At 33.5% G+C, this 144179-nt stretch overlaps 1 protein-coding gene and 1 long non-coding RNA gene across 8 annotated transcripts; both read right to left on the bottom strand.

Moving 5' to 3' along the window:
* Positions 1-27856: 27856 nt before the first annotated feature.
* LOC146994063 (uncharacterized) lies at positions 27857-63757 on the bottom strand. The gene is made up of 2 exons (XR_015043997.1): positions 63134-63757; positions 27857-29034 (listed from the first exon to the last, which is right to left on the bottom strand). It is a non-coding gene; the product is annotated as an uncharacterized LOC146994063 (long non-coding RNA).
* On the bottom strand, positions 29833-140692 carry LOC118189239 (uncharacterized). Of its 7 annotated transcripts, none has more exons than XR_015043993.1 (5): positions 99227-99404; positions 81689-81906; positions 70886-71041; positions 39771-39994; positions 29833-30238 (listed from the first exon to the last, which is right to left on the bottom strand). XR_015043993.1 is itself a non-coding variant. In XM_085826785.1 (4 exons), the coding sequence occupies exons 3-4, from the start codon at positions 39846-39848 to the stop codon at positions 29993-29995; spliced, it is 324 nt and encodes a 107-aa protein (XP_085682911.1). In that variant the 5' UTR covers positions 39849-39994; positions 70886-71041; positions 99227-99380; the 3' UTR covers positions 29833-29992. The 7 variants fall into 7 exon arrangements, 3 of the variants coding, with proteins under 3 accessions (XP_085682911.1, XP_085682912.1, XP_035215716.2); XR_015043994.1 differs by lacking the exon at positions 81689-81906 and adding an exon at positions 98310-98384 and having other exon boundaries at positions 99227-99398; XR_015043996.1 differs by lacking the exons at positions 70886-71041; positions 81689-81906 and adding an exon at positions 98310-98384 and having other exon boundaries at positions 99227-99394.
* Positions 140693-144179: the final 3487 nt, after the last annotated feature.

The raw sequence follows: 144179 nt of genomic DNA, 5'->3' as shown, positions 1-144179 counted from the left end.
TAGCTAATCTGCCGCCAACTCGTAAAATTCCATATTGATCTAAAAATGGAAAAACACTCCTTACCTTGCTATCTGGAGGTACCTTACCCTCCTTTTCAAGGCTTGAGATTTCTTTTTTAAATTCACTATCTTGAATTAGCTTAATCAGTTTAAGTTCAGCTAATTTTAATTCTGAGCTCTGAAGAGGACCTGAAACCTTGTTCTTTCCCTTGCAGTTGTTTACAAACCTAAAAATAAAACTGAAAACACGAATAATTTTAGTGTAATTGTTACACAAATTTAAGAAATCCTCAATGAAAGGGTGAGCTTTCACATTAAGAAAAATATTTGAGTCACTAAGGAATTTAAGTTCGTCTGGAAAGTCCTTCACAATGACTTCCACCGGAATCTCTCTGTCATGTATCTGGCTGCGGTGAGCCAATCAGCTGCCTTCCAGAGCCCAGCAAGTGAGAGAGACGACAGTTGCATGTTAGCCTCAGAGGAGGCAGGTGGTAGATTAACTATGTTGTAGGAGCGAGGTAGTGCTCCGAGTTTACATTATTCTTTGAACGTTAAATTGTTTTACCATTATTCTTTGAACATTAATTTTTAATAAATGTTTGCTTCGTTTTCCTTATGGTGCCTTATTCATTCGTGAGGTCATTACTACACGCTCTTTTTCGAGAGCCAGAGCGAACGAAGGTGACTGGAGTTTGAGAAAAGGTGAGAAATTTTTGTTGTAATTTTAAGGAAAATTTCTTCCAAATATGTTTAAGGGAGTAGTTAAAAGTGATTTGATTTTGGTGTTAAAGGAACTCGGTGAAGAAGCCGATTCTAGTTTAAAAGTTGTAGAATTAAAAGATAGGCTTTTAAGTTCTAAAGAATATTTGAAAGATAAAGATTTTGTTGTTGAATTTCTTAATACTACGGTTGAAGAAAGGAAAAAGTCAGAAGAAATTGTGAAATTGCGTTTGATGCAAATCGAAAGTAGCAACGAAGGTAACAACGTAGAAAATACACTTTCATTAGACAAGCTTTTGAAAGCTGTACAGGCATTATCGATTTCTGTACCTAAAAAGGGTGAAGCATGGAACTTATTCTTTGATTCCATAGAAAGGGCTTTTAAGCATAAGAACGTACCAAATGAGTTTAAGTCTGAAATTTTACTTAAACTGATAGGTGATAAATCTTCTAATATTCTAGTATATATTAAAGATGATGACTTGAAAGATTATGAAAAAATTAAATCTTTAATCCTTAAGGAATATGAACCATCGCCAATTATATGTTTAAAAAATTTTCGCCAAGCTCAAAGGTTGATGGGGGGAAACTCATTTGCAGTTCGCCTCTCGTTTAAGGTCATGTTGGATCCATTATTGTAAAAGTAGAAACGTCAATGATTTTGAGTCTTTAATTAACTTAATAATTTCTGACAAACTTTTTCAAACGTTGGATAGTGATTTAGAGTGCCATGTTGCAGTTCGACAAGGTGAAAGTTAGCTACTTCCAGAAGAACTAGCGAAGGAATGCGACACTTATTTCATCGCAAAAGGTAAATCTTTTGATGACATAAGAGGTGAAAAACGCGCTAATTTTCGTGATTCATGCAACAAAAACTCTAAATATATTCCACCAGCGCTAAGAAACGATTGAGTGGTAAATGAACAGAAACATTCGTTTAAACCGCGAGAATGTTATGTGTGTAGTAGCAGTTTACATTTGGCTAAAGATTGCCCGAACAGGCGAAATAAATTTGAGAGGTCCAATAAACAGAACGATAATTTCCCGGTCAAACCGAAAGTTAACTCTTCAAGTAAACCGAAGGACAATGCGGTTGTTACAAATGTAAATTCTAAACATTTACAAAAACGCGAGTGTTTCAACGGAAAACTTAATTTTTATTCCTTGGAAAAGATTACTATTTACACTGCAGGGAAGCAAGTAGAAGCTATAAAAGATTTAGGTACGGAAATACCAATTTTGAACAGTACATTAATTCCTGATTTAAAAATAGAAAGTAAGGGTAAAATCATTTTAAGTTCTGCATTTGGCGACGTCATAGAGGCAACGTTAGCAACTATTCCCATTTATTACAAAAAACCAAACAGTTGTCTATATTCGCGCGTAGAAGCTCTTTTCGCGTTGACAGCTCAATGTTCAATGTTTAATTACACCAGATGTATGGGATCGCATATTTGAAGTCGAGAATGAATCAACAGTCTTCCCTGAAACGAAACCGGAATCTCGTGAACAAAAACAACTTGAGGTTGGCGCCGTTGAACTGTCAAATGTAAATCTTTTTTATAGCTCAGTTGCGAATCAGAATGATGAAAGACTAACAGTTACTCGGAATCGAATAAATTTAAGGTCGATCAGAGAAACTGCCAAACATTAATAAATTCTTTTAAGGACGTAGAATTAGGGAAGAATAATTTATTCTTACAGGACGAATTATTATTTCACAAAGAAAAAAATTGCGGGAAAAACATACAACAGTTAGTTTTGCCCGAGAATTATCGAAATCAAGTCCTTCAATTAGCTCATGATTCCATATTCGGAAATCATTTAGGTATGAGGAAAACTAAAGAAAGAATTAAGCTTTCATTTTATTGGCCGAATATATCCAAAGATGTAGAAAATTATTGTAGAACATGCGAAAGATGTTAATTAAAAAGTCCGGAAAGACAATCGGATAAAATACCGATTACTCCTATTGTTCGCGCGCCATATCCCTTTCACACAGTAAACATATATATTATTGGTGAAATTTCACCTCCTTCAGGAAGGAAACATAAATATTGTTTGTGTCTGATAGATAATCCTTCAAAATGTCCAGAAGTCATACCTTTAAAAAGTCTTTCTGCTAAAGCTGTTTGTGATGCTCTTTTAGATATTTTTATGAGAACCGGTATTCCAGAAATAATTTGTAGTGATCAAGGCACTAATTTTACCTCACAATTAACTCAAGAATTCGAAAAAAGGTTAGGAACTCCTCCTCGTTTTTCGACACCTGGTTACCCAGCATCAAACGGCTTAGTGGAAAAATGGAATCGGGTATTTAAACAATGTTACATCATGTAATTCGCACAGATCCTGTTAATTGGGACAAGCACATACCTTATTTACTTTTTGCGTATCGTGAAGTTCCAAATTGCACTACAGGTGTATCTCCATTTATGCTTATGTACCGTCGTGAAGCTAGAGGTCCCTTAGCTGTGTTAAAATCATCATGGTCCGGTGAAATACCATTACCTCTTAATCTGAGTAATTCAGCAGTTGATTATCTACAAGAATTAAAGATAAATTTAGAGAAAGCATCTGAGCTCGCTTCTTTATCTGCCGCGAAAAACAAGAAGCTTACGCATATTATTTTAACCGTCGCAAAAGTATGAAATAATTTAAAAATGGTGATCTAGTATATTTACTTATACCAGATTCTAGCAACAAGCCATATGCTAGGTGGATAGGTCCAGGTGAGGTTGTTGAAAAAGTAAATCCTCATTCTTATAAATTTAAATTACCAGATGGGAGTATGCGGCATGTTCGTGTAAACAAAATAAGAAAATTTTATGTTCGAGCACAAACTGTGGGAGTGATATTTGAAAGAAGAAAACATAGTGATTTTTGCAAAGCATATATTGATGATATTGCTATCTTTTCACCAGATTGGAATTCTCATCTCAAACATTTAGATGCTGTGCTAACTACATTAAGTGATCTCAGGTTTACGGTGAACGTAAAGAAATGTGTTTTTGCACGTTCGGAGATAAAGTATTTAGGACATATAATAGGAGCTGGAAGACATCAACCTGATCCTGAAAAATTACAAGCCATTGAAATTATAAAAAGTCCTAAAACAAAGACTGCTCTAAAGAGTGCATTAGGCTTATTCAACTATTATCGTGATTACATAAAGAATTATGCAGAAATAGCTCGCCCATTGACGGAGCTTACGAAAAAGAAAATTCCTGAGATAAATCCATGGACTGATGTTGAGGAATCAGCATTTCAAGAACTGAAACGTCGACTGTGTGAAGCACCAAAACTGTACACCCCAGAACCAGAAAAAACCATAAAGTGAAAAAACCTTACACCATACAGTGTGATGCTAGTTCATATGGTGTTAGGGCTTGCTTGTCACAACGGGACTGCAAAGGCAGTTTGCATCCCATCAGCTTTGCCAGTCAAACACTTTCGAAGACTCAGCAGAACTGGTCAACTATTGAACGCGAGACTTATGCCGTTGAGTGGTCATTAAAAAAGTTCGAGTGTTGGGTGTTTGGATCAAATATCGAGCTGATCACAGACCATAATCCAACGAGAGCTACTTTCCATCTGTTTTGAAAAAACAATTAGTGGTTTTCATTTAATGTTGCATTATAATATTGTGTTTGATATAGTATTGCATATATGTTTTATTACAGAACTCCGGTATTGTATCAAGTCGTCTGTTCATTTGTTGTGAGATGAATGTTTATTGCACTTATTTTAAAGTATGTTATTACGTCATGTATACATGTTCATATATTTTGAATTAATTTGGTATGTGGAGTATACAATTTAAGTTTTTATTTTCAGGTTCAGTTTTCAAATTCTGCATCGCTTTGGCGTAGCACAATTTTACCGGGGGTGTGTGTGGCTGCGGTGAACCAATCAGCTGCCCAGCAAGTGAGAGAGACGACAGTTGCATGTTAGCCTCAGAGGAGGCAGGTGGTAGATTAACTATGTTGTAGGAGCGAGGTAGTGAGTAGTTGTAGGAGCGAGGTACCATTATTCTTTGAACGTTAATTTTTAATAAATGTTTGTTTCGTTTTCCTTATGGTGCCTTATTCATCCGTGAGGTCATTACACTCTCTATTTGGGTAGTCGTCGTATCTCAGGAACAAAGGGCCTTTCTACCACATATCATTTTGTAGAAGTTTACTGGGGTCCAAACCTCGGGATATAAGATCACTCGGATTCTCCTTTGATGACACATGACGCCATTGATGACCATTAGTCAACTCATGAATTGTTGCCACTCGATTTGCAACAAAGTTCTTAAATTGGTAAGGCTCCTTTTGTATCCACGAAAGCACGATCATGGAGTCACTCCACAGATACACTTTGTTCACAGGAATCACTAATGCAGATATTACTCAAACAATTAACTTTGCAAGTAGGACTGCCGCACAAAGCTCCAGTCTCGGAATAGTAACTCGTTTAATAGGCGAGACTCTGGATTTACTCGTCACTAGCCTTGTCTTCACTTCTCCATCTCTCGAACGGCACTTGCAATATATGGTTGCTCCGTATGCTACCTCAGAGGCATCTGTAAATCCATGAAGTTCCACATAGTCTACTTTTGCAATAAGAATAAACCTTTCGATTTCTATTTTACTTAAAACTTCAAGTTCAGTAGAAAACTTCTTCCATTCATCAGCTTCATTTTTTGGTAGTGATTCATCCCAATTCAGCTTTAACAACCACAACCGTTGGAGAAATATTTTGGCTTTACTTATGATTGGCCCTAGTAAACCAATCGGGTCAAACAATCTTGCAATTGTGGACAATATCTGTCGTTTGGTAACAACTATGTCATTATCGAGTTTCACTCTAAAACAGAAACATTCTCTTCTAGACCTCCAAGACACTCCAAGTGTTGTAGATTCTGCTTCATTAGGAAAGGAATAGGAGTGATCTTCTTCAGCAAGTTCAGCATGATTACTGCATCACTTGTGCAGTGTCATTCCTGCACTCTTCAGTATTGCAGTTAACTGAGATTTAAGCTCCTTAGCTGTACTCAAAGATTCCGCTCCACTAAGCACATCATCCGTATAAAAATTTTTAAGTAAGACTGGCGCAGCTAATGGAAATTTTGGACCTTCATCAATCGTCAATTGTTTAAGAGTTCTCATAGCTAAGTATGGCGCACTAACTGTACCGTAAGTCACAGTATTAAGCTCGTAGATTTTCACAGGTGCGTCATTTTCTTTTTTACACAGGATTCGCTGCAAGCATCTCTGTTCAGGGTTAATTTCAATCATTGTATACATTCTTCTAATATCCGCCGTAAATGCGAATGGGTACTTTCTAAATCTAAGCATGATTGAAAAGAGATCATCTTGAATAACCCCTCCATCACGTTGTAAAGAATTTAGCGAAATTCCATTTGATGTTAAACATGATGCATTTAACACTGTTCTCAATTTAGTTGTTGTTTTTTTAGGTCGGTATATCCCATGATGTGGCATATAGTACACTACCCTAGGTTCATTTTTTTCTTTAACCTCAGTCATATGCCCTAGCTCTTCGTACTCCTTTAAAAAATCCTGATACAGACTCAAATATTCAGGGTCTTTAACTAATCTTTAGTGCCAAATCCTTTGAATTTCCTAAGCTAATATGATCTTCCTTTAGTGGCATTGTTACAATGTATCTCCTTTCTTCATTCCGCTTAGGAGTTTGCACATAATGTTCTTCACATATTGCTGTTTCTTTATTTTTTGGAATGGCTATTTCAACATTCTCTATTTCCCAAAATTTTCTCATTGTTTGTTCTAAGTCATTAGATGTTTTCATTAACCCACAATGTACGCGGCTCTGTTCTTCTGATGTAACGCTTCCCGACACTATAAACCCGAACACGTTGTTTTGTAAAATAAGACTCGAGTTTTCGTAGCGAATTTGTTCAGATTTCAATATCTCAAAGAAAACCTCCGCTCCTAAAAGCATCTCTATACGTTCTGGAACATTAAAATTCTCACCAGCTAATTTTATGTTACAAAATATCCTGTATTTTAATATCAATTTTCCTTGAAGGAATCAAGTCTTGCGTGATTTTTGTTACTACTAATAAGTCTAAATGTCTCACGTAACTTTTATCTTTATTGCTAATGCATGCCGAAACTCTTTTCCGAATTGTAAACAAGGAATCGTTTAATCCGGAAATCGCAATGTTTACCTTCTCAGAATCAAAGTTGAATTTATTCGCACAGTTTCTGCTTATAAACGATGAAGTACTGCCGCCATCAAGTAATGTTTTGACTGGATGTAGCTTACACATACCATCACTAATAAAGCAAATAGCCGTGCTCAGAAGAACACTTTTTTTTTATCTGTTTACACTAGTCGCTGTAAGTAGAGTATTACCGCTGTTAGGCAGAAAGTCTGGCGCTAGGGGGGAAAGCACACAGGAACTACTCGCTGTTTCGTTTTTATTTTTTCCTTCTCTTTCGATGATTTATGTTCTACTGGAAAATGCAGTGTCACGTGGTGTCTTTTCCCACAAACAGAACACGAAAACTTTGATTTGCAATTTTTGACAGAATTATTTAATGCTAGACAATTAAAGCATAATTTATGACTTTTGATGATTTCAACCCGATCATTCACCGGTTGTTTCAAGAAATTTGGGCATTTTGCCAAAAAACGATTTCTCTCACAAAGAACAAACTTTAAACCTTTTACATCGGCTAGGAATACCTTTGGAACATTTTTCGACGTTTTGTCATTGTTGCGAGATTTTTGAAAACTGTCCACACTTGCGGCAAGGGACTTTCCGCGAGATGTGAAAAATAAATCTGCTTCCTTTGCCATTTGTTGAGGCGGAAACCAACTTTCAGCTTGCTTTACAGAAATATGGGCTGACGTTTCTCGATCTAATGTCTCAAACAATTTGTCTGATATTACTAACTGCTTCAGAGTTTCAAAATCAGACACTTTCCTCAATTTTAAGTAATATTCAAAATTTGTGGTTAATCGCGACACGAACTGCACATGGGACTCATTTAGTCAAAGAGCCTTTTTAAAATTTTCTAAAACAATTTGTGGTGTAGGTTCGAATTCTTTTAAAATAATAGCTTTTACCTTTTCATGGTCACTTAGCTCCTCATCTCTAATATACACGATAATGTTCGAAGCCCGTTCCCCTAACAAGTTTAACAATATTTCCGCTTTAGATTTCTCAGGCACATTTTTTTGCCGCGAAAGCTAAAGACTAGAAAAAATAATTCCAGTTTTCAGGTTTACTTGGAACCTTCAATGTTAGTGTTCTTATACTTTTAATAAGAGAATCTAAGGAATCGGAAGTTTCTCCCTTAGTTTCGTTTTGATCATTGTTATCACTTTTGGTTTCAACTCGCAGTCGAGCAATTTCCAGTTCTGTTTTACATCTCTCTAATTTAATTTGTTCTAACTGTAATACTTTAGCTTCTTCAGATTTACGATGCTCTACTATGGAATTACCCAACTCTATTACCGAATTTGGATCGAATTTAAAAGCTTCACTACTTTTAATCGCTAATTTAAATCTGTAACAGTTATCTTTTCACTTAATTCTATATTCAGTTCTAAAGCCAATAGCTTTAAATCCTCTTTAAGTGCACTTTTTATCAACACTATACTCTTAATGAAATAACACAAGATAATAAGTAATTCTTCTCAATTACTTAAACACAGTATATAAATACTATAAATTTTCTCAAAACTCTTACACAATATCTCAAAATAATAAAATGGCACTTTATTCTTAAATCGAAACTACTGACTTACTTGTTACTTGTAAATAACTCATAATCCATAGGTCGCTGGTTCGACTCCGGCTCGACGGACCAGGATGTTTTGCACAGGCACTACACTATAATTTAATAAACTCAGGAACAATGGACTGTATTATATCTCACTTTTATTCTCATTAATTTACATCGTTCATGGCCACTCGAAGCCACGAATTCTCTCCCACACTCTTAGCTCACAATCTCATGTCACAAACTCCAAGAGCTCAAGACGCATGAGCAGACGCTAGTAATGAAGTGAGCGCGCAGGCGCAACAACAAGTTTAGCTTCTGGGCAAGGGACCACAAGATCACGATCTCTGCCTCAAAATCCCAAGCTTTGCTAATGGGAGCCAGAAGATTTCTCAAAAGAAATCCATCCATCAAACTTTATCGCAACCCCATCAAGATCATTAAACAACTCAAATACTTGGGCTTAATCATTGACTCAAGGTTATCCTGGCTTCCGTATCTTCAATACCTAAAAACAAAAACAGACAGTCTTAAAAATTACATGCAGAGAACAGCAGCTCAAACCTGGGGTATATCATCGACACGGCTAAAACATTTGTATCTCACCGTGTTACTCAGGTCATAGTTTTATACGGATCCGGCATCTGGGTTAAACATCTAACGGTACAAGAGAGGCGCCTAGTTAACTCGCTCCAACGCTCAAACCTATTGCAAATAAGCAAAGGATACAGAACAACTTCAACAGCAACACTGCAAGTCCTAACAGGGATTCCCACCACTGGACTTGGTAGCAGAGCGAGAGGCGGCCATCTCCAATACTGTCCGACTTGGGAAAGACTATAAACTCTGGAACAGGAACTTGCATACCTCGGAGTATATGCACAAGATCTTTGACTATCTCTGCCACCCAGCTCAGCATAACCTCGCCGAAAATATATACACCCAGACACTTTCCTGTCGGCAGAACTCAAAAGACATCTACACGGATGGTTCCAAAACAAAGGATGGCACTGGGTGCCGCTTATGCACAATGAATCGATGGAGAAATCAAATACCGCTGGAAACGTAGACTCAATCCGAACAACACAGTCTACCAATCTGAATTGTCAGCTATTAAAAAAGCAATCGATCTCTCATATAGTCACCTAGAAACTGTCTATATCTATAGTGACTCACTGTCGAGCATAGCCGCCATAGAGGGACCAGTCAGCCGAGACCCCTTCGTACTCAACATACAAAGGGCATTAGTCAACCTCCCGCTCAATTATCGTCCCATCATTAGCTGAGTACCAGCACACACTGGTGTAGTCGCCAACGAGCTGGCGGACAAACAGGCAAAACAAGCGGCTTCGGGTATTTTCCTTCCAGAACATGTTCTACCTCAGCCTTCCTCTTATCTCGAAAAGATTACACTCGACGTCCTTTACGCAGGGTCGAAGGACGTATAAATTTATCCCAAAGTCACAGACCTTGTCTTCTCCAACTCATCCTCATTGACTACGTTCCTCTCTGGGCACGGCCCGTTTCCTGATTACCTACACAGATTTGGACATAGAGACTATGATTTCTGTGAATGTTGACTAGTCGGAACGCCAGACCATTATGCATTTACATGCAGATTGACAGAGGCGCACCACATGCGTCCTCCTTCAGACAGATATTGGAGGGAATGGACAAAAGTGCTACTAGAACGGAGGGGTGTGTGCTTTAAACTTCACAAGAGCATCAAGTTCTGCAGGGTACACTTTTCATTTGTCACTTAATACCTCCCAGCGCACAACCCTGTTACCAGATAAGTAATGTCTGTTTACTACTGTTATGTCCATATTATTTTCATCGTGCTCTTATCCTATTCGTTGGATGCATTTAACGTATTACCTTAATTACTACACTTTATGTGACTTTTACTTGAATGTAATAATCATCCTCGATGTGATTATAGTATTAACTTAATTACTATAATTGATATCATATGCTTTCATTTAATCTGAATGTTGTGACTACAGTGTATATTGTCAACACTTTAACGTGTCTAATATATTAATTTAATCATTATAATCGTAGTCTTATGCCTTCCATTTAAATTGAATGTAGTAAATACATAATTCAATGTATATATATGTAAGTGGACTTCCATTAGCATTAAGTAATGAAATGACACTCTCATAAGTATATCTCATAAGTAAATTATTTTAAGAATGCATTATATTATGTATATTTAAGCATTGCTATAAGTAATGTAAGCAAGATCCTGTATGCGTATCAATAACATAGTATGTGTTGCCAGTTGTACAAAATCTCATGCTTGTTTAATCATTGTACCATGGTATTCTGTGCTTTGCTTATTGTACTCAGAACTCCATTCATGGTACTTATTCATCTCAGTATGTTGTCATTTTTATCTTTTATGTTTTTATTGCATATTACCAAGAAGTGTCATGTAATCAAAATGCGCACTAAGTCATGTCAGCTATAGTACTTCCCTATATTCTTTATTATTTTACTGCTATGTAATTATGCTTTATTGCAAATCGTACAACCTACTAAGCAAACATATCTGCTCTAGAATTTATCATGCGCTTACTTAGTATTAATGGCGATAAGATAGTTGCATCATTTCGATTTCAGCACGGAATTCCTGAAACACAGCTGTATGTTTTGCATTAAATTAAGAAATTTTGCAACTTATAGTACTATTTGCGAACTTTGTTATGCACTTATGAGTTTCAGTATTAAACACTATACTACTATTAATCGTTACTCACTAGTAATCCTTATTAATGTATCTCAGTATCATTCATTTACTTACCTATTCAAATTTGCAATGTTCTGCATTCGAGTATTCCATTATTTATCTTATAATCCTATATATTATGTAAGCGCACATTATGAAACGCATATATTATGTAATATGTAAATAACGTGTGGCTGCAACAAAATCTCTCTAATCTAAGCAACGCAACTGTAACATAACATGTGTACCTTGTAGGACCTATTTTATGTTTATAATATTCTGTGTGCACAGCTACTAATGAGTACAATATCTGTGCTGATAGTAAGTTATATAACTTGTTCATCGTACTAAGTTCATTGAGCAAAACAGTAACTTATACATCTATTAAAAAGTCCAGTAACCAATAGTTTAAAGACACTATGTAACGCCAAAGTAATTTTGTGGTACATAATCGCACTATGTAACTACACTAATTATTAGCATTCTGTCATGTGCACTAAAGTATCTTAATATGCTCTCTACTACGCGTTAATTGTGCAACCATATAAACTACATCGCAGAATCTACTTAGTGTATTAGTAGCAAATCATAAGTATTAACTAATGAATTTTAAAATAAATGGTAATCAGTACCTAATTTAACATGGCTCATCAGTCCTTAGTCATAAATAACATCCACTAGCGGCCGATGAGTAACATCACTGAACACTAGTAGTTTGATATGGAATTGAGTTTTCCCACTTGTAACGTAAATACGAGCCAGTTTTCTTTAAAAAGTCTTAAAAGAAGGCATCCCTTCCCATACAGAGACAACCCTCCTTTGTTTTAATTAACCGTAGTCGTAAATACCATATTGTTTTAACATCCCCAAAGTCCTCCATTAAAGTTGTTTATCTTTATCTGAGCATCTAATTGTGTCATTTCAAATCTTGATATAGACAAATAATCGGAAATTCTTATTTCCTTTTTCGAAATTTTTTGCATCACACAGATCACCATCATATTTTCCACCTTCATATAATCCTTGTGACGATTTTATAAAAAGCTATTTACATTTCTTTTCTACTAACTATTTTTCATAAATATTTACTCTTACCCGCTGAGAATTTATGTTCCAACTGTGTCGAAATTTTGGAAATAAACACATCTTCATAATAGTAAAATATTCACAATCAAGTATCATTCGGACCTTTTTATTCGATAACACATTCAGTAGAACGGAAGTATTTTGCTTAGGGTAAAAAATACATCATACGATTTCATGTACTTTCAGTACTTTATTTTATCAACGCCAAAATGCGATTTAATCAAATACGATATTATTTGCGAATGATTTTCATATCATGCCAAGGCAGGTTCTCAGTTAGTTCGTTTTAGACGAGAAATCAGAAGAGTAAACCAAATTTTTCTTTAAGGAAACGCACCTTGTCCTCATATTTCAATAATAAAATGTCCATACTTCACTTTCACACAACTAAATGAATTTCGATACAAACATATAAATGACACATTAGTTTGAAATGGAATTACAAGATTTGAATTCTTTCAAAAATCTCATTTTTATTTCAGAACAATTATTCAAAATATATATTGAAGTAACTCTTTTTGTGAACCGTTATAATAATTTTAAAAAATGCAGTATTTTTAATCAATGCACACAACTAAAACAAAAATTACATAAAATTTCTCTGTTTCTACAGTCATTGTAAGATACCTGTTTAAGTATTTATTCTATGCTAAAAGAAATTATTTGTAAATTAGGTCATGCTGAATTCTTTAAAAGTTATTCATGGGTTCCGTGCAAATTATATTTACATTTGCAGAAGAAATTTTGTTTCGCAAATTTTTCACATACGGAAAGGTTTGCGTTGAAGGCTTTCCAGTATTTTCCAGTTTCGGCACGAAAATAGTCCTCAGGTCGGCAGATGGTACGGCTTGATTTGATGTTTTTATTTATGACCCTCCCACTGTAAAATCTTTCTCTAACGATTGCTGTTTCCCCACTACCAATTAAGCGCCACAGGAAGTCGGAGGGAACGACAGTACAGAATATTCTGTCCTCAACGATTTCGAGGCGGAAAATGTAAGGCAGAAAAAATCGTTTGAAACGCTTTCGGATTCATCAAAAGCTGGCAAAATAATCCGTGTCTGACGATTTGGAAAGCCATCTTTCAATACGGAAAAATCCGTCCGTAACACTGAGAGGATTAAATAAGAGTTACCTAACCTAAAAAAAAAATTGTTACCCTTTCATGAATAATTCCTTTTTCTAACGCGTCTCTCTGAAAGTATAACGAATTTGAGAGTATATTTCCTCGTACGGAACATAAAGTAGCTACAATTTCAAATGAAAATTGGCAAACAGAAATATATTTAAATTGTCTCTAATCATTCTTATATTCTATGTCATTTGAGTGTACTAATTTCAATTGTTCCTTGAGACACTGTAATGCCGTAATATAAATTGTGAATTCCATAATTTCAAACTGAGTCATGTACGAGCAGATATAATTCATTTAACTGTGAGAAATAAAAAGGATTTTCATGTTTTATTTTATACATTTAATCTGTAAAGTGGAGAAAATACTGTCTTTGAACACTGATAAATAGTTCTTTCTACTCTGGCATAAGATTGCACCGAATTTCCGTTTGATTTAGAAATGCAGTCTCCCAAATCAACTCAAATATTAAGTTAAATTCCATATTGCTAGCAAATGCACAATAGCTGAAATAACCGATATATTTTTGGAAAACCACAAAAATTCTAGAAATTGCTTTAAAATTCAGAAACATTTACGCTAGAAAAATTATTTGATCAGTTCCATGATCAAAAGACCAAGCATTTACGAGGATTAGTTTGACTATTAGCGAACAATTTATGAAAAAAAAATCAGAGCTAAATATAAGTACGTATATCAAATTTTTAAAAATTCCTCAGGCATATTGTATTATTATTCCAAATACATATGAATTTATAATGTCAAGAAAACTGGGTCCATAAAAAAGGGTTATAATTTAATATTTCCCAAAACAAAATGGTCTCCCAATTAACAAATACAGAAATAAAACTAAATAAAATAGTGAAAAAGGTAAACATGTAAAACACGTCGAGTAATCGAGAATTTACAAGAATGCAAGCTAAAATGCATCAGGTAGATTTTGGGATGCGAAACTAACGGAACAAGTACTTGCTGATATTCATTAGCGGGGCTTATCCATCACTCTGAGGGGAAACGAACATACCGCTCTCGGTAGAGGCCCGTCTTAACAGCGTTTTGTGAAAGCGAAACTGACCTTTTTGGAAGGAGTTGTTAGACAAAAATATAGCCGTTTTTCAAAGCATTTCGTTCTGAAGGATCAGCTCGTGAATGGGTTAATTTATTTATTTTTTTATTTTTAGATACAGGTTCTACATTCAGAAGCAGGAGAAGGAGAGAGAAAAGAAGAAGAATAGAAACTGAAGAAATTGAAAATGTGAGAAAAAAGTAATTATTAACACGCAACACAATATTTGTAATTTATTAACACAGATACATAATTTATTCGAGAAAACAGCACAGAATATTTCAACTGAAAATAAAAAGAAATTTGAACTGAAACAGAATTTCATATTCCTACATTGCTCAACTTGATCTGTAACAGTATTACTTCAATACACTTTACTTTTATGACGTGTACACACAAATTACACATCTAGGCAGTTTCATGACTGAGACAGACAGAATTAAGGGTCCACTGAACAGACTGCCAATTGCATCACATGCCAGCAATTTGTTCAATGTATGTATTGATTACACGTTATATCTGAAATAGATAATATTAATATATACAATGCAATTTTGAATTTAATAAGAAATTGTAATAAAATAGACATTTTTATTTAATAATTTAAATTCCTTTACTGTTATCAGATCTTTAATTCATTACAGCCAACTATGGATTTTTCCAGCTCTAAAATCTATAAGCTAATTAATTCACTTTGGGGTGTAATCACAATATAATACAGAGTTGGCATGCTTTGGCATATTTTTAAGTGTACATTTGACAGCAGCCAACTCACGCACGCATATGCCATGTGTTTGAGTACATGTACAAGTACATTGCACGGGAAAAAAATGGACAGTAGGACAGTTAGGATATGTATTATTTTTTTATATAGCATCATTATAACAGGTATTTTGACACAAAAATCGGACTTTTCTGAAATGACATACCAATATTTTTCATATTTCGATTCGACGACTCAAATTTTTCCCAAATACAAAATTTTGTAAAATTTGGTGAGAAATTTATGGAGAAATTCAAAAATTTATCCGTGAATTTTTTCCAGTTCTTACCAAGAATAATTTACTTGGCGAACTTATTCCTTTACAGCAACCTATTTTCTTTTTACTTTTTTCATTATACACTAGCGGAAAAAAAAGTCATTATTCATACTTTCAAATAATTTTAACAAAGTGCGTATTATAGTTTCGCGTTATTATTGGTAAAAAAATGCCAAATTTCAAAATGCTCCAATATGTAAATTCAATATCTCAGAAAAATTTGAATAAAAAAATCTAATTTTTTGCAGGTGTGCATAGATCTACTTTAAGATCGCGTTAAAATTTTTATACGTTATAATACAAAATGTTTTCCGAAAAATTTATAAAATATATTTAAAATACAAATTTTAAAAATAAATCATAAAAAACGTGCGAATTATATTCGGATTAAGTCTAAATTTCGAATTCTATAAGAAGGAATCAAGCAAGATTAATAAAACAAGAGATATTAATAGATATATATTAAATTACATTAACATTACGGAGTTAAAATTTTGAGAGCTAATTGTTTAAAAACTACTCATGCGATTTTTTACGAAACTTGGCAATTTGACATAATTTGAGTCATAAAATCGAAATATTGAAAAAAACTGGCATGCCACTTCAGAAAACGTCCGATTTTGCGTCAAAATACCTCTATTTAAGGTAATATTATAATGCACATTAAAAATTCTAGCTAATAAATAAACTAATCAATTTTTTGAAGTATTAAAATACAAGGTTACGTATTACGACTACTGGTACATTTAATATAATTCAAATTACAAAAACTGAATATGTTTATGTATAAAGCAAACCAAAATAAAAATGACTTTTTATATTAGTTTGTTCATTACTGTTAGTTATATTACTATATTTACTTGCATATTTTTCCGTTTTGCATAATTTTCCAAATATCATAAGGATCTGAAATGTCACAGCCTTAGGCCAAAAGCAAAATGCTCTGAATATTCTTTAAAAAAAAAGGCCCCATGAAATGAAATTACGGGTTGTCTACGTAATTTTTACGTAGACACTCAAATAACGAAATTAATTATCTACATAATTTTCTGCAAGGCGTTCAGAAAGCCAGGTCCTCTAAATTTTTAAAATGAATTTATCCACATAACAGCTGTTTTCATCTTCCTAATTGATTTTCTTGTGGATTCTGGGTAGATGGTCTCTAATTGAAGAAGCAATAACAGGGCATTAACAAAAAGGGGATAACTGTGGCTCTTGATGGTTCTGAAGATCATTGTTCGCGGGGTGTCTCCCCGGGACCGAATGGTGATGGCGAAGACCAGCAAGGCTTTGGTATACAACACTGCATACACAATTATATAATTTGAGACTTCGTTAGTAGTAGGAGGTAACAATGAAAGGAGTCAGAGTTGGGATACATGCAAGTAGAAATAAAGATATGCCTAGTCAAAACACTATCGCAGTGATGGCGAACCTATGGCACGCGTAAGAGTTTTAGTTTGTTCTTGAACGTTTCACTTACATACTTATCGCATAATGCCACTGGCATAGGGCCTAAGCCTAGATATGGGATTTTCATAGATCCCCATAGAAATGATATACATATTTATTGGCCCAGTTTATGTCGTTTCAATTGTTTGGGCCAATCATATTACTCGTTACATGCCAAAGAATACACAAAAGTTGAAGCAGCTGATGTTTGCAAAACAAATTCAAATTTATTGCAGACTACTGCTGAATTTTAATACTTTCATTTGTTAAATAGATTCCAGTTTTCAGATTTAAGCATTTTGAGGTAACTTATGAATAATTATAACTTAATATCTTAAAGGGAATGTAGAACTATAAGGTAAAATCATGCCATTTGATAATATGGCAAAATACAGTTCTGCATGTGTCCAAATTATTTTCTCTTGAAGTCTTAAGATAAAAATAATTATGTGTTCTGTTAAGCCGAACTTCTATTTTATGGTTTAATTGGAGTCTTGGCACTTTGCTATAATTTGGTTTTGGTTGAATTTTGGAGACGGGACCCCCAAAAGGTTCCACACCACTGCAATAAGGATTACGCCCATTTTCTAATTTTTCTAATATACGCTGTCCCGAAAGAAAATTTAAGATAAATTATATTTAAAGTTTAATTTGAGCAATGCACTGTATAAAGACCACCATAAATACATTTCTACAATTTAAAATATAAAAACATCAATTGAAATTCTTAGATATAAATTAGCAAATCCATAAAAATAATTTGTTTTCCACTTCATGTTAAGTCCATTACCTTGAGATTATTTTACCCCTAAGTCGTTTGTAAATCTGCCTAATGGGTACAGCACATATTCAAAGTAGTCAAGCTTCGCTTGATAAGTTTATCTATGTTACTGAATATGTACTGACTCTTTTAGGTAGATTTTGTGGGTAATATAATCTCACAATAACCGACTTCATATGGAGACAATTTTTTAAATAATTTGTTAAAGAAAAAAACTTCGATAATTAATTTTTATTGTGAATATAACACAATAATACTACACATTTAAAATAATTAAACTTCTTCATTTAAAAAAATAAATTAGGGTACAAAACAAAGAGGTTGAATAACATAAAATTTGAAAGGGACACACCTTTTTCTCCATGGCCACATTTTTTAAGATATGTATCTAAAGAACTTCTATTGATTTTTTATATTTTAAATTGTGGAAATATGTTTATAGTCATATTTATCCAATGTATTGCTCAAAGTCGAAATTCTTTCTTTTCTTCTGGGACAGCATATGTGAGTAAAATTTGAAAATCGGCCTGTATTAATATTATTGGAATATACGTTTCTTTTAAATTAATAATATTGCAATAGTTACTGGTAATTTATCCATGAATATTTTTCATTTGCTATGTTCTTATAGCAACTCCATCCCTCATGTGTTGTATTTTATATGTGTTGGGTACGTGCTCAGTGATGATTACAAGATGTACACAAACATCGTTTATTCTACATTACTCATCTACTATACTATATTACAGTTATGGTTAAAGATAATAATAGATACAGTTACAGTTACATATATAACATCTCCCTTTTTTATAAAAAATAATAATAGTAGTAAAATTAAACATATTCTTTTAAATAATAAGGATTTTAATAGTCCTACCAGATCGAGTGACGTAGTTATGTCCATTTGAAAAATTTGATGATACTATATCTCTTTCACTATTTGGTGACACACCACTTCTGTTAGATTTTGAAAGACTTACAGGCACATCTAAATTTGTAGTGCTCCTACTATTTTCATGTATCTCGGGTTCATCTATAACTTCATTCTCATAGTTGTTTTGTATTGCAAACTCTTCCTGATTAGTTCCTTTAAGAAGGTCTCTTCTGTTCCTTTCTACAATTCTTCCATCTGTTCTTATAATCCTATATGAACGTGGTCTTTCTGCTTCTTCTATAATTTTCCCTCTTTCATTTAGTTTTTTCCCTTTCTCCTTTATGTAAACATGATCTCCTGTTTTCAGTGGTTTTAATGGTCTTGCATTCCTATCATAATAACTTTTTTGTAAGGTTTGTCTCTTCAGTAAATGTTGTTTATGGTCTTCATATCGTTTAGCTTGGACAAAATTCTCTTTTATAGGCATCAATCCATTTACTTTTCTTCCAAACATCAATTCTGAAGGTGACTTAATTTCATCTGAAATAGGAGAGTTACGATATTCCAGTAAAACTAAATATGGATCCTTGTTGTCAACTACAGCTTTTTCTAACATTCGCTTGACAGTTTGAATATGTCTTTCAACCATTCCATTAGACTGTGGGTATTTTGGACTTGAAGTTCTGGTTTCAAAATTCCATCTTCTTGCAAAATCTTTATATTTCCTGCAATTATATTGTGGACCATTATCCGAATATACTATTTTCGGAATACCATGTCTTGCAAAAATTGATTTCAATTGCTTTATCACTGCTACACTTGACAAATCTTCCAAATGTCCAATTTCAACATATTTGCTAAAATAATCTATAACTATTAGATAATCCCTTCCTTGAAAGTAAAAGAGGTCTGTTCCCAATACTTCCCATGGACCATTAGGTATTTTAGATATCATTGGTTCTTTAGTATTAGCTTTTTGTAAACTTAAACATGTTTGACAATTCAGTACCAAATCTTCAATTTCTTTCGACATTCCTGGCCAATATAATATTTCTCTTGCTTTGATCTTCCATTTTACTACTCCTAAATGACCCTAATGAATTCTGCTTAACATATCTTTTCGTAAACTTCTTGGTACAACAACACAGGAATTTTTAAATATTAATCCATTTGCTTCTGATAGTTTTTCTCTGAAGTTAAAATATGGTTTTGCCAGTTCTGGAACCATACATTTTTCATCTGGCCATCCAGTTTTAATTAATTTTCTTAAAACTTGTAGTTCTTCATCTTTTTCTGTTTCCAGTTGAAAAACTTCCATTTTACCATTAGACATTGGTATACATTCTACAACTAATCCAACATGAGCTTCTATTTCTCCTTCAAAGAAATCAGATCCTTTATCAGTGAATGATCTTGATAATGCATCCGCTATAAAAAGTTCTTTTCCTGGTTTATATTTTATCTCAAACTGATATGGCTGTAATCTTATACGCATTCTTTGCAGTCTTACAGGGCATTTATTTAATGGCTTTTTAAAAATTGATTCCAGTGGTTTATGATCACTTTCCACAGTAATATTTTTTCCAAATATATACTGGTGAAATTTCGCACACGCAAATACAATAGCTAAAGTTTCCTTTTCAATTTGAGCATAATTCTTTTGTGTATCTGTTAATGCCTTAGATGCATATGCCCTGGTAAATTATTCTGCAGTAAGACTGCTCCTAGTCCTTCTTGAGATGCATCTACAGATAAAACTACTGGCATGTTTATATCATAATACTGTAAAACTGGTTTATTTACCAAGACATCTTTTAGTCTTCTAAATGCTTTTTCATGTGTTGCATTCCAGTTCCAGATAACTTGTTTTTTCAACAAATCTCTTAAACATGATGTCAATTCTGATACATTAGGTATAAATCTAGAAACATATGTAATCATTCCTACGAAAGTTTCTAATTCTTTCACATTTTTTGGTGGTTTTATATCTAGAATAGCCTTAATTTTGTCTTCATCTGGTTTTAAACCATCTTTAGAAAATATATGTCCCATATATTTCACTTCATTCAGCCCAAATTTACATTTATTTAAATTAAATTTAACATTCTTTTCTCTGGCTCTGTCCAACAACTTCTTTAATCTTGAATCATGTTCTTTTTTATCTTTACCCCAAACTAATAAGTCGTCTATATATATTTGAACTCCTTCTAAATCACTAAAAATTTCAGAAAAACTTCTGTGAAAAACTTCTGGTGATGAACTCAGTCCATATGGCAACCTCAAAAAACAATATCTACCAAACGGAGTGTTAAATGTAGTAAATTCACAACTTAAATCTGACAGTTTAATTTGCCAAAATGCTTTGTTTGCATCTAAAATACTAAAGACCTTTGCATTTGTCATTTAAGATGAAATTTCTTCAAAGGTTGGTATGTGATAATTTTCTCTCAGTATATTTTGGTTAAGGTGCTGAGGATCTAAACACACTCTTAAATTTCCATCCTTTTTCCTTACTACCACTAATGAATTCACGAATTCTGTTGGTTGGTTAACTTTCTTTATAATACCATCTTTTTCCATTCTTGCTAATTCCTTTTTTAATGGATTTAATAAGCTAAGTGGAATTTTCCTACAGGGTTCTATTTTACGAACAGTTCCTGGTTTTAATTTAATATGATACGTATATCCAGATAAATTCCCAGTTCCTTTAAACAAATCTTGATATCCTTTTAAAAGTTCTGGTAACTTTTCATTAGAATCAGGATTTACTGTACAAATCATTTGTATTAGGTTTAATTTTTGCAATGTAGGTAAACCTAAAATAGCTGGAACAGTTTTATCACATGCTACAACTTGAAATTCTATTTCATCTTTGTCCCCTTTCGATGTTTCACATAATAATTTACATTTTCCAACTACATCAATTGTAGTACCATTGTAATTATTTAAAGTGATTTTTGATTTAGTCAAACATTTCTCTCTTAAATTTAATTGTTTAAATTTAGGCAATGGTAGCACATTACACTGAGCTCAACTTAACAAATAAATATTTGGATATGTTTACTTTTAGTTTTTCAAACTATTTAGTTTTATTTTTAGAAAATGGATTTATATCTTCTACTGACCCTAAAATATATTCATTACCATTATTATGTAACTCATGCTCTAAATTATTCTGTACAACACTAACATTTTTAAAAGTGCACATTTTAGAAAAGTGATTTTTCTTTTTACAGTACAAGCAAATCTTATTATAAGCAGGACAGTTGTATAACTTATGAAAAGTTCCACATTTTCTACATGGTTTTGGATTATTGTACTTATTTCCTTGATAGTTTGAAGAAAATTTAGTACTTTGTTGCTTTTGTTTTACATGAAAGTCTTTCTTACAAGGCTGACTTTTTTCCTCTGAAGGTTCGAAATTTATTACGTTTGATAGCTTCCATTTTATTTTCTTCAGTTAAAGTTTTCAGCTGAAGTTCTGCTAATTCAGAAGCTTTACACATTTTAATACATTTCTCCAATGTTAACTGATCTTCCCTTAATAATCTATCTTTGAGATTTTTATTTAGAATTCCACTTACTATTCTATCCCTTATTAAACTATCTTTTAATTCTGCAAATCCACAGTTGCTACTTAATTTCTTTAAATCGGTTAAGAAATCACCAAACGATTCACCTACATGTTGTGTTCGACAGAAAAATATATGTCTATCAACACTTTCGTTTGCTTTCGGTATGCAAAAATTTTCGAAAGCTTCAATTACTTTGTCAACATCCTTCTTATCTTCTTCACTTAAATTAAAAGTATTAAATTTTCAAGTGCTTCTTCACCAATTATATGCAATAAAATAGCTACTTTAATTTCAGGTGATTTAGTAATACCACCAGATGTTAACATAAATTTGGAATTTTTGTTTCCATTTCTTCCAATTTTCGCTTAAATTTCCTTCGAAACTTAGATTACTTGGTGGCTTTAATCCATCCATATTTAATTTAGGACTTTAAATAGTTTATATATACGTATTTTTAGCCACTTCCAATAAAAATAAAAAACTCACTTACCAGCGATATAAGTTTCGATTTCACAGTAAGCAATTTCCCATGATGTTTTTGTTTAGAACATCTTTACCGAGGCTGCATGTTTCTTCAAAAAAGATTTTCTTTTTTAATCAACAACGGGCTGCGCCATGTGTTGTATTTTATATGTGTTGGGTACGTGCTCAGTGATGATTACAAGATGTACACAAACATCTTTATTCTACATTATTCATCTACTATACTATATTACAGTTATGGTTAAAGATAATAATAGATACAGTTACAGTTACATATATAACACCTCAGAAGTGAAATAACTTGCAGAATGTTTGATCAAATTACTAAAAAGGGAGTAATATATCAGAATGCATAATAGTATATTTATCTACCAAGATAATACATATTTAACATGTCCCGACCTGATTGATCCTGGGGAAATGAAAACAATATTATGTTTGCTAGCCTTAACAGAAAACAATATTAAATTTATTAGTTTTTTTTCCTAGTAATGTGAGAAAATAAATTATTATTATCCCTCCCCCTAATTCTGGAGCACTGTATAAACATCCAAAATAAACTTCCAGTTACTCAAAATTCTACGTTAATTTACTAAACTCTGATGAGATTGAACAAATGAGGTCTTAAGGGTGCTAAAACAATATTTATATTTGATTTGAATGTGTGAATGTTCGCTCCATTTTATGATTTTGCACAACCCTTTCGAAAATTCAGCAATTGTTGGTGACAATTTTTCCCTAACCTAAGATGCCAAAGACAACTGCCATTTTCAAATAAAGTGGCATAATAGGAATTATATAAAACAGCAACCAACTAACAAAATTAAAACTGCAAGAAACATCCATAATAATGAAATATACATTCAAACACTAATCAAAAGAAGTACTGATGGGAAAAAAAAAAAAAAAAAAAAGCATGGTTTAAATTAAAAATCCAACCTTATGTTCTTCATGCATCTATATACTTGGGTAGCCAGATAATATCTCTTTTCTATATAATGGGTTGTGAAGCTTGGTACTATAGCCAGTTGCATAGTAAATTCTTTTCAGATTTGGGCAGATAATCAGAAAGTGTCCTATTTATTGAACACATAGATTTGTTTTCAATTCTTTTAAAGAACCAAATTAAAACATAAACCATTACTTAAACTACAACCCATATAGCAGCCAGGACATAGCAATACACTACCAATAATAAGCACACATTATTTTACTTTTATGACAGCACTGGACCAGTTGTAGAAGTTATTTTGGATTCTTTTCAGAAAGATGCAATTTTAAATCAATGTTTTTGCATAACAACATGTAACAAATCATTTCATGTGGAACGATATGTGTCGCCAGGGCTAAAGTATGTGTGTTGGCCTTAACTGTTATAACATTGTTTATGTTTTCAAGAAACATATTATTAATAAAAAGCTTGTAAATTGTGCCAACATACATCATCTTGTTTTACCGAAATAACCAGATGCACTTCTTTTATTTAGAAAGATTTTACTATAGTCCGACTTACTTCCTGATGAATGCATGTTTTCTTGCTAGAAATAACAAGCTGGCGCACACATCTTTCTAAAAAATATTGTTTTTCCTGTATTGTAATAAAATGGAAAAATCTTTATTTTTTAATTAATTATTTATTTTTTCCATAAGGAGTGGAAGAGTTTCTACTTTCTTTTCGATCCCTTCTACTATAGGCAACAGATGACACAAAAATTTCTGCAAAAAAAATTTGTGTATGCGCCAATGTTGGCTATTGGCACATACATTATTCTTCAATTCAGTGCCAATGTTGGCTATTGGCTACATGAAAAATGAGATCTTGTCACTTAAAATGGCGTTTCTTGTAAAGTATGACAATTCTTATCACTTAGTATGTTTTATAAAGTATCGCAGTTCTTATCGTTTACAGTAGTATTTTTAATGAAGTACCATTAATAAAAGGTTATTAATTAATAAAGTCTCATTTTATTTGGCTCTTCTTTGTTTGTTGGAGTAAAGCTGCATTCAAACTGGTCTGTTGGCATGAAAAGCAGGGGAACAAAACACTTTCCAAGTGCACCAACTTGCATTAGGGCTGAAACTTTTCCTTTCAGATATTTCCTACCTGTCCAGTAAATGGTTCTGCATATTCGAAACTTCAGAGAAACTGCGTATTTTTGTAGGCATTTCGGCTTCCTATAGTTATATTTTTAAAAATTAAAATCAGTCCAATTTTTGATATATCAAAACTTATTTCATTTCTTGTTTTACGCCCCTCCCCGAAAAAAAGAGAAGGTGATAGGTTATATTAATTAGTGAGAGATAACTTTAAATAAATTATTTTTAAGAGGAGAGTAGACGACATCGAATGCTTTCATTTTAATTAGTTTAGCATGATGAATCTTCAATCTGAAAACCAACTTTCATCAGAATATCCCAGAAAAGCATCGCTTGAACGGCACAAAAAGGATATGAGAGAAAAGAATCGTTGTCTTCACCTAATTTATTTTATTTATGAATTTTTTAGAATGATAATTAAACATTTTTTTAACTGCATCTTTCAGTTTCAGGGAGTGAGGTTTTCATGGATTTTAAGACACTATAAAATTTCTTTCATGATATTATTATATTGTTACGTTCCTTAATGAAACTGTTTATTTAGTGTAATAAAAATTATATCTTTTATATTGTCTTTAGTACAATGTTATAAGGTTAAATGTAATTGCAATTGCTTCCTTCGTATATTATGAAGAGTCGCTGCCTAAAGTTTCATTTTATAAAATTGCTTTAGTCTAAAAACTCATTGAAGGAACTTTTTTTATATAATATTTTTTATGTTTCGAGAACTAAATTCATTCTACAGTTAGCAAATTGCCTAATGCTTATTAAACTAATGAAAAATTATTACCAAAATTAAACCTTGGGCCTTGATTAAAGTCTGTGGGAAAGAAATGGTCATGAACTTTAAGAAAAGCCAACATAAAGCTATTAAAAATGCCTAACATTATTGAATTATATCAGCTTTAATATTTAAGGTTGAATTTCTTTCTAAATTTAAATGACATATACCGGAAAGTTTTCTTTCCATATAAATAATAGTTTCCCTAAATTTTGAAATAAAATGATTTACTTGTTAACAATTGTTTAAAACTATGAACTTACTAAATTTTTTTAATTAGATAAAGAAGCAACCTTATACTCACATTGCTTCTGCTAGTCTGGTGTCAACCAAAAAGGCTTTACCACAGATCATCTTGTGATTTGTGAAGGAGGATCGTTGTTATAAGAAAATGCACATAGAACCGAAAGTTATCTTTGTAGTAATTCAAAAATAACATTCCTAAAGAGAGGGAGGGGGAAGAAAAATCTGATACAGTAGGTAAAAATGCAATGAATTCACATGCATTTTTAACCCCCCTACTGTGTCAGTTTTTTTACCCACTGCACCTACTGTATTTTTACCTACTGTATCAGTTACTGAATTTCATCAAAGAAGGGAAAAAGTGAGGCCCTAGCTTAACACTATGTGGTATCTGCTGAGTTTTGCTCTCTGCAAGTTACCTCAGAACCGAACGGGGGGTTCATCAGTAGGAAGCTTGTTTTTAACCTGCCTCTTCAGAAAACAAGAATAAGTATCTGTGATGTTTTGAAGTTAGTGATAGACTTCTCTATAGATATTTAAAAAAAAATAATAACTCCATTAAAATGTTGCCCTCGTGGAACTTGAATCCACATTCTTCGCCACTGGAGGTCAAAGCTTTATGCATTAGACAACAGGGGGATCTAAAAATGATCTAATTGCACGTTTTTTAAAAAAATTGTTTTGTAATTATATATATAAATATATATTGTTATAAAGAGTTATCAGATTTAATTAAAGATAAATGTATAAATTCAAAATTCCTTATGATAGAAGCATCAGTTATATAACATTAGACAATTATTTATTGAAAATATATTCATAATAAAACAGTTCATAGATATATTTTATATTTATCACTGATGATTATACTTTTTACTTCCTTGTACGAAGTAAAAAGGAAGTATTGTAATCGTGAAAAGTTTCAGGCAGCATATTTCAACAAAAATATCCATTATGACCACTATCGAATGCAATTTAACGATGGTTTTGCGTGATATCTGTGCGTAAGGACATAATAAAATACTCTTTTCCTTCAAAAAAATTATAAAACTGCTTTAAAATTAATTCTGAAGAGAATTTTTCATGGCTTCTGTACATACTTATGTATGTACGTATCTCGCATAACTCAAAAACGAGTAGCCTCAGAACGTTGAAATTTTGTATATAGGACTGCTATAACATGTAGATGTGCACCTCGTATTTTGGTTGCAATCGGCCGCACCAAACGTATACAAATATATTTATATATATATCCACTCTGTTACCCGGCTCAGTGATCTCAGTTTCTTTACTCTTATATGTTTGTAAATTGTACATTTTTTGCTTTAAAAATGTTTGAATTATGTTGTTCTTATCTTCCGGTTAAGGTTTTTATGCCTTTAGTAAATCTCTATGCAATATTTTTAGAATTATCAACAATTTTAAAGTTGTTTAAGTGCCGGTAAGCCTAATACTTCTCTTGATGGCGGCCATTGATGTATATATTTGAAACAGGAGACTAGTGGATTTGTTGCCAATCTAGAGAAACTTAGCTTCGCAACAACAAAGATAACACATTCATTTATTATTGCCAATTAAATCATGCTTAATTCTTTCTGGAATTTTTCGAGGAAAAGATTTACTTCGTAATTTTTAATATAGATATTTTTTATGTATTTTTGCCTTCTCGCGAAGTGAGAACTGAATTAATTGAACGAGAAATACTTAATCGTCTGTGAAAAACTGTTTCTTTTTTGTTTTGTTTGCTTAATTTCTTTTATACATCATTTTAGCTTTATTATAGTATTTGAATAGAACATGTGGCAACGATTAGATAATTCTATTCTTTAAATGATATAAATTTTGTGCATTATGAGTTATAATATGAACGAAATATATAAGTTAATTTTTACATAATTATTGGATTATATAACAGTTTACTTAGTTTCCGTTATATAATTATTATATAAGTTAACTGTTATATAATTATTAATACTGTTAAGTGAATCTAGCGCCAGAGTGTCACCATGGTAAACAAATACTAGAGTGAATTTTAAAGAATGCATTTATTCTATTGTGGTTTATGCGCTGTCAGTGAAGTAGATTTAATTCAATCCAATAAGTTTAAATGAAATGCAAGAAAAAATGCTTATAATTTAATATTCCGTACAAGGAAGTCATGTGGTGTACACATCAGATTTTTTCCTTTAAGAGAAACACAAAGCTCTTTATCCTTCCAGTTCCAAATTGCACAAAACATGATCTTGGGCATAATTGTAGAAGTTTGCAAAGCAATTTCAGCATTTCTTCAGACACTTTTTGTTACAGTTCCAGATACTATAAAACAGTGGTTAGAAATAGAAGGAAACCCCTATAGATTATGGAATTTTCCAATGTGCATTGGAGCAATGGATGGAAAGCATGGTAAAATAAGTACTCCATCCATATCTGCATCATATTATTACAATTACAGAAGGCATTTCAGTATTTTGTATGTCCACATAAGAACAAATGGGAGGGTTAGTGATGGTGGTGGTTTGGTAGCCATTACCCAAAATGCCAAACATTTTGTAATGGTTACTTGCTGTTTGCATAATTTCTTAAGATGCACATCTTCAGCTGTTACAGGTATACTCCCCAGGTACAGTATAGATGAAGAGGAATGTGTGAACCTTAGTGACTGGCACAATGCTCTTGCTTCACTTCTAAAAGTACCTTGGCAAAATGACATGGGTTTATTGCATTTTTTCCCTTCCAATTCTTAATAATCTATTGTATATATTTTCATAAATACTTTTACATCATACATTCAGTAATTTGGCACCATTTCTGATTTTATTACTGAAAAAATATTTTTGTATCCATATGATCATTATAGTTAATTTAATAATTTTTATGTACACAATATAATGTCATTTATTCATACATATGCTTTGCGATGTAATTGTATAAATTAAAAGTATTTATTTTATCTCCAAAGTGTTAAATATTTTGTCAAAAGTTACTTGCTCAATTTTTTAAGTAATATGCCCTTTTTTGGAAAAAGGCTCTGTATAAATGGGTGAAATTTAATGATTGGTATAATGCACAAAATACACTTGAATCTACATTTCAAAACATAAACATCTTTGCAGAATGTAGTTCCACATAAAGGTTTAGCTCTAATGTGCAATATAAACAGATGCTAAGTTTCCTTCAGATGTCTTTCATAAATGCATCCATCCCCTGCAGTAATCAAATAATACAATTAAATGCAATACGAGTGAAAATACATGCAATTTTATTATGTTTCATCACTTTCATAAACACTGTACTATATCAAAGTACCACATATTTTGAATTTTATAACTTCCTTCTTGTTTGTTTAATTGCTTAGAGAAAATGTTTAAAAAAATATGTACAGCAACAAAAAAAGAAAGGAAAAAAAAAAAAAAACTTTTGATTTAAAGCATTCAGTTAATAATAATGAATTATTTTTAATTAGATTCTGTTTGTCATTAAAACTCCTAAAGTATTTGTTGATTTTGTAATACTTTTCTAAATCTTTTTAACAAGATTCACATATGTCTATTTCACTTGCTTGTTACATTAAACTTATATTTATGCCATAATATAAACTAGTAAAAAATAAGTAACTCAGAATGGTCAATCAATTTTTGAGGTCACTTCTCAAATAGTGATTATGAATATTTATATAAAAATATTGAATTAATGCTAACAGAAAGTGAGACTGAACTAGATAATCAGTTCTTTAAATGTTTCTATTGTAATTTGTAGATAAAAATAATCCAGTTGAAATATATTTTTCAAATGTGGTCAGTGACTTTGAACATTTTATATTCCTGAAAATAAAAACATGAATCATTTACTCATTGAACTCTTATTTTTCTATTAATGTAATGTGTATCATAATTATGCACAAAATAAACCTCTAGAGACTAACAGTAATATTACTCTTTGAATTCTTATTTTTCTATTCATGTGCATAATTAAGTGTAAAATAAATTTACATAGATTAAAATGTACAGAAATAGAAGCCAATTTTATTTACATAACGAAAAAACCATACTTTATATTTTGAAAAGAAGAAATTAAAAAAAGTCAGCTATGATGAAAATTTTGCTTCGAAGATTAATTGTATTTTTAATACCAGTTCCTCTCTTTTGTGTAAATCTGTAATATTTTAAAGGGAGGAAGCTACATATTTCCTAAAGAGCACTTCAGTATTATTTTCAACTTCCTGCACTTTTAAAAGTGCAGTGGAAGCACTAGAAATTAGGTCATTAACATCACTATCCTCCCTTTTACGTTTTCTTGCACTCATCTTGGAATCTGGAGGAGGAGGAGGAGGAGAAGGATCAGTCACTTTTGGGAATACTTCTGGAATCTGGCTTATAACAGCAGAGGGCTGCTCTACATGTTCTTCCTCCTGAATGGAATATTGAATATTAGTTCATATCTTTTTTTTTTTTTTTTTTTTTTTAAATCTAACATCAAAGCATCACATAAATAAACAATTTAAGACAACTCTGAAACAGGATCTAGCTATAATAACAACAATATGTAGAGCTTTTTTAGTTAACTGGATGCTTTCACTGCAATGATTTATGTAAAAATAATAATTATGATCCCCTCTTTCAATCTTCAGTTAAAAATACAAGGCCACAATTTTATTTTCCCTTTTAATTATGTAGGAATATATTTCTGTAAATCATACCATATAGTATATTCATGCATTTTCCCCAAAATGGCCACATTGCAGAAGAAGAATGCGATAATATTCTCTTACAATATTCTGATTGCATCGAAAATGTTGTCCAGCCATACCTTACAGAATTTAAAACCTATGATGTTAAAAAATAACATTAGATACTTTTTTGCTCGCATTCATTAATGCAAAATACTTCAAGTTATGAGAAACATCTTTATTGCTTCCCATGGGCAAGCCTCTGTTGAACCAGGATTTAGTATAAATAAAAAAATTAAAAAAAAAGAAAGAAAGAAAGAAAGAAACAGAAATTGCCTAGCACATAGTTTTTGATTACGTGAAACATGCTGGTGGGATACACAATGTATCAATTCCGAAAGAGATGACAGTGGCAGTATTGGTTATATTCGAAAGAGCAGGAAAAAAAAAAAAAAAAATTAAACTAACAAAAGAAAGCAGAATCAAGATAGGAATTAATTTCTCTCGGGGAAAAAAAAAAAAAACCTTTCTTAGAAAGAGAAGTGACTGAAAATAAAGCAAATGAACTTGCTGAAAAGGCTGAAGTTATAAAAGATTTCAATCTTTTAAATAAATCTAATGAACTGTTAAAAACTTCTTGTGAAAAAGTCTATTAAGAGAACTGGATTCAGACATTAATGAAAAGAGACAAAAGAAAAAAAAATGTTATTCATTAATAAGCATAAATCTTTTTTTTGTTTCTTTTTTATGCTGTAAAGTACTTTTTTTTTTCAATGGCAGATTGTGAACAATTACATATGTAACCCAGTCCATTAATCTACACAAGGCCGGATGTGGTGGTCTCTTTATTATGGAGGCTCCTCATAGGTAGGCCACCATCACCTTTCCTATGAAGGAATGGACAGTTACAACCTTGCCTTCTCCGGGATTTGAACCCAGGCCCTTTCGCATCGCAGTCAGCTTCTCTGACCACTATACCGACTGGTCGGCATGCTGTAAAGTACTTCGTATGAATATAATAAATATGGTTTGCTATTATTTATTTTCCTTATTTTTAATTGAAATTTCATCATTAAATCTTGTAATAATATAGTTTAGTGGGTTCCCCTCCCTCTCATTGTAAACTAGTTCTGTAAATTAAACTATTATTTAAAATTAAAAAAAATAATTTCAATTGTTTTTCATGGTTGAGTAATGCTGATTCTCTCCTAATAAATACTAAATTTCTCATATTTTAAATTACAGTCATCTCATTTTTCTTTTAAAGTTATGCAGTTGTGTATACAGTCAAAAGTCGTTAATTCAGACACCCACAATCCGGACCTCAAAGCTACAAACTTGCTGCGCATGCGTCACATTGACGTAAGACCTATAGGGCTGTGAATATGCGTGTGCGCATGTGCATAATACGTTTACACATGTGCGTTTAATGTATAACGGACGGTATAAGCTAAGCTAAAATTATCTAATTCAGTTAATGTTGCAGATTGCGTTGTTCCTTAATCTTCGAATTGGATCCGGCTTATTATTTTTTGCAGACTGTTAGAGCAATTTTAAAAAGGTAAGCTTGAACTTTCGATTATGTCAAATAGAATTTCCGATATATATTTACTAATATGTAAAGGATCTACAAAGTGAAAGTATGTTTCGAAGTCCATTAGACAAAAAGTGGAATTGCTGCAAAAAATGGATAAAGGCATATACTTTGTTTATCTAACCGTTCCAAAATCTTTTTATCAATTTCACGCTGCTCTGCAGCGGGGAGAGGGGGAAATGCCACGGCGTGCAATGAATTGGAAGTTCATCTGTCAGCACTATCCTTATCTTCAGGGCAGATGTTTTTATTTTATTTGGCTTATAATTCCTAACTAAATGTAGTATTTCATCTCAATGTACTCCGTCTTTGATATAATTTAAATCAAATTCCTCATCATTATAATTCGCTTCCGATAGTTAAGAAAGTGACACAGAGGTTATTGAAAACGAAAAAATTTCGATTGACAAATTAGTCGGTATTCTCGACACAGGACTTGAACAGCGGAACTTTGTAACTGAACAAGAAATTATGTCTGTTCATAGAATTAAAGAGAAAGTATTATCACATAAAACGAAGCAACTTAAACAACTTACATCGAAAGAAATGTTGAATAAAGTAAACAAGTAAATATTAAGCTTTTTTTTTTTTTTTTTTTTTTGTAAATTTTGGTACTCTTTAGATCATAATTGTTCTTTATTTCATAAATTACGGTTTCATATTTTTAATTTTATAATTTCTGCATGCACCTCTTACCAGCTTTAAACTGATGATCTATAATCTGGAAAAATCGATAATCCGGAATCGCCGAAGTCCCGACGAGTCCGGATTAACGACTTTTGACTGTATATGTAATTAAGCAGGAGCTGTAACAGACCTATTTAAGTGTAATTGAACTATTTTATTCACACCATGAACTCATGAACTGTAACCGAACTATTTTATTTAAACGCCATCTCGTGGCGATATGAAAAAACGTCAGTCGAACTCCAGCCGCCATGATGTTAGTTTACTATGTCTCTGTTATTCAACTGTTTGATGTTCCATTTGGTATATGTTTCATTTTTATGTATATTTTTTTTGTTTGTAACCGTTCCTGTGTGCTCTGTTAATAAATTCTTTTAAAGCTAGCCGGCATTAGTGTCTATTGAGGAACGGCTACATCACATTAACGCCCAACTAAATTTGAATCCAAAATGGCGCAACAAAATGTTTAGAATTTCTGTTTGGCTTTAACAAGCTCTTACTCCCGAATTTAACTTTTAGTTGCTGGAGATCGGCTCAGTTTCTTTTCAGGTGTGGACTATTGGTCAAATATTCTGGAAACCAATTCTGGAATTAAAATTGTCATACCGTGCTGCTAGCACATCGAATCATCAACTGGACAATTTCAACGGAAAAGATAAGTTTCGTTTACATTATCGTTTAATCTGAGTTTAAAGTTCTTTTAAACTGATTATTTATTATAAGCTGCTTCTTAAAGCAAATGTAAATTCTTTACTGAAACCTCATTTATTGATACTACATAAGAGTATTAGACGAAAGCAAACGGCTTTCTGTTAACCAAACGTTATTTCTTGAATTGTAATTTGTTATTTTAAAATATTAATACGCATAGTAAATTAATTTGTGAATAATATTGTTTCACTGAATGCCTGTTTTGATGTTAAAGTTTGAATATATTCATGGACGTTGTTCATTAGAATTTATTAGTTTCGATTCTGACATACAGCAGCAGATGTTTTCCCTCCCCCCTGACCTCTCATATTATTATGGCTTACCTTGCCAAAGCACGAAAAGAGGATTTAAAAACTCTCGCTGCAGAACTGGGTTTCACTGTAAACGACACTATGCGAGTAATAGATCTTAAAGATCTTATTGTCAATTCTGACACTTATGATGAGGCTTTTACCAAGAATCTTCTGGAAACTTTAATCGAAACTAGACAACAAAAACAATGTGAAAGCAATGATCTGGAGACACGTCAAAGAAAAGAACAAGAACTTTTATTAGAATTGGAACGTTTAAAATTAAACCTGGCAGCTGCTAGCTCAAATCCTAACTATGCCGCCTTTGCTTCAAATGCAGCTATTGAAACAAATATTCACCACCTAATCCCTAAATTTATAGGAACTTCTGACATTGCAACCTACCTGCAAATTTTTGAAAGACAATGTGAGAAAGTTAATATAAAACAAACAGATTACATCACTCATCTCCTACCTCTTCTGCTTATAGACATTTCGCAAATTATTTTAAGAGAACCAAAAGACAAATTAGAAGATTATTCTTACATCAAGAAGATTCTGCTACAAAGATTCAAATTAAATGCTGAATCATTTCGAATTAAACTTACTACACACCAAAAACACCCTGGGTCCTTATGGAAAGATTTTGCTTACGAATTAAACAATTATCTCGAAGAGTGGCTTCATAGTCTCGATGTTACAGACTTTGAATCACTCAAAGACTTGGTCCTGACAGATCAGCTTAAAAGAAGAGTCAGTAGTGACGTTAAGGAGCATTTTATTGATACTTGGGGAAAAATAAAGAGTTCATCTGAATTAGTACAGAAATTGGATGATTATGAAGCTGTACGTGTTAATAATACGAACTATAAAACTGAACTTCCTGGCAGGCGGAACTATTCTTACAAACCGACTAATCTATCCAAACACAAAGTAGAAAATCGAACAAGTGACATACAGGGAACTCATAAAACCTTTTTAAATCATGGTCAGCAACAAACAGAAGGAACGCGACCTCCTTTAAAATGCTATGGGTGCGGAAAAACTGGTTTTATCAAGTCTAAATGTCCAGACTGTAACCCCCCAAAGACTTAAAATTCATCAAATTTTGGCACTATCCAAATCCGATCCTGTTTATCTTCCCCTCGGACTGCTGTATTTCGAATTAGTATTGGTGGTGTTTCCGGTACAGCTTTCGTCGACAGTGGTGCTAGTCACTCAATCGCAAGTGAATCCCTCTATCATATTCTGCAGAAACAAGATGCATTATTTGAAAAGACAACACTAGAGGTGTCTTTCGCTGATGGTTTGGTATCTGAAAAAGAGGTACTTCGCACCCAACAAATTATTCTTCTCGAAAGCAGAGAGTTCAAAACTCCGCTCCTTGTGTTGCCTGATGCCAAAAATAACTCGACTCTGTTAGGAATTGACTTTCTTCAAAAAGCTAAAATTGTTTTAAATCTTGCTGAAAATAGGTGGAACTTTTCTGATGAACCTCGAAGAAAATATAGCTTCGTGAAACCTCATCAATCCCAAGTACTGGAAGAAACCCCAGTTGTTGTAAACAACTGCCAACTACAAGAAAATGAAGGACAACAATTAACTACAGCCCAACGGCTTGCAACTAATGCATTGCTTAACAAATATCACACTGTCTTCAAAGTAGGGGGAGAAGCCACTCCATTCACTGAACACCATATTAACACAAGAAACAGCCCCCCTGTTTCAGTCCCTCCATATCGGATGAGCCCAAGTAAGAAAGAACTGTTGAAAAAGGAACTTGATTCCCTTCTAAAACAAGGTATCATAAAAGAATGTGAAAGACCCTATGCCTCTCCTGTGGTTCTGATTCCCAAGGCAAATGAAAAAGTACGGTTATGCATTGATTATCGTAACTTTAATGCTCAAACCATTCCAGACACTTATTCTTTGCCACGTATAGATGATTTGTTGAGTGAAGCAAAACCGACACCTTATATGTCAACTATTGATTTGAGATCCGGTTATCATCAGGTGAGAGTAGCTAAAGAAGATCAAAATAAGACTGCTTTTGTTTGCCCTTTTGGTACATATAAATTTACCCGAATGCCCTTCGGATTGAGAAACGCTCCTGCCACTTTTTCTAGATTGATAGATAGGTTCCGTTCTGGACTTAAAAATGTGTTTGCTTTGACATATTTAGATGATATCATCGTGCTGTCATCTAGCTTCGAAAAGCACCTTTCTGACTTAGAACAAGTTTTACAACGTCTATCGTTATTCAAGCTCAATGCTAATCGTGAGAAGTGTCACTTCTGTTGTGAAAAAGTGAAATATTTAGGGCATTACTAAGCATGGTATAGCTGTTGATCCAAACAAGACTGCTGCCATTGCAGATATGCCATCGCCGAAAACTGTTAAGCAAGTGCAATCATTCGTACAAACGTGTTCCTGGTATCGTCGATATATTCCAAATTTTTCTCGAATAGCCAAACCGTTAACGGATTTAACAAAGAAAAAAGCGCTGTGGAAGTGGGAAGCACAACAAGAAAATGCTTTCCAAGAGCTGAAATCCAAATTAATTAGCCCTCCGATTCTTAAGCAAGCTGATGGAACGAAGCCTTTTTTCATTCGCACAGATGCTAGCAATGTAGCCATTGGAGCAGTGTTGCTACAAGGGGTGAAAAATGAAGAACACCCTATAGAATATGCCAGCCGCTTGCTGACTGCATCAGAACGAAACTATTCCACCATAGAAAAAGAAGCCTTAGCAGTAGTATGGGCACTCAACAAATTTAGAGGATATGTTGAAAGCCAGTCTATCACAATCACCTCTGACCACCAACCATTGAAATGGCTGATGTCTTTAAAGTCACCAACTGGTAGGCTCGCAAGATGGGCCTTACAAATCCAATCCTACAATCTGACTATCAATTACATTCCTGGACGATTGAACTTTATTGCTGATCTATTGTCTCGTCCTATTTGTGAACACTCAAGTACAGATTCTTGTCAAGTATGTGCTGTCTCTGTCGAAATCCCTACTATTAGCCCTGCAGAATTAAGACAATCACAGCTAGAAGATGATGATCTTCGGAAGATCATCGAAACTTTTGAGAATCCAGAGAAAGAAGCAGACTGTGCAACTTGGACTGGAAGAGGCTACGTTATGAACAGAGGAGTTTTGTACCGATATTCCCCTGATTCAGAAGAGGAAGAAGCTCAACTAGTTATACCTCAAAAAAGAAAAGCAGAAATCTTGAAAGAATATCATGATTCGCCAACGGCCGGTCACTATGGATCTGAAGGAACATTTTATCGAATAGCAAAAAGATACTACTGGGTTGGAATGAGAAAGGATATAGCAGAATATGTCAAAAGCTGTCTCGAATGCTGTCGTTATAAAGCCACTAATCAAAAGCCATCTGGCTTACTTCAAACTCCAGTCTATGCTCAACGTTTTGAGACCTTGTCAATTGATCTTTTCGGTCCCCTTCCTGAAACACCGTCTGGTGAAAAATGGATTTTTATTGTGCAGGACTGTGCTACGAAGTGGACAGAAATATTTGCTTTAAAGGAAGCCACGACCAGAGAATGTGCCACTATTCTTTTGGAGGAAGTCGCCCTTCGATTTGGGTTACCCAGGAAAATAATAAGTGATAATGGTACCCAGTTTACTAGTGCTGTTATGCAACAACTATGCTATATCTTGAACATTGATCAAAGTCTTACTCCTGTCTATCACCCACAATCTAACCCAGTTAAAAGGAAGAATAGAGATCTGAAACCACGTTTAGCAATACTTGTTGGTAACGACCATCAGTCATGGAAGGATAAACTGCCATTAATAAGGTTTGCTTTGAATACAGCCAAATGTGATTCAACTGGACATTCTGCTTCTTTTCTTCAATTTGCGCGAGAGTTACGAACCTTAGATGATGTAAAGCATGATATAAAAGCCGTAATTGAGAACGATAATTTTGTTCACGAAATTACTCCATATTTGAAACGTTTTGCAAGAAATGAGCGATATCGCGAGAAATGAGCAAGTTATCCGCCAAGAAATGTTTTGCAAGGTACGAGAAAGAGTCGAAATGCATCAAGATGAGCAGAAACGATATGCTGACAAAAAAACGAAGAGAAACACCAAAATTCGTTCCTGGAGATAAAGTTTGGGTCACCCTCCAACCAATCAGCAAAGGTCCACTGAAGAAAACTGCTAAATTCATGCCCAAGAGAGATGGTCCTTATGTGATATTCACTACAAGATCTCCAACCACTTATGATATTGCCGATCCTCATGAACCAGACAAAATTCTTGGCAAGTATCATGTTTCAGCCTTGAAACCATATCAAGATCGAAATAAGCAAAACTCAGCTTGTGTAATTCCAGTGGTTCCCTTAAAGAAAAGTGGACGCCCGAAACGTGTAATACCATCTGAATCTGCACCTCTTGCACAAGGTGTTGGTGACGCAAAATCTACTCGTCAAACTGGAGCCCGTCCATCTGATTCTCCGCCCGCTGCACAAAGTAGACAAATGTCAGTTCCTGACTTCTTGCCGAGACGTCTACGAAGTCAGAGGGAGAGGATGTAACAGACCTATTTAAGTGTAATTGAACTATTTTATTCACGCCATGAACTCATGAACTGTAACCGAACTATTTTATTTAAACGCCATCTCGTGGCGATATGAAAAAACGTCAGTCGAACTCCAGCCGCCATGATGTTAGTTTACTATGTCTCTGTTATTCAACTGTTTGATGTTCCATTTGGTATATGTTTCATTTTTATGTATATTTCTTTTGTTTGTAACCGTTCCTGTGTGCTCTGTTAATAAATCCTTTTAAAGCTAGCCGGCATTAGTGTCTATTGAGGAACGGCTACATCACAGAGCTTATTTTTTCTCTTAAAATGTGCTTGAAAAGTGCTTATCGGTGCATTATTTTTTTAACTAAAATATGGCTACTAACCCTGATACAAAACATTAACTTTATAGCACTGTTTATCAATTTTATACTGTACAAGAGATGTTGTTTGTTATTAAAATTTTCTGTTTTTTGTTAGATGTATACATACAGACACGCATGTATATACAACATTTTAATATGTCAGAATGATAAAACGGTGGTTAAGCATTTATTTTCTTTAACAAAACTGCTGCTGCTGTGATGGGAAATAAATTACTATAGATAGTATTAGATTATTCACTGGAGAGCAACTGAATTAGGGATAGCTGGTGTGGCACAAATTTTGAGCTGTGCACAAACCTGGAAGTGATTTGCAATTGATGTAAGCAGCAGTTTGACAAGACCAAGAGTGTTGCTATCAGTAATAGTCAAAAGCAAAATGGGTAAAAGCACGAATCCAAGAGCATTTGACCATAGCCTAATCGTTGGTTCCCGATGAATGGGTCACTTCTTTTCGGAAGTAGTGCAGACACTCGGATTTTCATGCACCAATGTGTCAAGGGTGTATCGTGAGTACATCGATTTCGATAAAACCATCCTTGCAAGAGTCAACTACCTCTAACAAGAGCGTGTTGATAACTCAGGCTTTTGACCATCAAATCTTCCATCTAATTTTCGTGAATTACAGGAGGTTGTTCCAGAGTCGTCAATATGTATGGCTTCCCATCACTTCCAGTGTTTCATCAAGTTCATGGCAAGACTAATGAGCAGTTGTGCTACGTGCTACTAAGCAGGTATCCCTAATTCAATTGCTTTTCAATGTATACGGGCACAAAATATTAAATTTTTCTTTTCACTTATTAATACATAATGCAGCAAAAGGTAAATTATCTCAAACAGAATAACATATACTGTGATTTACATTGCATACAGTGCAAAATAAGATAATTGTTTTAACAACAATGTGGTAATTCTACTCCTAAAACTATACCGTATGAGAATATTTATATTCCCAAATTTGTTTCAATTAGTTCACTTACTTAAAATAATATCTATAAATCCAATGTTATATTAAAAATCAATGATAATATGTTCAGTGCTTACCTCATATACTTCACTATCATGCACAAAACTTGAGCAGAAGGAAATATCCAAATTAGAGCAGCTCTCTTCTGCTATCATACCATCATCCAAAACGCATAATCGTTGGAAGTGATCCCACTAAGGTACAAATCCTGGTCCTCCATTACCACTTTTAAAAGTAAGCATTTTTTTTCTTTTTCACCGGTACTGATTCCTCATATTTTTCAATTTTGCGATCATCAAATCTATAAATGTAAGATACAATATATATACAGCAGAAAATTCTCAATTAGTTAATTAATTGAAATTTCATTTTCTTACAACAATATTATTTTGTACACAAAATTCTCATTGCACCTGCAATAAAAAATTACAGAAAGTTACAAAGTCATCTTTCACCTTCTCTTTCTTCCCTTTAACTATAATTTTTCAGTATTAGTATTCCCTATTAATTTATGTATTATTTAAATTACAGATAGAATAATGCGCACATAATAGATAAATATAAATATGATTCTGGTTATAACAATCAATTACATCAGTAATGGCCCGATTCTGTATAAATCAAGACAATTTAAAATATGTGCTGGACCTACACAAGCCTGCTTATATATGTATATATCTGGTACTTTATGATATCTACATTACCATGAAAAGTCATAAGCAAACTAGCAAAAACATTTTGTTGGCTAACTTTATAGCTCATAAGTACTGTTCTGCTCATGAATAACTACTAAAAAAACACTTGTGTGATAAAATTCTATATAGCTGATATTATTCAGCACAATGAAGGCTAAATATAAAGCATAAAAATATGTGAATATTCAAACACGTGTGAGTTAGTTATTGCCCCCTGTAACATTCAATAATACACACAAAACAAATTAATTTTACTGCCTTTACAAATCAAATCAGGAAGCGTGGCTAATGAGAAAGTACCATGAAATTCCTTAAGTGAACACGTCCTGATTTTGCCGGGACAGTCCTGCTTTTTTTAGCACTGTCCCACGTCCCGCCGATTTTTTAAAATGTCCCGCTTTTTAAAAATATTTTTTATTTTAAATTTTCTGTAAAACTATATTACCTATTATTTATTAATTATCATAGTGAATCTATATTATTATTTATCTATGTTATCTATTTATTAATTATTATAGTGAATCTATATTATTAATTATCTATATTATCTATTTATTAATTATTATAGTGAAATACAAACACATAAAATGCATGGAGAGTAAACTAAATTAGGCAATATAATGAGTTAGATTTTCTCGGTGGTGTTCGATCATTGTTGTTACGTCTCGTCAAGGAATATGTATTGTTAACGGAAGAACAGCTAGCATTAGCTGAACGGCTATTTGCTTTCCACACCATAAGCCACAATCAAAGTTCCAGATCAATTGATTGTACTTCGCAAATGATCAAAACATTGTACGACAAAATATTTGCATATACAAGAACAAAAGTTCAAGCAATTATTTGCAATGTTTTTTCACTATACTCGTTTTTACAATAGCAGAAAGAATTACCGTAATTTCGCACGTATAGTCCGCAGGCAAGATTTTATATAAAAAAAATTTCAAAAATCGTCAGATAGTCCGCACCACCGGATAGTCCACGGACTATACGTCCGAAATTACGTTTTTTTAATACGGCAATATTCCCATGCTTTTTAAACACATCCTTTGTTTGCGCCAATTTCTCACCACTTTCTCGTCCACTTCAAAATAACGGGGTAAAATCCTAGTATACGGTGCAGCCTTGGCGCGACTTTGAAAATTATCGCCAACACCAAAAATGATCCAAAGAACGTCTATATATATACTATGCACTATATACTATGTGTGTATATACATAGTATATATACTATATATGTAGTATATACTATGTTAAACTATATATATTTTTTTTTAAATGACCCGTTAACTACTCATCGTATATGTCCCGTTTTAACTGCTCATCATAAAGTCGCCAAAAGTAGCCAAATCCCGTGTGCACCGAATACTAGGATTAAACCAATAACGGCCCGCTTCTCTATTTCCATCTTTTTCCCGGCGATGTTTCATCAACGTTATCGAAGATGAAAGACAAAATACTGTGCAACGTGCTATACTCGTCATAAGTGGTAATGAAATTTGACCTTCGACCCCACTCACTCGGTGTTGCCAAACCACCGAGTAAACGAATCACGCTTTTTTTTTTTTGTACTCCAGGTACTTGCTACTATGGCTCCTAAAAACCAAGCTGACGCATCAATTACTTTTCTCCCTCCCGTCAGTTGCGCTAAAGCAGTGCGAAGGATACTGGGATACAAGACTCTGGTTGCGCTAAGTGAATGCTCATACAAGACTTTCTTTGGCTCATATCCCGGCATCGCTTGATGCGCCAGCCTGGATTTTAGGAGCTCTACTTGCTACTACTCATTCGTTCTGCACCATGCTCTATGGTTTACTATCGATACGATACATACGAATGTTTTCTTGGAATCTCGCGCTTTTTTTATATTTGATCATCGGCAGTTCACGACAGCGTGTTTTTTAAATTTCAACGATTTTAACCGTGAACAACCAGCGTATTATCCGCACTGGTGGATAGTCCGCAGCTTCAAAAATTCGCATTTTAAACACAGATAGTCCGCGGACTATACGCGCGAAATTACGGTAGATAAATGCACATTTATATCCATATATTACGATGGTTCCAAGCACAAAGATTTAAAATTATTTCCCACAATTGTTAGACTTTTTGATCCAGAAACAGAAATTAAAATTAGAATATTAGACTTTGTTTCGTTGCCGGGTGAAAATTTTTTTCCCAATGGCAGATTGTGAACAGTTACAGTTTTGTAAAAGAGTCCATTAATCTATAATATGGCAGGACGTGGTGGTCTCTTTATTATGGAGGCACCTAATAGGTGGGCCACCTTTGCCTCCTATGAAGAGATAGATAGTTACAACCATGCCTTCTCCTGGATTTGAACCCAGGCCCTTTAGTATAACAGTCGGGCTCCCCTAAACATATTATACAGTCTGGGCGGCTGCCGAGTGAAACTTCATAAATAAATGTTGATTCAATAGTACTTATTGAATCAACATTTATTTATGAAGTTTCACTCGGCAGCCGACTCTTTAAAATAGTTTAAAAAAGAATAATTTGAACAATAAAATTATTGTTGAAACTAATGCAAATTTTGGTAGAAAATCTAGAAGAGGCACCAATAACATTTTTATGACACTTAACGAACCGTTTGAACCAAAAAATTATTCAATTAGGTTGTGCAGCGCACATTCTACACAATACTATTCAAACAGCATCTGACTTACTTCCACTGGATGTTGAAAATATTACTGCAAAAATTTATTCCTATTTTTATATATATATATATACTGTGCGTGTCGAAGGTTTGAAGGATTTTTGTGAAAGCGCAGAAATCGAATATAAAAGAATTACTGGTTACAGCAAAACATGATGGCTAGCTCTTTTACCAGCTGTAGAAAATAGTTTTAAAATATACGAACCATTAAAATCATATTTTTTACCATAAGATAAATGTCCAAGAATATTGCAGCTTTTTTTTTTTTAAATGACACATCACAAATTTGTCTTCAGTTCATCCACAACCAAGCTACATTATTTCACAGTGCCGTGAAAATTACTGAAGGGGACAAAATTTCAATTATGGAAGTGTCAAATGAAATCAATAATTTAAAAACAAAATTGTGAGAAAGAATTGATAATGTTTATGTTCGTTTAGTTATTCAAAAGGACATCACTAGGTTGGAAGAGCAAGGTGCCATATTAAACGACCTGATTTTCTGAAAGAAGTCAGAAATTTTATAATAACTGCTTGGAATATCCTAAAGAACGGACAGTTCTATTCGAGTATATTAAAAACTTTCATTGGGTGACATTAAAAAAGGAGATTTTATGGGAATATGGGGAATAATCTTTTTTAATATATTAGTAACTATTTTCCGAAAAATAATATTTGCAAAAATGATCTTTCTGATGAGGTGTCATTGGTAAAAAGATGCCTTACTGATGAAAAAAATTAAATGTTGGTGTCTGCAAATGTGGAAACTGACAAAAAATGGACAGAGTTATTCCTTTATTTTAAACATAATAATATTCCTTATGAATATATTTTGAAAATTGTAGAACACACGCTCTCCCTTCCAGGAACAAATACAGCAACAGAACGTGTTTTTCATAGTATGAATAAAATATGGAAAATTGAAAAAAAAAAAAAATGCAGTTGAACATTAAAATGTGTATTAAGACTAAAATATAATTTGATCGATTCATGTGAGAAATTTCATGACATTTTAATAAATGATCCGAATCTATTGCAAAGTATTCACTCGGATAAAAAATATAACCGTGAACTTTTTTAAAATAAAATATTAAATTCATTAAAATAAAATATTAAATCATAACTTTTTTAAAATAAAATATTAAATTCATTAAAAACATAATATTCAAATTATTATTTTTTACAAATATTTTTACAGTTACCAACTGTTAATAATAAATATATTTTCGTATATTTATAGACAAGTATATGAATGTATATAATAATATATATTTTTTTGAATTATTAGGGTCTGCTTTCATAACTAAATTATAATTCTCATTTCATTCCAATTGTCCCGCTTTGTCTGAATGAAAATATGGTCACTTTACTTAAGTAGATATATGCCAAAGCAATAATGAGTTGTGCACTGTATGTTTAAGTGACCAAATATTATACAGTCAAAAGTCGTTAATTCGGACATTACGACTGCGCATATGCGTCTGCGCAAGTGCAGAATACGTTTTCGCGTGCGCGTTTAAATATATAACGGACGGTATAAGCTAAAATTATCTAATTATCTATTTCAGTTAATGTTGATGATTGCGTTGTTCTTTAATCTTCGAATTGGATCCGGCTTATTATTTTTTGCAGACTGTAAGAGCAATTTTCTAAAAGTAAGCTTGAACTTTCGATTATGTCAAATAGAATTTCCGATGCTGGAGCTCCCAAAGGATCTACAAAGCGAAAGCACGATTTGATGTCCATCAAACAAAAAGTGGAATTGCTGCAAAAATTGGATAAAGGCATATCCTTTGATTCTCTAACCATTCCGAAATCTGTTTATCAATTTTACACTGCTCTGCGGGGGGGGGGGGGGGGGAGGATACATAAGCAAAAAAATATATGCATTAAATTTCACGATGGTATGTCTGATACTGCTAGAATCAGTTTCAGGATTATGCCAGAGAAAATTTCCTGAAATTTGAAAGTATTATTTACTACTAATAAATAAATTTAGAGAAAATAAGCAACATTAAATGACGCAAATAACATTAAAATAAAGTTAATTATTTAAGAATTGAATTAGAATAATCAATGATAATTTGGCGAATATAGTTATATTAAATGGTTAGCCTAGGTGACTGATTACTATTTTTTTATTTTACTGCAAAATGACAAATAATGCATTTATTTAAAAAAAAAAAAAAAAAAAAAAGGTTTAAAAAGATTTTGCAGTAAAATGCTAGTACAGTCAAAAGTCTTCAATCCGGACCTCAAAGCTACAAACTTTCTGCACTTCTGAATTGCCCATGTGTGAAACTTTCTGCGCATGAGTAATTACAAATGCATAGAAAATGGAGAAAAGAGTGCAGAAAGTGGAGAAATGTCATGAAATACTGTTTACTCTGAAGCATCAACAATTATACATTTAATTAGTATATAAACATTCTTAAAATGACTAGCCAGTTATATAATAAAAACTCAGCATTTTATATATACTAGAAATACACATATATAAATTTTTGACTTAAGATGTCAAAGTTCTGGGCATATTCCAGCCATTTTTGCTTAAAATTTCCTCCTATTTTGTCACAGCTGACTTTTTTTAATGTTTTTCCATAGTATAATAAGGATGTTTGGCTGAAATGCAGATTACGGTCCAGCTGCCAAATGAAACGAAATCACGACAAATCTGGTAACCTCTTGGCGTCATGAAAATTATTAGGGTTTACGGTTACAGTTTATAGTATTTAACCCTTTGCGGCTCAGTGTTCCACTACATGGAACACCCAAATTCAATCGCTTCTGAAACCTTTAAATTCAACCGTAAATAGATAAAAATGCCTTTATAATAAATATACTTTGAACTTTTTTTTTAAACAGTAGATAGCAGCATATCACAAGGAGAGACAGAATTTTCATTTATTATGTGTTATTAAAATTCACTTATTTTCAAGTAATTTTCTCTATTTTTTTAATGATATAAAAAATTTTATTTTGGGGAAACATTAGGCATAATTTTGTTGGCTGTACTCCAAATTATTTGTTCTATATTTTTTTTTTAATCTTTCATACAAAAACCATATGCAGAATCATTGAATAAACTTGGGTGTTCCAATCTCATGCTGTTACGAATCAGAACATCTGTGCTTAGGAGAAAACATCCGTTGTTTACATTTTCTGTTTCCGTTGTTTGGGGGGGGGGGAGGGTGAATTCAAACAAAGCAGTATTGAGGGGTGAGGTACGTTTTGTGTTATGAAAGCCCTAGTATTGGCATCTCAAATTTTTTGGGAGTAGTTTTTAGGCGGGAATTTTATTAGTAGCTTGACTGATCTATACTTATACCTGCGCAAATTTTTTGCTGTCGCTTTTTAGTCTCATTCCCGTTTATTTTCAATAATTGTGTAGATATTTCTCATGTATGTATATATTATGGGCTTATTTTTCTTTATTTTTAATATTAATCGTAGTTAATTATTTTAACCGTAGTTGGTTTGTGCTTCCATCAAAAAGGTGCGACTTGCTTTGAACAATTTCACGAAGCTAAGAAATAGGAAAATTTGTAAATATTTTTGTATATAGGACTTGTGTATATAGATATTTATCTCATTTATCCATATATATTCAAGAATATTGTGTATATCCAGGAAACCATGTATACAGCCATAGTACAGAGTTTTTTCATTCTTATACAAACGCTTCTACTCATTTTTGTGCTTCACTGAAATGCTCGCTTAGTTGCACTTTTAAAAGCTCTGGCGGTACAGTGTTCCACCTCTTGGAATTAAAACGGTAACTGCAATTTTTACAAAATTTTACTTGTATACTCCTTTAGGACTAAATAGACTGCGTACAACATTTTTTGTTGAAATTCCGACGTTAATGTATAGTGCGCCGCAAAGGGTTAAGTGGGCTTTTTGAATTTTCGTCATTTCACTGTGCTTCTCGTGGTTTGTTTGAGCAAAATGGTTGGCGTCGAAAGAGTTGAACGTGTGGATTTTGCTTATTTAATTCGGTTGCAAGATAAAAGCGAAAGGTGTGTGATAGAATGGTGCATGGATTATGGCTTGATTGCTAATATGTACAAATGTCCTAAATGTAAAAATAGCATGAAATTAGTTGAAAGGAAAGAGGTGACAGATTTGTGTGAATGGAGGTGTCGTGTGTCCGGTCCTTCAAAACACGATGTAAAAAGTAATACGAGAAAGGGCTCTTGGTTTTCCGAGGGGCGAATACCTGTGAGTCTGATCCTTCTATTAACATATTTGTGGGGTCAGAAATGTACGAATCAGTTTATAATGGACGAGTTGCATGTGAGTAACCACACTGTGGTACACTAGAAGATGTTTTGTAGAGAGGTGTGTGTGTGTGTGGAGATGTTTTTGGGAGAGAATGACGTACTTGGAGGGCCCGGAAGTGTGGTTGAAATTGACAAAAGTAAATTTGGTTAAAGAAATTAAAGAAAATACAATCATGGAATGCGCGTGGAAGGTAAATGGGTGTTTGGAGGTATTGAAAGGGGAACGAATAAATGTTTTTTTCGTGTGGCTGAAGAGCGAACGAAAGAATGTCTGTTAAGAATCATTAAAGAAAATATTTTGCCGGGATTCATTATTGTTTCAGACTGTTGGAAATCGTATGATTGCCTCAGTGATGAGGGTTTCATGCACTTTTGTGTTAATCACAGTCTCGTTTTTAAGGATCCCGAGACAGGTGCTCATAACAATTCAAATGAGGGCACATGGAGCGCCATAAAAAGAAGTTTGAAGGGTACTCAGCAGATAAAAGATGAATTTGATTCGTACCCGGCCGAGTACATGTGGCGGAGAAAATATTAGCATTTATCTGCAAGTCATCGCTTTTTGCAGTTTCTTAGTGGAATTAAGACTGCTTATCCGCCACAATCAAAAGATGAATGAAAAGGTAAGATTCATTTTTGTAATTTTTTTAATAGATTTGTTAAATTTCTGAATTGATTAATAGAGATTTTAATTCTTATTATATGTAAGTACATTATATGTGGTTATGCACGTGGTTGAAATGAGCGAGCCATTTTGAATTTCATCTCCGTTGTAGTGTACACATTTTATAATATTTAGTTTAGATATAAGGAAATGCAGGTTTCTACTGTTTATTATAACTGATTAATAATTAGAAACCGCTTTTTTTTTTTTTACTTTACTATAGCTCATGTTTCAGTCGATGGAAATTTTGACTTTTATCTTCCTTTTTCTTCTGCATTAAAGTTTCAGTTTAAATATGAATCAAGGCTTTCCGATAATTTATTGCTCATTTACTACTTATTACAATTTCTTAAATTTCGTGATAAAACGTTTTACTCTATTTTGCTACTGTCTGAAAAATGGTATATGATAGTATGAGAACTTTTAATGGGTTTTTCAAATATGGCAAAGCACACGAGGGCTATCTGCCTAAAGGGAGGGATGCCTTCGTGGAGGACTTTCTAAGGAAACTGGCTGGTATACACATTACACAAGGGGAATTAAAATTTGCAACCATCTAATATGGCGATATGATGAGTTAGCGATTTTTTAAAACGTGCAAAAACAATCGATTTGGCAACTTGGCGATTTTTTGAAAATGCACCAAACTGGACCATAATATGCAGTTTTACCTGATGTTTCACATTCCATAAATGTGGTTTCTTTTAAATTTCATCAATAAAATTGGATTCTATTTCAACCGTCCAAGATCCTGCTGTTCCTGCCATTGCCATATTGGAAGTTACCCATGATCCTTCAGAAGCAGAACATTTGTCTGATTGGTTGACTCTAACTGGGACCCGAGATATTTTCAGTGAGGTTTGGAAAAATCCCGCGTAGCGACATAGTTTCCATCGCTAGGAGGGACTTCACTTTCGGCAGGGCTCTTTTTTCTAGGAATCGTCCCACTTAAACTAATGCTACCAGAAGCTCGTTTATCCAAAAAGTTCCGTCTAGCTGGGACTGTAAATACATATGATAACCTCTTAATGGTCCAGTTTGGGCAAAAATAATCTTTTCCAGAGCCACCCAAATCTAATGAAAAGGAAATGAAATATTGCATAAGTGTACATACAATTTTAACTGTTTTGTAACAAAACTAACTCCAAATCTCTTTCAATAACTTATTATATTTGCATGCTAATTTTTATATACATACGTTTATTATCCATATTTTTATCACCTGACATTAATTTGTATCTGATATATATTTTTAACCAGCTTATTTTTACTTACGTACTTTTTTCTGGGCAACTTAAATTTACATGCATTAAATATGTTTAACAAGCTACATTTTTTTTTCATATGCTTAATATATTTTTCTCCCAAGCTTTAATTCATATACACTAAGTAGCATGCTTAATCAGCTGAATTTGACTTATATTTACCTTTCCTGTTAACTTTACATTTAATATCATGTTCAACCAGCTAATTTGTATTTATAACGGCTTTAATATTTTATTCCCTCCCCCCACATCAAAATAAACTAAAATTATGCTTAATGTCCTGCAATTTTGCTACCTATCAGGTTTAACACATTGACTGCCAGTCACTAGAGTTAGATTGATAGTTATTGCCACCCATATGGAAGTAAATTGTATCCAGATGCCAACATACTTATTATAAGAAATATGATTTAAAAATATTAATAAAAGATAATTGTGATACCTAAGTATTATTTAAGCCTTTTATTAAAGAATTTTTTAATTACGTGCCAGTGCGTGATTGGCACTACATGTAAAAATTTTCCCCAAATGCCACATTACGCACTGGCACATGGAATGTAAAAAATAAATTTAAATAAGAAAAATAAGTGACAGTACGCATTATTTTTATATCCATATGTATTACAGACAATTATGCATATTACAAAGGAATTTATAACAAGAAAATTACAAAGACATTATACACATGCATCTAGAATGTTATTTGTGTATTATCTTTGAACAATCTAAGCAGTACCCGGAGATCCTTCACAAAATTTGCAAACATATATTGTATCTTTACGTTTCCCTTGGGAATAGCAACTTTTGCATTGCTTTCTTAGAATTTTTCCTACTTTTTTTCTCTTCCCGTGTACTCAGCACATGTTCAGATTCAAACTGATCACACACAGGAGCACGAAGAACAGATGGCTGTTTCAGTAAACTTCGTATCACGGATAAACGGTAGTCATACAGTGATGTATTTTTATTGGAATACTTATTATAGATAAAAGTGGGAATTGTTCATCATTATTAGAAAAATATGCACAAATATGTTCATGGGCCACCTTATTGTTTTTCTCTCATAAGGATAATAAGCAAGCATCTGATCTTGCTTATCAATACCGGCCATAAATTTATTATATTGAATTACAGGTAGAGGTTTCGATTTAATTTCACCTCTTTTGTTTGTTATTTCCACCATATCATTTTTATATTCATTGAAAATATAAGTGACATCTCTCTTATCCTACCACTTTACAATCATCACACCATTAGCATACTTTGTTGCAGTTTGCCCTTTCTTCAGTTTTTTTCGTTTACCTCTTTCAGAAATGTCTTTCTGTTCTTTCTGATTGTCCCAGTGCAATGAGTTTTCCTATCAGCAAGACATTTTGACAGTTCATAGCTGTTATAATAATTCTTCATAAATATGCTATGTCCTACATCCAGCATTCGAGTAGATGCATAATGACATTTTTTGCATGTTCTTTTTCACCAGAATCATCCAACATGCATGCATATATCATAAATTTCAGAACCATACCATCAGGGGTACAACTTGATACCATATTTGTGACGTTTACTTGGTATATACTGTCTGAATATAAGCCGTCCATGCTACAATACCATCGAATCTAAACTAATTTCACGCCTTGGATAATATGTTTCAGATACTCTCATGTTGAACAAATTCACCATATCTCTTACTTTATACAGTCTATCCTTTGGAAGCTCTATATTATGATCTGGGATTTTTGCGAAGTGCAATGCCCTCAGTAATAACAAAAACCGATTCCTGCTCATATTTTCTGAAAAATACACGTAAACCAAACAGTGAATCTTTTTTCCAGTAATCTTCTTGTATACGGCTGATTTGTATAGTTCCCATATGTATGATCAATCCCACAAATACCAAGAGTTTCTCTTTTGTGATGCTCTTCCAAGCATTGATGTGAGGATATTTCTTTTTTTCCTTGCGAAAAAGTACTTTATGAGCATAATCATTAGTTTCACCAACTATTTCTTCCAAGATACCATCAGTGAAAAAATGATGAAAGAAATCTATAGGATTGTTACCTGAAACAGGTTGGAGCAAACACTCGGATTTTATGAAAGGAAATGTTTTCATTGATGTTGAATAGTTTTTCCAAATAACATTTTCCGCCATAGTTGAATCATCCTTCTGACATGCAGCCTCTTGCACGATTCGTTCTTTATCATCATCAAAATCCAAAATATCATGGGTACCAGTCGGAGGAACGAATTCTTCGTCACTGTCACAACTAAAATCGCTCGGGTACTCAGCCGATAGCTCAGCCAACAAATTTGCTATTTCATTATCCGTAACAGCCTTTTTATATTGAACTTTTCTTTTTTACGGGCACGAAGGCTCTACACTATCATCTCTATAACTCACACTAAAAGATTATTTTTTCAATAAAAAATAAAACAATAATTTCAAAACCACGATTATTTATACGTAGTTTCTAATTTTCACTCCATGCCAATACCAGAAGAAATGCCCTGTATGCAATGCCAAATGAACTGGAGAATGAATAACAAGTACAGTCAAAAGTCATTAATTCGGACACCCATAATCCGGACCTCTAAGCTAAAAACTTTCTGCGCATGCGCCGCTTTGACGCATGCGCATAAGCGTGTGCGTAAGACATTTACAACTTCACATTTGCGTGTGCACAAGCGCAGAATACGTTTTCACTGCGCGTTTAATGTATAACGGATGGAATAAGCTAAAATTATCTGTCTATTTCAGTTAATGTTGATGATTGCGTTGTTCCTTAATCTTCGAATTGGATCCGGCTTATTATTTTTTGCAGACTGTAAGAGCAATTTTATAAAAGTAAGCTTGAACTTTCGATTATGTCAAATAGAATTTCCGATGCTGGAGCTCCCAAAGGATCTACGAAAACGAAAGTATGTTTCGATGTCCATCAAACAAAAAGTGGAATTGCTCCAAAAAATGGATAAAGGCATATCCTTTGTTTATCTAACCGTTCCGAAATCTGTTTATCAATTTCACGCTGCTCTGCGCGGGGGGGGGGGGGAGGGGAAACGTCGCGGCGCGTAATGAACTGGAAGTTGATCTGTCAGCACTATTGTTATCTTCAGGGCAGATGTTTTTATTTTATTCGGCTTATAATTCCTTATTAAATGTAGTATTTCATCTCGATGTATTCCGTCTTTGATATGATTTAAATCAAATTCCTGGTCATTATAAATATCACGAATACAAATCAAATAGTTTTCTGGTTGCAATTTTCTAATTTCGGCTATGCATAATGTATGCTTTACGCATGCGCGCGTTGAAAGAAATGTTTAATAAAGTAAACAAATAAATATTAAGCTTTTTTTTGTAAATTTTGATACCCTTTAGATCATAATTGCTCATTATTTTATAAATTATGGTTTTATATTTTTAATTTTATAATTTCTGCATGCCATCTTACCAAATTTAAACTGATGATCTATAATCCGGAAAAATCGATAATCCAGAATCACCGAAGTCCCGACGAGTCCGGATTAAAGACTCGTCGACCACGCCAGCGCGTGACTGGCTGCTGAGACATCCGCATGCTGGCGCGTGATTGGCTCCTTGCTGTTAACAAAATGTCACCCACTGCCACGTAATTGGCAGTCAATGTGTTAAGAAGGTATGCTTGACTTATGTATGCTTAATGCTGGGGAGGTTTGGTCATCGTGAAATGAGGTTGTTTCAAGAGAGCGTAGATGAGCATTTTTGAACCTCCTCGCGACTTGAAGCGTGAAGGTGCTTTGTCCCCTCGCTCCGGATTGTTCGAGTGTATAAATTATTTGTCATCATCTTCTAAAGTTGATGCTCTGATTTTTAGTGAGATTTTAATCTTTGCTATGCTTTCTCAGAGTGCACGGTGCAGTAACAGTAGGCCACCGCTGCAATAACTCCGATTTTGGCTCGTACTTTGCAACTCAGCGATACATCATGGATCGCATGATCAACTTTATTAGTGCTGAAATTATTAACATTCAGTGCATAGAGGCAGCTGACGGATCTCTCAATGAAAAAGATACCTGGGATCTACAATTCTTTTTGAAGTTCAAACTTTTCATCGAAAATGAGATCACCCTACAGCGTACTGCAGCTCTTCCGAAGCCTAAGCTACCAGCCGCTAAGACTACTGACGAAATTCAGCAGAATCAAGGATTATATAAACCTAATGCCCGCCAAGCAAGCAGTTCTGCCCGCTCTGATGAGAAGAAAACACGAAAATTCAAAGCTCTAGATGAAGACAGCGGGGACTCAGACTCTAGTCCCAGAGGAGATATCACTGTTCGTCCGAAAAAGCCCATTCGAAAGACAAATCTCACGGACGACGCCGATTCGTCGGAAGTAACGACACCAGTTATGACTGCAAGTTACGACCATGAGAATATGGATACTACCCCCATAACTGCACAGCCATCACCAACGGCCAATCAGAATTCAGGAGAAAGGAAACCACCACCTATTATGGTAAAAGATGAGAAAAATAATTTTTCTAAGATTAGAGGACTACTCCTAAGCCACAATCTCACTTGTGAAAGAGATTACTATGGTCAGCTAATCCAAGGTGGATACAAAATTCAAGCAAACCAGCCCACAATTTACAAACAAATTGTGAAAGTTCTCAAAGATGAACATATTTTTTTCCACTGCTATGAACTGCCAGAGAGCAAATATATTAAAGTTGTAATCCACAGCTTACCTACATACTACAAACCTGAGGAGATCGAGAATGAACTTAAAGGCCAAAGGATACGGCGTGGAACGAGTTAACCAACTCAAAAGACGCAAAGACGGAAATATCCAGCTTCTTCCCCTATTCCTCATTACTCTCAAACGTAACGAGAAAAATAAAGATATACATCAGGAGCGTTTCCTCCTTGGAATGAAGATTACCATCGAAAGCTACAAAGGTAGAGAGGGACCTTTGCAGTGTTATCGCTGACAAGGATTCCATCATGCCCAAACAAATTGTTACCATGAACCTAAATGTGTAAAGTGCAGCGGTGACCATAACTCATTCGAATGCACAAAGGATAAATCCACTCCACCGACTTGCGTCAACTGTTCTAAAGAAGGACACACGGCAAACAACCGTGGGTGTGAGAAGTTTCCTAAACCAAGGACTACTCAACCTTTTAAAACTTTAGCAGACAGATTTGTGACCAACAAGTCGTTCGCCCAAGCCTTAAACTCCGGACTTGCACCAGAATCGATCAACGAGGCGAAACAAGTTCTCAACGAACTTAAAATGTTTGTGGCTCTTATAAAAGACTCTGGGCTGCCTCTATTATGTAAACAACTTGTAAATCAAAATTCTTCCAAATCTCATGACAGTGTTAAAGAGTAACCTGTTAATGGATAGATTTCTTCCAACACTTACTCCAATTTCTTGCACAGTGTGGAATGCCAAAGGCCTACACAACCGTATGCATGAACTCTGTAATTTTCTTCAATTTCATGACATCGATATAGGAATAATCACTGAGACACATGCCCAGGCATGCCAGCGTCTCGCTATTCCTAATTATCAGCTATACAGATGCGATCGAACTACCCCCCGCGGCGGTGGAGGGCCAATATATGTTAAACGATCCTACCAGTCTTGTTTCATCAAAGAATTTAAAGACAACAGCAGTGAAGCGCTCACAGTGTCAGTCACCCTCCCTTCTTATGGCAATATACATTTCTGCGAATATTATAATACCCCCAACAGCAGATTGAGTGATACGATTTTCAATAATCTTCTTCCCAGTGATACTCCAGCTAGTCTGGCGGAGGACTTAAACATGAAACATTCTGCCTAGAATTGTCATCGCAGCAATGCGAACGGTAAAATTCTACATGACTACATCCTCAGTCATCCAGTGGTTATCCACGCACCTAATGAATATACATACCGACCTGACACAATCGAGAAATCGGACATTTTGGATATTTTTCTATCTACAATGACTATGCCGATGCTTCTCACGGTAACGCATGAGATGACATCTAATCACCTTCCTGTTATAGCAACGTTAGGCGTTTCAAAAATGAACTGTGTAAATACTAGGACTGTAACTGATTGGCGTTTATTTGAAAATTTGCTGCAAAATAGAATTGTGCATTTTAGTGATTTAAGTACTGTGACCGGAATTGACTCTGCCATTAATTCGCTCACCTCGCATATTAAAACAGCCTGTGAGGAAGCCAGCAATAAAATTCCCATTAGCGACAATTTACATCGCTTGCCTAAAAACATCAGAGACATGATGAGACAGCGTAACAGGCTTAGGAAGTCATATCACGTGACTTGGGATCCGTCTAATACAACAGGATTAATAAAAGAATTAGCAAGGCCATCAAACTTTATAATGAAGAATTATGGACAGAAAAAATGCTCGATTTAAATGTAAAAGATGGTTCCTTCTGGACTTAATTAAAAATTTGAAGAAAACCTTCTCCAAAAACTATCCTCTTCATTATAATAACTCTGTAGCCACATCTAATCAGGAAAAAGCCGATATGTTTGCATCCCATCTCCAAACTCAATTTATGCCCAATGACTGGCCAGTGAATCCTGATTTTGAAAAGGATACACTAATTAAAGTTCGAGACTGGCTCAATGCACCAACAGCCAAAAATATTTGTAAATTAACTACTCCTGCTGAAGTTTCTGATATTATAAGAAAATTAGATCCAAAGAAAGCACCAGGAATTGACTGTATCACTAACATTACCTTAAAACATCTCCCGAATAACATCATCACCAAAGTTACTAGTATTTTCAATGCTTGCATTTCAAACTCTTACTACCCCAACCCCTGGAAAGTTGCAAAGATCATCATGATACCCAAACCGGGGAAAAATCAACTTCAACCTCCTGAGCCTAAGCAAAGTCTTTGAAAGAATTCTACTGGAAAAAATGAAGTCATCTCACCTTACTGCCCCCTGAACAATTTGGGTTCAGAGCTCACCTTTCAACTTCCAAACAACTAGTAAGATTGACTGAGTTTATAGGCTCAGCTCATCACTGTAACCAAAATATTGCTATCCTCATGCTGGATGTGGCGAAAGCTTTCGACCGCATCTGGCACGAGGGTCTCATAGCGAAACTTATTGATTTCAACTTTGAACATGAGCTCCTGCTAATTATTTTCTATTTTATCACCAGCAGAAAATTCATAGTTTCTGTTCACGGTGCCTTCTCTTCAGAACGTCCAATTCAGAGTGGAATTCCTCAAGGGAGTGTTTTAGGTCCAATTGTCTATCTCTTCTATGCTGCAGACTTCCCTTCTGTACTTTATAACAATAACTGAATTTTAGCTAGCAAACGACATTGCTTTGGCGGTGAAATCTGCAAATGTTAATCATGCAGTTAAAAAACTGGTAAAATCCTAGTATACAGTGCAGCCTTGGCGCGACTTTGAAAATTATCGCCAACACCAAAAATGATCCAAAGAAAGTCTGTATATATATATATACTATACACTATATGCTATGTGTGTATATACATAGTATATATACTATATACCTAGTATATACTATGTTTAACTATATATTTTCTTTGAATGACCCGTTAACTACTCATCGTATATGTCCCGTTTTTACTGATCATAAAGTCGCTAAAAGTAGCCAAATCCCGTGTGCACCGGATACTAGGATTAAACCAAAAAACTCCAAGACCACATCCCTTTTATAGATGACTGGTGCAAAAAGTAGATATTGTTTTTCAACTATTTATTCTGCATTTCATTTTATATTTTTCTTGTATTCTCTATATGTTACTTTTTGATGAATACTTCAACACCAATCAGATGTCATCTCAGAGCTAACGTGACTTTATTCACACCCCTTTCTACATCTCAGATTCCTGCACTGGCCAGCTCAAGCAATTCCTTACCTGCAAGTAGCTTGATTTAGATGCTATTCTTAGTAGCATCTAAATCAAGACAGCCGGAACACAGCATGTAATTACTGCATGCTAATTGCGGCTTAAAGAGGAACTTGGAATGTATGCTTAATATCGTGTATTTTTTACTAAATTATGTTGTCAATGCTGATGAGTAAAAAAAAGCAACGTCACCATAAGGTTCTCTGCAATAGTTAGCACATGAAAAGTTATCTTGGCTTTAATGATATAACAAAATTTAACGCCAATTTTCAATTTTGTCCAATATGTCTTTTAGATTTAATTTACAAAAATATCAGGTAAAATGCATTAAATGTGAGTAAAAGTAAACTAATATGTATGAATTTTAAAAATTATTGGTTCAACATTATTTTATTTATGCTTCATGTATTAAATATAAACAAAAAATTCATTATCAAGGTACAGTCAAAAGTCGTTAATCCGGACTCGTCGATTCCGGATTATCGATTTTTCCGAATTATAGATCATCAGGTTAAATCTGGTAAGATGGCATACAGAAATTATAAAATTAAAAATATGAAACCGTAATTTATGAAATAAAGAACAATTATGATCTAAAGGGTATTAAAATTTACAAAAAAAAAAAGGTTAATATTTATTTGTTTACTTTATTAAACATTCTTTCAATGCAAGTTGCTTCGTTTTTTATGTGATAATACTTTCTCTTTAATTCTATAAACAGATATAATTTCTTGTTCAGTTACAAAGTTCCGCTGTTGAAGTCCTATAATTGCTGTGTCGAGAATACCAACTAATTTGTCAATCGAAATTTTTTCGTTTTCAATAACCTCTGTGTCACTTTCTTCGCTATTGAAAGCGAATTATAATGACGAAGAATTTTGTTTAAATCATATCAAATACGGAGTACATGGAGATGAAATACTACATTTAGCAAGGAATTATAAACCAAATAAAATGAAAACATCTGCCCTGAAGATAAGGATAGTGCTGACAGATCAACTTCCAGTTCACTGCGGCGCCGTGACGTTCCCCCATCCCCCCCACACACAGAGCAGCGTGAAATTGATAAACAGATTTCGGAATGGTTAGGTAAACAAAGGATATGCCTTTATTTATTTTTTGCAGCAATTCCACTTTTGTTTAATGGACTTCTAAACATACTTTTGCTTTGTAGATCCTTTACATATTACTAAATATATATCAGAAATTCTATTTGACATAATCGAAAGTTCAAGCTTACTTTTATAAAATTGCTCTAACAGTCTACAAAAAATAAGCCAGATCCAAATCGAAGATTAAGGAACAACACGATCTGCAACATTAACTGAATTAGATAATTTTAGCTTAGCTTATACCATCCATTATACATTAAACGCACATTCGTAAACGTATTTTGCGCATGCGCACACACATATTCGCAGCCGTATAGGTCTTACGCGCATGCGTCAATGAGAGGCAGTTTTGCAACTTTGAGGTCCGGGTTATAGATCCTTCTGGATTATGGATATCCGAATTAACGACTTTTGACTGTATTTGCAAAACTTATCCCTGAATCCATATTTCATATATATGTTAATTAGCATTTGTTTTCGGTCTCGATAACTTTTTCAAATAAAATGAAGGGACAATACATCTGCTGAAATCTTTATATTAAGATAACATTAGACTTAAATATATATCTTGATGATTTTAATGTTTTTCCACCTATGTAAGTATTTAGAGTGTAATTTATTAGAAAGCATTTACATTAAGCCTTAGAAAGGATTAAAAAAATGAAGATTTGTTAAATAAAATAAAAAACATAGAACAGTTTTGAGTAAATAGGTAACACATATAGATTTCTTACCTGCATTAAAATTTATTTTTTCAATGACTCATTCTTCCGAATGTCTTTTTACATACTTTATATACATGGGGTTGCTCTACTTGGCATGTCACAAATTTCACTGAAAATATTTTAGATCTCATTTTTCACAATATGAGAAAATTGTATTATATTTCCAATATAGCATCAGGCAACCCTTTTGTGAATGTTATGCACTGCAGCATGGATATGCTACTGTAGCTAGGTAATCATGGTCTTCAGGATATACATAAAAGTACCTAATACACTATTTCATCACCTGCCCAATCCATCCCACTTAAATCAATAAACAGAAAGCTGTGATAGGTATCTGCATTAAACTCAAAAAGCAAATTTAACTCAAAGTATGCATAAGTTACAGTACACATATGGGTGAGGCATTCAGCCTTGCTTCACGATTTCATTATTAGAAGCATTTTAAAGTGGTAACAAGCATATAATCACCATAATGCACTTTACTAGGTGAAAAATATAAAGAAAGAACATCTATGAGTTCAAAAATCTACTGAAATCTATATTCACACAGCTGTAATAAAGCCAAAAATCAAAAAGCTCTAGTTTTACTTGGAATAGTAAATGGGGCTTCAAATGAGTAGTTCCTTAAAATGACTTTGGATTTATTTTGCACATACGAAGTTTTTCCTCTTGTGAAAACAAATAGGTGGTTTATTGCTTATACGAAATTATAAGTTCTATACCTCACACAGGGTCAGTTGTCAGCTTTGTACCAACCAGTATAGCACATCGCAAAACCTAAATTCTGACACTAACCACCACTGAAATCTTAATGAATGTTACCGATCCTAAAATCTGCATTTGGAGCCTGCCTGGCAAGAATGAACCAAATTTGATTTCACATGATGAGGCTTCATTTCTGCATGGACAATTCCTTCCTGCGCTAGTAATTAAAGACTGCTACTAATTTAATATGTCAAAACACACAAAACCTCTTCAATGTAGAAAAATTGGTTTCTATAAATCTATCCATATGAGTCATGAGATTTCTCTCCTCTACGGTTATATATATTCAAATCACCTTTTAGAATAAATAACTTTTTTACATAAATGGTTTCTCTGAAATACGAGTATGAATATGCTTATTTAAATTATTCCTGCTTATAAATCACTTGTTAGATGTAACTTCTGCCCTGCACATAAGCATAAAGTACTGCAAAGTATCTTTTTGACTAAATAACTTCTTACATACTTCACACCTATGAAGTTTCTCTTAAATCTGTGATAGCTTATCCCGTAATTTCTATTTGCAAAAAAACATAGCAAAATTTGCCCATCCTACAATAAAGGCAGGCATTAATTTTTTGTCTAGAAAAAAGCATATCAGACTGTTTCAATGTTTAGACATTAGTAATATATTTTGCGCAGCGTTTAGACTTTAAACTGCAATTTTGGTTCCAACAGATGGGATTGATTGTCCACAAATTTCTAATATTTGCATAAAATTTCCAAATTGCTATGTAGATTTAAACCATGCAATAAATATGCTTAACACTACATGAATTTTTAGATACTTGACACACCTAAAGTTTCTCTCCTGTCTGAATAATCATATGCCTGTTTAACTTATTCTTACGAATTAATATTTCACACACATAAGGTTTCTCTCCTGTGTGAAGCAGCATATGGTTGTTTAAATTACACTTTCAACTAAATGACTTGTTACACACACACATAAGGTTTCTCTTATGTATGAATAAGCATATGCCTATTTAAATTTTGCTTAACATTAAATGATTTCCTACATATTTCACATGCACAAAGTCTCTCCTCTGTGTGAATAAGCATATACTTGTTTAAACATCACTTTTGATTAAATGACTTCTTACATACTACAAATATATAAGGTTTCTCTCCTGTGTGAATAAGCATACACCTGTTTAAATGTTGCTTAACATTAAATGATTTCTTACATACTTCAGACACATAAGGTGTTTCTCCTGTGTGAATAGGCCTATGGTTGTTTAAATTATACTTTTGACTAAATGACTTGTTACACACTTCACAAACATAAGGTTTCTCTCCTGTGTGAATAAGCATATGGTTATGGTTGTTTAAACTATGCTTTGTTACATACTTCACATGCACAAGATTTCTCTCCTGTGTGAATACGCATATGGTTGTTTAAACTACACTTTCGACTAAATGGCTTCTTACATGCTTCCAAAAAATAGTTTCTCTTCTGTGTGAAAAAGCATATGCCTGTTTAAAGTTTTTTTTTTAATACTAAATGATTTCTTACATACTTCATAAATTTTTCTCGCCTGTGTGAATGAGCATATGTTTATTTAAATGAGACTTTTGACTAAATGACTTCTTACACACTTCACACTCATAAGGTTTCTCTCCTGTGTGAATAAGCATATGCCTGTTTAAATGTTGCTTAACATTAAATGATTTCTCACATTCTTTACAAACATAAGGTTTCTCTCCTGTGTGAGTGCGCATATGGTCGTTTAAATGACACTTTAGACTAAATGACTTCTTACATACTTCACAAACATAAGATTTCTCTCCTGTGTGAATGAGCATATGGTTGTTTAAAGTAGACTTTTGATTAAATGACTTGTTACACACTTCACACGCATAAGATCTCTCCCCTGTGTGAATAAGCATATGCTTGATTAAACTATGCTTAAGTCTAAATGGCTTCTTACATACTTCACACACAAAAGGTTTCTCTCCTGTGTGAATGAGTATATGGTTGTTTAAACGACACGCTTTACTAAATGACTTCTTACACATTTCACACACATAATGCTGCTCTCCTGCGTGAATAAGCATACGTTTGTTTAAACTACACTGTTCAGTAAGCATTTTCTTACATACGTCACACAAGGCTTCTCTTTTGTATGGAAAATTGTACGCTTGTTTACAACGGAGTCTCACCTGAATAACGGATTGAATACCTCGTGAGTTTTTTTTCCTGTATGTATGCCGCGCTATGTATTTCGAGATGATGCGCTATGTTCGACACCTTCAAGAAGTAATCGTTTTCCTAATAAACTTAAAATAAAACAGTTTTACATCTAATATTCCAAAGCGTCATATTTACTTTAAAAATTCTTACAGCTACAACAAGATACGACCAAGATCAGACGATTGCCACTATTATAGTCAAGGTTCTTTAATATACTAAGGTTAGGCCAGGAACGGAAAAAGCGTGCCATTGGTTGCTGGTAGTGACGTCACCCGGGAGACAAGACGCATCGGCCGACGCGTCTGCTACATGATTTTGGTAATGGAAAAAATGTAAACTAAAGCAAAATGATCATTTTATATGTGGTAGATACACCGGAAATACCGGGTATATACTTTCCGATTAAGTATTTTGTTAAAGAAAATGTTTATTTTATGCACAGAATTCGTACGAATGCTGAAAATAATTGTAAACATTAAATTCTTTTCGTAAAGGAAAGCATTAGAAAATGAAAAACGTTATTTAAGTTAATTAAGGGAAATAAATATTGTAAAACAAGGTATTTTTCAATATATTTTCGTAGTATTGTTTGCACTAAATAAATCTTGTTGAACAGAACGCATGATGGCATAACTGCTAAGACCATGGCAAAAACATAATCAAAAAGTATTATTCTATTTATTTTCATTGCTCATGCACTTTTTTTAATACAAATGAACTTTGACATTCCATGAGAAATATATGATCGTGATTTTCAGTTTAAATTACTAATCTCAAGCAAAAATATATATAAAGAGATTTGACTTAACAAATTCATATTTAAATACCATAAAATTCTACAAATGTCTTAATATCCGTCATTATACTTTTAAATAGTATACTTATCACATTCTTTTTAAAGTGAAAATGCACTTCATACTGATTCACTTCAGATTTTAGCAGAAGTGCGTATATTTTCAGTATAATCTAAAAGTACTCTTATAATCCCTTCACTCCCAAGATTTCTATATAACATTTATCCTGACGTGATTATTTGCTACAGTAAATAATCTTCGATATTGGCATCCTGTTCTTCCTTCCATACATTAAAAATGGAACAATTAAAATACATTTTCTTACACATATACGCACAATAATAATAATAATAAACTTGCCCTACATCTTAGTTTCGGCCCACCAGCGGTCAAGCGGTAAAGTCGTTGAACACTGGTAGTTCGGTTCGAATCCTGCGAACGGGCTGGCTGCATGGGTGTTTTCGTGGTTTTCCTCATGTGTAACGTGTATACGAGCCAGTTTCCCTGAGAAAGTCCTCCACGAAGGATCCATAACGCAGATAGCCCTAGTGTGCTTTGCCATAATTAAATACACCACCACATCTTAATTTCAATTCAGCCTGTACATAAATTAAATATTTTTAATTACTAATGTATTTTTATCAGGTTGTTTCTTAAAATACTTTTGTTATACTCGAAATATGCGTTCAATATTGAAGTATTTTTCTTTCTCTTATAATTAAAAACAAGTTATATGGAATCAAAATTAAAACATATGCAGCAGTTAAATAACACTGAACAGAATATCTTACTTACTCTTTCGCTATTTGTATTGTAGCATTATACACAGATTTCTTTTCCTTCAGGTTCAAGCATGTGTAAGTTATATCAATTAAATTACATCACACATACCTGTATGCATCAGTTAAACAACACTGAAGGAAATATGTCACTCACTCATTCGATGTTTGCATCATAGTGTGGTCGAGAAATTGTTCTTTCCTCACGGTGAGGCATGTATCAGTTTACTTAGTTCGCAAAGCTTAACCCAGACGCTGCTTCAATACATAGAATTACGTTTGGGATGTAGAGAAAGTAACCAAAAGATGTGAATGAAGTTGGATACGCGAATTTATTAACTAATCATTCAGGTACTCAGTATTGGTAAACATGACACTGAGTTTAAATATCTCACTACGTTGTAAGTCTCATACACAAAATGAAGATTATGGTAAAAATGATTTAAAATGAGAAATTTTTCAATTTAAATGTAAAATAGGAGTAAAATGAAAAATAAATGTAAAATTACATCACAGTTATGTATGAAAACTACATAACTTCATTAAAAAAATAGTTATTTTATCTGGTTGTAAAGAGTGTTTTCCGCTAAAAAACGTATTAACGTGTATAATTCTGAAACAACGCTATAGCACAATTTGCCACTTCCGCCTAGGTATAATAGCAAATTAACAACACAAATCAAATCAAACTGTTAATGCAACGAAAGTAAACAAACGCCAAGAACTAACGCTGTCACCCACATGACGTCATGCGTATGTGGCTTAACTTTCTCCCTGCACTGCGCATCGCTCTTGGGCCCCCCCCTGTATTATAGTGTGAAATAGAGCTGGAGCAAATCGCATGTATTCGTTACCGAGTAACGGGTACATCGGTTGACTCGAAGTACCGATTCGGTACTCACAAATTCATTCCGTTACTCGCATCTGTCGTATGATGCGGTTTATTCGAGTACGAATGATGCGGTTGCTATTCGAATACGTATGATGCGGTTTCTATGCGAATACGAATGATGCGGTTGCTGTTGGAATACGAATGATACATTTGCTAACAATACCCGTGTGCCACATTTTTCATTGATAATTTCGAATTTTTTTGGTTAACTCATCGGCCAAACTCTTGTTTACATTATGTGTTTTAGTTGAAATATTGTTTAGTTGTTGATATTTAAGAAAATGAACAATTTTGATAGCGTGAAGCGTTATTTTGTATTTACTTTTCACATTTAGATTTATAGTTCATATTATGTTTGTAATTTGAAAATTTAGATTATTATTGATTTTTTTCTTGAGCGTGCCATAGGGAGATTTTATAGATTTGAAATATTTATATACTGCACTTAGGTATTGTTTAAATAAGAATATGTAGGTTAATATAAGTTCTTTACTTCCTTGTACGAAATAAAAAGGAAGTAAGTATTGTAATCGAGAAAAATTTTTGGGTATCATATTTCAACGGAAATATCCATTTTTGACGATTACAGAATCCATGTGAATTATTTTTTTGGATGACGTCTGTACGTACAAACACATTTTTTTTTTTTTTCCCCAGAAATGGATTGTTAAATGTAATCCCATTTACTATAAGCTGATACTTATGACTAATGATTATGACTCTAAGTTGATACTTGAAAGGGATTTTTTCGTGATGTGTAAGTACGTATATATGCATTTCGCATAACTCAAAAAAAATTAGTTCTAGAACGTTGAAATTTTGTATATGGGCCCGTTATAACATCTAGATGTGCACCTCCCTTTTTATTGCAATCGGTAATACTACAAAACGTAAATATGTATATTTTAAAGAAATTATAATTAAATGTAGAGTACATATATATATATATATAATGTTGTATGAAATCCTTATAATTAAATGTAAAGTACACACACATATATATAAATATAAAATAAAAGCCAAGTAAGGCGAAAATAAAAGCCTTGGTTTTTATGTTATTTATTTATCACTAAGTAAGTTACTTGACTTTTATTATTTTACCAGAGTATAGATAGAAATTTGGTTATGTAGCCTATTCTTCTAAAACGACGTTTCGTCGCTGCCTTCTCCCACCAATTCCCTTTTTTTCCGTTTCGGATTATTTGGTAACGGCAATGCACACTAGGGCTATTGCCTAAGGGAAGGGATGCCTTCGTGGAGGACTTTTTAAAGGAAATTGGCTCATAGTTACACGTGGGGAAAGCCACGAAAACGCCCGTGCAGCCAGCCGTTAGCCGGGCATTGAACACCGGAACGAACTATTAGTCTTCAGCGACTTTACCGCTCGAGCGCTGGTGGGCTCTTCGCTGTTTGCAAAATAGGTGTTCACTTTACGATAAAGCAAGCACCTGTTTTCTTCAATTAAAACAGGTTAGACGATATGACTCTTACTACTCCATTCTCACTTAGCTTTGATTTCTAATATTGGTTCAATATTTTCTGTAGACATTCTGATTAGAATAATGGATTTAAAACATGTGCAAAAGGTGTGTATCTGAATATAATTAGGTTTTTATAACATAGGGCCCATTTTATTAATTTATAAAACAATATTATCGCTGTTTAGAACCACATTATCGCTGTTTTGAAAGAAAGCAAAAATGTGACAAATGTATAATGAACATTAATATACATGCTTTACTAGAAATTCACCCTTTCGTCATTAGCGGTTCTGATGAAAGGAATGGGGAGAAGCAGCAAACGAAATAACGAATAACGGACAAATAACGAAATCTAATCTTTAATGCTGTCTCCCAGTTTCTTTAGCCCACCAGCGGTCGAGCGGTAACCTCGTTGAACACTGGTAGTTCGGTCTGAGGTTCGAATCCCGCGAACGGGCTGGCTGTATGGGTGCTTTCGTGGTTTTCCCCATGTGTAAAGTGTATACCAGCCATTTCCCTTAGAAAGTCCTCCACGAAGGCATCCCCCCTTTAGGCAGATAGCCTTAGTGTGCTTTGCCATAATTAAATACACCAACACCAACCCAGTTTCTTTATTTGTATTTGGGAAAGTTTTATTGTCATTATGAAAAGGGAAATTTGATATGGATACCGCATAACATTTTAAATTATGCTTATTTTTGCTGCACTTCAGTTAAACTTATTTCCTCGGATTATTCTAACTTAATTAAGCGATACCCGAAGGCAAGTTACAAATGGCATCAAACACTGCAAATTTTGAAATTAAATTTCCCGGTCAATCTCCGTCTACGGGACTCAAACTTCTTGTATTTTTAATTTTTCATAACGAGTATAAAACTTTGCCAGCTATAAATATAGGAACCAGAAGGCAACTTTAAAAGTTAGATTTCATAATTTGTCCAAAATTAATTCTTTTTAAAATTTGAAATTGACAAAATATGAATATTTTCGTCATTTAAAATACTTCTGTATTTTTGTTGCACCGTATTTAAACTTGCTTCTTCGAGTTATTGACATTAAATTACATTAATTCCGTTATCTATTAGAAAATAATTATAGCAAATCATCTAATTACGACATCTCTAAGAGGTCACTTTCTAAGAAATCTGTATTTTTGAGAACATAAACAAACATTAGTAGTGAACATCACCTTTTTAAGACCACGACATGTAAAATCCTCTAAAAAGCATGAATGGTTGAATTTAAAGAGGACCCATTGCTTTTAATAAAGAATGTAACATTAATGTTAATTATACATGTTTTTGGTGTGTGTGTGCCAAAATAGTGATATCGTGGTTCTGTTGTTTTAGAAATGTGTGAAATTAAAAAAATGGATACTATATAACAAAAATGTTGTTATATTTAGATACACCTTCTGAACACGTCTGAAATTCATTCTTCTGCTCAGCATAATTCGACTGCATAAAATAATAAATAGTATTAGAAATCAAAAGCTAAGTCGGAGTAGAAACACTCATCTCTTCTAAACCATTTTAATTGAAGTAAACAGAAGTTCGTCTTATCGTAAAGTAAACACCTATTTTTCAAACAGCGGATAAAACGGGAAAGACGGAATTGGTGGGGGAAGGCAGCGAACGAAATGACCCTTTTTGGAGCTGGAATGAAATGAGGAAGGACGAAAAGGTACTAAGCCAATAAGACAAGCATGGTATTTTACTCTATAAATTAACTATTCATCATAAATTTAACAATTATTTTAATTTTTATTTGTCTTTACAATTTTGTTAAATTTTACTTATAAGTATTTTATATTTCAGTTGCTAATTATTATGTTACTTTAATTATTCATTATTTTAATGACTATTTTTTATTATTTTAATTAATAAGTTTTTACTAAGTAATTTTTATTATTTTAATTACTAATTAATGTTATTATTGTAATATTTATTTTATTTTTTCCTATTTTCCTGACGGCCTTCCGTAGGCGCTTCTGACTTTTGTGACACCAAAAAAAGAGGTGAATTATTTCCATCCAAAAATACGACGTAAAACTCCCTATCGCATAGGGCCGTGTACCGATAAAATAGGTTCAGGAAACGAATACCGATGGATTTTACCGAAAGTAACGAGTACTGGTTCACCGAGTAACGAATACATACGGGTACACAATTTCTCGTTACTTCTACAGCACTAGTGTGAAATATAGCGGGACACGTTATTAACCGAACCTCTTCGCCTCTTCTCGCTCCTCCCACTAAAGTTCACCCTCTCATTGGTTATAATGAATGTCAATCACGCATGACGTTCAGATGAAGAGTTTTGGCTTCGGGTTACTAGAAAAAGAACTTTATGTTTGTCATAGTAATGAAGAGCAACTCAAATGTCGCCAATTTGTCGTGATTTTGGAATCTTCGCGCATTTTCTTTGTTCTTTATTGAAATTTTTTGTTCGTTGTTGTTCGTATGTAGACAGAAATTTTCCATAAGCTAATCACTAATTTTAATGCTTTAACGTATTAAACGGTATTTTATAAGGAGAAGCATTTACAGTATACTCTGAAATATTTTTAATCACTTAATACTATAACAATAATCGTATCACTGAAATAATTTTTCAGTATTTCCTGAATTAAGTTTTTATCAGGATCATCAAAAGTCTTTCGATATGAAGCATGGTTTATTAATCTTTGAACAAATGTAGTTTCAAAATATTAGTGCTAATTTTATTTTCTAACATCTCACAGATTGTTCTTTTATAATTTTGAACTTACGTTATCTTTTCTCAAATAAAATTCGTAAATTGTGAATGATCAGAATAGCTATTACTCTACACCGATTTCAGCAGGTTTTTATAACACAAAACAAGTATAATAATAAATGTTTAAAAATTTTTAATTTATCTTAATTTAATTTGATCCTGTTTTTATATTGTAACAGATATGCAACAACAAATATCCTTGATTCAACTTACTTATGTAAACTTGGCATTGTGATATATAAATTATACTTTATAATTGAGATTTTCATCAAATTTCTATGCACCTCATACAATTAGTTAATAATAAGTAAATGGTGTATCATGTTGTATATGGTTAAACCTTGTAAAAAATTAAGAAATCATATTGCATGGTTTCAAATTATAAATAAACTGTTTAAATCTCCTTAATTAGCAAATTAAAATGGTTTGGATAAATTTATGTTACTGTTTTGGATAAGTAATTATCGTTTCTTTTAGAATTTTCTGTTTAATAGCTCATTTTAATAATTAAACATATGTTTGATTTGGATCCCATCAGTGGCCAAGCAGTAAAGTTACTGAATACTAATAGTTTGACCTGAGTTGGATTCCAATCGAAAGGGTTGGCTACATGAGCATTTTTGCAAATTTCCAATGTGTAACTTGGATACCAACCAGTTTCCTCTAGAAAATCCTCCGCAAAAGCACTCCTCCCTTTTGACAAATAGCACTCACATGCTTTGCTGAAGAATTTTCTGTTGAATAGCTAGCTTCATTTATAAAGTAAACTGAACTATGTTTGATTTGAGATTAATTAAAAAATGAAAGGCAACTAAAAGTTAATTATCATTTATTTTAATTTTTTAATTTTTATCTTCAAGTTAAACAGCAAAATACAACTAATAAGTTAATATAGTATAGAAACTAATACATAATGATCATACTGGATATTTTCTGGGCACTTGATATAAGAAATACAAAAATAAACTGTTGATTGACTCCATAAAAATAAACAGATTTAAAGATTTTATTCCAGTTATTGAAAAATTAGTATATATATTGATTAAATCTGTGCAAATTAAAGATTAAAACTTTAACGTGCAACTGATTTAATAGCAGAGTAGGTAACACTGATTTCTTGAATTTATGGGTTCCTGTGCTAGGCGAGAAAATGCTGACATCCTTAGCTATTTATAATTCATTCTAAGGAAGCATTAGATTTCTGTATAGTTAATTTTCTTTTTAAAAAATGTACATTAAAATGGTAAATAAAGATTTAATGTTTCTACTGGGTTACTAGAACTTGTATTTTAAGGTTATTTTAGTAATGAACATCAACTCAAATATTACCAGTTTGTCCTGATATATTCTTTGTAGATGTATTCTGTTCGTTTCAAACTGTTTGTTGATCATTTACTTGTAAGATAGTTATAAAGTATTTTCTCCTGTCCTTCCACATGTCTTCATGGTGTAATTGAATACAGACTCGATGCATATTCGAGAGTTTTAGGGTTCCTGTGATAACATTTCACATTTTTCACACCTCCTGCTTCAAAATAATCTAATGACATCACATAGTACTTAATTGTTCAAAAGCTAGTCAATAATTTTAATGCTTTTGCCATTTTGTAGGGAGAAACATTTCTATTATAATGTGAAATATTTTTATAATCTCTTTAAATTATTGAAAAATTAGTAATTATATTTGTTATTTAATAGCTGATTTAATAACAGAATTGTTAGTGCTGTGGTTTCGTTAATTTTGGTTTCATTTCCAGCTGAGGAGATGCTGATGTCCTTAATTATTTATAATTCATTCTAAAAAAGCATTATATCTGTGTATAATCAAGTTTCTTATTAAAAAATGTACATTAAAATGCTAAATAATGATTTAATGTTTCTGAGTTAAATTATAAAAATAATCCAATTTCTTTGTGATGATCTTGCATTTCATTATTAGCTTAAAATGTATTATGACATGGATATGTATTAGTTTACTACTCACACATTTAAAAAAGAAATACCTTAAAACTTCCAAAGACTGATATAATTAAAAGTTCAAGATAGTGTGGTATCTTGATATTGCGCTTACATCAAAATTTTAACTAAGCTTTACACATTTGAGCAATATAATCACAAATTAGATAACTGACCTAAATTTCTGTAACATAACATTTAATGATTATGAAAAAGCACACAATGACTTAACTATCTGAAGATAAAAATTACCTTTATGGCTGGTATTCTATTTAGGATCCAGAAAAACCACAAAAGCATCTTTACGGCTAGCCCATTTCTAATGATTTCAATGTGCTTTGAACTATTAATGTGTGGATGGAGAACCCAAACATACTGACTTTTTTTACCCAAAAGACTTTTCCTTATCTAAGAAATTAAAATTTTTCTAAAAGACATATATTTCATACATAAAATATCAGTAAATGAAACATTTAAGTTTTATATATATTAGATATACCTAAAGCATTTTAATGAACACTATATATTATACTTAGATTCAAGTCATAGAATAACTAAATATTAATTCTGATTATTGATTTAGTCCGACACGTAGCTGAGTAGTTAAGACTGCTGAATGCTGGAAGTTTGATCATAGGTGAAAGTACTGGCTGTATGCTTTTTCCTGTGTGTAACGTAAATGTGAGCCATTTTTCCTTAGGGGAGGCAGATAGCCCTCGTGTTCTTTGCTGTATTCAAATAACCTAATCTAAACTTTTATTCATTTTTTCCATTTAGTGAATATGGCAGAGATAGTTTTAATTCTTATGTATTACAGTGCAGTCCCGGATCTAGCGGGGGGCAAGCCGGGGTTCTTGCCGCGGGCGGCAAATTCAAATATAACGCTGGATCGTATTTGGTATGTTGTTCACTACACAAGCTCTCTAATATTAGTACAATGTTAATAGTTTAAAGTCCAAGTTTAAGAACCTTTTCTAAGAAGATTTCTAATTAAATACTAAGAAAAAAAGTTAAACTGAGTTCAGATAAAGTTAAGTACAGCTGATTACAACTATGATTATAAAATCAGAAAGACGCAAATAGAAGGACTCCAGGCGTCACTGATAGAATCAGACTGACCCTATCAGTAATGCCTGAAGTTCCTCTATCGTTTCCTGTCTGGGTCGGAGGAGGTGTATTTAAATAAGAAACAGAACGATAGCTTGTTAAAGAGGTCGCCTGGTTTCCATAGCAACGTCTACTGGGAAATGGAGAAGCATTATAACTCTTTTCTAAAAGCTGACCCAAAAATATTAAACTTGGGCCATTCCGGACAAATGAAATAATTCAAATTAATATTCGTCGAGTATATACAGAGCCTGTTCACACATTTTTTAGACGATGTATATTGTATTCACAAAACTAAATTACATAAAATTCTTGTGTTTTAAAAGTTCTATTTGACATCCCCTTATTGTGAACTATCTTTCGACACCACTATTTCCAGGATAATAATGCCTTTTGAAGTGGCGGAAGAGGTATTCTATCGCATTCCTCCCGAACAGCTTTCCTGAGTCCTGTTAGGGTTTTGGGACAACGTTTGGATAATGCAGTTTTTAAAAGTCCGAAAGCACAAAAATCCATAGGTGACACATCGGGAGATTGAGTAGGGATATCTGTGAAGGGTATGGCCTTGATACCAGTTTTTTGTTCCATTTCTTTTAGGAAATTTACAGTGGATTTTGATGTGTGACTGCTAGCTTTGTCCTGATGGAGTCTCACAGATTGATGACACTGTGGGTAAAGCGATGGTATTTCATTCAGAAAAAATTGGCGATAAAATATGTTCCTGATAGTATTTGGAGTTAATCTTGACATTTTTTTGCACACTCTTTATTTTTAATTTGCCATTATAAGAAAAACCAGCAACAATCATGAATCCCTTAGAAAAACTTTCTTTCGATTCTTTGAGCCATGTACTTCAAATTTTTTCTCCCCTTTTATGATAATAAATGGCTCTTTTGTTGTTACAATCATTTAAATACACCCCTGCTTCATCTATTGTGACAATTGTTTTCGATTTTTCTTTGGATAAGTGTTTCTCATATAAGAATACTTCAGCGTGTCCTGCGTTGAGAGATATGCTTACTAAGAAAAAAAGAAAGACGATGCACATTGCGTTTTTTCGCTTTCTTAAGATTTAAATCAACGTTTATCATTTTGTTTACAGTGGACACCGAACATTTTTAATGATTTTGCAACTGTCCTTTGACTAGGGGGATTTTCTTTTAACATTAAACAACGTACCTTTACAATAGTCGAAGATGTCCGTTTTTTCCTGGATACTTGTTTGGAATTTTTGTCCCACTTGAGGCTCCAATTTAACGTTTTTTTCCTTTCTTGTTGATGATATTACCTATTGACGCTTTAGATATCACAAAACCATGACTCACACACCGTTTTTGGATAACGGAGTATGCATATTTCTCTTCGGAAAGAGGGTAAATGTAGCCTTCGAACCACTGCTTTGTTAAATTCGCCATTTTGAATAAAAACAGAACTTTCAAGCCATAGACGATAATTTTGACTTAAAAAACATAGTACAATTGCAATTACTTCTTTTGCAGCAAACGAATTGTTATTACCTCTTTATTACCGTCTAAAAAATGTGCGAACAGCCTCTGTACAAGACACCATCATTATGTCTTCAAGATGAAGCAAGGTTAGATTTCTTTGCAGCCAGTCGGCAACTTAGGCTCACCTTTGGTTTGACTCGGAACAGTGGAACGTATTTTGGATTTTAAAGCCAGATTTATTATTATTATTATTATTATTTTAGTTTTCAGATCTCTCCTGTACTAGATATGCTTGCTTTTAATAGCCCGCACTATATTTAGCGAGACGCGACCATTTGTTTAAGACTGTTCAGTGTAATTACGTCAATTCTTAGTTATTCTTATTAAGGGAATTCATAGTGAATTTCATTTAGATTAAAAGAAACCATCCGCGCGCCGAGGGGGAGAAAAGCAGAATATAGAAAACGAGCCAAAGATAAGGCCAAACAGAGAAAGCAAATTTCAGCTAAGATGAAAAAATAACTTTAAGGAAGAAGTAAACTGTTAGACCCTGCCGCGATTCCAATTATTTTAAGATTCTAGAGGGTATTAATATTTCTTGCAATTTGCACGACCAAATATGACTGCATATATCATCCCCAAACAATCTACATGTCAGCATTTGAAAGAACAACTTCTTCATTGACATCAAACGAATGGCTGGAGGACTTAAACCATGATATTCTCTTCATTTAGATGGGGGCGGGCAGCAGAAAGACGAAAAACTAAAAATTTTTGATTTGTAGGACCCATGCAGTCGGCTGGTGATAAAAAAAAATGAAAGATCACCAACAATCTTTCTTAAGCAGTGAATCAGTATTATTAGCCAGTAAACATCCAGAAAACTTAAACTTCAGTCCCATTCAACGTGATAGCAGATATTTGACATGTGATACGGAACATTAGTAAATAATGAAAAGCTAAGAAAATCTTGGTTTACATATTCTAAAAACAAGAATGCAATTTTTTGTACACAATACACAAGATTTATCAGAAACATGGTGATGCCGCTGCACCATACTACAGGATTCATTAATTGGAAAAAAGTTTTAGCAAGATTAACTGAGCACGAAGCGTCTGGAATCCACAGAGGTGTACGATTAAGTGGAAAATTCGAGTACAACAAATGAAATCGTGTTAAGGCATCGATCACGACACTGAGCGACTTATTCACACAAAGAAAGAAAAATGGAGAGACATTCTATATAGTCATGGATGCGGTACTGTATCCTTCAACAAACTGTCATTCTTTTCTTGGATCTGATGATATCCCAGGTAGCTTGTTCACAAAGTGTCCTTGACAAAGCGAAGGAAATTTTTTGAATTTAATCTCTCCGTTTGCCAAACATAATTCAACTCTTAAGTACCAGTCAAAGCACCAAACAAAGGGAAAGGAATCATATTTATTAAAGATATTTCAAAATGAAGTTATTAACTTAAAGGCAAAACAGTCTGAAGTAGCATTTTAAACGATATTAAAAATGCCAAATACTACACAATAATGTTCGATTGCACTCCATATGTGTCTCATACAGAAAAATATGAACCAGTTGATTCAATACGTAAAAACATGTGATGGTGGTGATGTTCGTGAGATAAAGGAAAATTTAATTGATTTCATAGAAGTTGGTGGAAAGATAAGAGAATGTATTTCTTAATACATTGTAGAAACTTAGTGTCTTAATTGACACTTGATGGTTTAGATATTGGACAATCGTCGGTGGCAGTTTTAGGACAACGGGTCTAATATGGCTGGCATTTCTAAAACAGTACAAGCTAGGATTACAGAAATGAATAAGCTGCAGGAATTAGTGCCATGTTCGGCCTCACTCCTCGTATCTTGTCGGTGTGCATTCTGCTTCTTTATGACCGGAAGCAGTTAATCTGTTTGGAATTACTCAGAAAATACTTCGCATTTTTGTCGGATGCACTACTCGATGGTATATTATGAAAAAATGTACAAATTTCAACTTAAAAGGAAGCAGCCAGACAAGGTGGTCGGCAAAATATGTGGCTGTGAAACTCCTTCTAATGAATTTACCGGAAATATTAAAATATTTAAAAGAAATTAAAGATATGTCTCTTGATTCGGAATCAAAGCACGAGGTAGAACATCTGGTACATGCTGTGAAAAATTTTGAATTTACTGCCAACCTGAAAATTTGAGCTAATATTTTTCCAGAATTCAATCGAGTAAACATAGAAATTCAAAAGGAGTTCCTCTTCCGCGTTCTGCGTAATTAACGAAAGAACTAACTGACCAAAACTGAGGAAGTATAAAAAGTGAGAGAAAAATCCTATGGAATATTGGAGACAAGCGCCTAAAACAGTAGCCGAAAAAGTTGCAATGGAGTCTATTCTGACAAAGAAAAAATTCCAAAGCACAAAAAGGAATCTGATGAACTGTTTGAGGACGAATCACGAACAGTTCAACCTGTTCTGCAAATTAAAACATATTAAAAAATATCTGCGATCATCGGTGAGCCAGGAGCGTTTATCAAGTCTCTCGATTCTGACAACCGCAGATCAAATTATGACGATTCCATGCACTTATTAGCAGAACAAAAGGCTTACAGAGTAAAATTTTAATTTTCGTTGCTAATTCCGTGATATTTTAATAGCGTTAAGGCAGGTAAGAAGTTAAAATTACTTAGGAAATAGGAAGTATGAAAAAAACAAGACAGGAAATACGAATGCTCTCAGTAATAGCCCATACTATTCTGTATAATCTTTTCAGAATATTTTCTTTCCGCAATAGCCCATATTTTTTACTCAATGGTCCCATTAGTGGCTGAGCAATAAAAGCCGCTGACCACTAGCCTAAAAGGCCAAGTTTATGTGAATGTGTTGCCTGTATGAGAATTTCCGTGATTTTCCCCGTGTGTAACGTACATACGAGCTAGTTTCCCTTACAAATTTTGTTCCCCGGGCATTCCTCCTTTTCCATGAAGTGCCTAATGGCGAAACACATAATAAATCATCAGATAAATGTTCTCAGCAGTGGCCGAGTGATTAAGACCGCTGAATACTGGTAGTTCGACCTAGCTTGGGTTCAAACCCAGGAGAACGGGTTGGCTGCATGGTTTGTTTTCGTAGATTTCCTCACGTGAATATAAGCCTGTTTCCTTTAAAAAGTTCCTCCACGAAAATACCTCTCCTGTAAGCAGACAGCCCTCCTGTCTTTGCCTGTCTCCTGATATTCATATAATCTAACCTAACCTAATTTAACCAGTATGCAATAACATGGAATAGTGAGAAGCTTAGGAGATGCCCGTTTCCCCTAGAGCGTAAAAACGAATGGTTTCGAAGACTGGAGGGTTAGAAGCACTCAGTATTAGAGTTAGGCTTAGGATTGAAGGTTAGGTTTTTACCTCAAACACTAGATATTTCTGTATTTATTATACAAATTAAAACTTGTTAGAGAAACTTAAAGGATGATGGGTGAGGGCGGCAGTTTTAGCTTTTGACCCACATCAGAAAAATCAAAGATCCGGCACTGTTACAGTGCAAGGAAAAATTGTTGTTAATAAAAATAAACAAATAAGTTTCATCTTTACCCTCCCCCCTGTGTGTGTGTGTGTGCATGTTTAAAATTTTGATTTTTCCATCTAAATTTGTTTTTGCGTTTAATTATTAAACTTGAAATGTCAGTTTAATGCCGCATATGTAACTCAAGTGCATTTTTATCCAACCACAACTTTTTTTTTAACTGCAGTGTGTGTACAAAACTTATTTCATTTTACTTTGGATTCACTATAATTTTTAATTCGATACTGCCATTTTACCTCTGCAAGATGATTGTTTTCAGAGATAATCAAATTTTGAGCTTATGAGAAAAGAAATCACTCGCGGTAGTTCTAATTTTTTTTAGCTTAAGGAACAATGTAATAAAAAATATGAGCATTTCTTAATCTTTTTCTTGAATCTTCATTGGGCTACATTTTGTTATTCTATTGAAGTATTTATCATCCTTGCTGCATAATACAGTCAAAAGTCGTTAATCCGGACTCGTCGGGACTTCGGCGATTCCGGATTATCGATTTTTCCGGATTATAGATCATCAGTTTAAATCTGGTAAGATGGCATGCATAAACTATAAAATTAAAAATATGAAACCGTAATTTATGAAATAAAGAGCAATTATGATCTAAAGGGTATCAAAATTTACAAAAAGAAAAAGCTAAATATTTATTTGTTTACTTTATTAAGGGGACTCATACACCTTAAAACCCACAAGATGTTCGAATAGGTGACTGTTGCAAGAATTGGGATAACTTATTTATTTTAAAAGCAATTACTACCAACTTTTTACAGCTGACTACATAATATATCTGCTTTCTGAAATAGTAATCAGAACGTTTGTGTTGCCACAAATATTTTTGTAATTTAATCCTCTTTGTGACAACATTTTTCGTCATGTTTCCAACTTGTGCGCACAGTTTAAAATATTCTGTTTCATAATTTAATTCCATATTTAATATATAGCTTTTATAACATTTGGAAACTACTGTGAACCTAAAATTCTAAGAATTTCATTTTAAATTTTTGTTTTATTTTGAGTTACGTTTATAAAATGTATTTTGTTAAATAATGTTTTAATGTTTTCGTCCATAAAATTTTTCAATATTAAAATATTCATTAGATTGTTGGTTCAGTTAGAAAGTAGTGGCCATATAAAGAATTCCATCAAATTTCAAGCATGTACCACTAGCCATTTTTAAAATATCATGCGCGCAAGGTGGAAACATGGCGAAATATTTTGTCACAAAGAGGATTAAATTACAAAAATATTTGTGGCAACACAAACGTTCTGGTTACTATTTTCCAAAGCAGCTATATTATGCAGTCAGATGTAAAAAGTTGGAAGTAATTGCTTTTAAAATAAATAAAATATCCCAATTCTTGCAACAGTCACATATTCGAAGATCATAAGGAGTTTAAGGTGTATGAGTCCCCTTAAACATTTCTTTCAACGTAAGTTGTTTAATTTGCTTCGTTTCATGTGATAATACTTTCTCTTTAATTCTACTAAACAGACATAATTTCTTGTTTAGTTACAAAGTTCCGCTGTTCAAGTCCTATAATTGCTGTGTTGAGAATACCGACAATTTTTTGTCAATCGAAATTTTTTCGTTTTCAATAACCTCTGAGTCACTTTCTTTACTATCGGAAGTGAATTATAATGACGAGGAACTTGATTTAAATCATATCAAAGACCGAGTACATTGAGATGAAATACTACATTTAGTAAAGATTTATAAGCCAAGTAAAATAAAAACATCTACCCTAAAGATAAGGATAGTGCTGACAGATCAACTTCCAATTCATTGCGCGCCGTGTCGTTTGTCTTTCCCCGCAGAGCAGCGTTAAATTGATAAACATATTTCGGAATGATTATATAATCAAAGGATATGCCTTTATCCATTTTTTGCAGCAATTCCACTTTCTGTTTAATGGACTTCGAAACATACTTTCGCTTTGTAGATCCTTTACAAATTAGTAAATATATATCGGAAATTCTATTTGACATAATCGGAAGTTCAAGCTTACTTTTATAAAATTGCTCTAACAGTCTGCAAAAAATAATAAGCCGGATCCAATTCGAAGATTAAAGAACAACGCAATCTGCAACATTCACTGAAATAGATAATTTTAGCTTATACCGTCCGTTATACATTAAACGCGCATGTTTAAATGTATTATGCGTATGCGCACATGTATATTCGCAGCCGTTAAGGTCTTACGCGCACGCGTAAACACCTATGCACATGCGTGAACGCGACGCATGCTCAGAAAGTTTTTAGCTTTGAGGTCCGGATTATAGATCATTCCGGATTATGGTTGTCCGAATTAACGACTTTTGACTGTAATTGCCAGTTTTCAGAAGTTATAGTTCAGTGTAGTGTAATATTTAATTTATCTTTCACATTAAAACTTCAAAAATAATGAGTATCCTTTTTTATATCTTTATTTCATTTTGATTTTTATAATAATTAAGAGATAGAAGTCTTCAAAGGAATATAACTGCAGTTTGTTTTAAAATTTATTAAGATCTATAAAGAAGGCAATACAAGAACATGTCATATATGCATAAGAATTTTGGTCCTTGTTCAGTAGCAAGAGGTTTAAAAAAGGAAGAGAACGTTCTGACTGGCTTCCCAATGTAATCTATATATCTTCAAGATTTTGCCATGTTTGTAACTTCCTGAATTCTAAACATTATGTCACCTGTACTTCACCAGGCGACTAGTCCTGTGTTTTAGACACCGTCCACTGAGAATACTGAAAGAGAATTGTCATTTCATTAAGCTCCAGACTTTGAATGCTGTTTTCAACATTGAATTAACAATTTATTTTATTAATTTGATCTGAAGTGTATGAAATTGGGAAAATTTATCTTATATTAAAATAAAAAAAGAAAAACAATATTTTTATTTGCATGCATAAAAGACCTGGGCAGTTTGGAAACATACACTAAAGTTTTAGCATTTTCCTAAAATATGGTTAAGTAAAAATAACCTCGACTTGACAATATCCTGATTTAATGAAAAATTTCATCAATTATGTCACACTTTGATTACTATTAATTATTTGAACTGATATTTTTGCATTCTTAATTGACAAACTTAATGACTATAGCACAGGGAATTAAAAAAAATTACTGAATTTAATTCAATAAACTTTTCATTAAGTCTGTTATACACTCGTGGGCAAAATTAAGAGAATTTGCAAATTATGTTTATTTTTAAGAAAAGTTTTGAATCTAAGGTACTAATTATGCCGCCAAAGAATTATGCAAATATTCAGAGTCGAATACGTAATCGTACATGTGCATATCTGCGGAGCTATGATCGTGAAAAGAATGTCAGCACACGAGGGGGTTTCAACAATTCATTTTAATACTGGATATTAATCTGCATTGTGATTGCACCTGTATATATTTGTGTATATTTGATACCTCCTTTTTTAATATCTAAATTGTATTACACTTCATTTGTATTCTTATTTCATTGCCCCTTTGCTGTGTATATCAGAGACTTGGAGGATTTTTTCATCCCTCCATTTCATGTGTTCTATAACCACTAGTTGGCACCACATTACAGTAAATCACCTATATGCATGTTGGAAAATTTTTTATCACCAGTTCGGACTAGCGTCCACTTCTGCGATGGAATCAAAGAGTTAAATGAAAATGTAGCCACAGTAATTTGCTATAGAGTTTCGCCGATTACGGTGTGTATGTATAAAGCCAATGGCCTAGAAGAGTTCTGCCAGATTCGGGTAAAAACCAGTTAGTAACATGACTGTTTCAAAGCCACGCTCGGCGATTAACGGTGGATTGTCGCCAGATCAATCAGAAGCGCAGGTAGTTAAAGAGCTCAATGTGATACCCAGTGTGGTCAGCAATTTATGGAAACAGTTTCAGGACTTTGAAAAGTTCGACACAGAACTGCTACAGATTCACAACTCTCACCTGAGGGCTGTATGCCAAAAGACCTGCTATTTGCGTTCCGCTCACTTCAATACACAGACTTCAGTGCGTGCTTTTTACACGAACGGAGATATGCCTGGCCATTGATTCTTATTGTGTCTGCATCTGGAAAGAGCCTGGAACACGATACCATCCCTCCCTCATCATGGGAAAGGATCATTACGGTGGTGGAAGTGTAATAGTTGGGTAGGTATTATGCTGAACGGCCCCACACCCCCTTCATGTGTTTGACAAAGGCTTTCTGATTTCTATGAGGTATAGAGAGGCAATGTTAGATCGTATGTTTCAGGAGCGCAGTTGGTCCGGTGTTCCTGTTAATGGATGACAAAGCTCGTCCACATAGGGCTCAGCTGGTCAACAGTAACCTGGAAAGTGAGGATATTCGCCACCTGGCTAAACAACGCAACACCTAACTGAAATAATATATCCCTATAAAGCATGTCTGGGACGCTCTTAGGAGAGCAATTTTCCTCCCTCCAAGAACCATCCTGGAGTTGAAAACTGTCTTGTTGCAGGAATGAGACCGACTGCCATAGGGAGTCTTCATCTGTGTCCTGTGTAGTATGCCGTCGCGCTACACGACCTGTCTGGCTGTGGAAAAAACCATACCTCATATTAGATCTTAGAGAGATGTTAATTTAGAGCTTTATTGATAATCATGAGACATAAAATGACTTGGAATGTCACATTCCTTTCTCTATTATAAATGTATATTCATAGCGTAATTTCAAAATAATTCATATTCAGCGATTTTAAATGATTTACAATAAATTTGACAAATGAACTCCTGTGTAAATAGAAAGTTTAAGATACATTAATGAAGTTCTCCTATATTTATGTCTTTATTCTAAACAACGCAACACCTAACTGAAATAATATATCGTTAGTTTCGCTTTCAGTTTCAGGATAGTTCTAAAAAAATTAAGTTATTTCAACTTTTTTAAAAATTAACAGTATTCAGGATCTTACCTGTTTTTGAGGTGATCCTCTCTACTTCTCAAGGTTCCATATGATTTCGATCTTGTGCGAAAGGGATTTTCAGTACCGATATTAGTCTTAGAAATATGTTATTCTTTTCAGAGATGGACGCAACTAGAGTTTACTGCATTTTGTTTTATTCCGTCACAAATAAGGTGATGAACGATTTCATCACGTTTGAATATTTGTGAATGATTTCATGTTATGCCCTGTTAATTAAATAAAGGGAAACTTTTTAAAAATTATTTCGTGTGATATTTGAATATGATGCAAATGTTATGCCATTTTTTTAATCATATTTAAAGACAATATCCACATTTTTTTTAAAGCTAACTTTTAACAGTTACCGTTATTAATCTAAGAATCTCTAGAAACTATGCATTTTCGTCTCACAAATATAATAAATAATGTAACTGTTCAATAACAGACTAACAATACTTTTTATAAATTTTAAATAAGTTTGAATAATTCGTACATTTATCATTTAGCCAGATTTTTAAATCGCTATAATTTAAACAAATTTTTTAATATGCTTGGCACTTTTTTCATTTTTGGCATTGCGAACTTGGTATATAACATTATTCGAATTATCGAAAACAGTTTTAAAAAATTATATTTGAGAATGCAGGTCATGATATAAAGAATTATCGCATTTGGCCTTTGCCTGTTCTCATGACTAGCACGTCCAGCTGTCATGAAGACCAAACATTAACTTATTCTTGCTGATTTTTTATGGCAGCTTATGTAGCACCGATGTGCGTAATAAAAAAACTGCCCATTAAATTATTCATAAGTCAAATGAAACAGTTTACACAGTTCTTTTTAAGCTGTACAGAAATTAAACTATGCACGATTAGCTAAAAAATTATTTTATTTTAGTAATTGAATTTGTACATGCATTTTAACACATTGACTGCCATGTACATCATCGATGATTCATAGCGGCCTTACTTTTTGGAGCCATGCTCATCGAAATGTGACTCAAAATTTTGTATTGTTTGAAGCTGTGTGAGTCATCGGTGCTTCACAAATGGATCAATTTATATGGTTAAAATTATTTCTACATTCAGAAAGTTATTCATATTCTTGGTTTCCGGCTTCTGGAAGCTTTTTTTCATAGATTATTATCTGGTTTTAATATAGATTTTGCTGCAATAAGTAATCATTATTTATGAAGAAAAACAACAAAGTTATAATTAAATGGGATTGTGTTGTTTATTGAAAGAATACAAGACTACTGATATATTTTAAGATGTTTACACATTCAAGAAGTAATTTATTTTTGGTTATGCATTATGTTTTATTATTTGTATTGTAATACAGCATTTGTCTACCAATTTTTCCTATTGAGACAAAGAACTCTTGTATTAATTTACAATGAACTGAAATGTAATATATTTATTGTTTAAAATATAAATAGGATTTATATTTTAAACCTGTTATTTGTTTATCTATTTATTAAATATTCATAAAAATATATTGAGATTATATACTGAACTGATTTTTAGGATAAAGGAGACACGAAACCACTAGAATTAAAAAAAATGATCCGACAGACTATTTTACCAGATTTTGCTGTGGCACTGTGTTAAATAAAGATTACACACGCACGTGTTAAATAAAGATTCTTTTCAAGTACCCTAAAAAACTTTGATTTTAGAAAACATCAATTATGTCCGTGAAGTATTAGCAAGTTTGTTATATTTATAATGTGGAGCAATTAATAACGGAGGCGATGAGGCTGTACAACTCCCCCCTCACACCCGCTAACTGTGATTGGACTTGATCCAAAAAACAAGGAGAAACATTCTCTCCTTGTATTATGACTCACTTCTCGCGTTATGCAATGGACAGTAAACAACGCTTGTAATCATCTCTAGATATTTTTTTCTTCATATGCCTAATAAATATGTTATTTTGTGTTTGCTAATACAATGATCGTGTTCCTTACCTCTGCAGCTTGGATTACACTTTATTAAGGTAAGAACTTTAATTCTGTTTTATTCATCTGCTCGTCTCGATTTAGCGAAGTTGTAACAGTAAACAGAAATGAACCACGAATACCTTCAACAAAAGATTATGAGACTGAAAATATGTTTACTTCAACTAAACGCATAAAATATATCGATATAAGCCATTAAGAATAAAAAACAGAAAAGATACTTTACCATAAATTATCGCTGGATAATCCGAAAAAGGAAATAGCCAAGCCTGTCTTCAAAAGCGAAACAAAACTGCATAGTTGCGTACTGCGCATTCGAAATACAGAAGCAGAAATGGCTACTAGCTGCGAAAATAAATATTCGATCATGAAACTAAACAATAACAACTATCAAGTATGGAAATACAAACTTGAAATGATCCTGAAAAAGGAAAATTTATGGGATTTAATAGCAGATAATACACCAAAAGAAATAAACGTCGAATGGAGAAAACGAGATGAACAAGCACAAGCTACCATTAGTTTACTCGTAGAAGACAACCAAATCGTACACATAAGAAATAAAACGACAGCCAAAGAAATATGGAATGAATTAAAGAAAATACATGAAAGAAAGAATCTTTCCAGTAAACTTTACCTTCTGAGAAAGCTGTATACGTTAAAAGCAGAAAACGAATACAAACTTGAAGAACACGTCAACAAAATGCTCGAAATCGTAGACGAACTGCGAGGAATCGGTGAAGAAATAAAGGACAGTCACATTGCAGCGCTCTTACTAAGCGGCTTACCAAAAAGCTACGAAAATCTCATTACAGCTTTAGAAGCACGCCCAGAAGAAGAACTAACGCTGGAATACGTAAAAACGAAACTCATCGACGAATGCCTAAGAAGAAAAGAAATCACGCGAGCAGAAGAAACGACTGCCTTCAAAACGAATTTTAACACAAAATTCAAGCATTTAAATCAACGAAGATGCAATTATTGCAAAAAAATAGGACACTTAGAAAAAGAGTGCAGATTCTTAAACAACCACAAAGAAAAAGATAAAAACGAAAGTAACTCATTTTTCAAGAACGAAAAGCAAACGAATAAAGGAAATTATGGAAATAAACAGAAAACGAAAGTTGCTGTAAACGAGGATACACATGAAGATGAAAACGAAAATAAGAATCATGAGAAGACTGAGAATTACACGTTCGAAGTCCCCAGAGAAAGAAAATCTCAAAACTCAAACTGGTCAGTTGACTCAGGTGCTACTTGTCATATGACCGATAACATAAACTTTTTCACCAAATTGGATAGAAGCAAAACTGAGCAGATAACAATTGCTAACGGCACGCAGATGAAGTCCGAAGGTATAGGAAAAGGATACTTATACTGTACAGACGACGAAGATAACGAAATAGAAGTGAGACTCGTGGATGTTCTGTACGTTCCTGACCTAGAAGGAGGATTGATATCCGTACGAAAAATTACAAAGAAAGGATTCACAGTTGAATTTGAAGAAGATATTTGCAGAATAAAGAAGAAAAATAAAACCATAGGAATTGCTAAAGCAGAAGGAAATTTATACACCATAGTTGAATCGCAAAGAAGAAAAGCCAAAATTGCAACTGCAGAAAGAAGAGAAAATAGTATAGATCTTTGGCATAGAAGGCTAGGACATAGAAATTATGAAGCAATCAAGAGGCTAAAAAATGATGACCTGGCAACCGGAATAAGAATTGATGGAGAAGCCAAAAAGGAAAAAGAATGCGAATGCTGTATCAGAGGAAAAATGACTGAATTGCCGTATCCCAAGCCGAACAACTATAGAGCGAAATCAGTTCTAGACCTGATACATTCAGACATCTGTGGACCAATCGGTACAACAACACTAGGAGGAAAGAAATACTTCATAACATTTATCGACGATCATTCGAGATACACAACGATCTATCTGCTAGCTACAAAAGATGAAGCTATCTCCAAGTCAAAACAATTTGTAACCATGACGAAGAACAAATTTGGAAAGAAGCCAAAAGTCTTAAGAACAGACAATGGAGGAGAATATACAAGCAAAGAGATTGAAGACTATCTAAAGGAAGAGGGAATCGAACATCAAACCTCCGTAGCATATTCACCGCAACAGAACGGTAGAGCAGAAAGAAAAAATCGATACTTAATGGAAATGACAAGATGCCTGCTACTCGATTCAGGACTCAAAAGAGAATTTTGGGGTGAAGCCGTAATGACAGCCACCTATCTACAAAACAGGCTACCATCAAGATCAGTTGAAAAAACACCGTATGAATTATGGAATAATAAGAAGCCGAACCTAAGCCATATCAGAGTTTTCGGCAGCACAGCTTATTGTCGAGTTCCAAAGCAGAAAAGAAGCAAACTAGACGAAAGAGCAGAAAAAGGAATTCTTGTTGGATATAGTGACCGTACTAAAGGATATAGAATTTACATGCCACATGCAAACAACGTCGTGATCAGAAGAAGCGTGATATTCAATGAAAACAAAAAAGAAGAAATGCCTTGTCAATTAAATGATCAGCATGAGGAAATAGAATGGCCTTTTAAAGAAAATAAATTGACAGAACCACGTCCAAATGATATTACAGAGGAAGTAATTGAAACAGAAGAAATTCCCCCATTACCGAGAAGATCCCACAGAACGACTAAAGGAATCCCACCAAACAGATTCTCATACATGGCTAAGAACGAAGAAATCAAAGTTCCTAAAGACTGGGAAGAACTTCAAACTTTTCCTACCAAAGAAAAGGAACTGTGGTTAAAAGCTACGAAAGAAGAAATGGAAGCACTGAAGAGGAACAAAACATGGGAACTAGTCGATCTTCCAAAAGGAAAGAAAGCAATTGGAAACAAATGGACATTTAAAACAAAATCCGACGCTTCAGGAAATATTATCAGATATAAAGCTCGTTTAGTAGCTAAAGGATATTGCCAAAAATTTGGGCACGACTACGACGAAACACTCGCACCAGTCGTAAAATATACAACAATAAGGACTATTTTGGCAATAGCAGCTCAAAGGAAAATGCACGTAAATCACTTCGATGTAAAAACAGCATTTCTATATGGAGATCTGAAAGAAGATATATATATGAAGCAACCGGAAGGCTACATCTCTGCTTCAGAAGCAAATAAAGTCTGTAAACTGAATAAAAGTATCTACGGACTAAAACAAGCAGCCAGAAACTGGAATCACAAGATAGCTGAAATCCTGCGCAAACAAGGATACGTTCAAGGAAAGGCTGATCCATGTTCCTTCACACTAATCGAGAAAAACGCAAGAACTTACATAATCGTTTACGTTGATGACATATTAGTCGCGAGCGACAAGTGTGAATCAATTCAAGAAGTTGAACGCATTCTCAAAGAATATTTCGACATTCGAAATCTTGGAGAAGTGTCTACATATCTAGGAATTGAAATCGAAAGAGAAAAAGACGGAAGCTTTAAACTTCATCAAGCTAACAAGATTAAGAATATGATCGAAAAATTCGACGGAGAGTCACCAAAGAAACTACACCCATGACTACGAATTTTACGAAGAACCAAAACAACCAGGATGACATTTTTCCCGATAATCGGAAGTATAGGGAAGCAGTGGGAGCACTTTTATATTTAGCAACAGTATCAAGACCTGACATAGCAAATTCTGTTGGAATACTTAGCAGAAAAGTAGAAAATCCATCAACATCGGACTGGAACGGTATCATTAAAATCATACGATATTTGAGAGCTACAATTAATTACAAATTACATCTAAAATCCAATGGTGCACCAGTCATCAGAGCTTACAGTGACGCTGATTGGGCAGGAGATACCTCTGACAGAAAATCCACATCCGGATATGTATTTCAAATAGGAAACAGTACGGTATCATGGGGAAGCAAGAAACAAAATTGTGTCGCCCTATCTTCGACAGAAGCCGAATACATCGCTCTAGCCTTAACACTGCAGGAGCTACAATGGATTAGACAACTGATGGGAGATTTAGGCTTCGCTCAACAGGAAGCGAACATCGTATTCGAGGACAATATATCATGCATAAATCTTTCCCGAAAAGAGAAAGGAAGCAGTTACACCAAACACATCGATGTGAAATATCACTACGTATGTGATCTACAAAATCAAGGGATTGTTAAATTAATACACTGCAACAGTAAAATGATGTATGCAAACATGTTCACAAAACCTTTGCCCAGACAACAGCTGAAATTTCTATTGAAAGGAATCGGGCTTACTTTGGACAGAACAGCTCATCGAGTGGGAGATTGTGGAGCAATTAATAACGGAGGCGATGAGGCTGTACAACTCCCCCCTCACACCCTCTAACTGTGATTGGACTTGATCCCAAAAACAAGGAGAAACATTCTCTCCTTGTATTATGACTCACTTCTCGCGTTATGCAATGGACAGTAAACAACGCTTGTAAGCATCTCTAGATATTTTTTTCTTCATATACCTAATAAATATGTTATTTTGTGTTTGCTAATACAATGATCGTGTTCCTTACCTCTGCAGCTTGGATTACACTTTATTAAGGTAAGAACTTTAATTCTGTTTTATTCATCTGCTCGTCTCGATTTAGCGAAGTTGTAACAGTAAACAGAAATGAACCACGAATACCTTCAACATATAATACCGTTGCCATGACTTCAGCCATGGCATGCGAGTCCTCAAGAGCGAAATAATGATATATTTCATTATTTCGCTCTTTATTATCCATTAAAATGGGGGTATCGCCTCAACCAGAGGTTCATTGTAGCCCTAATAAGTCTGTAGAGTTCCAAAAAAAGGTGAATTTCAAGATTTAATAATGTCCTTATTCTTCAGAAACACAATTTGGGTACAGTAAAATTAAATAATCATGTTAGAAAATTAATTTCTTTAAAGTTGCACAGTAAACACCACGTGATGCGAGCTGGCCAATAGCGAGTGAAGGAGTCATAAGACCGCGAACTAAAATTTTCACTGAAAGCAAAGTCTTTGCTTTAAAACACTACACAGTACTAAATAAATTCTTGGTTAAATGAAAATAATAAGTAAGAAATATAAGTTGCAATCAAAGTCCATAAACTTTGTCAGAGCATAGTCCATAACGTAAACTGATCTTGAGTAATGAAGAGTAATAAGATACGTAAAATAAGTAGAAATAACAGATATACACTGTACACTACCACCATAATGCATTATGATGTATAGTTAGTGGTCTTTTATCTGTGGGTTCTTTAATGACTAGGTATTGTGAGTTTTTCAGTTTTTCAAAGAAGTTGTGTGCTGTAGTTAGTATTTGATCATGAATCAAGAGAATCTTTAAATCCTTATGGATTTGCGCGTTCCGCACAAACCAAGGTGCATTTTTTTATGCTATGGAGAATCTTATTAGGTAAGACGTTTCTTTTCTAGCGTTCAGTTTATCCGGGAGTTGCCCATGCAGGAACTGCATAGAGTAGAATTGGTCTGATGAGGGTGATATAAAGATTTCTCTTAGTATTCAGATTTAGTTTAGATTTCCTTCCAAACAGGGAGTAAAGAGACATAAATGCTGCATTAGCTTTATTGATGGTATACTGGATATGGTCTTTGAAATTTAAAGCTTTGTCGATGTACACTCCTAGGTATTTATATGAGCTTGCTACTGGAACAGGTGAATTATCTATTTTAATATTGGAATTAACTGGAAAATTTTTTCTGTATCTGCGATATAAAACAACCCAACATTTATCTGCGTTAAGCTTAATTTTCCAAATTTCACAGTATTTGTCGATTAGATTAGCTTTGCATTTGGAGTTTGTCAAGACCATTATGTGGATTTCTAGAGCTGGTTAAGATAACTGTATTGTCCGTATATTTATAAATACTTGAGTGTAGTGGGACAGGCATGTCATTTATAAAAATATTAAAATATTTCGGTCCTGAAACAGACTCTTGAGGGACGCCTCGGAAAATCTCTTTCTTGATGAGAGAATTTCTCCACATTTTTACTTGAAACGTGCGACAGTAGAGATAAGAGTAGGTAAGTTTAATGAAGCTATTAGGCAGAAGGAAATTTGACAATTTGTGGAGTAAGCCAAGCATGCCAGACTCGGTTAAATGCCTTCTCAAAATCGAGAAAGCATGCTGCTACTCCATTCTTTTTTCTAAATTCTTGGGCGATAAATTCTACCAGGTGGAGTATCTGATGAGTAGTACAGTGTCCCTTTCGGAAACCAAATTGGTTCCTATCAATGAGATCCATTTTCTCTATGTGGTTAGTAAGTCTTGTACTGATGACACGTTCAAAAACTTTGCAGACAACCGGTAACAGGCTGATGGGTCTATAATTTTTGGCATATTTAAGGTCTTTTCCAGGTTTCAAGATGTTAATAATTATTGAATGCTTCCACTGAGAGGGAAAATAGCAGTGACGAATGCATGCGTTGAAAATATTGGTGATAAGTACTATACATCTGTTAGGCAGTGCTTGTAGACCTTCATTTGAGATATTATCAAAGCCTTGGCTTTACGTTTTTTGATAATTTAGTGGTTTTATTATGGCTTTTAATTATGATAGCATTTTCGCCTCCTGTGTTGTAGGGTCTATCCTCTCTGATGATCTGATAGCCATGAATTCTGAATCTGTCACAAGCTCGAAGATGTGTTTCATTGACTAACATGACATCAATGTCATGTTTTTGGAGGTCGGAGATCGGAGATCACCATTCGTTAAGTGGTGTTCAACCCGAAGGCCTTTACCACTACATGTTTATCCATCCCTTAAGGACCTGTAAAAGTTATTTTTGGAAGTAAGAGATGAGCTGAGGTTGTTACTTACGGATACCGTTAGCATTGAAGACATTAATTTTTATAAAGCTCTTGGTAGCTGAAATAAGATTAGGAATATTATGAGTCGGCTTAAAATTCATAATCAATATTTGACAGATAATCAAAAACGGCCATGCTTACCTCTAATTTTTCAAATATTCCTTTAGCATTTTTAAATTTTTAGAAGAAATCTTAGAAGAAATTTGTAACTTTAACCTCTCATAAAATCCTAATTGGCTAGTTTTTGATCCTTTCGGTTGGTTTTCATCTCTGGATGGCTCTTGCCAGGCAGAACTACGTTTAGGGATCTCCTTCGGATTGAGCGCTGGGAATTCCTTTTTGTCGTAACGGAATTGATTCTTCGTCGCTTCTATTTTGGCTTTAATTTCTTCAATCTGTTTCTGTATATTAAATGGGTGCTTAGGGCAACCTTTAAAAGAACAAATGTGATCTGCTCCGCAGAGGGCACAGATTGGAGGTTTATCTTTATCATTTTTTGTTTGGGAGCAAGTATAGGTCTCGTGAGGTTTTGCACATTTTAAACAGCATGCTTTGTATTTGCGGCGATCCCGTGTATGCCCGTACCGCTGGCACTTATGGCATTGCATGGGCCAGGGCAAGATTTGTAAGGTTTCCACGAACACGTCGAGTCCTCTACGTCATATATAGCTTTACCTTCTTTATTGCGGGTGCATTAAGCTAAGTATACAGGTAAATGGATAATTTTCCCTTCAATAACATGAGTGATTTGACGTTTTTTTTTTTTTATTTTTTTTTATGGGTATTTCCATTTCTTGTATTTCAGATTTGATACGTTCAATATTAGCAGTCTTTGGCAGTTTCCCGATTATAGCTTTAATGGGTTTCTCGACGTTCATTTTAAAAGTATGGTAGGGGAGTTCAAGTTTATCTAAAAAATCAGTGAGCATTCTGTAATGTTCATAGTCGTAAACTCTGATGGTAAGAGTTCCACCGGATAAATTTCCGCGGAATGTTTTGACTTGTAACTTTTCTTCAATAGCATCTTTTAATTTGTCCCAGTCGGCTAGGACAGTGGGAGAGGGATATGCCCCGCCGTTTTTGTTGGGGCTATAAAATCATCCTGCTCGTTGGTAGAATACATATTGTCTTCGAGATTTAATTCCTGGAATTTGTTTTTCTGTGCTGGCTCATTAACCTCTGCGTTTGAAAGAGTGCGTTTATGTGTTATGCGATGTGTAGTAAAACCTTCTTTATCCGTTATGTTTTTCTTACGCTTAATTTTAGCGTTAGTAGATTTGGTAGATTTATTAGTTTCCATGGTAGCTGGGAGTAATTAGTGGGTTCATCCTCAGTTTGAGTTCAATAACGTACTGGCTTATTGCTGCGATTTGATTTTTGAGATCATTAAGATAAGCTAATTATTCCTCGGACTGTGTTCTTTAACTTAATATATTTCACAAACAATAATCAATCAACAAATGGACTGTATAGCTTCACTTTTATTTCATTACACTAATTATAAATAATATGTCAGCGATGCGAAATATTTGATACAAAATAAGCGAGCCATTCTATATTCTATCACAAATACAATTCTATCAATCAATTATCTTGTTGCCACACATAAAGTTCAAAACTAAAGGAAGAAAAACAAAAGAAATTTACGCTGTTTGCAACAATAAAATGAAGCAAACGATACTCACATAAACAGACTGATTGGGATCATCTATAAGTGAGTAATATTCTTCCTCTAGTTTTTGCATAATAAGCATAAGATTAGATGGATGTAATTCTATAGTATGATTTAAACACCATTGCTTGGTCCTTCTGAAAGCCTCCTCTCTCTCCATGATAATCTGTTGATCTGTTCACCTAACTAAATGGCTAAAGATTGAATGAAAAACATACTTATCAACATACTTCTGGGACTTAATAGCCCTTCTGTGCTGTTATATTTATTTTGTGCTCCAGAAAAATCTTGTTTACAAGCAGGTTACATTATAACATAAAAATCAACTTGTGTTAAGAATCACTGAACTGTTGTCTCATCGTACGTACCAGGACCACCAGGCCTGATTGCGATCAATTTCTCCCCTTCAATCTTCTACGAGATTTTCCTTCTCCTGAATGAACTAATACAAGTGCCACTTCAGCATTACTAGATAGAGCCTGGTATGTCATACCGAAGGTATCATATGGCCAAAAAAATGACGTTCTGCTCAATTTATTTGCAAAATAAGGTGGAAAGGTGGGAAAGAGCACATGTGCTCTAATTTTCTTTAATTACCCTAAAGAAATCACATATAGTGCAGTCAAATTGTCTTTCTACTATGACATTAATGTAAATTATTTTAAGATATGAAGTCTAACATATCGTATGTCTTTAAAAGTTCTTATGCCTTATGTAACTGCCAGCCATTTAGACATATATACTTTTCACATGCATTTATATATATTTTTTGAGCAACTGTTGTTCCATTCCTTCACAAGAATAGCTTTAAATAGAACTTTTGAAGAAATGTTACATTTACTTATTCTTTTCTCCAACTCACTCAATACATGTTCAATTTGATTTAAGTCTGAAGACTAAATGAAGGAAGAAGTTGTGATAACTTCCGGACAGTTGTATGAAAACCACATGTGAACATTTAGGGCTGCATGTTTACAATCATTATCCTGATAAAACATGAATGTATTTGCATTCCAATTTTCTTGCAGATGCTTTCAAATTTTCATAATAGTTATATACTGATCTACATAATTTTCCACTATAAATAATACAAGATTCTAGTAAAATTGGTTGCCTTTGGTATCTAGAATACTTGAGAATTGTGTAGCGACTATTCATTGACTTCTAAAAGTCTAGAGCGACAAGTCCGAAATAGGGTTTAAATATCCTTTTATTTAACTTGAGACCATTTACAGTTGGCCAATCCTGGGCTTACGTGAAGTCTCCACTTGGGCTTTAACTTAAGATAGAAAATAAGAAACTAATGCTAACTAACTAAAAACTAGAAAAAGCTGTACAGAAATAACTAACAGAGTTGGCCCTTAATTAAACCTCACTAGCGAATACTAACAGCCACATAACAATACGGCTGAACGTAGTAAGATTTAGCTTAAAGCAATGACGTGGCCAGAAAGGAAGACATGCATTACTAAGCTCTTCCACAGAAGTAACTTCCGTAGAAGAAAAAAAATTGATGTTGTCATTAATTTTCCCTGAGACTTCTTATTAAATACTGGTTCCACCTCGTTTATATAAAACGGGATTTTGAAAATTCATTTTGGTAGGGAGTTGTAGGTGGAAAACAAGAAAATACAGGAAAGCTGTTTAAAATTAAAAAAAAAAAAAAAAAAAAACTTACAAAGTTAAATTTCCCATTCCAGGAGCAGCGAGAAATATACAAACCATTTTGCTTCCAACTTCGTGCTTAACAGTATGCAGAACCAGATTTAGACTTGATAAGGTCCTAAGTTATTTGAGATATGGGGCCCTTTATAAGTCTGTTATACAGTACAAAGTCCGTAATCCGAACTCGTCGGGACTTTGGCGATTCCGGATTATAGCTCATCAATTTAAATCTGGTATGATAGCATGCAGAAATTATACAATTAAAAATTTGAAACCGTAATTTATGGAATAAAGAGCAATTATGATCTAATCCGTATCAAAATTTACAAAAAAAAAAAAAAGCTTAATATTTATTTGTTTACTTTAGTAAACATTTCTTACAATGTAAGTTGTTTAAGTTGCTTCGTTTTTTGTGCTAATACTTTCTCTATATTTCTATAAACAGACATAACTTCCTGTTCAGTTACAAAGTTCCACTGTTCAAGTCCTGTAATTGCTGTGTCGAGAATACCAACTAACTTGTCAATCGAAATTTTTTCGTTTTCAAAAACGTTCTCTGTTACTTTCTTCGCTATCGGAAGTGCGCATGGGTAAAGCTGGCTTTAAGCGCATGCGTAAGTTTGTGGCTTTGAGGTCCGGATTATAGATCATTCCGGATAATGGACGTCCGGATACGGACTTTGTACTGTAATATATTTTAATATTATTTATACTATATCTTAATTTTTGGGGGCCCTCCCAAAAAAGTGGGAGCCCTCAGCTATAGCTCGTGTAGCTTATACATAAATCCGACCCTGACAGTATGCAGTAAGATTTTAAGCTACAAAAATTTAAATTAGGAAACACTTCTAGAGAACAGCAAGCAGCAGATTGCTTTCAAAGTTATGAAATCTGACATAGAAAAGTGTAGATTAATCTATAAAATATGTTCAACAAAACAGTAAACTACCTGCAGAAAGTCTGCACTCATAGCATTCTAAACAGAGCTTCAAGTAAAATCAGGAAGGCAAAACAAACTAATAGAAATTGATCAAAGCTTTTTCACAAAGCAGGTTGAAACTGATTTTTTGTTAAATAAAGATGTGTCAGGTTTTCAGGGTTCTACAGGAACAACTAACAGAAATTTGGTAGCATCTCCCTAACTTTCACAGTCGATGAGATAATATGTAAGTACTGCAGAATGTTTTAGTGAAGAAATTGAATAGGCACAAAATATAATAACTACTACTAAAATATAAATGAATTTTTCTATAAAAAATAAACCTTTATTTATTCCCCCCTTTTTTTAAGCCTCAGATTCTTAAAATACCATTTGAACTTTACCTACAACCAAGAACTAGCAAGTCTGCTCAAGGAACAGAATTTAAAAATTTAAAAACCTTGCTCCACAGAACATCCCAACTGTTTTTTTTTTTTTTTTTTTGAAATAAAATACCAAGTATTTTCCTGTGATAAGAGATAACATATCATCATCACAGTCATTAAAATAACTCAGATTTTTTTCTATTATGTCATTCACATTTAATGATTTGAGCTCAACTTAACTGCAGAACAAATGTTAGATACTTATGCTTCATAAAACAGAACTCTTAGTATCTAAGCCTGAATTTAAACCAAAGTTTTCCTAAAACACCTACACTAATGATTTTAAAAATACTGATAATTCTTACATTGATTTAAGAATGTATAAAATAGAAAATTTATTGGAATACTGAATGCATAATTCCCTTCAATACATAATTTATCTTCTTTTAATATGTTACATTATTCCAAAAATTCATATATACAGTTTCATTTTTTAAAAGTATGTACTATACTTAAGAAAGATCTCTCAAATGATGTTGAATTTTAACGATGGCTGTTACAATTTTCAGTCAGTTGTACACTTCTATCAGAAGCAAAAATGTTTTATTCACTACATTCCACCCTTTTGTAGTTCTTTGAATACTGTATATATACTAATAAAACAATTTGAAGGACCAAAGTCCATAGCTATCCTATAACATTTAATATGCATGTATGATACAAGCTCTTGATCATCCAAGGTGACCTTGGTGTATATTACTTTGAATAATCAGTCTATCATATAAAAAAACTGAAATTTATTAATTCTTAAAACTATTCTTAGCATAAAGAATATCAAAATTTTCTCAGTATCTTGCACAGAAGATCACCCACCCTGTGAAATTTCTAAACAAATATGAAGTTAACTGAATAATATTACTACAAACTGAACATAAATTTCAGAAGTTTTTTCCCACCAAAATATACTGAGGAATGGGTACTTGCCATTTTATTTACCATGTTCACATTCTAGGCGCTTAAATAAATGCAATGAATTAATAGAAAAATCAAATTAAAATTCAGTTCAAATTTACATGGACTAGATTATTGAACTATTTGAAATTCAATTCTGTTGTAAAATATATTAACATTTAATTCTTATATTCTTTGGCTAATTCCATTTTTTAAATCTTCATATAAAAATTTAGAAAAGACTACAGATTAAGACAACTCTGACCGAATGAAATTTAATAACATCAATAAAATGTAACAAGAAAAAAGTACAATTCAAATGAAATAGAATTTAAAAATTCTGAAAATCATTAGAGATTGAGGAAATCGAATTTGCCTAATTTAAGGTTAATTAATTAAATGCATTCCATTTATTTCTGAGAAACATTTCCTTTGTTAAGACTAAAAATTAAAAAAAGGAGAGTAGGCAGCAATGAATTATTCTTCAATATCAAAATGTCCTAATTTCCATACTGGATTTAGTTATCTATTAAATGAAAGTCCACAGGAGACATTCAGATAAATTTCTAAAATTACTACACTCAAAAGTCTTTAATCCGGACTCGTCGGGACTTCGGCGATTCCGGATTATAGATCATCAATTTAAATCTGGTAAGATGGCATGCAGAAAACATAAAATTAAAAATATGAAAACTTAATTTATGAAATAAAGAGCAATTATGATCTAAAGGGTACCAAATATACAAAAAAAACTTAATATTTATTTGTTTACTTTATTAAACATTTCTTTCAACGCGCGCATGCGTAAAGAATACATTACGCATAGTCGAAATTAGAAAATTGCAATCAGAAAACTATTTGATGTGTATCCGTAATATAATGACGAGAAATTTGATTTAAATCATATCAAAAACGGAGTACATTGAGAGGAAATACTACATTTAGTAAGGAATTATAAGCCAAATAAAATAAAAACATCTGCCCTGAATATAAGGATAGTGCTGACAGATCAACTTCCAGTTCATTGCACGCTGTGACAGCAAATGACATACTCTTTAATAAATTCATTTCACACATTGTTCCAATTGATCGATTTACTATGAGAAAATTTAAATTATGAACATATCCCATATAATTAGCAGAATTCAGTAGTTAAGGTCAAACATTTCACCAATCTTTTTAAGCCTTGAATTTACCAATAATGATACTATAATTAAGGCCTTTTTACGAAAAGTTAACTTCTATGCAATCAAATAAAGCATGTTAACCTGCAAAACAAGGCACAGAAGTCAACCTTGAAATCTGAAAAATAGCAAGACTTCTGGGAGAAAGTAGAGATGCTTTTACGCTGCGTGGCAACATTAAAAATATACTGATTTATACAGAAATATTTTAATGTCTTTATTTTTTAAATTGCTTCCAAATGAATTCGTTCTTAATTATATCCAAAAAATTAAAGATTAAATTTGCGATTTAAAAGGTCTACTAGATATTTCGAGAAATGCACAGCTTATGTTAATTATAATTCTGAAGACAAATTCTTGTAATTAGAAAAGCCACTACCTTTCAAATTGAAACCTTTTCCCGACTGCGATATTTTAAGTTTAAAAATGAAAAGGCAGATGTTATTTATGTCTGGATAAAAGGTACAGAGTTAAAAACTGCAAGCAAAAAGTAAAATTACCTTCTACAATTAACAAACATCCGAAAGTGAATTGTTGGGCATTAAAATAACACAAACAAGAACTAATTATCATACTTATTCAAAAAAGGTACAAAGAGCAAATTCTATATAGACTAAATAAAAATAATATTCACAGGAAAAGTGCACAGCAAAAATGGATGAGAAAAATACACATGTAAGAATATATTTTCAAACTGATACATATTCAAAAGAACTGCATGACGAACTAGCTACACACAGAAATGGCATTTTTCTTGAATCATTAAATTTGGCCCATAATCAGATAAAATAAAAATTTTCATACGTAAAAAAGCAGACTTTTATCCTAGAATATAATAAAAAATTCAGTAATTAAGATCAGAAAATCTTTTACCAATCTGTTAGGCCAAGAACTTACCCGCATTAGTTTTAATGAATATTCTCAACAAATCGCATCTCAATCTGTCAAATAAACTGCGTCAATATGCAAAACAAGATATTAAATAATACAAACAAGAATTGACATATTTATTCAAAAGAGGCATAAAGAAGAACAATTTTTACGCAAACTAAGTAAAAATGGCACATTTACTTGAAATTTTCTCAAACATTTACCAGCAAAAACTTGATGAATCTCTACATGAGCTAAAGAAAATACCGCATTCAACTTGAATTGAATTCAGTCAGAAATTTACCAGCACAATAAAAAGAGACATGGAGGGGAAAAAAAGGAAAAAAAGAATTAATTTTTATATCTACTCAAAAAAAAAAAAAAAAAAAAAAATGCAGAATGAGCAGCAGCAACACAAAACAAAGTAGACAATTAAAAATAGTAATTTTAATGAATCGATCATTAATAATGAAATTCTGGGCATATACCACATAATCAGAGATAAAGTACAAATTTTCATACATAAACAGCAGATTTTATCCTACAATACGATTCAGTAATTAAGAGCAGGTAATATTTTACCAATTTGCTAGGCCAAGATCTTACCATCATTGGTTCTAATGCATTTTTCAACAAACAGCATTACCCATCTGTTAAATAAACTGCATTAATTTGCAAAACAACACATTAAAATAATACAACTAATTAACATGTTGGCTCAAAAAAGGCATAACGAAGAGCAACTTCTACACAAATTCAGTAAAAATGGCACATTTACTTGAAATATCCTCAATCAAAAGTTTACTAGTAAAGCTTTTACATGTGTTAGAATTTTCGTGGTTACTTAAAAAAAAAATGGAAACAGTAATCTCTACACGACGTAAATGAAAATGGCGCATTTATCTAAAAACACGGTAATCGGCCAGAAATCTACCAGCACATAAAACAGAAAATGAGCATGAAAAAATATACGCATGCAAAAATGGTTATTTGACGAATAACCTGAAATTTGCCATTGCGCACATCTAAAAACAAACAACTTCAAATTAATCAAGCAAAATGTGTAAATTTTGAAAACCATGTATTAAAAATTTATGGTAGAATTTTAGCATACTTACGGATCAAAAACAGACCACTCTTCAACCACAGTCCAGAAATAAGAATGAGCCGATGACGCCAAATTACTTGGCGAGAAAGTTATTAGTAGATCTTCATGCAACCCAGAGAATCTCGTAACTCCTCCCATTTTTTCTCGTGAAGATAACCTGTCAACTCAACTACGAATTCCAATACAGCTGGAGCAAAACGGACAGACAGACAGACAAAGTAGACAGATATCTTTTGTTGCACCCGCTAGGTCTTTCTGCACCGATGGGCGAAAAATCAAGCATAGGTGCGAAGGAAAGGTATATAGAAAGGGGGGCAATTTCGCATTTCAGAGCAGAGTAAGAAGGAACTTCGTATATTTTATACGAGTTCGAAAGACCAGGAAGAAAAGATGGGACAAAATAAAGTAAAAAATAAATGGCCCAAAAGTAATGAAGAGAAAAAATAAATATATTTTTAATTAAAAAAAAGGGCTTATAGAAAGAAAAGGAAAGGAAGTAAGAGAATTTTGTTAAAAAAAAAAACATGATTGTGTCCATGAGTGTAGTCAAAGGAAGTTGTTATCATTTACATTAAATAGAGTCTTCCAGGTGTATGTAATGAGTGTGTTTTGTAAAGCTGAACAGATGTAAAGATGGGGGGAAATTAATAATAAAATATAAATATTGGGGGTCCAGTCACATAACAGTATATGTCTAGTTTAGAAGCTAGCTTTTGCTATAACAGGGAAACTAAAATTTTTAAATTAGACTTTTATTTTTTAACATGGGAAACAATATGTTATCCAACCTTGAGACACAGTAACAGAAGACACATAAGATCAAGATACATATAATATCATGCAAAATTATACATTAACTTAAGTAGCATCATCTATTGCGGTTTCCAACATATTCATATACTCAGAAAACACCATCAGATAAAATCATAAATCTAAAACAAGGCGAGAACACATCAGCAAAAATAAATAAGCAAATAAATTACAGAGTTTTTTTAAATTTTAATATTAATTAATTAACAAAAAATAAGCATTTTATTTATTTATTAAGTTAATAGTCATAATTTATTATATGTGTACTATTTTATCAATTTGAGGCACACTATATTAATATATGCTTTTTATTTAAATAGATAGGAAATATAGATTATAGGAGCAAAAACTACAAATCTATACATTCATTGAGGCCCAAGATCGTGTTTTTTGCCTCTGGAGAAATTCCTCAAAGGGGCCCCAATGGGTAGCGCTAACAGACTACGCTACTGATAAGGATAGCGTCCCTACGAGATGGTAACCAAAAAACAAAAACAAAAAAGAGAACCACATGATTTAAAGCAATTACTAAGTATTTAATGATGCCAGAACATAATAAAAGGAGCATAATAATAATGATCATAATAAATAAATTAATTTAAAGGTACTTTAGTGACAGATATTTGATTTAGCTTAGAGAAAAGAAGTTCTACTTATCTGAATGTTCCGTCTTGGTGTTGTAAAAGATAAGACCTTTAGGTACACGAAAACTTTCGGTTTTGAGAACGAGACAATGTAGAGGATATTCGCGAAAATTTTTCTTAAATGAACGTTTTCTGAAAAAAAAAAAAAACCCCTTTGAAAATTTAGGATCTCTTCTAAGATCCTGCCTCCATTGTATGTGATTACAGCGCCTCCTATCTGGAGCAAAACGCATGTATTCGTTACGGAGTAACGGGTACTACTCTTAACTGTTCTTACCCCCAGACCTAATCTGGCTTCGTTTCTCGCGAGTACATCCCTGTGTTGCTCTTTAATATTTATACCTGCCCTTGCCAGGACCTTTTCTGCCAGACTTCATCATTTTTCAATATATTTTTACTTTCGATAATTTTAAATTAAATACCTAACTTGCTAAAATTATTTATCTCAGATTAATACTTTAAAAGAACAATACTGCTGTTTACTACAACACAAAGCTACTACTCCAGACTGCATATTCAATTAAATTCGCGAAACACGTATTACTTCGCCTGCACGCAAAATTCTCCCCTCGGTTCTTCTCCGCTCTAAGCTTCCTCCAGTTACTCTGCCAGTTAACTTTGATTCGAACTCTCCGCGACCGCGCTTTTCGCCTCTTTCTCCTTTTTCGGTCAGTGACCCCGTTTGTCCCCGCTCCGACCATTAAAATGCTCTTAGCCAAACGCTTGGATTCAATACCTTATCCCGAGGACCGGGTCTTCTTCAACTGCGCCTCACGCCATCAGCTTTTTTGTCTCCATGGCAACCATCCACGCTCTTCGCGTCCCAGTTGCCTTCTCTTTTGTAACTGAATGCAAGAAGTTGACTCACGACGGGGGGCTAAACGCCTTCAATTGTGATAAACTCTTGTACTCTCCTCCTGTGTCCTAACAAGACAGCACTTAGAAGAGAAGGGCTAGCTCATAGAGCTTTTCCCCCTGAAGCAGAAAGTGAGAAGTGATGACGTACCCATGATGACGCTGAGCGCGCCAATATAATTCACAGCTTGGAAATTAGCGTTTTTGAACCAGCGTTTAAAATGAGCTGTGTGTGAAAGATAGCTATAATTTGGAAAAGGCAATGTTACTGTTTTATGAATTTTAGACTGAACCATTAAAAATTTAATAATGCTTACTCAATTTTAAAATAATAGATAAAATGTGCTACTCTTTTAACATAAAGTTCCGTGGTTTTTTTTATTTTTATTTGCAGGTTTTTTTTATTTTTATTTGCAGGTTTTTTTTATTTAATGCACGTTTTTTTCTAATCATTTCTTTCAAAAGTGTGAGTAAAGGAAGCAGGTCTTTTTATGCGAATTACTTTGATGTTTTATACTATTATATTTTATCTAGAATGCTAATCTAGCACAAAATCTAATCAATAATTAGTTACAAAGGATACAATAAGAATAACTTTAACAAGTACTTTACAAAATTAGTTTGTTAAATACTTGTTATTCTTGTTGATACTAATTTGGTACTATTCATAATACCGAAGAGGCCCACCAGCGGCCGAGCGGTAAAGTCGCTGAACACTGGTAGTTCGGTCCGAGGTTCGAATCCCGCGAACGGGCTGGCTGCATGGGTGTTTTCGTGGTTTTTCCCCATGTGTAACGTGTATACGAGCCAGTTTTCCTTAGAAAGTCCTCTACGAAGGCATCCCTCCCCTTAGGCAGATAGCCCTAGTGTGCTTTGCCATAATTAAATACACACATACACATAACACCGAAGGTATTATCGATTAACTCATAGAAGTCAGATGCTTTCTGATTTCCTGTGGGGTAGAGTATACCTTTTGCGGTACTTTTTGAAAATAATGTTTTCTCTGGAGCGACTTTTTGTCTCTCGTTTCCCTTGACCATTAAATAATTTGGTTTTAGTTTGTGAAACAATTTGATTTCTTCTCAATCTCTATTTAAAACCTCTTTAATAATATCAAAATTTCAAACAGTTACATCTTCTAAAACAAATCCTCTATCTAAAACGCGGTTTCTCAGTAATTTGAGGCAGAGCGCGAAATGAGACTCTGATTCAAACAAACTGCACATTTTGAAAAGAACCAACTTAGTCCAGTTTAGAGTCATAGCAGAGTTTTCAATCTATATGCATTTCGTCGAAACTGAGAACGCATATTTTTTCTACAGAATACAAATATTCGCCTCTTTCCTTCTTTAGAGTAAGAACATTACTTTGAATTCTTGGACTACACTAAAATTTAGAAACCACTAAAAAATAAAATAAACACCATTTCTTTAATTTGATAATACTAGGTAAAGATATTCCAATTTTTTTTCTTTCCAAAAATCATAGCTTTAAGATGCCAGAGCTCTTATGACGATGCTACGTGAAATATTTTCACTAGTCCACCTGATTTTTTTCTTCTTTTTCAGTAATGCATTAATCTGCGTCTTTATAAAAATAGGCTTTAGACATTTTTCCAAATTCTCCGATTTGTGCTCCCCCCCCCCCAAATTTCGCTATTTGAGATTTTAATTTCTGATACCAATTTCTGTCTAGATGTCGTCGCTGAACAAACATTCTAAAATTGTTCTTTTCTCTATTTTTCAATACTTTAATATAATTTAATACAATTTTCTAAGGATATTATTTTGTTCTTCAAATTATCAATGCATTCTTGTTTATCCTTAAACATTCAAGATGATCTACATTTTCATTTGTGAGTTTTATTTCAAAATCATTAAAATTTGATTTATTATTGTCATCATCAATTTCGATTTATTATTGCCATCATAATTTACTTTCGGCACAGCATTCCATTTCAACAGTTTCTTTTTGTGGCTATCCAAACAATCGATTTTTCATATCATCTTCATAAACACTGCATAGAAAATGTTCGCTGCAGATTTTTCCGCTCTTCACATTAATAGAATCTTCTCTTTGACATTTGTGTATCCATTCTTTCCTCAAAAGCAAACTCTCATTTGGATCCTTTGGTCCCATGAAACAAAATATCTCATCCTTTCATACTTCAGTAAGTGCTACGGCACGTTACTGCAGCGCAAAAAGCCATATTACGTAAACGATATTTTACAATATAGAATTTAAAATAAAAACTGACTAAAATTACATGTATATAAATTATTTTAAATATATACATTATTAGAAAACAGATATATATATATTATTAAAATTAATTTGGGATATGTAACCTCTAGAAAATCGTCTCGCAGCTCAATGAAACTACTGTTTTAAACGCGGGAAATCAGGACAGGTGGCATCACAGTGACGTCAGATTATTGCCTGTTACGTCCCCCCACTAGGCTCGCGTCGGCGAGGAGTCGAACAAAGAAATGAGCTAGCCCTTCTATTTATCCCTGTAACAAGAGGACTCTCAGCGATTCCTGACTTTAGCTTATCTGCTCTTTCATCAACCAAGGCTGCCAGACTGAACGAAATTCCGGTTCCCAGTTTTCAGTGGCTTTCGCGAAATTCATCACTAGGTGGCGCTCGCATTCTGCTACAATTTTGCTATAAACACACTATTTGTAACGTAGCTCGTTATTAACAAAAAGTGTATTTTCTGTCTAGCTGCTTTATATTTAAGGGCTATACTTAACAAGCTTGGTGTTTTTGCATAACTTTATATGCATATAGGTTTAAAATTGTGTATATACCTCATTGAACTCAGTTCTGAAATTCCTCATTCTGCTTATGTAATTCTGAAATCTTTGTGCATGTAATGCTGTTATTTTCAAAATTTTGTTTGTAACTTTCTTCTGGTTAATCTGGAATGGGAATGGTACACATGGATTTATGTCAGGTAGTTACCTGTAATGTATCAAGATGGCACTCATGTATATGTGTGCTTAATAGTGATAATATTGTTTTGTGAAATTCAGTAATTTTATTTCATGTATATATTATTCTTGATAATGAACTATATCAGTATATCACGCTGCCAGCCATAAAATTTTGTACACATGTCATTCTGATAAATGTTGTATGTGTGTAAAAATGTCTACCTGCTGTATATTTAGGTGATGCATTTAATAAGCTTGTTTTTTTGCCTAACTTTAAATGCATATATATCTAAAATTGTGTATATACCTCATTCTACTTGGCATTGTGGGCATGTGTGATGGATATATTATTTATATTCAGCCATTGCAAGTTTTCAAATTTTATCCTTGATATACAGAACTGAACGTTTTCTCAATCATATATTGTAATTATGAGAGTTATTATTTTTTTGTGTGCTGTTAAAATATATTTTATGATATCTGTGTCTCTTTTATTTATAACAAACAGATTGATTTGATCAATAGCTTTATCAAAAATTTCATTATTTTCATTTGAAAAATTGAAGTTTCTCTAAAACACTGAAAATGTAAATTGCTGCAATGCACTTAATTCAATTACTTAATGTTAACATCAATGAAATTTAGAACACAAATGAAAGTGAAGAGAAACACACCTGTGTAATATTAAAATTAGTCAAAAAAGCAACTTTGGGTTTGAGTTTCATTCAAAATCTATGCCACAGTAAGACTTTTTTTTTTTGAGGGGGCCTAATACTTTTAGAATGTCTGCAATGCAAATACTGCACAGAGATCAAAATCTGCATTGTTTAAGATTTCCTAAAAACAGTTATTTAATAATTAAAAAAAAAATTCTTCAGTATGTAAAATTTAATCTCTTTAAGTAATATTTTTACTTTAATCTCTTTAATATTTTAATTTATTAATCTCTTTAATATTTTTACACCAAAATATGTTAATTACATCTTTCATAGGGGATACTAAATTATTTTTTGGCCCAGTACAGCCGATAGAAATCTTTTGAAAATTTTTCACTGAAATAGTACATGATCTGAACTTCTTACTATATAAATAATTAAAAAATAAGTTGTATACTCTGAATTACCTTTAAATTAGAATAAATAGTTGTAATGCGTACAATTCAGAATAGCGCATGTCTAGATGAAAGCAGGAATTAAAATCGAGATCAAATAGCTGGTGTTTATGTGTGAAAAAAAAAAAAAAGGTGAGATAGCTTAAAATTCCATGTTTTCCTTCTAATTAAAATATTTTTACTAATAAGAAATCAACATTATCTCACTACTATAGATTAATATTTTTTAAACTTTGCATATAACAAGACAGAAATCGTTTTTGGTACTTTTCCGAATTTTGTAAACATCGCAAAGTGTAGCAGAATTGTAGCGCCATCTTGCGGTCAGTAAGAATATCACGCAGACAACCGAAAACACAAAAGAATATTTTCACACTGGCAGGCCTTGAGTATAAGTTGGCCTTGCATCAACTTTAGCGACTGCTTCTCTCTTATTTAATTCATTTCTCTGAACGATGATGTGGAAGTAATTGCAATTAGTTGCAAAAGTACTCCGCAATCCAAACGCCTTGGTCCTTGGTCCGAATCGGTACTCACAAATAAAGCTGTATGTAGGTAAAGCGTGGTCGACACTTCAATGGGAAAACTTGCGCTTCGAAGCGACCGCAGCGCTCCTAGCGGTGGTGATGTGGAAAGACAATCAGTAAAACTACGCATGCTCCTTTTCTTTTCAGTCATTGGTTGTTTTCTGTTCGAGATATTCTACAGGTTTGTTTGATTCTACTGAAATCTTGCTAGCTGCTAATTTGCATTAGTTGTATTAATTATAACTTATTAATTTCGAACTTTTTAATTACAAAAATCAATTTTATACTGCCGATTTAAGGATTCCAAGAGTAAGATTTCGTCAAAATGTGATGGAATACATTTCTACACATTTCCTCGAGACGAATAAAGGTTAGTACTCAATTATTTTTCACTTTTGCTATTTGTAAGGGGATTCGAAATGTGATTATTTTATATTTAAACGTGAGAATAATTTTGTCGTGCTTGATATGGTTCATAAAATGTGTGTCCATAAAAATCTATTGGTTAATGCTGGAAAAACAATTATGTGATTTACAGTAAGCATTTTATCAGCAACATTTAGGGCATTTTAGTAATGTTTATTTTATTTAAAATTTATGTCGTAAAATTTTTAATAAAATTTATAATAATAAATAATTTTTAATAAAACATTTTATGTATTGGGTTAAAAAATGGTCTGATTTAATTCATAGACTTTTTTTGATCAACTCTGAAGTGTAGTTGCGAGTAAAGTTTGTGGATATATAGAAAGAAATTTAGATCTTATCAGTAAAAAAGTCTTTTAAAAGCATAGAGGAATCAATGCCATACTTAATGATGAGGAAAATTTATAATTGGTGTTCAACATAAAATTATAAAACTTAATGTTAAATCTATGTACAGGTTCTGTTCCCAGTACAAGTGTCCCACTCATCGAGGTGACCAACTTAAGAGGTTTCTATTAAAAATTCAAGTACTTGCTAGAGAGAAAAGAAATGCATTTGTACTGTAATTTTAAGATAAATTTATTGATTTCGTATGTGTATGTGTGCAACGTTGTAATGTAAACTCTTGGGTCTCATGTAAAACTAGCTTACAGTAGACTTGAAGCGACTATTCATTTTGTCTGATATGAATGTAAGGTCAGATGGCTGCAAAAGTTTAAATAGCATTTTTATTTTAACTACTCAGAACATAAAAGCACTTTCTTCTTGCTCAGAAAATATGCCAACACTTGTTTTGAAGAACTAAACAATGCTAAAATAAACTCAAATATTCAATTTGAAAATACTGGCTCATGATTTCTACATTAACTTAGACCAACGACAACCAGAATGGCAAGCCCGGGTTTTAGAATGCAATACTATCAAAGTGACGAGCACATAACAGAGTCTGCTTTAAAAGTACATCCTCCCTCACACGTACGTTTAGCCTCAAACCCTATCTACTTAAATACTGTAACTTATTTGCATTCTGGTGACGAACGGAAAAAGTAGATTTGACAGTAAAAATTCAAATGATAAAAATAAATGGTTAATTAACATAAGAATCTTACGTTATAGATAATTCAAATGCAATCAAAAGGTTTGAAATAAACTACAATTCTATGATTTTGAAAATTTAGTAATGTTTTATCAATAATTTTCAATTATTGTATGTTGATATATAATCCATGTATTATACTTTTTTTTCATTCTTTTCTTTCAGATGCCAAGCATGGGTTGAGGCTTCCCAAAATAAGCTCATTGGCGTTCCTGCTTCTGAGTTGTATAAAAAAGCATATCTCTGCATGTTTCATTGTCAAGACTGTTTTAGAAACGTTACTGCGAAACATCATCTAGTTCACAATGCTGTGCCATGTTGTCCGAAATCGCACGTAACAAAGAATGCAGTTTCAGATCAGCAGGTCTTTAATTTAAGTGACAGTCCATTCTCAATTGCTATGGATTATCATTTAATATCCCCAGTTCCTGTTCAAGGACCAAATAACCGACAAACACCAGTAGCCTGAAGCACACCAAAGTCAGCGAGAAAATATACGCCCAGAAAATCAGTATTGGCAAATACTGTTAAAAAATATCGGCACTTGGCAAGGCAACTAAAATTAAAAGTGGCATCTTCAGAGAGAAAATCTAAAGCTCATTCGTTTGAAAAAACACTACAAGGGGTTAGCAAAAAATGTTCATTCATTCAGCGGCAGGTAATATTGAACACTCAAAAAACAAAAGGCAGGCGTTTTCCACAGTCTGACAAAATTAATGCCTATCGCATCTACAGTAAAAGTAGAGCAGCATATCGTGTTTTAAAAAGAATTTTTTCAGCTGCCACATGAACGAACTCTTCAGCGTTTTGTGTCATCAAAGCTCTCGTACACAGGGATTAGTGCAGATGTCATATTTGCATTGAAACAAGTTCTACAAAATAAGGAGAAACATGGAAAAATGTTTGCCTTAATCTTTGACGAAATATCATTGAAACCTTCTCTGGTGTATGACCAACAAAAGGATCATGTGGTTGGATTTGAGGACTTTGTTGGTTTACGAACTGATTCATTTGCCAATCGTGCACTGGTACTAATGCTGAGAAGTTTGAGTAGGAAGAATCAGTACCACTTGGTTTTTACTTCTCAAGCCATGCCATGAATTGAGCTACTTAAATACTGTAACTTATTTGCATTCTGTTGAGGAACAGAAAAAGTAGAATTGACAGTAAAAATTCAAGGCATAAAAATAAATGGTTAATTAACATAAGAACCTGGTGGTTAATTAACATAAGTTAAGGCAGTGCGCAATGCCTTGTTTGTGCAATTATCTGATATTTTTAAGTGAAAATAGATTGATTTGTACACAGATATTGTGTAATTCTTTGACTTCTTATTTTGGTTTTGTGTAGCGGCCATCTTGAAATTGTGCCTTCTTGGTGTCAAAAACAAATCGCCAAAAAAACAAGGGGCACCCCATTGTAAACGTCTACCGTGATGAGTTTGATTAAAAACCAAACAGCATATGTGAACTTTTTGGACAATAATTGTGAAAGATGTGTTGATTTTTTCCTTTACCTATTTATTCAGGGCTACCATGTGATGATATATGAGAAGCCTTTCTACAAGTGTTTCACCCATTCATAGAACTTTTTCTTTGGTAACTTATGAAATATTTATTCTTTTCTTTTTTAACTTATGAACTATTTATAATACTTTTATAAGTTTTTAAAATAAAAAATTAACTTAGGTGAGAAGGTGTCAAGATGAACCTTTATCTAATATTATTGTTTTATGTAATTTGGAATCTTCAAATTCTAATAAAAAATAACATTTCTTTTGGTATTACACATATGTTTATACTGAAAGTTTCTCATCAAAAGTTTGTTGATTCCTTAAAAATAACTGCTTCGCCATTTCCATTTTGTAAACAATAATTTCTATTTCAGAATAAGGCTTTTTAAAACTGTAAAGCTGTGTCGTTCATGAGACCATAATTTTTAAACAATTTAAATGCTGGAAAAAAAATCCAACTTTTAAAAGTTTATGCATTGCATTAAAAAGGAGCAAATTTCATTTCTAATTTTGTTTATTATAAATGCCTTTCTGTGTTCGTGACTGCAAATATTTCATATACACTAAAAGTCACTCATAGTATTATATACTCTTTTCATGTAATTAAAAAAGGAATTATTTGGGTTTGACTAATTTTGTGATACAATTGATTGCTGAAGAGAATTGTAGTTCAGTATACAAGACTCGGTTTTCAAGATATTAAAGCACAATTGACTTACTTTACATGAAGTTTGTGATTTATTTTGAGAATTTTTGGATGAATACTGAAAACATAATTATTTTAATTTTCTATTTGATATCTCTGCTAATTTGCATATGTTATCATAGTATGACATCAGTATATTTAAGGTAATAAGCTTATCATATCAGTATATTTTGTTTTAGTTATTCATATTAATATTAGTAATAATAAAATTATTAGTATTTTTTCAGTCTGTTTATCTTGAAGTTATAATTATTTTCTGTATTAAAAAAGTATCTTCCTAAAAGGTGATGATTGGTTAAATTATGCTAAACACTTTAGAAGTACATCGGACTTTAAGATTTTTTAATGAAACATGCTTTATGCAAAATATACATACACTGGTGTGCAAAAATTAAGGACGAGACAGTTTTTTCAATATAACTTTGTACAAAAGCTTTCCAAATCAACACATTTAATACCGTAAGATCCCCAATACGTAAGGACATGAGTAATGTAAGCAACACTTGTAAGGATTATGTTAATTTTATTAACAGTTAAATTTTAAGTTAAAGTTCCTTTCCTGTCAAATTCTTAACTTCAACTTACTACTTCCGGCCAGAACGTACTTTTGGAATGTGCTGAATATTTAATGAGAAGGAGCGGTATTTAAACCACAAAGTTACTTACCGAGATAGAGAGAGAAACAGAGTTTCTGAATTTTTGGCCTTTTTGGCCGCTCTCTCTCTCTCAAAGCTGTTATAGGCTCGGCCGTACTCAGGCCCTTGCTAAGCTTCGTAGTAAAATAGGTTAAGAGGCCAACTCTCATTGTACCTTGATAGCTTTGGCTATACTTAGTTAGTTAATCTTAGTTTTAGTTTAATTCTTAGTTTTTTAAGTTCAAGTCCAAAGAGCGGACTTTATTTGTTCACTCCCAGGCGGAGTTTTGTGAAATCTTATAGAAATAATAAAGGGTTGTTTACCCTTCTCTCTTGTTGTTTCCTGTCTTCGAACTCTAACGATTATTCGCTTATCAGTTCCTAGGTTCCTCATTTCCAACATTAACTTAGATTTCAAGGGAGGGACCTTAGAATTGGCGCCCGAAAAGAATTCTAAACGGACCATGTCGTTAGAGTCCAGGAAGTTTACGTTGACCCCTCCGACCTTTCAGGTCTCTACAACATCCACGAATCCAGTAGAAGGGTTTGGATTCCTCGTGGAAACGCTGCATGCAGCCATGAAACCCACAGCCACTTTCGATGGCAAGGGCTCAGTCCTGACATTTTTGGAACAACTAGACCTACATTTCACCTTACACCCCGTGAATCAGCTACAAAAAGTGATCATCGCTACGACAGCCTTAAAAGGTCAAGCCCTTAGCTGGCAGAAGAGTATAGGAAAGTTCTTGTTGAGGGACCCAGGAACTGAATCATATAACTAGGAAAATTTCAAATCTGCATTAATAAAAGCATTTCCAGTGGTTAAAGATCGTCCGAAGCTTGAATTAGAATTGTATAGTAAATACCAAGGCGGTTTCGGGGATTTGACAGAGTTCATTTTAAGAAAAGTACATATTTTTAATTTATTATACGGGAAAAAGCCCGATAAAGAAATTATCAAACTAATTCTACCGCGTCTTCTACCATCAGCGCAAGCAGCAGCAAGAATCCGCAAACGTTGGAATTTCTGTTCCAGCTTGCAATGAAATTTCAAATTCTGTTCCAGCTTGCAATGAAATTTCAAAGTAGAAGAAACGCAGAGAAAGCGCGTGCAAGTCCGTTTGGCCAGTACTCAAGATTTACTCCCCAAAAGAAACCACAAGTTCAGTACAAGGCATATCGGCAGACGGGAAAAAGTGAAAAGTTTAATAGCAAGAGCGCAGATAAATCTAAGGACGGTGGATATAAAAATCAGCGAAAAGAGGCGGCAGGTAACCAGACTTTAAACGCAAACCGGTGATCGAGAAGGGGCAACGGTCACCGAGTAGGACAGAAGACCCCTCAGAAATTTGTCTAAATACAGTCATAGTACAAAATCTTGCTATGCCAGAGATACAGATTTTGGTAAATAATGTACCAACAACTGCACTCCTGGACACAGGGGCACAATGTTCATTCCTATCGGAAACTTCTTTCAAAAAACATTTCCGTCGTTACAGACTGTTTAAAGCCACGGGACAGAAAGTAATTGCCGTCCAGGGCAAACAGTGCGTATGTTTGGGGAAAACCGCACTGCATGTTCAGATTAAAAATGAGGTCCTAAAAATTAATTTTTTAGTCGTGAAAAATTTACTCACATCAGTGATATTGGGGATCGATTTTTTGCGCGCATCCGGCGCAAATCTTAATTTTCAGAATTCTACGTTTCAGGTGCACATGGACCCGGTACAAGAAGGTGAAGTTTCCATGCCGGAATTGAATCTGGAACATTTAAAGTTAGAAGAGAAAAAGAAGATTGAAGAATTGTTAAGAAAATTTAATTCTTTGTTTAACGAAAAACCTGGGTTTTGTCAGGTAGTTAGTTATTTCATAGACATTGGGAATTCCCCTCCAGTCCGGTCAAAACCTTACGGTTACGATAAAATAAAAGAAGAAATTTTGGAAACCCATATAAAAATTATGTTAAAGAATAAAATAATTGTACCAAGCACGAGCCCTTACGCAAGTCCGGTGGTCCTTTGTAGAAAAAAGAACGGGCTATCGCCTGAACACCCGGACGCGTATAGGTTTGCAGTTGATTATCGTAAGTTAAACAGTATAACAAAATATCCCACATATCCCCTACCAATAATTAATGAAATCATCAGAAACATTCGCTCGACTAAATTTATGACAACCCTAGACCTCACGTCGGGTTACTTTCAAATAGCCGTGAAGCCGGAGGGTGTCCAGAAGACCGCGTTTATAACAAAGTCAGGCGTCTATGCCATTTTAAGAATGCCCTTTGGTTTGAGCGGAGCGCCAGCTACGTTCCAAAAAGCTATGGACATAGTTTTAAAGCCAGTTTTAGGTAAAAGCACAATAATTTATCTTGACGATATCATAGTTACCATCCAATAATTAGAAGAACATTTGAAACATTTGGAAGAAGTTTTTGCCTTACTTAACGAGGCCGGTTTCAAAATAAATGCAAGAAAATGCAAGTTTGCGGCAAAGGAATTACGATACCTCGGGTACAAAATCTCGAATAAGGGAATAGAGACTGATGATTCAAAAATTAAGTCAATTAAAAGTTATCCTCCCCAAAATACGGCTAAGAAATTGTCTTCATTTTTGGGCTTATGTTCCTATTATAGAATGTTTATAAAAGACTTCGCGAAAATAGTTGAGCCTCTTCTAGTGCTAAAAAGAAAGAAAAGTAGATTTTCTTGGACAGCCGAAGCGAACACCGCATTTGAACAATTAATGAATGCCCTAATCAATGCCCCAGTCCTTAAATTCCCAGAAGGCGAGCAAGGTCTAGAAATTTCAGCGGATGCATCCGATTATGCAGTTGGAGCGGTGCTCTCCCAAAATGGGCAACTTATAGCTTTCTTTTCGAAAACCTTGAATGCTACGCAAAGGAACTATTCCGCTACTGAGCGAGAAACGCTCGCTGTGTTATTAGCAGTTCAGAAGTTTCGGGTCTACTTCGGAAGTTCACCGATAACGGTCTACTCAGATCATGCGGCAGTGGGTCGCTTGTATTCAGGGAAAAATTTATCGCCTCGCTTGATACGTTGGACTTTAAAATTACAGGAGTTCAACCTAATTATAAAACATACTCCGGGAAAGGAAAACTTGGTCGCCGATGCCCTTTCGCGAATAAAAATTGATGAAGAGGGAAACACTATCAAGTGTGCCATGCTCACCTCAAGAGTTATTGAGTCCCGTGAAACAATAATTGAAGAATTAAAGAAGGACCCAGAGTTTAAAGACATTTACGCATACTTGGAAGAAGCTGAAAAATTTGAACATAGAGATTTAACAGCTATCCGCAATAGGGCACAGCATTATGAAATAATCGACAAATTGTTATTTTACACAAAAGTAACTAATGAAAATCAGGAATACCGACCAGTAGTCCCAGCGAGTCTACGTTTAAGTATCTTAGAGGAGTTACACGATCTACCTTCTGCAGCACATTTCGGAATACGAAAAACACTAAAGAGATAACGCGAAGCGGTTTATTTTCCACAATTACAGAAAGTTGTTACAGCGTATGTTAAGTCGTGCCATATGTGCCAATTAATAAACGATGTTAATTACAGCCCGGCCGGGTATTTAAAAAACATAAAGACAACTTTTCCAAACGAAATAGTTGGAATAAATTTGCTAGGACCCTACCCTAGGACAAAAATAAATAAAAACAGATATCTTTTAACAATCGTTGACCATTTTTCAAAATGGGTAGAAATAGTCCCTCTTAAACGAGCTTCAGCTAAAATAGTCGCAGATTCTTTCTTAAATAAATATATATTAAAATACGGGGCCCCACTAAAAGTAATATCAGATAATGGAAAACAGTTTGCTAGTAGTATATTTAAAAATTTGTGCACAGGACTTGGCATACGCCATCTAAAAATGGTACCATATAGACCGCAGTCGAATATAGCGGAACGCGTAAATAAGAATATTGTAAAAATTATCAGAGGATATGTGAAAAACTTTCATGACCTCTGGGACAGCTGTGTCAATGAGTTAGGTTTTGCCTTGAGAACTGCAAAGCACGATACTACGCAGAAAACCTCCGCGGAGTTATTTTTAGGAAGAAAAATCATAACGCCGTTGGATAAGCTATTCTTTGTACAACAGCGACAAGAATAATTTAAGTTAAAAGACGTTCAAAAAATTATTGACGAAGCTATTAAAAGTTCTGATATAGCAAGACAAAAACAAAAGATTTATTATGATAGAAATAGAAGGGAATTGGAATATACAATGGGACAAAAAGTGCTGAAGCTGAAATATTCGTTATCGTCGGCACCAGAAAACAGAGTGGCGAAGTTTGAGCCCAGGTTTGAAGGGCCGTACGTGGTGGAAAGAATAAGAGAAGCCACGTTTTATTTAAAGGCCGAAAATGGCCAACAACTGGTGGCAAATATCGATCAGTTAAAACCTTATTACAGCCGCACTGACTTTAAAATATTGCAGGATTTATTACAGGATTCTGGAAGTAAGGAGAGAAGCCCGCCAACTCAGGAGTACAGCTCGAGTCCCCCAACACAAAAAAGAAAGCAGAGCCAACAAACTTCGACCAGGAAAACCCATACCACTAAGGCTACAAGCGCACAAAAAAAGAGGAAATTAGCACCGGCAGATCAACGAGTCAGAACCCAGGATGCTCCAAAAACTCAAGTGCCATCGACCACACGAGGGAGGCCTGCTGACAAGGTTCCAGGAAAGTAGAAAATTCAACGACGAATTAAAAGTAGACGTAAACCACAGTTTCCCGCATCAAAAGCTACTAGGCAGACCCAAGGAGGACCAACGTGGAGACCGAAAAGCCAGAAAAGACCTGTAGACACAACCGTGCCGGAGCAACAAGTTAGAAGTGCCAAGAGAAGATTCAAAGACCCTGAAGGACGGAGTCAAAAAAGGAAATTGGCATTCCAGAATCCACAACCTGCCCGGAAGACTCCGATTCCTACATAAAGGACAGAAAAGGAAAGCACTGGAACTGAATGGAGCGGAACATCGAACATCGAGAAGAAGAGTGGAGGTTATTAGGTTTTCTACATTTGATCAATTCTGTAAAGACAGGATGCAGGAGTACAGAAAAAAATAAGTGAAAATTTCTTTGAAGTTCAAATTATATCATATTGTTATAAGTTGCTAAAGCTGTTTAGAAAATTTGAATCGCAGATAGCAATATTTTGTAAATGTTCGTAAGCATAGATTTTTATGTTAGTAATTTGGCGAGAAGTTACTAGCGTTAAATACTTTTTGTTAAGAACTCGCAAGTTGCGAGAAATAAGTTCTGAATAAGTTTAGTCGGAAGACTATTGGAATACTATAATATGTTAATGTAAAGTTAAAATTTCGTGTAAATTTTGGTAAAGTGTAATTAAGCAACTATGACTGTTGATGTAAAATGAATTCAAAAGTAATGTGTAAATATTTAAATGTTCATGTTCATGTAGAAATGTTTGATCTTTGTGTGGAAATATCGTAAAGATTAAAAGGACATAGAAAATAAATTTTTATTTCTGTGTATGGGAGTACGGAAGAATGCAATATTGATATATATGTGTTTAATGTTAGGCTCTCCAGTTAACATGTTTAAAAGTAAAATATAAGCTTTTGCTTACTACAATAGGAAACAGTTTTAGTGTAGGGAGTCTTGGCAGGTCTAGTGTGTCAAATTTTAACAAAGTTAGGTGTTGTGTAGCGGTAGTTTGTTCGCGGTAACACAACATAGAAGACCCTAAGTACATTTCAGTACATTTGCTGGAGAGCATGGGCGAAATAAATCTGTAGATGAATGAAAGTGCATAAGGGCAAAATAATGACCTAAAAGCGTAAAGCTAGGATTTAAATTCAAGTTTTGTAAAAATGCATTACTAATGACATTTCCTTCCATATCTGGAAGGATCAAGACCTGAAATAAGTCTAGCTGAATAAAGAGTATGTAGGATTTATGTCAAGATATAATGTCCAGAAAGAATTCATTGTAAATTTTTATTTTTCCTAGCTTTAGTCTAGCTTTTAGAATTGTTGTAAAGTTGGCCCTAAAAACGAAACTTTAAAGTCATTTAGTTAATGTAAAAGTTGGAAGAGTGTAGTTAATATAATTTTTCAGACTTTAAAGTCTTAAACAAGGTCGTTTTGAGACCTTATTTTTCGAGTATTTAAAGTCTGGTCGGAAGCTATGTAAGGATTATGTTACTTTTATTAACAGTTAAATTTTAAGTTAAAATTCCTTTCCTGTCAAATTCTTAACTTCAACTTACTACTTCCGGCCAGAACGTAGTTTTGTAATTTGCTGAATATTTAATGAGAAGGAGCGGTATTTAAACCACGAAGTTACTTACCGAGATAGAGAGAGAAACAGAGTTTCTGAATTTTTGGCCGCTCTCTCTCTCAAAGCTGTTATACGCTCGGCCGTACTCAGGCCCTTGCTAAGCTTCGTAGTAAAATAGGTTAAGGGGCCAACTCTCATTGTACCTTGATAGCTTTGGCTATACTTAGTTAGTTAATCTTAGTTTTAGTTTAATTCTTAGTTTTTTAAGTTCAAGTCCAAAGTGCGGACTTTATTTGTTCACTCCCAGGCGGAGTTTTGTGAAATCTTATAGAAATAATAAAGGGTTATTTACCCTTCTCTCTTGTTGTTTGCTGTCTTCGAACTCTAGCGATTATTCGCTTATCAGTTCCTAGGTTCCTCACTTCCAACATTAACTTAGATTTCAAGTGAGGGACCTTACACACTTACTAAAAGAGAAATCAGAAGGATAAAAAGAAGCTTTATTGTAAAAGTATCATGGAGCGCAATGCGACTGAAGGCCGAAACATCCCTGTGATGGGTGTCCAGCAAGAAACATCCGATCTTTAATAGGGGATATAATCTCCCCTGACTGCTAGGCAGGTTTCACAGCGTCTGCCCATGCTGAAAATGAGGGTGTCAATGAGTTGTTGAGGCATTGCTGCCCATTCGTCTTGCAGCACCAATCGAAGCTCCGGAATCGTTACTGGTGGTAAGGTACGAGCTGCCAAGCGTCTGCCTAGAAAATCCCATACATGCTCGATGGGATTGAGATCCGGAGATCGTGCCGGCCAATCCATACGTTCAATATCCTCACTCTCTAAGTCCCCCCGGGGGTCGACGTAGAGAACTCTGCGAAGCTACTGGCTAGGATCTGTACCTAGGCAGTCTCGGCCACGGAGGTATAAAATTTATGAACTTGGTGGTTCTGAAGGCTCTGGGAAAGGTCACTTATTGGCCGGCCCTGGAGTCTGGCACGTCCTAGCGCGGCGTGGTACTAGTAACCCGGGGTCTCCCCCGGGGTCGCTGGGTAATGTCCCGCTGCGACGGGCTCGCCCAAGCGACTGGTAGGAGCATTTGACGACCGGTGCTGCCTGGGGCTTGTTCCAGGTGGTGCGCTGCTCTCCTGAGTGTAATAGTGGAGGTTGAACCACCACGATGTGCCCTAAGGGGAAGTGGACCCAGAATGAGATTAATTTCTCGAAACGGGGAATGCCTAAAACTTCTTCTTCTTCTTCTTCTTCACTCTCTAAGTGCTGTTCGGCAGCTACTGTGCGATGACATGGTGCATTGTAGTGCATGAAAAGGAACTGCGGACCCATAGCGCCTCTAAAAAGACGCACATATGGAAGAAGAATCTCGTTACAATAACGGGTCCCGTTGACTGAACCTGCGTCGCGAAGACGTGAAGGTTTGTACGACTACCAAGCATGATGCCTCCCCAAAAGAGAACACCGCCACCTCCATACCTGTCCCTTTCAATGGTGTTCGAGGGATGATTGCGGCTTCCCCGCTCTCTCCAGATGAGTATGCGATGAGAATCGCTACTCAGACTGAATCTGCTCTCATCTGTAAAGAGTACTTGTCCCCATTCATTGTCTCTCCAATTCCGGTGTTCCCGGCACCACAGAGAAAGCCTTCACCGATGGGCAGGCGTTAGAGGTACATACCGTACAGTGCGTCGTGCAAACAGACCACCACCGTGCAGTCTTCTGGCCACGGTAAAACGCGACATCGGTCGTCCAGTTGCCTGTGTCGTGTGTCTAGCGATTTCTCCCGCTGTCTGCCGCCTGTTTCTTCTGGCCTGTAAGGCAATATACCGGTCATCTGCGGCTGTGGTTCCTCGTGGACGACCACTACTAAACCACCGGATAGCTGTTCCTGTAGTTTGAAATTGTCTCCAAAGTCGTGAAACGATGCTGTGAGCAATTCCGAACTCTGCAGCCACACTTGTCCCACTGCGGCCTTCCTCCAACTTCCCAATGATTCGACCTCGGGTAAAAGCATCTAGATGTCGTCTAACTGATTGATTATTCGCCATTTCTCGCTGAGGCAGCAACTCGGTGTGATTTTAACTGCTATGCGGCGTGCAATTTCTTTGCCAGAAATACTGATCTTACACCGACAACATGCTTTATACTACTTAGACACTCCCCCATTATGTCTACCTGCATATCTGCGCATGTGCTACCGTACATCACCTTACTTAATCTCCTGATTGGTCTTTCTGTCCGCTCTGCCTCTTCGTTCAGCTGATAAGCTAATTTTTCGACTTCGTCCTTAATTTTTGCACACCAGTGTATCTTCAGTAGAAATTCAACTATTCTATCATTATTTAAAGAAAATATATATATAGTAAGATTATTTTTTACTTCCGAACTGTTCTTTTATTGGAATTTTCGAACGAACCTACAAAGTTACAAGTTAAATTTTTTGGTGAAGGAAGAAAAAAAAAATATGTACAATTTTTTCAGGTATAAATCAATGTTATTAAATCTAGTAATTCTTCAGACATAATTAATGTTGTTAATCTGGAAATTCCATTAGTTTATCAATGAAACTGATAAAAAGTCGCCAGTTTTCAAAGTTAATTACAATTGCTTTAACCATCGTCCCTCATGGAGGTAAGAAAGGAAGGAGGGGCCAAACCTGCCCTAAGAGCACTGCTCTGAGCCTTTGGTCTCCTGATGAGGTGGTTCTTTGTTTACATTCAGAAGCTCTCTTGACAGCGCTTTGATAATATTTCGACACACGACAGTTCCATAATGGATAATAGCAACTTGTATAGCTTAGTGACATTTATGCAAAAATCATATCTTTTATTATTGATTTGTAATATAAACAGCGATTTTGATTATGGATTTGTTTTAAAAAATTCTAAGCTACTGAACTACAAAAATATAGATTTTAGCAAAAATGTTATGCTTAAAGAATGAAAAATACCTTACAGTACCTTTAAAATAGTATATGTCTTTCGATACCCTTGATAGAGTATTCGCTACTTTCATTTTATGTTCCAAACGCCAAAATGTTTTAAATAAAATTTTTTTTTTTTTTTGTCATCCACATATTATTGTAACACGTACATTTTACGAATTTTTAGAGGAGAGGCTTTATAAGTTGCTCATTTTAAACTCATCATTTTATTTGTATATAACTGAAAAATAATCACTTGGGGTTTACACATTTTACTTATTTGGGTTAATTAAAAAATAAAATTACCACCAAATGATACAATCCTCATCAAAATTAATAAATGTACACAACGGATATACCAATAAGTTAACTTTTCCTTTATTTGTAACCACACTTGAGTGTAAAATTATGTACAGTTTTACACAAATGCGTGGAACAGAAGATGGATACATTTGCGAATTCTACGGAAGTACCATGTGTGGTCAAGATGATGTGAACGTGCCACATCACCAAGACAGCTTATTAAGAATTTGAAAATGGGTTAATCAACAGAGGTGAAAATATTTGTGTATCCTTGCCAAAAGAGGTTGATTATGAATGGCCCTCTTATTGATTCCAAATTGTTAATTTTTTCCCAAGCAAGTCTTCTTTTCTCGGAAATTCGAAGTTCATGTACGTTCCTTTTTAATGTACGTAGGTCTCATTTCATAGACAAAGAATGGCTAACGGGAACATATTTACAATATTTACTCTCAGTATCGTATTTGATTCTCAATTCACTCTCTCCTGGATTAAAGATTTCTCTAAGAAATTGAGAACCAGTAATAGCAAAGGTATTGAGTGCTCTGCCAAAATATATTTTCTAGAAGATTTGAGTTTGATAATAAATGTATCCTAAAATGTATTTCAAGTCAAAAGTGTGAAACTTGATGGCTAACTGTAAATATAAAATTATGTATGTTAAAATATTTGTAATTAGGCACATAAGGTTAAGTTTTTATTAAATAGAGTAAGGCAGGCAAGGGTTATCTGCCTAAAGGGAGAGATGCCATCGTGAAGGAATTTCGAAGAAAAACTGATCTTTGAGTGGGTATTAAAAATAATGCATGTAATTTTCATTCAAATTATATTTATACACATTTCTTATGTAAAAATGTTGGGCATATGCTAAATTATTATAAATTACTTTACTCAAAAAAGATTGTGAATGAACAGAAATTAAGGATTTTGCACATTCCGAAAATGTGAAATATGTATGAGTATTTATGCTTGTGTTTGAAAAATGTATGTATCTGCCTTTAACAAAATACGTATATACTTATTAAATTATTTATAAATGTATTTGAAATAAAAAAAACTCTTGTGAAGAAATCTGATTATTAAATGTATCTAAATTTATAATAATTATAAATATTATCTAAACATATAATAACTTTAACATTAAATTGTAAACATAAATTGGAATTCTGCTGACAAATACATTATAAAACTATTTAAGCATGAATTGTTCGTATTGGAAAGCAATCTGTTAAAAGGTACTGCAAAGTAAATTCTATGAGATGCGTACTTAAGGAAGTAATAAAGAAGAGTTTTAGGATATGTATTGTTGACGTTAAAGGATAAAAAAATCTAATAAGTATAATTAAAATAATTATTCCCCTATACATTTTGTAATAACGCAGGTACAAGTTTTAAATAATATTTAAAAAAATCCTTTTTTATTCCCTTTTTAACGTAGTATTGCACTAAAAATAAAAGGAGAGCTAATTTGAAATGGAACAAATAGAGCATTAATTACAAATTGACTTGGATTTTTTTTCAATTAAAAGATTCATCAGAACCTAAAAAAATCATGTCATATTTGAGAAAGTATTTTAGGCAGAAGCTCTATAAGTAGAGAAGAAATAATGCATAATTTTAATGTTAATAACACAATAAACTTTGTTTGAAAATGTATTCTTTTCGTTCACTTAGGACTCTGAAATATTGTAGAAATAGAAAATATATAAATGTATAATTACGACGCAATTACAAAATATTTACATCCCTTCGTGTCCAAACCCATTGATCTTAAATCCCCCAGTGTTTTGGTCACCGTGAAGGGTTCGCAGTGCTTCAAAACCTGTTAAGGGCCGTTCTTACTGGGGTTTATCTGAGTTAAGGAACACAACTAACGTAGTTGACCCATCTCCAACACCAGTTTTCCTCCATAGAGCAGCAAGTTGAAAATTCTGAACTGCAGGCAAAGCAGTCGACACAGGGAACTGACTCCGTTAGCTCAGATAAATCCCAGTGGGAAGAGCGCTTTACTTCCTACCTCCATGACGTCTCTGCAGGGGAGAGGAGGAGGGGGAGAAATGTAGTTTACATCGCCACCACTGCAATGGATTGGCGCTGCAATTTGGCGTCAGGTTATAGTATGGGAGTGATGACGCTTTACTTACATACAGCTTTCCTCACAATTCCATTTCGTTTCTCCCATCTGTCGCACGATCAAGAACGAATGATGCGGTTTCTACTCGAATACCTATGATGCAGTTGCTATCTGAATAGGGGCCGTATTCTCCTGGCCGATGCTATTCGCAACTAGACCGTCAATCTCGGAACGCCTCCTATTGTTAGCTGGGCGAGTTCAATATACGCAAGTGAGAGGAATAGAAAGGAAAGGTTCCAGAATGGTTTCCAACGGAAATAATTAGATCCTGGAATGGCTTTCAATGGGTACTAGGCAAAAAAAGGATATATGCTCGCTGACTTATTCTCGAACACGTATTGTTACTTCCTCCCTAGGAAACGCAACTCACGACTAAATTTGGCGATTTATCAGGTCTTGGCGAAATTGTGTGATGGCAGAGATGGACGAACTATCGTGATGATATGTCGTATTTTCCAGCGTAATACTTGCTCGTTCGTAATGGTGGCTTATATGTAACTGTGTGTGTCAAACATAATTACTGAAGCAGCAAACTTTATATGTGATTAGTGGGGGTATTAAATACAGAAAAATGGCGGTTCCTTTTTCAACAGAGTGCACTTATGGTGTTTTTTTTTTTATGGCTTGATATGGTGTCGAGCTATTGGCAGTTACTAGCACTGCATATGGTTAGCGTGGTCGCATTATAGTAAAGATAAATATTAAGTATATACGTGGGGGAGAAACCTCCTTCAGCTGAGCATGAGCTCATATGATATGATAGCAATGTAGGTAGAAGTACTTTTTTTTCGGCTAATGGAATGCTGGAGTTGTACATACCATGTCTCAGCAGCTGTGTTATTTCATCTTTTCTGTACATTTGTGGCATTTAGTAAACCATGATATTTAATAATGATTATATTTGGTTGAAATTGAACAATAAAATAATAATTCTTTCTAATTTAATAATGACTATTCTTAGTTTAGCCTATATAGTTCAGTATTAATAACTCTGTAATTATATCATGCATTGTATGTATTTACCTATTAAATAATTCTGTTAAGATATGTATTGTTTCTTATAAAATATCAAGTGGATGTATAAAAGTTAATAATTTATTCATTTTAACAGTTTTTATTTAACTCATTTCATCTTCCTTTGCTTCCTTTGTCTAGTTTGTAACATACACAGACACTTACCACCCACATAGCACAAAAACATCCTTGATATATATCCCCAGGATGTTGCTCGCGGAATATGCGCACATCCTCAGGACATCCCGGAATAGCCCGCAAACCTCCTAAACACCTACTCCGGAGTGCTTAATGTCACATCCCAGTACATCCTAACTAAGTCCCATCGACAGCATACGGGATGTTATTAGGATATGAACTCCTACTTACTACATCCTCAAGACATCCCGGGATATCCCACTAACCTCCAAAACACATCCCATCATATCCTGAAAGCATCCTATTTATGTCCCATCTACAGCGTATGGGATGTTATTAGGATTTAAAGTCCTACTTACTACGTCCTCAGGACATCCCGTAATATCCCAGTTTCCTCCTAAACTCGTCCTCCTGAGTGCTTAATGTCACATCGCAATATATCCTTAGCACATCCTATCTAGGTCCCACCGACAGCGTATGGGATGTTATCAGGATTTGAAATTTTTACTAGTTACAATATCACTTTAACCTTTTAAATACACACTCTCAACTGCTTAATACCCAGTATACATACAAAGAAACTTCCAGTGAAAATATGAGAAGGTGTCGTAATGATCTAAAAACTACTTATTTTACACAGATAGTCTCAAATCCTTCTCCTATGGTTACTCTGGAAAAATCAGAAATGTTGAGAATATTTATACAACTTATTTTGTTTTTAAAAATGAATTTGTGAATATATTAAAACTGAACAAGGATTTTAAAATGAATTATTAATACAAAATATTATAACAGAAAATTTTGCTTTTATTTTTAAGATATTAAAAATCTTTCGATCATTTTTAAACATCCAATAGCCCCCAAATTTATTCATAATTAAACTATTTTACAAAATCAGTTTATAATTTCAGTTAATTTGTATTAAAAATTCAATAATAAAATTAACCATTTAATAATCTTTACATAAATGAATCATCTTTCTTTAAAACATGTAAAGAAATTTTAGTGTTTTGATGAGACTGTTGGGAAATTGTTAAAAGGAATAAATTGTATTTTTAAAACTAAATCAATTCTTAGCCGCAGAATAAATAAATATGTTTTCGTAACATGAAAATACTGCAGGCTGTTTTATATATTTAATATTTAGTTGTAAAAATTATGTTCTTGACATTATGTTAAGAATTCTTTACATCATTCAAAAGGTAACTCAATGAGCTCATCTAAAATTCTATCTTTCTACTCACACAATTAAAAAAAAAAAAAAATCTGAAAGCCTCAGATTTTAGCAGGCACTCAAAAAGGCTCAAAGTTTATAAGTGCATAGATTATCAATACAGATGGAGCAGTGAAAATACCAAAACATTTTATAAGATACTGGCACCAGAAAGTTAAATATCTTCTATATATTTGAAAAGTGATGAACTATATCATGTAATTATATAAAAATATTAAATGTTTTCAATTAGATATATCATGAATTAAATGCATTTTAAATCAATCAGACTAAAAAGTAAAAAAATACATTGTTTAAGAACTGTGTGTATTGCTTTTAAATAGCTTGGCTTGTTAATCGATAAGAGATTAGATTTTAATATGTTAAATTTTGCCAAAATGACAAGACTTGAATGAAAAGAGAAACAAGTTTACGATTGACGATATGAAGTCACATTTCGAAACTAATAGTTCTTTTGGATTAAAAAAAAAGTTCTGAAAATAATTTGCACTTGTGCTTTGATATTAGTTTATGCAAATTTCAGTAAAATAGAATTTACCAGTTGAAATCAGCACCAAATTAAACTTTGTAAATTCTAGCACCTGTTAAAGATTATTTCATCCAGAATTTTATTACTAACAATTCATTTCAGAGCAAAATAACACAGTAATTGCCATTTATATGACAATCAATATTAAAATTTAAATCTGCATTTTACGCAACACAGAAAAACTCCAAAAGACCTACTGTTTACCATGCAATTAAGGCGTTTTATTCTGCAATCAGCTCTACCGCTGTTATTCAACTCTCAATGTCAACAAAAATGTTTAGTGCATTTTTTACTCGGTCACAACAAAATACGTGGATTTATGTACGTGTTATAAATATGTGTATTTATTAATCAAAATACATGAGAAATCAGAGTGAGAAAAGCACTACTACCTTAATCTGTGATTATATATAACAAATGCAATGAATTATAGTTAACAAATAGTGAAAATATTTACATTTCTGAAATATTTCATATATAACATTTTCAGTTTCGCATATGTGACAGTTTGAGAATTTTTTACGTATACCAATTTTTTTAAAATGTCTAAAAATTTTTGAATTTTCAAGGAAAGCTTATTCTTTCACCTTTAGTATATAGGTAATGGTAATTTACCAGATAAAATTACTTAATGGGGAATACAGAAAAATATCTAACCACTTACCTTTGTGACTTCATCTGCAGAGAGACTAAAAAAGGAGTTCAGCTAAATCTGTTATAATAAATATTTATAATAATGCTAAATCCTGCAATAACTATTCATGTGACAAATTTTGTAAACCTATTTATTTGGATGAAAAATAAACACATTCAGAAATTTATGGCACTATATTATGATTAACAGAGAAAAAACACGGTGCTACTTTGGTAGACGGTTGCACGGATTTTTGGCGATTTACGTTGGCGGAATTGTTGGCGCGATTTTTACAAACATCAGCCATCTTGAAAAACGCTGTTTTTACGCATGGTAAAGTATTCGAAACTTTAGCAAAGAAGAGAATAAAAACACCGCTATAAAAACATTGGGCCAACGTTTAATTAGATTAAAATATTACTGAAATTGACTATCGAATTAAAAACCATCATACCAACATTTAAAAGAATTAGAATATTATTAAATTCAAATACTTTAAAATACGTTATATAGAATATAATTAACATTAAAACATATGGAAAATAATTATCTCAGCAATTTCTGAAAAAAGAGTATTAATTTTGAAAAAATTGAATTTTCTGAAAAAATTGAGGTATACAATTATAAAATAAAAGAAAAATATGTACTTACATTTTTTTGAGTATTTAATCTGTTGTTTATTGATAAGCACCACAAAAATAATCAAAATCATAATTTAGATAACATCGTTGAAGGAATTCGAAGATATGAATTAAATTTTAAAACGACGCGGAAATGCACAAATTGTCAGTAACCAATCAGGGAGCTGATTACAGCTCGTTAATGCACAAATATTCTATAACCAATCAGAGAGCTTATTACATCACGGCTAGAACTAAAATTATTTAAAAATTCATACATAATAAAATCATTTTTAAAAAAATGCAAAATTAAATTGTATTTTAATATTTAACAGACATAAATAATGTTTAAAACAATAGATTAAATTTATATATATTAAAACGAATTACTTTTAAAGTGAGGTGACGTCATTGATTACATCATCCACAACATAAAATTTCATAAAATATGATAAACAATAAAATTTTTATTTCAAATAAAAATGCAAAATTAAATTGATTTTTAATATTTAAAAGCCATAAATAATATTTTAAACACGGAACTTATGCACAATAAAAAGTATTATTTTTTAAATAAAATGACAACAAAGTATCGGTTACCATAAATAACTTATCCAGCAATGGGTTTACTATAAGTTGTATTACTCGCCAAAGAAAAATCGCCAAAATCCGTGCAACCGTCTACCAAAGTAGCACCAAAAGCACTTTTCAAAATTCAAAATAGTTAATCCAATTTATGACATTTTCTTTTAATTCCTGAAAAATAATCAGTACTTTTCCGTTTCGCCGGAGCAAATCTCGCCAAGCAGACTTTATTGGCGACAAGGTAAAGTATACACATAAAAAATATTAACAAATGTTAGTTCTAAGAATTTTTATTTTGAAGGGATAAACATTTTAATAGCGTTTAAAATTTTGTAAAAAGCCAATAAATAAAGACAATAAATTTGTAAAAAAAAAAAAAATTAAGAATTTACTATATACTTTCATGGTTTAACATCCTGATTCGTCGGTTCGTATCACGTGACCCCAAGAGATCTCATCTCACGTAAACTACACTACAAAAATCTAATTCTCTCAGTAATTATCTACATTAATTTCAAGTTAAATCTTAATTTCGAATACAAGTTTAAATGCAAGAATTGTTTCAATTCGTACGAATAGCTTACTCAGAAATTATGTAAAACCGCAGTGTTTTACTTCGCTGGTGCATTCCATTAGAATTGATGAATTTAACCCTTGACTTTGCCTTTACTATATTTTCGTCTTCAGGTGAGCGGTGACTTCCTAATTGACTTAATTTTTGCGAATGGTCTTAGGGCATAAAATTGAACTATCTGATAAAAATTCTATGTAATTATATGCCAGTATTGGAAAAAACAATCAATCTGATAAGAAATGGCTGCGACTTGTTTTGAAAATGAGGCGTAAAATGTTACCAGCCAGGATATTCCGTTTGGCATCAGTTGTACCATTATTGGCGACTTTATCGCCTGCGCCGGTAAAACGGAAAAGTACCAAATAATCTTATATCCATGTAAAAAAGGAATGTGTATTATGTATATAAGAACTCTTGATAAACTGGATCTCTGCCATTGCCTTTCACAGCACCTAAAATAAAAAACACTCACAATTACTATATGTGAATATAATTCATAACTAAATTTAAACAAATGACTATTAGAATGCAAATTAAAGGAAGCACTTAAAATATCTTAACATTTAATACCTATAAACAGAGTAGCAATTATTTGATTATTCGATTATAGTAAATAAATATGGGGGATGCCTTTTAAAATTTTTTATGTCAGAAACTAAAGCCACCAGCTGAACATGTGAGCAGTTTTATCAATCAGCCACTGGTAGGTAACCTGGATACCGAATCAACATATAAAGTTGCCAAGATAAAGAGGGAAACAAAATTATGATAATCACATCTTACCTAATCATAAAACTCATTTTAAATTTAATGTGTAGGTAAGTCCAAAAAGAGAGAGAATGAATTTATTTTGCAACACAAAGTAAAGTTATCTTGCAGGAGCCAAAAAAAAAAAAAAAAAAAAACTTGTCTCATGAGATTGGCAAGTAAAAAATAATTAACTGCATCTGGTAACATTTATCTGACAACACATAAGTGATTGTTAACCACGTGCAGAATCTTGATCAGATTTTATTTTCTGCACAGATTAGATTTTATTCATTTTAAACTTTTGAATTTAACTGCAGAAATCTACTAAAGAATTATATTTTATGTTGTAACAGTAGCAAATGAAGATGTGGCTAATCTTTACTGTATGGTACACCTTGGTTTCTGTCTGAAAAAAATCGCAAAGTGGTGTTGGTTGTTCATGGAATCTGGAAGCTCATTGTGTCAAATAAGTTTTTTGGTAACCCTAATGTCGAAAGTAGCCTTGGGGAAAAAAATTAAGTTTTTGTCAATAAAAAAGGGTTATTTCCGCAAATATTGCCAACGTGTTGTGATAAATTTAGTTTTGGGCTCTTTTTTGTAAGAGTGTTAGCCACATCTTTTGTATGGACCCGGGTTTTCAGTTCTTACCATTCTTTTCAATTGCTGTGTTTGATTGCACTTAAGTGGTATGGTTTTGTGTTTTGAACTTGCTGTTATTTTGGTGTGGGTACCATCGTTTATGTTTGAGGTGACTAAGAGATGAAACATTTAATTGAATTGCTTACCTGGAGGATGGAAGAGATGTTGTTGCGAAGCCTAAACGTATGCATGTGAAAAAAAGGTATGTTAAAAAATGACGTTTCATTTATTTATTCATCTCTGTGTGTTAATTTTTGTTAAAAGATTTGTTGTTTAACGTTTTTATGTTAGGAAATATGTATTTTTTGTAACTTATTCCGCTTTGTTTGTGTATTTTTGGTTGTCTCTGTGTTTTAAGACAGCGGCGAATTTTTTCTGGTTAACATGATAGTTTTAACTTTCTGGTTTTCTTAAAGTGAAAATAGATCGATGTGTACATGGACAAAGTTAAAGGCAGTGCATAATGCCTAGTTTGTGCAGTTCTCTGTTTTTACGTCCTTGTACGAAGTAAAAAGGAAGTATTGCAATCGCGAAATGCTTCAGGCAGCACATTTCAACGAAAATATCCACTTTGACCACTTTCGAATGCAATTTAACGATGTTTTTACGTGATATCTGTACGTAAGGACAGAACAAAACTCTTTTCCTCCGAAAAAAACTAAAAAACTGCTTTAAAATGAATACCGAAGAGAATTTTTCGTGGTGTCTGTACGAACGTACGTACGTACGTATCTCGCATAACTCAAAAACGAGTAGCCTCAGAACGTTGAAATTTTGTATATAGGGACTACTATAACATGTAGATGCTCATATCGTATTTTGGTTGCAATCGGTCGCGCCAAACATATATAAATATATTTATATATATATATCCACTTTGTTACCCGGCTCAGTGATCTCAGTTTCTTTACTCTTATATGTTTGTAAATTCTACACTTTTTTCTTTAAAAATGATTGAATAATGTTGTTTTTATCTTCCGGTTGAGGGTTTTATGCCTTTAGTAAATCTGTATGCAATATTTTTAGAATTATCAACAATTTAAAAGTTGCTTAAGTGCCGCTAAGCCTATTTTGATGGCGGTTATTGCTTGTTTACATTTGAAACAGCTGAGTAGTGAATTTGTTGCCAATCTAGAGAAACGTAGCTTCGCAACAACAAAGATAAACGCCTTCATTTATTATTGCGATTTAAATCATGCTTAATCCTTTCTGGAATGTTTTCAAAGAAATAAGTGTTTAAGATTTCTTAATTTTTAATAATTAGTAATTTACTTTTTAATACTTATGAAGTTTTAGTAGAGATATTTTGAGTTTTTATGTATTTTTGACTTGTCGCGAAGTGAGAACTGAATTAATTGAATGAGAAATACTCAATCGTCTGTGAAAAACTGTTTCTTTTCTTTTCTTTTCTTTTCTTTTTTTTTTTTTGCTTAATTTCTTTTATACATCATTCTAGCTTTATAATAGTACTTGAATAGAACATGTGGCAACGATTAGATAATTATTTAAATGATACAAATTTTGTGCATTCTGAGTTATAATATGAACGAAATATGATACTTTTAAGTGAACCTAGCACCAGAGTGTCGCTATGGTAAACAAATAGAGAGAATTTTAAAGAATGCACTTATTCTATTGTGGTTTATGCGCTGTCGGCGAAGTAGATATAATTAAATCCAATAAGTTTCAACAAAATGCAAGAAAAATGCGTATAATTTAATATTCCGTACAAGGAAGTCATGTGGTGTACACATCAGATTTTTTTCTAAAGTTAAAATAGGTCGATGTGTACATGGACACCGAGTTTATGTACGTCTTTGCTTTTTACTTTGGTTTTGGGTTAAAATTCCATAATCGGGGTGAGCGCCAAGCTTGGCGAGAGTTCTTTATTTGGCGCGATTTTAATTTGGTTGTGGTTTCCGGCTGTATGTTTTCATGTGGCAAACCTAGAGCTTTATTTCGGTAACTGTAAAAGAGCGAATTTAATGTAGCCAGAATTTTTTTAAAATTTAATTTTGAAATACTATATTTGTTTTTAAAAGTTTTACTGTTATATATATGTTATTTATATAAAGATTTGCAGAAGGTTAAGCTTTTGTTGGTGGGAGAATGTTGGATTTTATATAACATGAAGTTTATAATTTATAAATGTTTTCATTTAATTTTATTTAGTTATTATTATTATTTTTTTTTTTTTTTAGTTTTGTTTCTTGCATATGGCAATCGAAAGATGTGGAATATTTAAAGCTTTGAACGAAAGTTGTTTAGTGTGTTGAATTCCACGACGATAGTAACTTGAATATTTTAGTTAGTTTATGATGCTGAATACGCATAATTTGCTATTCTGTTTACGTTTAAAACTGACTTCGCAGTGCTCTGATTTGATAAGTGTATACATTTATTTACTCAATAATTATTTACAAGAATTGTTCATTCTACTATTTTATGATGAATTACATATATATTGAACTATGCTTTTACTTGCAAAGCTGTTGGACTTATCTAGTATTTTATCATCTCATTTTGCTATACTGTTTACATAACATAACGGTGTTTTACTACTGCAAAACTCAAAAGTTACTATTCTGTTTACCTTTAAAAATCACATTCTAGTGCTTTCATTTAGTGCGCCTAAAAAATTCGCCAAACTTTGAAGGCCAAAATAGTTTGGCGCCAACTTACCCCGCTTATGGGATTTTAGACTGGTTTGTGTAACGGCCATCTTGAAATTGGTGCCGATCCTCCCTGGTGATGATCTTGGTATCAAAAAAGAAACGATGTTGCAACTCTCATGGGCTACAACATGCAGGTTACAAATTAAATAATCACAGCAGGGATTATTAATATAAAGATTTAATATGGATACGCTGAAAACGTTACATTATTCTATTAAGTGCATACATATAGTTGATAGTTGACGGGGGACGTGTGCACCATCCCTTTACCGTAATGGTTAATTGGCATATGCAACACGTCCACCTCTATCATGAGCCAGATGGGCCACACAGGCGCCTCGCACCATACACCGAAACCCAGCAACCAGGCCATCCAGGTGGCAGTCCAAAAGACCAAAGAAGCCCCCAGAAGCATGTTCACACCAACCGCCCGGGCCTAGTATTTATTGAGTCAAAGTTCAACAAATACATGGCCAGACAAGGGCTCAAAAAATAAAATTAATAGATAAATAAAGGGTACATTTGTAGTTTTGACAAAGCATAAGATTACAAAGGTGCAAGTGCCAGTTTTGAATAAATACTATAATCACATAGACATAATTAGAACAAAACACATACAGATAGCGATAACAATAAAAAACCAAAGGAGTAAACACCATTACAAAACTACTACTGCTACATAGTACAATACTACAATACTACAAAACTACTACTAGAATACTTACAAACAGTACTACAAACTGATACAATGCTTGTTCGAGAATAAACATACTCATGAAACACAAACACTAAGATTTAATGGACTGTAGCTTTATTTCTTTTAACTTCTGTTTGGATGGACACTCTTGCCATCGCATAGTTGCACCTCCCATCACGCAATCAAGCACAATAATCATGGCCGCTAGCTAACCACGTTGTCGTTTTCTCCCATCGTGGTTGCCAGATCACTTCTGCCTTAACATACCGTCCGGGTTGGGCATTTTTTACATAGTTAACAATGACCAAAATTAAACAGTTTTAAATCACCATATAGTCCAAATCATATATCAGAAAATTTAAATTGATACACATGAACAAAAGCAATAAACATAATTAACCACAGAACATGAAATGCACAACATCTAAATTAAAATACAATGCATATATATAACAATTTTTTGAACTCGGGAAATATACATGAAATTATGTAACATCTACTGGTAGTACAGCTAATTTAGTTATTGGTCTTTTTAAAAAACCTGACTTGGTTCTTACAATACAAACTCTAACCTTTTTATCCTTACCATAAATTACCTCTTCTATTTTACCCAGTAACCAAGTCGAAGTGGGCATGTTGTCTTCCTTTACTAAAACTATAGTGCCCTTTTTAACGTTATCCTTAGAGAAATACCACTTAAATCGTTGCTGTAAATGACTGATGTAATCATTTTGCCATCGTTTCCACAAATATTGCGTTACTTTGGTACTGCGCTGCCAGCGCTTTAAAGAACTATCAGAAAAATCAGTTAAATCAGGCTCTGTTATTGATGTTAAAGGTCGCCCGACTAGAAAGTGTGCGGGTGTACGAACTTCTAAATCATTGGTGTCATTTGACAAAGGGGATATTGGACGTGAATTTAAAATTCCTTCAATCTGGTTCAAAATTGTAAGAAACTCCTCAAATGTAAAAATCAATCTCCCAACTGCACGCTTAAGATAAAACTTAAACGACTTAACACCTGCCTCCCAGATACCTCCAAAGTGAGGAGCCCTGCGAGGGATAAACTTCCAATGAATTCTTTCAGATGTCAGATATTTGGTTAAGAATTCATCAAGGTATTTCGACAAATTGTAGAGCCGCTTCAATTCATTGCTAGCCCCAACAAAATTTCGAGCGTTATCGCTAAATAAGGTTGCGCATTTACCCCTTCTAGAAATAAATCGCTTCAAAGCAGCAATAAATGATTCTGTAGACAAATTTGAAACGATCTCGAGGTGGACTGCACGAGTCAAGAGGCAAACAAAAATTGCAACATAAATCTTGTGCACTACGCTCTTCTTCTGAGTTGTATACTTTATACCAAAAGGGCCATAAAAGTCAACACCAGTATGGTTAAAGGGAAAGGATGGATTCAGTCTCTCTAATGGTAAATTTCCCATCTTTTGATCCAGCAATACTGGTTTTACTTTGGCAAACGTAACACATTCTCTTACTATCTTTCTAGCAAGATTACGCCCACTTATCGGCCAAAATTTTTGTCTCACCCTATGCAAGAGCGCTTGTGCTCCAGTATGAAAGTTTCGAATATGGTAGTGTAACATAATTAAATGAGTCAGTTTATGATTTTTTGGCAGGACAGCAGGGTGCTTTGTGTTAAAGGGTAAGTTAGCTTCCTGCAGTCTACCACCTACTCTAATAACTTGAGATTCATCTAAAAAGGGACATAAAAATTTTAACTGACTATTTTTACATACTTCCCTTCTCTTACTTAAGTTCTTGAATTCTTCAGGAAAGTTTTGACATTGGACTAAGGAAAGTTATTTATTTTCTCTTAACGAAACCTCATCTACTGTCAGATGACCTACTTGTTTTTCCTTGGATCTACAATTTCTTATAAATCTTAAAACATAAGCAAAAACATTAATTAATTTAGCATAACAATTAGTAATACTAAAAACATAATCCAAAAGAGAATTTTTAACAGTTACGGTCAAATTTACATTAGAAATAAGTTTCAGTTCGCGCACATAGTTCTCATTTGAATTTTCAAAGTTATTATTAACACTATAATTGATGACCTGTTGATGCAGAAAATTTGGTCCTTGAAACCACAAAGAGTTGTCAGCAATAATTTCCGGTCTCAGACCGCGAGAAATTAGGTCAGCGGGATTGTCTGCTGTTCTGACATGTTGCCAGCAGAAATCCTTAGTTAGCTCTTGGATACGAGCTACTCTATTTGACCAAGGCCAACTTACACTCAAGGCCTGCCAGTGTGAAAATATTTTTTTGTGTTTTCGGTTGCCTCCGTGAAATTTCTACTGACCGCAGGAGGGCGCTACAATTCCGCTACGCTTTGCGACGTTAACAATGAGCAGAATGTACCCGAGACAAATAATTGTTTTGTTATATGCAAAATTTAAAAACGATTAATCTGTAGTAGTCAGAAATTATACACTTCTTTTTATTAAAAATATTTTTATTTAGAAAGGAAGCATGAAATTTCAAGTTATCCAATTTTTCTTTTTTCATATATAACCGTCGGATGCTTGATTCTGGTTTAATTCCTTCTTGCATCTAGATATACAGAGCACATGTTTTACTTTAAAATTATTTATAGAGTATGAAGTTAGCAGGTAGCTTCAGAACATAAACTATTTCAGCGCAAATTTTTCATCGTATTAATATCAGTTGCGCTGTGCAACAAAATAATTTGGAGCCACTATTAAATATGTAATTAAGAAATGATGAAAGTAAATTTGTTAATACATAAGAGAAAAAGTATTTCTAAAAGAAATTTGGCTTTAGGTACTGAAAATTTTGCTGTTTTTTAATTAATATAAAATACATTTTTCGGAAATATTAAAAAATAAAATTTTAAATAGTGCAGATTTAGAGCTCTGAAGAGAAAATGTGACACTATTGATATTCGAAATAATACCAAGCATTTCAATATCACCTACAGCATATAATAATAACGTATGACATTAATCACAATGAATCATATACTCCCTCTGTCCCAAATTAGTTGCTACATTTGAGTACTGATTATTGATACTGAAAATTTTATGATTTTGTTTGCACATTTTCCAGAAAGTTCAGGGTGGTACGTAATCAATCAACATCAACTTTACATACCAAGCATTTCCTCCTTAAATCAGTATCAAATTAATTTCAAAAATCCAGCTTTGGCACACCCTTAATCCACGCCCCATTTCATACGGACTCTTCCATAAGTAATCGCTTAAAATCTTCAGGCTAATTAAATGTCAATTCAATTATCTGTCTTGTCTATACGAGCCAGTTCGCCTTAGAATTTCTTCCACAATGGCATCCCTCAGCATAGGCAGACAGCACTCGAGCCATAATCACGATCTTTCTGAAATACGGGCGGTATAGTCCTTTCAAAATGGGGCGTGGCTTAAGAGCGTGCGAACCCTCTAAATTTGCGTGGACAAAATTGTCCTAAAATAAGTGCTACATTTGTGGAAAGTAAAAACTGAGAATGAAAACCTGGTATGCAAGCATTACAGTCCTTGTAGTACGCCTTATAATTTTACTGATGTCCATGTACTAAACTGCATCGAAAGTTTTTTATGACTCCACCTACTTGAAATGTAGCAGCATTTGAGACAAAACTTTCAACCGAAGTGTAGCAACTAGGTTAGGACGAAGGGAAAAAACAATTTTGAGACTGCTAATTTCAATATCATAAACAGCATATTTTAAAAAATAAAACCATATTCCCTAAAACAAAAAGTATTACATCTATTAATTACATATATCTATGGATTCGACATGAATCCCTATTATTTCAAGTGCAACCACAAAACACTCAACCAGGTAGACAGAAATTTATGTACAGCATCACACTAATTAAAATGAGATATGCGCTTTAAAATTTTGAAGCTAGTACAGACAGCATTCAAATGTTTCTGGATCAAAGATAACGAATATGGGAGCTAAAAAGTAATAAATTTCGTAAAAAAGCTAACGCAATTAGCATTTCTTATAAAATATATACGTGGATGCATTCTTAAATTTTAATTGCATTAAATTAATATATGTATATATATATATATATATATATGAAAGGTTAAAATATCATTTATGCAGAAAACAGGGATTATCTCCAGAATGATAAAAAAAATATTATGATAATTTTATTTCAGGAAGACGAAAACATAACATGAAGCTGAACACACGTAGTTACACATATTAAGAAGCTTGTTTATATTCAAAAGCAGCGAAAAAACGTAAGAAAAGAATTTTAAAGCTTTAAAATTTTACGTCATGATTGCTTTTGTTTAAGAAATTTTGTATTTGTATTAAATCTGTATTGCATGAAACAGATAGAAATGCTTCCAACAGTTATATGTTGCGAATAATTATTTAAATACAATCGTAAAACTTTTTTAAAAGGAAGAATGCCGTATAGCACGCAACAATATACCATTCTATGTTACTATTAGTTACAGCGGAACTTTTTGTCAATAACGAGCCAGATTACAAATAGAGAACGTGTAGCAGAATGCGAGCGCCACCTAGTGATGAATTTTGCGAATGCCACTGAAAACTGGAAACCGGAATTTCGTTCAGTCTGGCAGGCCTTGAGTAGAAGTTGGCCTTGATTTGACACAAACACTTTTAGAAGATGAGGAGATGTAGCAATCCAGACTAACACAATTGTTGAATCTGTGTACAGAATAACTTTGTCAACATATAAACTCAAAGATGTTATTACCTTACACACAAGTTTGGAAAGGAGCTCTGCTGCACACAACTCCAGACGAGGAATGGTTATTACCTTGATAGGCGATACTCGAGATTTGCTGCAAAGTAAAGTCACTTTAACTTCGCCAATTTTAGAGACACAGCGCAATTAAATTACTCCACCATATCCAAACTTTGAAGCATCAGCAAAACAGTGGAGCTCAATTTCTTTAACTGATTCTATTAGAGTGCAACGAGGGACTTTGATTTGTTTCAACTCTGGTAGGGCCTTTTGAAATGTCTCCCATTCTTGTCGCTCTTTGAAAGGAAGTGGATCATCCCACTCTAGATGTAAAAGCCACAGCCTTTGCAGGAATATCTTAGCACGCATGATTACAGGCTCTAGGAAACCTAAAGGATCAAACAGTTTAGCAATATCAGCCAAAACCGTGCGTTTTGTACAGATTTTTGACGAACTAGACACAGTAAAACTAAAAGAGTCTTCTTCTGGATTCCATCTTAAACCCAGAGTCTTTACGGTGCTTTGTGAAGATTCTCCAAAACGATACTCTTGTTTTTCGAATGGAACTTGTTCTAAAAGAATTTTTTCGTTTGAGCACCACTTGTGCAATTCCATTTTCGCAGATTGTAGCATGTCTATTAACTGCCGCTGCAATTCTACAGCAGAGGTGACATCTTCTGCACCAGACAAAATGTCATCAACATAAAAATCGTTGAGTGTCGTTTTAGAAGCCAATGGATACTTATCTTTTTCATCTAAGGCTAACTGCCTCAAAACTCTTGTTGCTAAAAAAGGCGCTGATTTTGTTCCATATGTTACCGTAAGTAATTGATAAAGTTTAGATGCATCATTCAACGTATTTTTCTAAAGTATGCATTGAAGTTTTCGTTGCTCAGGATCTATACGAATCTGCCGATACATCTTGCATATATCAGCAGTGAAAGCCACCTTGTGTTTTCTAAATCGTAGCAAGATAGCAAACAGGTCATCTTGAACTACACCTCCATTCATCAAACAGTCGTTTAATGAAAAACCAGACGATGAAGGAGCCGATGCGTCGAATACCACTCGTAACTTAGTTGTACTGCTGTCTGCCTTATAAACACCATGATGAGGCATTATGTATTTAGGAGTTTCCGTCACACTCTGCATTTTTTGCATATGCCCTAACGCTTCATATTCACTCATGAACTCACAATACATCCTAGACATGTCAGGGGTTTTGTCTAGTCTCTTCCACAAATTATTTAACCGCTGGGTGGCTAATTGCGAAGAATCACCTAAATGAACATCTTGCCTTAATGGCAGCGTCACTACATATCTACCCTCAATATTCCTCTGATGGGTTTTTCTAAAATGCTCCTCACATTCTACTTCTTTATTTTTTAGTTTGAGTGATTCTGTAACAGCCTCAATTTCCCAAAAGGACTTGATTAGTGAATTTAAGTCTTCTTCGACTTTCACAAATCCGCCCTGAATCGTATTGCCTGAATTTGAACCAACATTTACACCGGTAGCAATGTATCCAAATACGGAATTTTGAAGAGTTAAATTAGAATTTCGTGGATGAATTTGATCAGCCTTCAATAGTTCATAAAAGCATTCTGCACCTAACAAGGCATCTATTTTCTGGGGCTTGTTAAAATGAGGATCCGCTAGTTTGATCTTTTGCGGAAGCTGTGAAAATGAAAATTTAAAATAATTCACTGGTACCAAATCATTAATTTTAGGTACAACAAAGAATTCGAGAGCACGGTGGTAATCACGCTTGTTAGAATATCACAGCAGTAAGCTTGGATTTTACCGATAGAGCTTTTCCATTTAAACATGAAATTGATATGTTAATTGTACTCCCTTTTATTCCAAGCCTATTAGCGAAATCATAGGTGAAACACGAACACTGACTTCCGCAGTCAAGTAAAGCTCGACAAGCAATAAAATTCCCGCAAGATTCTTTAACATAAATAATAGCAGTAGATAGTAATACCTCCTTCGAAATCACTTGTGAAGCAGTTACAGACGAACCACTAAATTCCGAATTGTTTATTTGGTTGCAATTAGATAACATTTCAAAACATCTGGCGTCAGGGTTTAGATTCGAGTTGTCTACTAAAGGAGGGTCAGAATTATTAGCCGGTGCTTCCTCCTTCCCCACACAACTCGCTATAGTAGCAGGTGAATGCGAAATGTCTTGATTGGGAAAATGCAGTAAACTATGGTGTTTTTTCATGCATTTTGAACAGCTGAATTCTGAACGACAGTTCTTTGCAGTATGAGTCGGATTAAAACCCAAGCAATTAAAGCATAATTTATGTTTCTTAACAAATTCAAGACGTTCACTTACAGTCATTTTCAAGAAAGAATTACATTTATACAACTTGTGAAAATTGATACTTTTACAACAAATACATTTAAAATCTTGACCTTTAACATTTGACACTAAGGCAGTCACCTTTTGAATAGGTTGACCCTTTTTTGCATTAAACACATTAGATGACTTTGACGACTGCAAAGTTCTAGCATGATTTTTTAGAAATGTAATAACCTCAGATAATTTAGGTAACTCACTTGTTTTTGAATCTCTTTCCCACCAAAGACGAGTGGAAACATCCAATTTTTGCAGCAAAATATATGCAAGAAATGTTTCTGCGAATCCCTCTATTTTTTGGTCTAATATTTCCAGAGACCTTACACTTTCATTCACTGTGTCTACTAATTTTAAAATAGAAGACGGGCTTTCATTTTGTATGGGAGAAATTGACATGAAACGCTTTATCTGAGCGAAAACCTGATCACGTTTATTGGAGTATCTCTCTTCTAAAAAATCCCGAGCAATTTTATAGTTATTGTCACAAATTGTGAATAATCCTAGCTGCTTCGCCATGAAGCGATAACTTCAAATACGAGAGCTTTTGGGAATCCGATAATGCATTATTATTATGAATGCTTGAAATGAAAAGATACCGAAAGCTTAACCAATCTTGAATATTTCCACTAAAAGACGGCAAGTTTAATTTAGGTAATTTCATACCTTGTGCACTGGTATTTTCAATCTTTACATTACTTGCATCTTTAGCACTAAATTTTGACATTTGCCGTTTAACCTTAACCCACAAAGTATCAATACTGTCTCGAACAAATTGTTGTTCAGTTACATATTTGTCAAACTCTTTTTCATCTACTACTACAAATAATTTATCAAAAATATCTGAACACTCATTATTAAATTTTGCACATTTATTTTCAAAAAGTTGTAACTGAAATTCATCACAAGTATATTTTTCGAAATCTGATGTCGCTTTCGTTATATTTGACTTTAAAATTCTTTTCTTAATTAAAAATGCTTCCATAATTAACGTTAATTAATAATACCGAACATATGAGCAAATTCACTTACCTCCGTTTGAGGAAATCCAAATGAACTCGAAATTTGTAAATCCAAACACACACTAATTTTTATGTCGAATGCGAAGTAACATATCACACTTTTTTATCAATTTAACACTTCACCTTTAAGCTTTTTAACCAGCACTTTATCCATAGGCACTAATCTTCCTACCGGGTTGCACGGACCACAGTTATGTTCGAGAATAAACATACTCATGAAACACAAACACTAAGATTTAATGGACTGTAGCTTTATTTCTTTTAACTTCTGTTTGGATGGACACTCTTGCCATCGCATAGGTGCACCTCCCATCACGCAATCAAGCACAATAATCATGGCCGCTAGCTAACCACGTTGTCGTTTTCTCCCATCGTGGTTGCCAGATCACTTCTGCCTTAACAATGCTAAATATTACAAAACTGCTACTGCTGCTATATACTAGGCTGATAATAATGCTGATAGTATGATATCGGTGATGTAATGATCTTAATACTGATGGTAAGTTCAATACAATAGTTAGTGTACAAAGCAAGGATACAATATATAAATACATTATGCAACTATATAAATACCAATACAAAGTAAAGAGGATACATTATACAACTATATATATATATATACACATATACATACATACACATATACAGATATATATACCAATACAAGGTAAAACGATACTAATGATTCTGTACGAGATGTAAGACAAGATAGATAATTCAATATAAGATCAATAAGCCATATTGTTCAATACAATAGTTAATGCAAAGTTAATAAAACACCATTTATATTACTATACCAACTGTATATTTCCTATATTAGTGCAATTTTATACAAGATGACGCATATCTATACGATGCTCACAATTTAGTATATATTACACAGTACTGTATTGCAGGAAACTTATAATTCAATTTTATACAAGATGATACATATCTATACTATGCTCACAATTTAATGTATATATTATATAATACAATATACAGTACAATATGATTTACAACTAATACGTAAGATAATGGACGTTATATCATTCAATTACAAAAGTTAATGCAAAATTAATGATACATTATTTATATTACGATATCAACTATGCATTTCCTGTATTGCAGGGGACTTATAGTGCAATTTTATTATGTATACGATGCTCACAACATTGCAATTTCATATAAGATGATACATATCCTTACGAAGCTCACAATTTAATATATATATTATACAATACGGTTATACGATATAATATCATGTACTGCAAATACGTAAGATATGTGATACAATAGGTAAATTAACATGCTTACAGGGTTAGTATACAAGACACAACAATAGGTACAATACAATACTAAGAGTAAATAAATAGAGTATGTGGTAGTATATAGACAAATGCAATGTAGAAAAATACATATTGTCAAGTAATTGGTAATAATTCTATGCAATATGCAATACAAGACATATGATACAGTATAAAATCGATAAGCTACGTCTATGATACTATTTATAATTTAATGGAATATTTAAAGCAAAATGAGACCAAAATACTACTTTAACTTTCATACAGTATTTTAACACAATTGCTAGTTCCGTAAAATAATTAATACAATATTTAATTCAGTACGTATCTCAGGGTATAAAAAGAAGTGCAATATATATATTCTTAATAGTATGATGCCTATAAGGCAATGTTCTTAATAACTAAAGCGAATTAAATGCAACACTTTGTATACAATACACAAGAGCAACACTTCAGTACAATACTGAGGATAAAAAGACATATTTTGCAACAGTATAAATATACAAATGCAATATATAAAAATACCTATGATCAATTCAATATTATTAATTCTGTGCAATATGCGATACAATGCAACAATATAGTTATACCAATATAATGTATAAAAAATACTTATGATCAATTCAATATTAATAATTCTGTGCAATATGCAATACACGACATATAATTCAATATAATCAATAAATTAAATCTAAAATCTTAAATCTAAAATTCTGCATGTAATTCAATAAAATAGTTAATGCCAAGTTGAATCAAGACTACTTATAACGTTATGCTAATAATCCAGCTAATAATCCAGTTTCTGTATTGCAAAGAATTTAATTTACAGTTCCATACTAAAGTATACATAGCGATACGATGTTCATAATTTCAATATGTTGCATCACATATTCTTAGGGTAGAGCTTATAACTCAACATAATATTACATAACTACCAACTTAATACAATAATTAATGCAAGAATTAATAATAAGTAAATTAAAATAATAAGTAAATTAAGTTAATAGACTAGTTAGAATATAATGCAGTACTTAGGGTGCAAATATTGTATATTGTAATTATAATGAAATACGATACAATGCTAATAGTTTGATACAATAGTTATTACAATGTTCGATACAATATTTTTGATATATAACCAGATTAGAATACTTAATATGTAGCTTGTAATTCAGTAAAATAGTAATACCATATCTATAGTTTGAGATTGCGAGTATAATACTTATTGTGCAATATCTTATAGTGCATTTAAAATACAATACAATTTGTAATAATATTTGAAACAATACTGGGACTATTAAAAAGAAAGAATATAGTTATAACATGTAAGTAGACAAGAATGCAACTGGAGTGTACAAAAATACAATTGTATTATGAAAACACTATGTAAACAGACAAGAATGCAACTGGAGTGTACAAGAATACAGTTATATTATGAAAACACGACAAAACCATTAACATTAGACAACCTGACATATATCAGATCCATAACTGTGGAGAATGTCCATAATTTTTGAGAGTTTTCTGATAAGGTACTTCTGCTTAATTAAAAATTTATTAAATGCTAGTTGATTATCCACAGGGAAAGGAATGTGAAATTCCTCCGTTAACGGGCATGTAGTAATATAATGTTCAGGTTATGCCTAGAGTTCCGCAGACACAATATTCACTATTTGCAATTCCATGCTTGTAAAAGTAGCTTGGAAATGGACCATGCCCAGAGATATATCTTACTAGTTGATGATTTGTTATCTGACGACATTGATCCACATACGTAATATGATTGTACGTTCGTCGACCGGTTTCATCAGTATCCCATTCTAGTTGCCATTGGGATATAACTTTTAAAAGAAGAGCTCGTTTTAAGTGATATGTTGGCCACTTAAGAATCACTTCTTCAGCCCCGGCATCGGTATTTTCGGCAGCTGATTTGGCTAACTTATCTGCCAAAGTATTACCGTGATCCCCAGCATGGCCCTTAGTCCAAGCTAGCGTGATGTTATTTCCCACTTGATTACGAAGTTCACATTGGATGTCCGAGATAAGCGAAGAAGAATGTCTGGGGTTTTGAATCGCTTGAAGCGACGAAAGACTATCAGTGATAATTATTGCCTCCATAGCACCACTTGTTTTACAGTGTTGAACTGCTTTGAGGATGGCTAGGGCCACCGCTTGAAATACACTATTATTTCCATGGAGATGACCCAGCCACTGATAAACTGACTGACCATTATGAAAGGCTACAAGGGCACAGCCTGTCTGTTGATCTATTTTAGATCCATCAGTGTAATAGTGAATGCTTGGGATAGGTGGCAGTGTTACGTCTTTAAGGAAAATCCGAAGTCCTGTTCCTTGAAGGACTGGATGCACATCCATATGTTGTGAGGGTTGTTCATAGTGCAATGGTGTGAAAAGTTCATCAAATAGGATGAAAGGTTTTTTCTAAACCTTGACGGATTGTATTGCTGCTTCCTGCAGAGTACGTAGATGAAGAGGGATCAGTCCCGCCATGACATTTAATGCACTGGATGAGGTAGTACGAAACGCCCT

The sequence above is a fragment of the Stegodyphus dumicola genome, chromosome 11 (assembly GCF_044657685.1).
Source record: "Stegodyphus dumicola isolate Sdum_Otavi_A_Nest chromosome 11, ASM4465768v1".
Taxonomy (NCBI): domain Eukaryota; kingdom Metazoa; phylum Arthropoda; class Arachnida; order Araneae; family Eresidae; genus Stegodyphus; species Stegodyphus dumicola.
Note: the sequence above shows the minus strand (reverse complement) of the source record. Positions and strands in the feature narration are given on the sequence as shown.

What these genes read in the sequence shown, in the direction of transcription:
- LOC118189239 (XM_085826786.1), bottom strand. Translation starts at nt 39,848, where the DNA reads ATGATAGCAGAAGAGAGCTGCTCTAATTTGGATATTTCCTTCTGCTCA. An exon ending in ATGATAGTGAAGTATATGAG is followed by an intron (nt 30,239 to 39,770) that starts GTAAGCACTGAA and finishes TATTCCATTCAG; the next exon opens with GAGGAAGAACATGTAGAGCA.